We start from the raw sequence: 144,179 nt of genomic DNA on the forward strand, positions 1-144,179 counted from the left end.
GGTACCCCCAACATCCCCACTGGAATGTAAAGAGCCCTCGCTCTTAGAGGTGAAAGAAGTTGTGAGGAAAGCGAGAATGGGATCAGCCCCAGGACCAAACAAGATACCATACAAGGTCTACAAGATGTGCCCTCTCCTGCTGCGTAGACTATGGAACCTACTTAAGGTGATCTGGAGGAAGGGGATAATACCTGATGAGTGGCTACATGCCGAAGGTATATTTACTCCAAAGGAGAAGAACTCCAAACACATCAGCCAGTTCAGAACAATATCTTTGCTAAACGTGGAAGGCAGGATATTCTTCGCCATCTTAGCCAGAAGACTGACAACCTACCTTACCACAAATGGGTACATTGATACGACAGTCCAGAAGGGTGGAGTGCCAGGCTTCTCAGGGTGTGTGGAGCATACCAGTGCAATCAGCCAGCTCATTAGAGAAGCAAAGGTGAACAAATCAGACCTGACTGTAGTATGGCTAGACCTTGCAAACGCCTACGGATCTATTCCACATAAGCTCATCGAATCAGCCCTCCAGTACTACCATATCCCTGAACACATTCAAGGGATGATCAATGCGTACTTCAGTGGAATGAAACTGCGCTTCATGGTTGGCGAGAAGATGACAGCTTGGCAGAGACTGGAGAAGGGAATAGTGACCGGGTGTACCATCTCAGTTGTCCTGTTTGTGATGGGCATGAACCTTATAATCAACCCTGCAAACAAAGAAACCCGCGGGCCTAAGACATCTACAGGGTTACACCTGCCAACAAACAGAGGCTTCATGGACGATCTAACAGTGACAACACAGACACACATACAAGCAAGATGGGTACTGAAAGTATTGGAGGAGGCAGCCACCTGGGCTAGAATGAATTTCAAACCCAAGAAGTCTAGAAGTCTGGTCATCAAGCGCGGATCAGTCACAAAACGGTTCACCCTACAAGTCCAAGGGGAAGACATACCATTAATTATGGACAGTCCCATAAAGTGCCTGGGCAAGTGGTTTGATTCGAGCCTTAGTGACAAAGCAAACGTAGAGCGCATCAGATCACAGCTCCAGGAAGGGCTGAAACAAATTGACAAATCCGCTTTACCAGGAAAGTTCAAGGCATGGCTCTTCCAGAATGCACTTCTCCCCAGACTGATGTGGCCCCTTATGCTATATGAAATACCGACATCCTCTGTCGAATGCTTGGAGAGAAAGATCAGCAAACACCTGCGCCGATGGCTGGGAATACCACTGGTAGTGACGCTCAAGCAATCGCAGGACAGTTCAATCCGAAATGCTGGGATTGAAACTAGGACAGGGAGAAAGTGGTCAGCAAGCCAAGCAGTCGAACAGGCTGAGAAAAGACTCCAGCAAAAAGACATTGTCGGCATCACAGCTGTAGGCAGACAGGGGCTAGGCAGCTCCAAGATAACATTATGGAGCTCTGCTGGAAACATGGAAAGGAGGAGAATGGTGCAAGATGAAGTCAGAGCAGCAGAAGAAGAAGACAGAAGAGCGAAAGCTGTGGCTATGGGTGCCCAAGGTGCGTGGACGAAGTGGACAACGACAGAAAGAAAACTGACCTGGGCTGATATTTGGAGCTACGAACCACTGAGGATAGCGTTCCTGCTCAGATCAGTCTATAACCTGCTACCGTCACCCTCAAACCTGCACAGATGGGGTCTACAGGACTACCCCAAGTGCCAATTGTGTGACAAGACAGGAACCATGGAACATATTCTGTCATCGTGTACCACAGCCCTCACCCAAGGACGCTACAGGTGGAGACACGACAGTGTTCTTCAGGAACTTGCTGACAAGTTGGAGCGCGAGAGGACCAAGAAGAGGCCCAGACAGAAACCCCAAATGATTCAGTTCGTGAAGAAAGGACAAAAGGCGCCTAAAAAACTGCAGCCTACCAGTTCTGTATTAGATGAATCTGATCAGTGGGAAATGTCTGTTGACCTGAAGCAAAAGCTAGTGTTCCCGAACATTATCCAGACAACATTAAGGCCTGACATTGTGTTGTGGTCCACTAAAGATAAGTGTCTGATCATGGTTGAACTGACAGTCCCTTGGGAATCTCGTTGTGAAGAGGCCTTCGAACGGAAAAAGGCCAAGTATACATACCTGAAAGAACAGTGCATAGAGAAAGGATGGCGAGTGTGGCTCTACCCTGTGGAAATTGGCACTAGAGGATTCCCAGCACAGTCGCTGTGGAGAATGTTCAGTGCCTTGGGCATCAAAGGAGCAGACAGGAAGAGAGCAGTGGGAAAACTGAGCCTAGCAGCAGAAAGGGCATCCAGTTGGTTGTGGATGAAGAGAGAGGAGAGGAGCTGGAAGCCTACCACCAACACGTAGTGTCTGATCAACACTGCGGGCCCGCCGCCTGGAGAGTGTCCTGTGATTAAAGGGCCGAAACACTTGTTGATAGGCGGTTCTCAGCTGATGATGTTGGTGGTTTTAGCAGTACAGAACTGTATCTCACTCACTCATTATTGTCTTTTAAGTTTGTTTTCTTTTCAGTGTGATGGACAGTCTAACATAACAACAGGTCACTCTTTAGTTTGGTTGGTAGAATTTAGAAGTTGCAGCAGTAAGAGTAGTAAAACGCGTATGGTTTTTATTCAGTTACAGCTTTCAGTTGGGCAAAGTATAAACGTCTCTCTGTCTGTCAGTGCGTCCGTCTGTCTATGCGAAGTGCCCAGTCCCATTCATAACTTTTCCTAATATTTATTGATTTTGAGAAAACATGCCTCAAATTTCCACCAGCATAAGAATACTTTTTGCATGTAATAAGAAGGTAACACTTAAAGGTCAAAACTTGTCATAAAATGACATGGAAATTTCATGTCTCAGCCATAACCGTGTCATGTATTGATGGATTTTAAATTTACTTAGCAAAAAATGTAAACCATCATTAGACGAAGTACTGCGTGTATACCAATCCCCTTTGGTTACACTTAGATGTGAAAAGTTACATTTGGGCGTAAAACAGCTGTCAATTCCTATCTCACGCATAACTTTGACATAACTTTTAAAATATTGGGCACAAATACAGCACATCATAAGACGACGTATCGCGTGAATTATGTGTCTTCATATCTGTACTTAGCGCTATGAGTTGATTGGTCATATGTTTCCCATAAAACAGCTTGTATGGACTGTTACTTTGTCATGCACCTTGCTATTTTAATATAACTTACCATTAATGTCCACCATTAGGAGACGACATTTCGTACTTAAGACATGTCTCTACCTCATCGGTCAAGGCCACACTTAGTATCCTCTATCTAATGAACTCAAAGGTAAAGGACACACTAAGACCTTAAAGGTCAAATTTGCCGTATTCAGCTTCGTTTGCAATAAGCAGAGGGTTTTTTTGAAGACAAAAGTGGAATGTGGGGCATTCGCGTCCAAATTTTACATGTCTTATTTATAAATAAAACGGTGATTACGTTGTTTATTTTCAGTTTCACTTATTAGGAGTGGGAACTTTTCAGTGACTTTTAATTAAAGCCGATATTCGGATGTTTATTAAGTCACATTGGCACTTCACACACTTATATGCACTTAAAAATCTATTAAATCGAGAGTAAACGTGGCCTGAATAAACAAGTCATGAGACATGTGACAATGCAAAGTACCGTAATCAGCTACACTTATGTTTGCTCTCCTTCAAATCAGAGTTACGATAAATAAAGTCCATAACTAATTGCGATATAAAGGCATGTGTTTGTCGAATTTTTTTTTTTTTCATTTTGTAATAATTGCAATAAAATACATCGAAAGCCATAAAACTGCTCCTTTGCGTCTTCATTATTTAAATTGAACATGTTCTTGACACAGTTACTTTAAACGGCACGATACGGTTTACATATTAAAAAACGCTTGTGTTTGTTTTTAATTTCCTTTTTTATATTTCTCTTAGATATTGTCTACTCATACCCTTTTCACATGTAACCTAAACACTTACAGTTCAACTTCTGACCACAATGATTACAGTCGCAACTCCACACAAACGGAAAGGAATTTATATAAATGTCACATCGACCTTGTTTTCCAATCCAAAGCACATTTAATATCTTGACATCTTTGGCACTGCACCGGGTCATATCATTGTTTCATCAACATGTTGAATGTTAAGTCGAATTTCTCCACCAAATACGATTTTTTTAAGAAACCCTGGCGGATATGTTACTCGGGGACATTGGTTGATATCATTTTCGGTGCAAAAACTTTTTCACTGGCATACCTTTAAAGAACTTTGTAAATAACGTGCTAAATAGGGGACAAATCCCTTCATCGTCGTCTTCAAATAGCCATATTTCAATAAATCCTGAATAATAATAACCATGATTTTTCTAACATACATGTTAATACCTCCTTTGCATATACCAAAATATATTTTAATTCTAAAATGCCTTTAAACAATTATAGAACTGGATTTACTTACCCTACCGAAATTCAGCAAATTTTATCGGAAACTTTTACAAGCACGTCCAACTTTTCACATCATATCGGGTTTCCGGGGGTGGTCTTAATAAAAAAAAATCTTCCGACAAAACGTCTTCTTAAAAAAAGATAGTTCGACTATGTACATAGATATTTTCAATATCGAATCTTTTTTTTTTAAGAAGACGTTTTGTCGGAAGATATTTATTGATTTAGTAGTTGTATGCATTATAATAAACAACATGTAACTAAAAAAAATATATATTAATAAAAAAACATTGCCATCGAGCGCCTATGGCCCAAACAGCAAACCTTGTTATGTATCTTTATTTTTTTCTACTTACACGAGTGGGGCATCTATGATTTCGTCTATCTCCTATGCCAGATTACTGCATGGTATTGTGTGTTTGTTTTTTACAAAACATGCACATGCTAAGTTATGGTTAATTAAAACAGGAAATAATATCCAAAATGGTCACAGTACTTGTATTTTTAAAACATCTGTGTTATATTTTTCTCGTACGTGTGCATGAATGCCATAAACTTTTATAGACGGAATATTATTTCCAAAAGTAAGAAAGGGAAATTTATTTTTACTTAAGCTTAAAAAAGTAGCCAGGTACCAGTATAAATTATGATATCATCGGGTCTAAATGAAACCCCTGCGTATGTAAATCGAAAATTATTGATATTTAATAAAAATGAATAGAATTAACGGAACAATTCTTCCCGGAGTGTTTATATATTTCTTGAAAGTATTGCATACTCATCCTGTAGGAACGAATGGGCGGATTCCAGGGCGGATTATAGACGGGATTGGAACGGAATGGTGGAATCCCGCACTGACAACTAGCGGAATGAGTTATATGCCTGGAACTGAAATTATTTGTTGAAGGGCTCGGGTTGCAATTCTACTGTTGTCGTTTTTTTATCATGCGTAAAACAACTCCTAAGAGATGTTACACTACAGTCCTACTTTGTTACTCCTTTCTCTATGGAACGCCTTGACTGTCTTACAATACCAAAACTTGTGATATAATGTCAATCTGAATGTGCATGAATGCCTGTTACCATTATATATATGCATAATCACAATATATAAATACATAATTTGAATATATACAGATAAAGCATTAATGTATAAAGATATATTGTTCTTATATATAGATAAAATGTAAAAATATACAGATACGAATGTATTATTCACAGATAATATTCCATTGTATAAAGGCAAAAGATCTTTATATGAACATAAATCGTTATGTTATAATGTTAACGAATATTGTTTCATTATATATAGGCATTACTTGTTTATATAAAGGCAAAAGACCTTTATATAAACATAAATCGTAATTATATAAACACATATCTTCTTTATATGCAGATACAATTTGAAAATTACGTTAACAATCTTAAATTTATATATGTAAGTATGTAATCTCAACACGTAAAAAGAAATTTATAGTACATAAAGATTTTAATGTTTTGCATGATCCTAAATAGTTGTTTTATTAAGATAATTGCGTTATTACATAAATCCATACTGATGAGGCTGTATCGCTATTAGCCATGGGCATGATGGGCATGAATTGCCAATGCTGCAGTGCATTTTTAAACTTTATTCTTTCACCAATGGTCACCAGACCAAAATTTGTGAACTCGTTATCTTCCAACGATTTACAAATCTCAATAGAATCTCTTTTTTGACTGATCAAATTTTGTAACAGTGAATGTAAATCATTGAATGTTAAACACTCCTAACTCTGCCATGTTGTAGACTACCGCGCGATTTTCCGTTGCGTGCAAAAATATTTGGCTTGTAAATTTCACTCCTCAGTTGTATTATAATGATAAAAGCACTTTATATAATGATGAGCGACCAATACATAAATAAAGAATAGCTTCGTATACTACTGTCTAAACTTCATATAAATATTAAAATACATATATCTTCATATCAATACATAATATCTATGTATCGAGCTATAATATTTATATATAATACAATATTATCTGTATCTCTCAATGTTTTATGTACATATAAGGATCCTTTATATTTATTACATAACGATTTATGTTCATATAAAGATATTTTGCCTTCATATAAAAAAGTAATGCCTTTATATAATGGAAGATTATCTGTGTATAATACAATCGTATCTGTATATTTTTACATTTTATCTATATATAAGAAAATAATATCTTTATATATTAATGCTTTATCTGTATGTATTTAAATGATGTATTCATATATTGTGATTATGCATATATATAATTGGTACAGGTATTCATGTACAGTCAGATTGCCGTAATAGCACAAGTTTTGGTATTATAAGACAGTCAAGGCGTTCCATATTTCTCCATAGATTCAACAAGATCATGGCTAATCTATTTAACTGTTCAGGGGTCATTATCAAAGTGGTGTGAAACGCTGATCACTGTTGGAAGTGATATCATGAGGGGATTTATTGGCCATATCTAATTACAAGATACTGGTGTAGAATGCTGAGAATTCAGATGGTTAAACATTGCTCACACACTAATTAAATGAATAATTTGATTGTAGAAAAATACAGGGGCATGCATTTTAATAGGTATCAAAGAGTTAATATTAATTAACTAAAGCACATTTTAATAAAGATCATCGTGCTTGCATTTGAATGATGGATTAAAATATAAAGAACAGATCAGAACTTGTACATAGTTTATTATTGAATTGAACAACATATTAATTAATGTTAATTAAACTATGTTATGGAAAATATATATATGCGAAGAGTATGTAATGATCTCAGAGCATAATTATAATTATGTTATATAAAATTATTATGCAGATATTTTCCTTTACACATAATTATCAAATTATTCAGAAGTAAACAATTGAATATTCCTTATTTTTTCAATGTACATCTATTAATGTTCATATAAACAAGTTGAAATAGCATAAATAGTATGCCACATAAACTTTATAGAATTCTTGTCAATTTATAATAATAGAATGATAAGCTGCTATATACATGTATATTTAGTGCTGTCATGATTGTAACCCAAACTTTTCTAGCAAGAAAATATCATGGAAAAAACATTATTTTTTACACCAAATACCAACTTCACCTTTGTAATTCACATAAAAAATGTTCACATAAAATACATACTGGGTAACTATGTTACTAATCAGTAAGTTAAAAAAGAAATTTCTTAACAATCAACTTTACAGGAATTATCAGCATGAGTATCCAGCATGATATTTGCTAGTGGATTGTTGAACTGGACTTAAATTATATAATTAAATGAATTAATTAGATGTAGTCTCCTGTGGTTGATAAATATTAAATACCAAAGATCAACATGAATTTTGCATTGATCTACTTCAAACATATTTTCCATCTGTGTACTGGTTCATCAAACATCATGTTTCTTTCTGAAAAAAAAGAACAATAATTTATTGTTTGAAATTCTTCTCTGTAAAATAACAGCATGCTTGTATTTGTGTACACTTATTTTTTTAATATGTAACCACTTACACACATAAATTGTACCTCTATTCAAATTCAAGACATAATTTCCAACACTATGTAGGCTAGCTACATTAAGTCAGTCGAAAGGTTGCGCCGCTACGGTGCCTGATCAATTAGATTTTATTAATGATTAATACTAACGATAACTAACAATATGTATAAACTTATCGATATCACATGGGTTCAAACCCTTACAACTTCCTACACAATCAAAATAAAACATTCTGTATATCAGAATTAAGGTAAAATGTAATTATGCAGCATAATTAAGGCTACAACATTTGAAAGCAACATTTTTGCTATTGCCGGCATGTATGGTATTTCCATTGTTTTCATTATAATCAAAGACTTTTCGATTTGGGAAATATCTTTCTGTAAATAATGTGTTGTTTTACCTTGGAGTTGATTGTGCCTGTGGCCGAAGTTTGCGTCTTCGTCCTTTTTGTGGTGTTTCCTCTGGTTTCCGTTTTCCTTTCTTCCACAGCCTGAGCGCCAGTTCTCCTGGATCTGTAACCACACATTCCCCAATACGGTTGATATGTGAATCTTGACCTAGATCGAATTTTATCTCTCCTTTGTCTGTTTTAGTAAGACTACCACATAGCAGAAAATTTGGCATTTGTTTCGAATGGTCCCCAGCGGTCAAGTAATAGTCTATGAGACACTGGACATTCTTGGACATTTTTTCGATTGTACTTATTGGGGGCATCCAAAGCTGTGGATTTATGTAATCTTCTAATGACTTTGCATTAACTGGCAATATTGACATTTGACGTATTTCATCAAAACTGAAGTCGTCCGCATTTAGCTTCTGTGATATTTTCCTTTCAACCAACTGAAAATGTTGCCACTTTTAATTGCTGGTTCATCTCCACACTTATTGTTTTTTTAGAAATGCTTTGAACTCATCAAAGATAATATATTCTGAATCATTTTGGTCAAAAACTATTCTAAGTTCCCTCAGTGATGGAATATGAAAAGTCATTTTGGTTGTCAATCTGAAAGAGTAAAGAAAACAATCTTTTAAAATCATATAACTTCTATTAGATTTAATTTCAATAATTTCATATTACATGTTCGGTGCTTGTTACATGTCAAATTTAAAATCTAACAAAGGTGAACATACAATTATTTTACTAACAAATTTCAAGCTTACCTGTTTTATACATATCCAAAAAATCAAAATTAATGTTGTATTGGCTATTAATATTTGTCACAACTGCTAATTACACTGGTCGATAACTCTCTGAAACATGTTGCAGCAGATTCACATTTGGCCAGATATAACACCTGGGATCATTTATTATCGCCAAGCAGGCTGTTGTCAGCCTGACAGGGGAGTGTGCTTTATGACCACAGAACAGTTAACACTAATTAGTTCTGCTGATAAGCCCATGGCTAAAATCTAGCCGTCGTGGGAGTAACTTGGTAGGGGTGACTAGAGATCCATCGCAGTCATATTAATCACGATCCATAAGCTTTATCGCTGCGATATATGACGCAATATAAAACGTTCTTCTATGTCTCTTTTTTGTATAAACACTCAGAAGTATTTATTTTCAATAATAAACAGATTTCCACGGGGTCACTTTAAAACGAAAAGTAATAACATATTTTGAATTAAATGTAAATGAAGTACCTCTATATGCATGCGCGCTATCGATAGCGGTACTTTGAAGTACATGCATGTAGACTGTTTTTGCTGGCGTGAGTTTCCACTGTAAGCATGTGGGGCAAAAAAATCTTCGTTGCATTAAATATATTTTTATTAACGATTTTATCAGTTAAAAATTGTTACTTAATACACATCTGCTTGAAAAGATGTATTATACATTATTTTATACATGTATCGTCTTACCGGATATATGCCCCTTAAAAAGAACTCACGATATCACTATGTTTTGTTTTTGTTTTCGTGCGTTTAATGGTGCAAGGTTTACAAGATCTTTTAAAATACAGCGATTTTTTATGGCAAGAGATACATACCGGGTACTCGAATGTGACACTAATAAGGTTCTGTTGCGTGTAAAAAAGCAATCATATAAAGGCCCCGGTCTTACAATAGACAGTTTCTATTAAAAAATCAAACACGTTTTCTGTAATTATATTAAAGAAAGTTAAGGATCCTATTACAGTTGACTGTCCTGCGTTCCTATAAAACTATAACGAATCGCGACAATAGTATCAGCATGTTCGAATGCTCTCTGGTTCTTCAAGATTTTACAAGGATCACTACGCCGATGACGTCCTGTTTGTATACACGCTTGCACAAACATATCGAGCAATAATTAAGAGGATGTAACTGTTCTAGTATTTAAAGGTTTATGATTGGTCAATGAGAATGTCGTTGTTGTATTACTATAAACTAGTACTATAGATCATAAATGTTATAAATTTAGCGTCCTGTAAGTTTTTTATTTATACGTTATGTAATATAGATAATAAACATTGCTAGTCCATCAAGCCAAATGTTATGGCATATACTAATAATTGTATATGATTTATGAACGTCACCTTATTTGTTTTCTAGTACTTAAAACAAAGTATATACCGGTACTGTGTTTATTGTATGGAATTTCCGCTGTCGCACGCATCATTGTGGTCGAACAGCCGATAGTATATTTATTAATATATGTGTGGTCGTCTTCAAAACGGACCTGCAGTGTCTTGCGCTTACCAAGGTAACACAAAACATGTCTTTTTTTGGCCAAGGAGTGCAAGACAATACTTCTCGCACACAAGCGGTGGCTTTATGCATGTGAGATGTTTAATACTGCTCAAATCAATGTGCCTTTGAAAGTTCTTGTCTTGCATAAAAAAAATATATAGGGCTCAAGTGAGTAGGCGTATAAAATGAGATTCAATGATCTGCGAATCCTAGAAAAGTTTTTGTCAACGCTTCCTGGTCGGGTCGCAACTAGAGGACAAGAATTATCACAGAATTAAATAGAATGGATGACAGAAAATCAGACAATGCCACAATTTATGCTTAAATATAGCGAAATAGACGCACCATTTAAGCCGTGTATGCGTTTGACTATTTATTCATATCCGAACGTATGTATGTGTTAAACTATCCCGTTAACGGAAAATCATTTGCACGGAGAAAACCAAGTTGATTTAAGAGGCTGGATTTAAACTGCCATTCATACGTGCTCAGTCACACATTTCGACGCTGCTATCGGAGTCACTTCCGGTAACTGAAGATCCGTAAATATCGTCAGACGATAGCTCGGATTCGCCTTCCTAAAGTGTGACGTCACGCTTCCCGAAGACATCAAGGACGCGTCGCTGCGGCTCTACGATCGCACGACCAACACCATTGCAGACATCACCATGAACGGCGAGAAGCTAAAAGATGTGACCAGCTTTAAGTACTTGGGCGCGACCCTGTCCTAAGACGGTACCATGCAGTACCGCTGAGGTCCGTATACGAATTTCCATGGCGACCGCAGCGATGGCCAGACTGAGCAGGTTGTTGACAAGCAGTTCCATCAGCTTCGCCACCAAGTACAGGCTGTACAAGTCCCTCGTAGTATCCATCCTACTATACGGCTGCGAGACATGGGCCCTTCACGCGGACACAGAACGCAGAATACAGACATTTGAACATAAATGCATCCGAAGACTGATCCGCATCTTCTACACAAGCACAAGACCAACGAGTACGTCCGAAACATGACTGCAACACTTGTTAGTCCACAAGAGCCCTTACTGGCTACCGTAAAACAACGAAAGCTGGCTTGGTTTGGACAGGTCACGAGGCACGGCTCTCTGTGCAAGAAAGTTCTCCAGGGCACGCTAGAGGGAGGCCGACGTCGAGGCTGTCAGAAGAAAAGCTGGATGGAAAATGGGTGAAATACTCTCAGCAGCAGACAACAGACCCGACTGGAGGAGGATTTCTGTATCCTCGTCCCTCGTTTTCCTCCAACGACCAAACCGCTCATTGATGATGATGATGAAAATGGTTCCAGAAACATCTAAACAAAAATGCTGAGAGCAATTAAGTTAACTAAACGCTCCGGTGAGAGACCGTTGGCCTATGGCCCTTTTATTTTAAATATCTTAACAAATTCCGTAAAACGATGATACTACTAAGTGAATCTAAAGAAAATACATACAATTTTTCTTGATCTTTAATATTCAGCTTGTATTAAATTATATACATATTTATTCATGTTTAAAATAATTTAAAACATGTGATCCATCGAGTCCTTTGTCATACATATTTTTAAAACATGTAAGATTAAACATTTTACATACATGAATTCATAAGTAGATTAATGAATTACTATGCATTTACCCTTCTTCCGTTCGACCGCTGGATTTTTGTGTCAGGAGTAATTCAAAAAGAATTGCGGCAAGAAATGGTGAAACTACAAGTATGTTAGCCAGCATTTTATTTCGTCTTGCACACCTCCAACTTCTGAGTGTTTTTTTTTCTTTAGTGTTTTAGCATTTTTAAAAGACACAACCTGTTTATCAACTTGTGTCGCTTATGCATGAAGGCTGAATGAAACTTTATAAACAATAACTAGCCTGAAATTGCGCTTTTTTGGTGTGTTTTAGTTCAGTGGAATTTAATTATTGTACATGTAGATAATGTGCTCTGGTGAGGTTACAGTGTCGGCGGGTCAAAATTATATATCGGGTCGGGTCAGGAATATAACAAAATATACGACTAAATTAAATAACCGATTTCTTCATCAAAACGTTCGCAATAAAGCAATTAATAAATGTGCAAAAAAATAACAAGGGGACTGCATAAAATTGTGCATTTGTATTGAGAATTTTTTCCAAAACCAAAAAACACAATCGAAACATATAAAAAAATAGTTGAATCCATAATATAAATGGGCAAAACACATCTTGCTTCAAGCATCTTGCTTTCACGTATATACACCACATCCATCTAAAAATTAGAACAAAAACAACAACATATTATTTATTTTACGTCAAAACACATGTTTGAAACACAAACAATTCAGATATAACATGATTCCAGGTAAATGCAGGTGTATAATGGTAATTCTTCACCTTTGTATCGCTGTCAGCGTCCATTTCTCTGCAAACATCGTAGTTTCTGTTAAAGCTCCAAAATCTGCGTCTGATTGATTTGACAAACAAATGGCTTGTGCTTAGATCTGACTCCGTTTCTGTTATATTGTTAAGCTCGAACAGACCGACGTCAAATGATGTCCAAGCGTGTTTCCGGTTTCATCCGCCATTTACCATGCGAGAAAATTCTACACTGACTTTTCTGCTCAAATATATCCAGACGGTTGTTTATCAACTTCCTAAAATCTCCATTTTGAATTATATTTTGTTTATCGATTTTTATTTAATGAATGGCAATGCAATATTTTGTTTATCGATTTTTATTTAATGAATGGCAATTCATTATTATTTTTTTGCAATGGCTCAGTTTCATAAATATGTTTAAAACAGTTCATAATCATGCGATAAGCAAACTTTTGTTACCCGAAGTAGTAAATATAGATGACGTCAACGTACCGTCGATTTCGTGCAAACAAGTATTACAAATCTGGTTGCTTGACACATACATAAAGATTTGCCGCGAGTGACCTATACGAATATAAGAACCGAAGATGAGAAATCTTGATAACCAGAGTTTCGCGGTCGGAGACATATGCCCCCCAAACAGGGCTTTGAACTCTAATTTCAATAGGGGTCATCTACTGTCCAAGGCCTCTGCACATGTTTAGTATCAAGCCAATCGTTCAATTCGTTGATGAGTTATTGATTGGAAACAATTTTCACACTTAGTGTGACAGTGACATTTGATCTAGTGACCCCAATTTCAATAGGGGTCATCTACTGTCCAAGGCCAATGCACATGAGAAGTATCAAGCCCATCGGTCAAATTGTTGACGAGTTATTGATCGGAAACGATTTTCACACTTATTGTGAGTGTCCTTGACCTTTGACCAAGTGACCCAAATTTAAATAGGGGTCATCTACTGTCTAAGGCCAATGTACATGTGAAGTATTAAGCCCATTGGTCAATACGTTGATGAGTTATTGATCGGAAACGATTTTCAATCCTATTATGACAGTGACCTTGACCTTTGACCTAGTGACTCCAATTTCAATAAGGGCCATCTACTGTCCAAGGCAAATGCACATGTGAAATCTCAAGCCAATCGGTCCATCCGTTCATGAGTTATTGATCGGAAACGATTTTCACATGTATTGTGACAGTGACCTTTGACCTAGTGACCCCAATTTCAATAGGGGTCATCAACTGTCCAAGACCAATGCACATGTGAAGTATCAAGCCAATCGGTCAATTCGTTGACGAGTTATTGATCGGAAATGACTGGTCTACCCACAGAAAGACAGACCAACCGACATCCAGCAAATAACCCTCTCTTCTTCGAAGGAGGGCATAATAAGATTGCTATGATAAGTGGTACCTTCTTACGGGCAAAGATTATTTGATAGAAATGTATTGTAATAAATCAACACAGGTCAGGACAATAATGTTAAAAACTATGTTAATGTTTTTAATAAAACATACTTATTCGCATTTTAGCAAAAAATTACATGTATTTGTTTCAGGGGAGTAGCTTCCTGTAGGCAAATGTCTTGTTTTTCCTAAGACAAAACATAATATAAATGCCAACATGTAATAAATCAAGACGGTGAATGAGATTGATGGGATCTTCCCACAGGTTTAATGAGCAATTTGACATTAAATGCTTCCTCTCAATTATTCAATACGATTTTCATTGCTTCCTTTTACTTTGTGAGTACGAAATACACATGTACATTTATTGGGTCTACCATAAATATTAAATGAAAGGTACTCATCATCCCATGGGGAAAATCGTCACCAGCACCAACATGTTAAAACTTTCTTGTCTTGTAGTCCAGATTTTAACTGCGCTAGCAATGAAACTAAGATACCATATTCATAATCACATCAACTATTGACGCCTACATAGCCTGGTATACATTTATCATGGGTAATTTCAATCCCTTTTCAGTAAAATAATATTTGAACTCTGAACTCAGCATAAATGCTATTGTGTTGACCTATTCATATATGGCATACATGATTATGTCACAGTATTGGTCTGCCAAGTGACAGTAGCCATGCAGAATTATAAAATTTCGACCAAAAGTCATTGAAAGAGGTAGAAGTGTTATAAGTTTCCAGAAAGAAACAATTCGCAAAAGCTGTTATTGCAAATTTCACGTTTAATACAACTTCAAAAACTGTTTATACTTTTGATATTTTAGTTACCAAGAAATAAGAATAAAACTAAATATTTGAAAAAAATGATGTAGTTTAATAAAACCTTAATATCACAAACATACAATAAAATAAAAAAGTTCAAGGAACATCTGTGTGGAGGCTGTGTTCAGGGGCCTGTTGCTGTTTGTGTTGCTGCTGCTGCTTTTGCTGGTACTCAGTATACTGTTGGCGCTGTAAGGTCACATGCTGTCTCTGAAGATTAAGTCGCTCTTCCCGTCTGAAACACAAGATGTACACTTGTACACTACAGCTGTACAATACACATGAACTTCATACATGCACATTACACATGTTCATCTGTACAATGCACATGAACTGTATACATGTTCAATATAAATGTTCCATATACATGCACACTATACATGTACATCTGTACAATACACATGAACTGTATACATGCACACTATACATGTACATCTGTACAATACACATAAACTGTAAACATGCACACTATACATGTACATCTGTACAATACACATGAACTGTATACATGCACACTATACATGTACATCTGTACAATACACATGTACTGTATACATGCACACTATACATGTACATCTGTACAATATACATGAACTGTATACATGTACACTATACATGTACATCTGTACAATACACATGAACTGTATACATGCACACTATACATGTTCATCTGTACAATACACATGAACTGTAAACATGCACACTATACATGTACATCTGTACAATACACATGAACTGTATACATGCACACTATACATGTACATCTGTACAATACACATGAACTGTATACATGCACACTATACATGTACATCTGTACAATACACATGAACTGTATACATGCACACTATACATGTACATCTGTACAATACACATGAACTGTATACATGCACACTATACATGTACAATACGTCTGTATGAAATCAATCTACTATACATATAAAAATTATACAATACACATATACCATATAAATATTCTATAAACATAAGCATTATACACATACAGCTTACATACACTCAAGACTTGCCAGTTTAAAACATAAACACACTCATTACAGACATGTTATTGTTCTATTGAATAGTTTTATTACAGTCTGACATCAAAGAAATGTCATGCTAGTGGATATTCACCTGTACTTCTTCCAATCCGTCATTTCTGGTGGCTCGGGAAGAACAAGCCCCTCTGTAACTTTGAAGTACACGGTGGATCCGTCGTCAGCCGACAGGGCCAGGATCACCCTGCAGGAGGAACATACAAGATGGTGAGGGGGTAGAAGTTAAATCTCAAATACATATAGAGTATGTATCTTCACAGTATCATTTCAGTAATATTTCTAAACGGTTATTACCTAGCCATTACTGGTGCTTTGTTTTAAATAAACTATTTTTGCAAAAAAAAGATTTTTATTCCAGTTTTATACCCTTTCAGGCTTGACTTTTTACATTATTATCATTTAATTAGTAAAATATTTAGTCTTGACCCTGCATCTGAAAACATACCATTATATTAGTGCTAAACCTATGTAATTACACGTGTATGACCTTACTAAATCACAAGGGAGAATTTAAATTTGAGTAGCAACCCTCTTGCCGCTTATAAGTTAAGGTCCCTGTCAATTATATTGTTTTGAAACCAAACAGTTGGTATATGTGGTTTATTCATTACAAACAAATTCAATAGCTCAAATGAGAAACAAACATCATGTTTAAAATAGACTCTGATAAATGCAGAATTTGGTGGAGTGTTTTGCAGGTTGACATACGAGTCGCTCTGGTAGCCCTCCAACTTGATAGTGTGTAGGTACTTGTGGAGAGTTTCTTGGCTGAAGGAGTCCCCAACAGACACCGGCAGCACGAGATCACGGGGTTTGTTTCTGCTTGCATGACCAGAAAGAAAGACCACTGAAAGTTGCTTGCATGCATGACACTTAACGTTCCACCAGCCTTTATCTAAAAAACAGAAACAATCATTACAATATGCTTGCATTTCTTAACGTCTTGTCATGGCATAATTTACAAAGAGACCCTAAGACACTAAACTGATCTGAGCAGGTAGTGTGCTCACACCTGAGACCCTAAGACACTAAATTGATCTGAACAGGTAGTGTGCTCACATGTGAGGCCCTAAGACACTAAATTGATCTGAACAGGGTGTTCGCTCACACCTGAGACCCTAAGACACTTAATTGATCTGAACAGGGTGTTCGCTCACACTAGAGACCCTAAGTCACTATAATTGATCTGAACAGGGTGTTCGCTAACACCTGAGACCCTAAGACACTGGACTGATCTGAACAGGTAGTGCGCTCACACCTGAAACCCTAAGACACTAAATTGATCTGAACAGGGTATTAAATTGCCTCACACCTGGGACCCTAAGACACTAAATTGATCTGATCAGGATGTTTGCTCAAACCTGAGACCCTAAGACACTGAACTGATCTGAACAGGTTGTGTGCATACACCTAAGACCCTAAGACACTGGACTGATCTGAACAGGTAGTGTGCTCATACCTGAGACCCTAAGACACTAAATTGATCTGAACAGATTTGCTAACACCTGAGCCCCTAAGACACTGAACTGATCTGTACAGGGTGTTTGCTCACACCTAAGACCCTAAGACACTAAATTGATCTGAGCAGGTAGTGTGCTCACACCTGAGACCCTAAGACACTAAATTGATCTGAACAGGGTTAGCTCACACCTGAGGCCCTAAGACACTAAACTAATCTGAACAGGGTGTTCGCTTACACCTGAGACCCTAAGACACTAAATCGATCTGAACAGGGTGTTCGTCACACCTGAGACCCTACGACACTAAACTGATCTGAACAGGGTGTTCCCTCACACCTGAGACCCTAAGACACTAAATTGATCTGAACAGGTAGTGTGCTCACACCTGAGACCCTATGGCACTTAATTGATCTGAACAGGGTGTTCCCTCACACCTTAGATCCTAAGACACTAAATTGATCTGAACAGGTAGTTTGCTCACACCTGACACCCTGAGACACTAAACTGATCTTAACAGGGTGTTCGCTCACACCTGAGACCATAAGACACTAAATTGATCTGAACAGGGTGTTTGCTCACACCGGAGACCCTAAGACACTGAACAGGTAGTGTGCTCACACGTGAGACCCTAAGACACTGGACTGATCTGAACAGGTAGTGTGCTCACACCTGAGACCCTAAGACACTAAATTGATCTGAACAGGTAGTGTGCTCACACCTGAGACCCTAAGACACCAAATTTTTCTGAGCAGGTAGTGTGCTCACACCTGAGACCCTAAGACACTAAATTGATCTGAACAGGGTGTTCGCTCACACCTGAGGCCCTAAGACACTGAACTGATCTGAACAGGGTGTTTGCTTACAACTCAGACCCTAACACACTAAATTGATCCGAACAGGGTGTTCCCTCACACCTGAGACCCTAAGACACTAAATTGATCTGAACAGGTATTGTGCTCACACCTGAGACCCTAAGACACTCAATTGATCTGAACAGGTAGTGTGCTCACACCTGAGACCCTAAGACACTAAATTGATCTGAACAGGGTGTTTGCTCACACCTGAGACCCTAAGACACTAAATTGATCTGAACAGGGTGTTTGCTCACACCTGAGACTCTAAACTGATCTGAACAGGGTGTTCGCTAACACATGAGACCTTAAGACACTAAACTGATCTGAACAGGGTGTTTCCTCACACTTGAAACCCTAAGACACTAAACTGATCTGAACAGGGTGTTCCCTCACACCTTTGACCCTAAGACACTAAATTGATCTGAACAGGTAGTGTGCTCACACCTTAGACCCTAAGACACTAAATTGATCTGAACAGGGTGCTCGCTCACATCTGAGACCCTAAGACACTTAACTGATCTGAACAGGGTGTTCGCTAACACCTGAGACCCTAAGACACTAAACTGATCTGAACAGGGTGTTCCCTCACACCTAAGACCCTAAGACACTAAACTGATCTGAACAGGGTGTTCCCTCACACCTTAGACCCTAAGACACTAAATTGATCTGAACAGGGTGTTCCCTCACACCTGAGACCCTAACACACTAAATTGATCTGAACAGGTAGTGTGCTCACACCTGAGACCCTAAGACACTAAATTGATCTGAACAGGGTGTTCCCTCACACCTTAGACCCTAAGACACTAAATTGATCTGAACAGCGTGTTCCCTCACACCTGAGACCCTAAGACACTAAACTGATCTGAACAGGGTGTTCCCTCACACCTGAGACCCTAAGACACTAAACTGATCTGAACAGGTAGTGTGCTCACACCTGAGACCCTGAGACACTAAATTGATCTGAACAGGGTGTTCCCTCACACCTGAGATCCTAAGACACTAATTGATCTGAACAGGTAGTGTGCTCACACCTGAGACCCTACGACACTAAATTGATCTGAACAGGTAGTGTGCTCACACCTGAGACCCTAAGACACTAAATTGATATGAACAGGGTGTTCTCTCACACCTGAGACCCTAAGACACTAAATTGATCTGAACAGGTAGTGTGCTCACACCTGAGACCCTAAGACACTAAATTGAAATGAACAGGGTGTTCTCTCACACCTGAGACCCTAAGACACTAAATTGATCTGAACAGGTAGTGTGCTCACACCTAAGACCCTGAGACACTAAACTGATCTGAACAGGATGTTCGCTCACACATGAGACCCTAAGACACTAAATTGATCTGAACAAGGTGTTTGCTCACACCTGAGACCCTAAGACACTGAACTGATCTGAACAGGTAGTGTGCTCACACCTGAGACCCTAAGACACTGGACTGAAATGAACAGGTAGTGTGCTCACACCTGATACCATAAGACACTAAATTGATCTGAACAGGGTGTTCGCTCACACCTGAGGCCCTAAGACACTGAACTGATCTGAACAGGGTGTTCGCTTACACCTGAGACCCTAAGACACTAAACTGATCTGAACATGGTGTTCCCTCACACCTGAGACCCTTAGACACTAAATTGATCTGAAAAGGTAGTGTGCTCACACATGAGACCCTAAGACACTAAATTGATCTGAACAGGCTGTTCCCTCACACCCGAGACCCTAAGACACTTAATTGATCTGAACAGGTAGTGTGCTCACACCTGAGACCCTGAGGCACTAAACTGATCTGAACAGGGTGTTTGCTCACACCTGAGACCCTAAGACACTAAATTGATCTGAACAATGTGTTCCCTCACACCTGAGACCCTAAGACACTGAACTGATTTGAACAGGGTGTTTGCTCACATCTGAGACCCTAAGACACTTAATTGATCTGAACAGGTAGTGTGCTCACATCTGAGATCCTAAGACACTAAATTGATCTGAACAGGGTGTTCGCTCACACCTGAGACCCTAAGACACTAAATTGATCTGAACAGGGTGTTTGCTCACACCTGAGACCCTAAGACACTGAACAGGTAGTGTGCTCACACGTGAGACCCTAAGACACTGGACTGATCTGAACAGGTAGTGTGCTCACACCTGAGACCCTAAGACACTAAATTGATCTGAACAGGTAGTGTGCTCACACCTGAGACCCTAAGACACCAAATTTATCTGAGCAGGTAGTGTGCTCACACCTGAGACCCTAAGACACTAAATTGATCTGAACAGGGTGTTCGCTCACACCTGAGGCCCTAAGACACTAAATTGATATGAACAGGGTGTTCGCTCACACCTGAGACCCTAAGACACTTAATTGATCTGAACAGGGTGTTCGCTCACACTAGAGACGCTAAGTCACTATAATTGATCTGAACAGGGTGTTCGCTAACACCTGAGACCCTAAGACACTGGACTGATCTGAACAGGTAGTGTGCTCACACCTGAGACCCTAAGACACTAAATTGATCTGAACAGGGTATTAAATTCCCTCACACCTGAGACCCTAAGACACTAAATTGATCTGAACAGGTAGTGTGCTCAAACCTGAGACCCTAAGACACTGAACTGATCTGAACAGGTAGTGTGCTTACACCTAAGACCCTAAGACACTGGACTGATCTGAACAGGTAGTGTGCTCATACCTGAGACCCTAAGACACTAAATTGATCTGAACAGATTTGCTAACACCTGAGCCCCTAAGACACTGAACTGATCTGTACAGGGTGTTTGCTCACACCTAAGACCCTAAGACACTAAATTGATCTGAGCAGGTAGTGTGCTCACACCTGAGACCCTAAGACACTAAATTGATCTGAACAGGGTGTTCGCTCACACCTGAGGCCCTAAGACACTAAACTAATCTGAACAGGGTGTTTGCTTACACCTGAGACCCTAAGACACTAAATTGATCTGAACAGGGCGTTCGTCACACCTGAGACCCTAAGACACTAAACTGATCTGAACAGGGTGTTCCCTCACACCTGAGACCCTAAGACACTAAATTGATCTGAACAGGTAGTGTGGTCACACCTGAGACCCTAAGACACTGAATTGATATGAACAGGTAGTGTGGTCACACCTGAGACCCTGAGACACTCAATTGATCTGAACAGGGTGTTCCCTCACACCTGAGACCCTAACACACTAAATTGATCTGAACAGGTAGTGTGCTCACACCTGAGACCCTAAAACACTAAATTGATCTGAACAGGGTGTTCCCTTCACACCTTAGACCCTAAGACACTAAATTGATCTGAACAGGTAATGTGCTCACACCTGAGACCCTAAGACACTAAACTGATCTGAACAGGGTGTTCCCTCACACCTGAGACCCTAAGACACTAAACTGATCTGAACAGGTAGTGTGCTCACACCTGAGACCCTGAGACACTAAATTGATCTGAACAGGGTGTTCCCTCACACCTGAGATCCTAAGACACTAAATTGATCTGAACAGGTAGTGTGCTCACACCTGAGACCCTAAGACACTAAATTGATCTGAACAGGTAGTGTGCTCACACCTGAGACCCTAAGACACTAAATTGATCTGAACAGGTAGTGTGCTCACACCTGAGACCCTAAGACACTTAATTGATATGAACAGGGTGTTCTCTCACACCTGAGACCCTAAGACACTAAATTGATCTGAACAGGTAGTGTGCTCACACCTGAGACCCTAAGACACTAAATTGATATGAACAGGGTGTTCTCTCACACCTGAGACCCTAAGACACTTAATTGATCTGAACAGGTAGTGTGCTCACACCTGAGACCCTGAGACACTAAACTGATCTGAACAGGGTGTTCACTCACACATGAGACCCTAAGACACTAAATTGATCTGAACAAGGTGTTTGCTCACACCTGAGACCCTAAGACACTGAACTGATCTGAACAGGTAGTGTGCTCACACCTGAGACCCTAAGACACTGGACTGAAATGAACAGGTAGTGTGCTCACACCTGATACCATAAGACACTAAATTGATCTGAACAGGATGTTCGCTCACACCTGAGCCCCTAAGACACTGAACTGATCTGAACAGGGTGTTCGCTTACACCTGAGACCCTAAGACACTAAACTGATCTGAACATGGTGTTCCCTCACACCTGAGACCCTTAGACACTAAATTGATCTAAACAGGTAGTGTGCTCACACCTGAGACCCTAAGACACTAAATTGATCTGAACAGGCTGTTCCCTCACACCTGAGACCCTAAGACACTAAATTGATCTGAACATGTAGTGTGCTCACACCTGAGACCCGGAGGCACTAAACTGATCTGAACAGGGTGTTTGCTCACACCTGAGACCCTAAGACACTAAATTGATCTGAACAGTGTGTTCCCTCACACCTGAGACCCTAAGACACTGAACTGATCTGAACAGGGTGTTTGCTCACACCTGAGACCCTAAGACACTTAATTGATCTGAACAGGTAGTGTGCTCACATCTGAGATCCTAAGACACTCAATTGATCTGAACAGGGTGTTCGCTCACATCTGAGACCCTAAGACACTAAACTGATCTGAACAGGGTGTTCCCTCACACCTGAGACACTAAACTAAACTGAACAGGGTGTTCCCTCACACCTGAGACCCTAAGACACTAAACTGATCTGAACAGGGTGTTCCCTCACACCTTAGACCCTAAGACACTTAATTGATCTGAACAGGTAGTGTGCTCACACCTGAGACCCAAGACACTAAATTGATCTGAACAGGTAGTCACACCTGAGACCTTAAGACACTAAATTGATCTGAACAGGTAGTGTGCTCACACCTGAGACCCGAAGACACTAAACTGATCTGAACAGGGTGTTTGCTCACACCTGAGACCCCAAGAAACTAAATTGATCTGAACAGGTAGTGTGCTCACACCTGAGACCCTAAGACACTAAACTGATCTGAACAAGGTGTTTGCTCACACCTGAGACCCTAAGACACTGAACTGATCTGAACAGGTAATGTGCTCACACCCGAGACCCAAGACACTAAATTGATCTGAACAAGGTGTTCCCTCACACCTTAGACCCTAAGACACTAAATTGATCTGAACAGGTAGTGTGCTCACACCTGAGACCCTAAGACACTTAATTGATCTGAACAGGTAGTGTGCTCACACCTAAGACACTAAACTGATCTAAACAGGGTGTTCCCTCACACTTTAGACCCTAAGACACTAAAATGATCTGAACAGCGTGTTCCCTCACACCTGAGACCCTAAGACACTGAACTGATCTGAACAGGGTGTTTGCTCACACCTGAGACCCTAAAACACTAAACTGATCTGAACAGGTAGTGTGCTCACACCTGAGACCCTAAGACACTAAATTGATCTGAACAGGGTGTTTGCTCACACCTGAGACCCTAAGAAACTAAACTGACCTTAACAGGATGTTCGCTCACATCTGAGAGCCTAAGACACTAAACTGATCTGAACAGGTTGTTCGCTCACACCTGAGACCCTAAGACACTAAACTGATCTGAACAGGTAGTGTGCTCACACCTGAGACCCTAAGACACTAAATTGATCTGAACAGGGTGTTTGCTCACACCTGAGACCATAAGAAACTGAACTGACCTTAACAGGTTGTTCGCTCACATCTGAGACCCTAAGACACTAAACTGATCTGAACAGGGTGTTCGCTCACATCTGAGACCCTAAGACACTAACCTGATCTGAACAGGGTGTTCGCTCACACCTGAGACCCTAAGACACTAAACTGATCTGAACAGGTAGTGTGCTCACACCTGAGACCCTAAGACACTAAATTGATCTGAACAGGGTGTTCCCTCACACCTGAGACCCTAAGACACTAAACTGATCTGAACAGGTAGTGTGCTCACACATGAAACATTGAGAGACTAAACTGATCTGAACAAGGTGTTCCCTCACACCTGAGACCCTAAGACACTAAATTGCTCTGAACAGAGTGTTCCCTCACACCTAAGACCCTAAGACACTGAACTGATCTGAACAGGTAGTGTGCTCACACCTGAGACCCAAGACACTAAATTGATCTGAACAGGTAGTGTGCTCACACCTGAGACCCTAAGACACTAAATTGATCTGAACAGGTAGTGTGCTCACACCTGAGATCCTAAGACACTAAATTGATCTGTACAGGGTGTTCGCTCACACCTGAGACCCTAAGACACTGGACTGATCTGAACAGGTATTGTGCTCACGCCTGAGACCCTAAGACACTAAATTGATCTGAACAGGTAATGTGCTCACACCCGAGACCCAATACACTAAATTGATCTGAGCAGGGTGTTCCCTTACACCTGAGACCCTTGGCCTAATATACTAAACTGATCTGAACAGGGTGTTTGCTCACACCTGAGACCTTAAGACACTAAATTGATCTGAACAGGTAGTGTGCTCACACCTGAGACCCTAAGACACTAAACTGATCTGAACAAGGTGTTTGCTCAAACCTGAGACCCTAAGACACTGAACTGATCTGAACAGGTAATGTGCTCACACCCGAGACCCAAGACACTAAATTGATCTGAGCAGGGTGTTCGCTCACACCTGAGACACTAAATTTATCTGAATTGGGTGTTAGCTCACATCTGAGACCCTGAGACTCTAAACTGATCTGTACAAGGTTTTCGCTCACACCTGAGACTCTAAGACACTAAAATGATCTGCACAGGTAATGTGCTCACACCTGAGACCCTGAGACACTAAACTGATCTGAACAGGGTGTTCGCTCACACCTGAGACCCTAAGACACTAAATTGATCTGAACAGGGTGTTCGCTCACACCTGAGACCCTAAGACACTAAATTAATCTGAACAGGTAATGTGCTCACACCTGAGCCACTGAGACACTAAACTGATCTGAACAGGGTGTTCCCTTACACCTGAGACCCTAAGACACTAAATTGATCTGAACAGGTAGTGTGCTCACACCTGAGACCCTAAGACACTAAATTGATCTGAACAGGGTGTTCGCTCACACCTGAGACCCTAAGACACTAAATTGATCTGAACAGGTAGTGTGCTCACACCTGAGACCCTAAGACACTAAACTGATCTGAACATGTAATGTGCTCACACCTGAGACCCTGAGACACTAAACTGATCAGAACAGGGTGTTGGCTCACATCTGAGACCCTAAGACACTAAATTGATCTGAACAGGTTGTGTGCTCACACCTGAGACCCTAAGACACTAAATTGATCTGAACAGGGTGTTGGCTCACATCTGAGACCCTAAGACACTAAATTGATCTTAACAGGTGGTGTGCTCACACCTGATACCCTCAGACACTAAACTGATATGAACAGGTAATGTGCTCACACCTGAAACCCTTAGACACTAAATTGATCTGAACAGGTAATATGCTCACACCTGAGACCCTAAGACACTTAATTGATCTGAACAGGCAGAGTGCCCAAGGTTTCAATGAAGACCATAAAAAGAAAATGCCCCCTACCTTTGCTAAGCTAAACATTATCTTTGATATAGTTCATTAACTATATGTAAATGCAAGTATAATATACAAATGAAGATGTATATTAATGTTGAAAGTAATATTTAACATTTGACATTAAAAGATTATCAGTGTTAATGATCTTTGTGTTTGTCTATATGGATGGCGATGATACTATCAGCAAACTAACCATCTAAAAGAGGTCATCTGCTTTTAGCAGCCACCTGTCTTATGCAGCCATTTTGACCACTTCCCTTAATTGGCACTTCACACATGAGGCTGAATAGACTATATTCAGGTACTTGGGTGTAAATTATTGACATGTGGTGTGCTTTGCATATGGAAATAATCAAATGAATTGAATAATCCCAGACAATGTTTCTCAAAGACATATGTATCTACTTTTATAATGAAGCAAATGAAAACTAAATGAATGGTCCAAAAAATGCTGATGGTTCAACCTTCACACATGTCCATGTAGACTTTGAAGGTCATCAGACTTCTGTCATAGCCACCGCCTGTCAGCTGAAGTATTTCCTGAAACTATTCCAAAACGCAGGGGGGGTGAGGGTCAAAAAGACTAGCAGTGCACACAACATTATGAAATACACTTGCATTCATAATGGAAACAAACGATATTCTGTCCTTTGATTATGTTACAAACCATGAGGCCTTTGCTTGGACCAGGAAAGAGATTACAGATTGTCAATAGATATAATAAGTAGGAAGCAATCAAAACAAATATTCCAAAACCGGACGAATATTTGAATCCCTAATATATATTCAAATCATTGAATTTTGAAAAGCAAATAATTGTTATTTATGACACTTGCCTGCAGTGGCTAATTGATTTCTAATTATCAACTAGATCAGCCCTACCTCCCATGATAAAGCTGTTCATTTTAAGAGGTAGTTTAACCCTTTTAGCGCTGGAACCGAATTTTAAAGGCCTTTGCAAACAGTTTGGATCCAGATCAGACGCCACAAAATGTGGCGTCTGATCAGGATCCAAACTGTTTGCTATTCTGATATAGGTCTTTGAAAAAAGTGAAAAAATGATTATTTTAGAAATTCAGCACACGACATTTTAGCATACAACAAATTTCCCAGCATGCAAAGGGTTAAAAAAGCAGCCAAATTACATGATTTCCAAGGGCAGGATTATACAGGGGGGCCACACGTTGACTAGTCTGAACAAAAACTCATTTATGAATAATGGTTTCTATTGTTCAGAGAAAATATTCACTTGACATAATTTGCGATATTGATACAACATTTTGATGTTTTGCTTTATGAAACTTTTTGACAATAACTCACTGAGATCTTACATATCAATGTGCTACAATTTTATAATACAGCAATCAATATACCCACACTTATAGCTTTTCGTGATGCTGACGGACGTACATGTTTTCCTATGATTTCCACTTTTTTACAGAACAAACAATTTTTATGCAATGAATGGAGTTAATTCCAAACTAGAACTTGATTGCTTGTTTTATTCATGTTTTTTTATATGAATGACAAACTAATGTTTGGAGCTGAACAAATATTGCATGTATGTACGATTTATAAACTATGATAACCACAAATAAAAGCAATTATTCAATATACATAATGAATGAAAAATTATTGTTTTGCAATAATAATTGCTTTATCCCACTTCTTCACTTATGCAGAGAAGGATACTTTTTGGTTGTGATTTTTATTTAACGCAATTTGAAAACAAAATAATATTTGGGACGTTCAAAAGTTCTGACATTTTTGATCTAGGGGTACATAATCCAATATTCAAATATGAAAACACAAATATTCAAATATAATTTCAGGGTTTTTCCCCATAATTACAACAAAAGGTGCTCATGAGAACTAAACTATTCTGAAAACGAGGAATTCAAAAGAATAAAAATTCTGATATTTTTGATCTAGGGGTACATAATCTAATATTCAAATATGAAAACACAAATATTCAAATATATTTTCAGGTTTTTTTCCCATAATTACAACAAAAGGTGCTCATGAGAACTAAACTATTCTGAGAACGAGGAATTCAAAAGAATAAAAGTTTAATATGAAACGTAAATATTTAGTTTCTAAGCAAAGGTTTATGACAAACTTATGGTAATTGACAATTTTTCTAAAACAGAACATATACCAGTGGTTACATAGTTTAACTTAAGAATATTTTAATGGGGGAAAACTCTACTGGAGCAACCCAATAAACCAGTAGCTGGCTTTCCCTTCTGTAAAAGAGGCTGTCTATACAAAGTTAATTTCGTCACTTGTGAATTATTTTTCGATCTTACAGAGAGATTCCAATGACAGCCCCTGAAATACCAAGTATATTGGATGAAAGGTCAAATAACATTCAAATGAAACTGTTCCTGTTGTTTTACTGGATTAATCACCAACAGATTTTCTGGATAAATAAATATAATAATATGCCATACATTGATATTATAATCTGAAGTAAATTTTAATAGCCACATTTCTCTTGTACCTTTCTTTTGTATCTCCTGTTAGATAATGTCAATGAATATAAGTTCTAAAAATTTTAAACTGATTAAGTTGGTCCATTTGGATTTAAGTAGCCAATGAAACAGCATTCCATTTGACATTTTGTTCAACTTGGCAGAAGTTAAGCAACAATCCAAAGTTCAGAAAGTAAAAAATTAAGAAATAATTGAACAATTAAACAAAACACAAAATAATTGAACAAACATAGTTCCTAAACCTCATGAAAAAAATACCTGATAGAGGAATAAAAAGGTCATTCTAGCAACTATGATGTTACATTCTGAGAAACAAACCAATTTGAAACAAGAGGGCCATGAGCCCTAAGGCGCTCACCTGAGACCATATGGAACTAGGAATACAGACAAAACCCCTCTCGAACAAAAACCCACCCGTCATTTTCATAGGGGGGTGGACAAAAATCCTCCCATGAAAAAACAGGGGCAGACAAATACCCTCCAATTAAAAAAACGGGGGCGGACAAAAGCCCTCCCGTGAAAGCAATTAAACACCGACAAATGTAATTGTTTCAAACAGTGTTGCATTCATTAATCCGAAAAATTTACCCATTGTGTGTATTGCGTTTTCAGGGGTGTGAACTTGAAAGAAGAAAATGTGTATCAATTAACTGTATACATACCGCTTTTCTAATGTGCATTATCAACTCCACCACAAGTAACAACCATGAGGGAGACCAGTTCCACGTCGAAGTGATGAAGCTTCCGATTTCGGATTAAAAATGTATAAATTAACCATTGGTACTTGAATTCTTGGCTCAGATTTCAAGGGAGGGCTTTTGTCCACACCCTTTTTTTCATGGGAGGGTTTTTGTCCGGCCCCGTTTTTTCATGGGAGGGTTTTTGTCTGGCCCCTATAAAACTGACGGGAGGATTTCTATCTGGGAGGGTTTTTGTCCGGCATTCATGGAACTACACTATTCTGAAAAAGTGCGAGCTGATTCATGAAGATTGGAAAAAAAATGTGGCCTCTAGAGTGTTAACAAGGTAAATGTTGACGACGCACAACAGATGATGGACTACGCACAACGGACAAAAATGGTGATCACAAAAGCTCACCATGAGCACGTTGAGCTCAGGTAAGATAAAAAAGAATATGCAAATTGTTCCAAGTTAGATAAAGTAGTTCTAGTAAGGTTTACTTTTCGAAATACTTTCAAACTGTGGCTAGTTTTTAGGTGATTATCAGATCTGTATATTGATTTGGTGAATTGTTTCTGAAATGTGCTTAAAACCATTAATTTAAGCATTTTTTAGTTTTAATATATTGTATTGTGTGTTAAATCACATAATGTAATGGATATGTTTTTCTGTAGTTATATTAACCATTGATTAAAAGATTTGGCAACCACTTGAATCATAAAATAAATGCTGGTACACATACTTGTCTTATATGTCATACCAGGAAAACAGCATCGCCTTATGACAGCCCGGTATCTCATCACAAAATGTTTCGACACACTCCATAGAAATTTAAGATAATATAAAAACTTCTGAGCATGTTGCATGATGATTGGGTTAAAGAAGTGCTTTCCTGCTTGTTTCATTAAGTCACACACAAGAAAAACTGCCCCACTCTCTGGCAGTTTTGGTTTAAATGGACTGGTAACATTTTCAAGCTCAACATTGATACCAATAGAACACAATAATTGTGATTGATGATTGGGAAAAAATCTTAATGTTGTTAAGGTATTTCAAGTTGACATACTGATGATCTAGTTTTTGAACCCACATGACCAAGTATAGAAACAGCTGTGTTGTGTGTGATATCATACACAGGTGGTTAGCGTGTGGCTATGATATTAATAAGTGAAAACATCATTTTGCATGATAAATAATCATATTATAACGAAAAATTAACTTTTCTGAAAAAAAATAATTTCACTATCAAATATTATATAACAAGGTATGCAACTCAAAATCACCTGAAAACGGGGTGCATCGCTTTGAACAGCAATATCTTCATCAATTGTGCAGCGATTTTCACGATCTCTGTCTTATTCAACGCAGAAATGAATTGCCTTTCTGGAAATGTATGTCTTGCAATATTTTTACAAATGCTGGGTCAACTTTTAAGAAATAACACGATACACAACTCGCATGACCCAGTTCACACTAATGACAGGCAGTATTTAAGACTGAAATCTTCACAGAGTAAAGGGCATCTTCCCTGCAAAGTTCATGAACCTCGATACCATAATTCAATAAAACGTATGAAAAAACATTATTACCGTGCTTGTCGTTACATTATGCATCAAAACTAACTGTCCAGCGCCGTTTTTAAACCTTTGTTTACATACATTTCAACTAACTGACATTTTAAACACATGAGTGATTTCATTGGTCCAATGCGAAGGTGTGTCTTTACAACTGGAGATTTCATTCATGAATACTGTCTGATCATTGTCAACTGGGTCAAGCGATTTTTGTATCGTGTTATTTCTTAAAATTCGACCCAGCATGTATAGAAATATAACAAGATATATACATTTCCAGAAAGGAAATTTATTTCTGCGTTGAATTAGACCGGGTTCATGAAAATCGCTGCAAAATTGATGAAGTAATGGCTGTTTAAAGTGATGCACCCTGTATTCGGGTGATTTTGAGTTGCATACCTTGTTATATATATATATTTGATAGCGAATCTTTTTTTTCAGAAAAGTTAATTTTTCGTTATAATATGATTATTTATCATTCAAAATGATGTTTTCACTAATTAATATTATAGCCACACGCTAACCACCTGTGATATCATACAGACAAAATTTCAAGTAAATTGTCTTGACCAATGTTCAATATTGGCAAATAATGCAGCTTCTTAAGTGTTCACATGTTTTTTTTTAATATCATCATGACATGCCAACCAGAGCTGACAATGAGCAATTGTGGTTGTCTCTATCAGTCACACAGGTGTTGGGTGCATGGCCAATTCACTGAAACACTATCAATATGTCATAAACAACATTTTTCATCACTTGGACCAACACAAAATTCTGATGTAATATATATGAACATAAATATTTTATCAGATTTTTTTTATGACATAATGATATGGGCGATATATTCATATATATATTTTATAAGATTTTTTTTTGGTGAAATTTCAGTGAATTGGCCTGGCCACACGTCCAACACATGTGATCGGTCAATGTTGGCTCAGATAAAATATATTAAAAACAAGAAATGCAAAACTTTTATATAAATGAGGCTAATTACTTATTAGTATAATTTTGCATTTCTTGTTTGTAATATCCGAATTAGAAACATTCGAAAAACTTGTTCCCTTTGGATTTTTTTCACGTAATCGAATAACAACATTTGCAATGCTTAACTATGTCAATTATATTTGAACAAATACAAAATTTGCAACAAAGTATGGTTAACTTACTACAGGATGCTGATAGTAATTTACTTTCGCCATTAACCATAATGTTTTGCACTTACATGTGAGAGCAGGGAACGATAACTCTCCCCGGAGAATGTCGTAGTGTAACACGTTGGAATTTCCCTTTACTATATTTAGATTCCGTTGACTTATACCCAATGAAAACTCGACATTTAAAATAGCCGTCTTAATATAGTAACATTACCCGGTGATATTGACAGCTGGTTGTGCAATATAATCGTATTATACTCGTCATGTTGTGAAATAGATTGACAGACCGCCTTGGGCGGCTAGAGAGCTTACAGAAACGTTTGTCATTGAGTCATAATAATGTGCTGTGCAGTACAGTTCCCGAGCCTTTCTCTTGAATTGAGCCTGAGGCATACTGAAGATAGATTCACAATATTTGATTTGAAAACAGATAGACAACTTAAACTAAAGAAGGATCACCTAGGATCGACGAGCTGCTGTGAGAAATTAATGTCAAATAGTGGGGCATTAAAACAACAAACAGGTGAGTGTATGCTTTACTATTACATAGAATACATAATACAACGAACTTAACAAATGTAGGTTCTGTAGCAGATAGATGTATTTGGTCAATCGACAATACTGCTGGATCACAATATATATATCCAACAGTATTGCATATGTTGCACGTGCAGCTCATGTTGCATGCGCACGTGCTCAAATGCATACTACGTTGAGGTTTGTTCTTATTGCCCACCCACACCCTTTAGTTCGAATCCGAACCAATAATAAAACCAATTTGAATTTCGATAAAAACATGTTTTATCAAACAGTGGAAACATATTTCAAATTTCCACTTGAACGTGCATGGCAATTGTTCCGCTAACCAATTACAGATTGAATGTTTCAATGCATGATTACAGGAAATTATTTCAAACAAATGATTAATACAGAAGTGTTGCGTTGAAATACGATTGAGTGTAGATCGGTGTGTTTTCAGACTCAAAAAAGTAAGACAGTGTATAAAATTGATTCATGCACAAGCGAAGGACAAACGCTCATTGTGTTAATGCATTATACTGTCAGATTAGAAGGCTTAAGTGACTTTGGCGCTGTCCCCAGTAAATCTTTGATGGCACGATAATAAGCAATTGTTCAACGTTTAATACACTTGGTCTTTAAGTATCTATAACAATAACAATTTGATTGCATGTAAGCAACATGTTATAAAGCGCATATGATAAGTATAATGTTGTTTTGCTTAAGGCAACGTTCGTATTTTTATGTTTAAACAGATACCAGTGCGACATCTTGCCCACCGGCGACTCATCTACCTCAACTCGTTCAGCCTATATCCGAGTCGACAAGTCAACAGAAAGGTGAAGACCCCAGCGCAGGTAAGAAAAAGAAATGGAAGCCAGTACCGCTCGCGGATTTAGGGTTTAACATGTCGCTGTTCCCGAGGCCTTGTCGACCTGAGATGATAGACCCGGAAGAGGAACACCGGATATTGCGCGCCATCGAGCGAGACCTGGGCGCTATGGAGGAAACTCTCGAGAAATGCAGGAATCTCGATGTGCAAGATTTCCCAGTGTCCGATGAAAATGCTTCCAAATGTGCCAAAGTGTTACGGCGAGATAGGGACAGAAAGGTTAGAAAGGCCGCTAGACAAGTGAAGGACAAGCATTGTTATACTCTGAAAAATAACAAAGGTAGAACGAAATTATATATTCATCATAGACTATTTAAATTAATAAACCTTGAAGAAAAGCGACTTTATCTACATCTTCCTTCTCAAAAGAAAAATTACTCGATAGTAAATAAGAATGCTAATTCCACCACAGACTCAAAATCGCGATTGAAAACGTCTGACTCATCATTGAACCGCCGCCCCGCCCCTGTACAAAACCTACGCCACGCCCTTGTTGAAACGAACGCCTCTCAGGACTTGGCCACAGACCTTATCAGCAGCTTAATTAACATTCAGCACCGGGAACTGACCCCCGAGGACTATGAGATCTTACTCCGACTGGATGATACAGTGGCGCCCAGGACTATCAACAAGTCGTTGCTCAGCTGCTTTCAAACGGACACTGTCAGTGCGGAAACTGCCGGCGATATCTGCGCAGTTTGCATGGACCCTTACGTCGTTGGAGAGAACCGGAAGTTCCTTCCGTGTCGTCATGTGTTCCACTGTAAATGTATCGATATGTGGCTGGAAAACTCGTCCAGAATCTGTCCGATAGACGGCTTACCAGTCGATGCGTGACTCTGTGCTCAACTGCGTAGATTTAGATATTTATTTGTGTTTATTCTTGTGGGTGTGAGTCCCTTTCAATATAATAATATAATAAATTGTTACAATTATATCGGATACGTGGTTCTGTCTTATTATGTATGCTTTGTTGTCCATGTACATTAATACAATATCGTAACGTAACACACCACACCATACCAAACCATCCCTTACGTGTCACACCGCGGTGCTGTTGTATACTGCATTACACTTCACCGAACTGCCCTGCATTGTTTTGTTCACTGTACTTATAAGTGTACGTTGACAGTTTGTACTGTTCCTTGTACTTTGTTGCGATATGTAATGGGACGTGTCAGATATATTTTAGTAATAAACCTACACGCATGGAAAACATGTCATGAAACCCGTATCTAATGTAGATGCAGCATCTAATTGTAATGATTAAATTAAACAAACAGTAAAATATACCCCGTATATACAGTCTTACGAGCTTAAGATCGGACAAAAGCGTTGAGTTCTTATTAAATGTATTTGAAACTTTGATATGAAAATGTTATCGTGATCTTCGGTCTATCGACCTGGTTCCATGTCTGTATCTTGTTATTGCTGCAAAGTTATTAAAAATTGTTTCATCCTGGACGAAGAAACCACTCTGAAAATGTGTTCACCTTTCACTAAACAAAGTCAGTGCCTGTGCCAAGTTTCTGAAAATCTATCCATACAGCCGACCACTAGACACACTAAGGTTTCTAAACGCGCATAAGGTAACATAGTAGAACTACAATAAGTAGTAGACTAGAACTAGTACTCAGAGGAGGAAGAGGGAGCCAGTCAGCCCAGTTGGTAAAGCGCCGGGCTACATATCTGAGCAACAAATTCGATCCTCGACCGCGCCGCATCGTTTATAAGGGGGTATGTTATGAAATGCGTTGTATGACCATTCTCCCCATTTATCTGATTAAGTTAGGGCAGTTGTCAGTTGTTGGCCCAAGTATATGCAGGAAAAGAGTGAGCTGGTAAATTGACAGCCGTGATTTGACTGAAATACTGTTTAAAAAAAATGCAATTGTCTCTAATCGTGTAAAATTCTATACCTTAAGTTGATTAACGAGTACATGAAACGTTGTCTCTAATCGTTGTCTATTCTATACCGATAGTTGATGTACGAGTACATAAAAATTTGTCTCTAATCGTTGTCTATCCTATACCGATAGTTGATGTACGAGTACATGAAACTTTGTCTCTAATCGTTGTCTATTCTATACCGATAGTTGATTAACGAGTACATGCAACTTTGTCTCTAATCGTTGTCTATTCTATAAATAGTTGATGTACGAGTGCATGAAACTTTGTCTCAAATCGTTGTCTATTCTATATCGATAGTTGATTAAGGAGTACTTGAAACTTTGTCTCTAATCGTTGTCTATTGTATATCGATAGTTGATAAACGATTACATGAAACTTTGTCTCTAATCGTTGTCTATTCTATACCGATAGTTGATTAACGAGTACATGAAACTTTGTCTCTAATCGTTGTCTATTCTATACCGATAGTTGATTTACGATTATTTGAAACTTTGTCTCTAATCGTTGTCTATTGTATACCGATAGTTGATTAACGAGTACATGAAACTTTGTCTCTAATCGTGTAATGTTCTATACCGATAGTTGATTAACGAGTACATGCAACTTGTCTCTTATCGTTGTCTATTCTATACCGATAGTTGATTAACGAGTTCATGAAACTTTGTCTCTAATCGTTGTCTACTCTATACTGATAGATGATTAACGAGTACATGAAACTTTGTCTCTAATCGTTGTCTATTCTATACCGATAATTGATTAACGAGTACTTGAAACTTTGTCTCTAATCGTGTTATATTCTATACCGATAGTTGATTAACGAGTACATGACACTGTGTCTCTTATCGTTGTCTATTCTATACCGATAGTTGATAAACGAGTACATAAAACTTTGTCTCTAATCTTGTAATATTATATACCGATTGTTGATGAATGAGTACATGAAACTTTGTCCCTTATCGTTGTCTATTCTATACCTATAGTTGATGAACGAGTACATGAAACTTTGATTCTAATCGATGTCTATTCTATACCGATAGTTGATGTACGAGTACATGTAACTTCTTCTATAATCGTTGTCTATTCTATACCGATAGTTGATTAACGGGTACATGAAACTTTGTCCCTAATCGTTGTCTATTCTATACCGATAGTTGATGTACGAGTACATGAAACTTTGTCTCTAATCGTTTAAACTTCTATACCCATAGTTGATGAACGAGAACATGAAACTTTGTCTCTAATCGTTGTCTATTCTAAACCGATAGTTGATGAACGAGTACACGAAACTTTGTCTCTAATCGTTGTCTATTCTATACCGATAGTTGATTAACGAGTTCGTGAAACTTTGTCTCTAATCGTGTAATATTCTATACCGATAGTTGATGAACGAGAACATGAAACTTTGTCTCTAATCGTTGTCTATTCTTAACCGATACTTGATGAACGAGTACATAAAACTTTGTCTCTAATCGTTGTCTATTGTATACCGATAGCTGATTAACGAGTACATGAAACTTTGTCTCTAATCGTTGCCTATTCTATACCGATAGTTGATTAACGAGTACATGAAACTTTGTCTCTAATCGATGTCTATTATATACCGATAGTTCAATGTCTATTCTATACCCATACAATAAATACGAGTACCTGTAACTGTGTCACTACTCGGTGTATATTCTATACCCATACAATAAATACGAGTGCTTGTAAACTGTGTCTCTACTCGGTGTCTATTCTATATCCATACAATAAATACGAGTACATGTACTTGTAACCGTGTCTCTACTCAATGTAAATTCTTATACCCATACAATAAATACGAGTACTTGTAACCGTGTCTCTACTCGGTGTCTATTCTATACCCATACAATAAATACGAGTACTTGTAGCTGTGTCTCTACTCGGTGTCTATTCATACCCATACAATAAATACGAGTACTTGTAAATGTGTCTTTACTCAATGTCTATTCTATACCCATACAATCAATACGAGTACTTGTAACTGTGTCTCTACTCGGTGTCTATACTATACCCATACACTAAATACGAGTACTTGTAACCGTGTCTCTACTCAATGTCTTTTCTATACCCATACAATAAATACGAGTACTTGTAACTGTGTCTCTACTCAATGCCTATTCTATACCCATACAATAAATACGAGTACTTGTAACTTAGTCGTTACTCAATGTCTATGCTATACCCATACAATAAATACGAGTACTCGTAACTGTGTCTCTACTCAATGTTTATTCTATACCCATACAATCAATACGAGTACTTGTAACTGTGTCTCTACTCGGTGTCTATACTATACCCATACACTAAATACGAGTACTTGTAACCGTGTCTGTACTCAATGTAAATACCCAACTGCTCCAGAATACTGTTCATGCGAGTACTGTACCTTTCTCATTAGATGTGGTCCCGTTAGCATTCGCAAGAGAACTGACCGTCTCCGTGAAGCTACTGGCTACCGCCTCCGTGAAGCTACTGGCTTCCGCGAAGCCACTTGCTCTTCGTCACCCCAAGGCCTTAGGTGAAGCTTCCGTCACTTCCTTGTACGACGTCCGTAGACTCCAACCCTCTGAAGACCCTCTAACCATACAACAGGAATCAGAAGCCCAGGCACCCGCCCAGGCAGCACCGTTCGAAGTCAACGTAAACACCCAAATGCTTCAGAGCACTGTTCTTTTAGAGTAACGTCCCTTTTCTTCAGATGTTGACCCGCTCACATACACAGGAGAATTCTCCAGCTTGCCGATCTGCGCGTATTTTTAGATGGTCGCTTTAGCGACCGTCTAATGTGCTTGATGTAAAATTCAGGTCGATACGGCCTGGGTATGATTAGCCCAATTCCCGCTTACACTACGCGCGAAGAAAGAGTTGTATAATTTATGCAAGAGGTTTGAGTTCTCCAATTATGTTTATTCACAAATGGAAACATTATATTAATATCGTGTTAAATGCAATAGTTTCGAATGGTGTTTTATAGAAAATAATAAAAAAAACAATGATCGTATTGCACGTGTCGCGGAGGAGATAGTATATGAATGATTAAAATAGTCCACTTTCTGCTGCGTCTGCGTGACGTAGTATTTTCGCTCATCTCATTCATAAATCTGAGGCTGGCGATAAACAAAGGGGAGTCCGGGTGAGAATTACGCACTAGTATAAGGTTACGCTTGTTTATATTCACAGGTCTCAATTAATAACACGTTGACCACGAGTTCAACAATTATTACAGGGATACGATAGACAACATAAAAATGATTCATTATCGCTGAAACTGTTAAAAAACATTTAAATATAACAAGAATATTCTCTAAAAAATGTAGTCTTGCTGTTTTGAAATAAGGTTTGGAATTTTGGTTTCTAAATAACTTAATTAAAAACAAAAGTTTAATTATAGTGTTTTTTACTTTTAGTCGCATATTTACCGCATTATAATGTGTGTTATAATAGGCAAACCATACATTAGTAAAATTCAATCTGCCTTCGCACATAGAAGGAATGGGTCAATTAGGTGCTGCGTTTCCTTTGCTTACTTCAGTTAGAGATCAATTCTTTACGTAAAAGCAATCACAAGGCCCCGGCTTCAGAGGAATTGCGGAGCGTTCTTACATAATTAAAGTCGTCGTCGCATGGTATTTGCGTTTAGCGTCCTATTTGGTCACGTGGTTCTTTTTCGCGGGTGTTTTGGCATTCATGATATGAGGCTATTAATAGATGCGCCTGTCGATAAACAAAGGAAAGTTTACGGGCGATAACAACGCAATAGGTTACGCTCTCACATACAACTCAATGACGTAGTACAGGTCGTAAATTGAGAGATTTGGGAAAAAGTTGACGCTTATTTATATTCTCAATTTATAAAACGTTGAACATAAGTTCAACAATAACTTCAGCGATACGATAGACTAAAAAAAATCATAATCGCTTAACCCGAATATAACAAATAATTTATAATAATAATACGAATGACCTGTTTCATAACCTCGTTGAAGCTACTACATCGGGTATTTCTGGAAAGCGTTCTTGGTTCTCAACACATAGCGGCGATCTTTTGTATTTACGGGTGCTAGCAACGCAATAGTAGAAGCTTAGTAGAAGGGTTAGCTTGTTTATATTCACAGTTCTCAATACATTGACAGTTGGATATGAGTTCATCAATTACTCAGGCATACTATAGGCAACCTCGAAAATGCTTTATAATCGCTAAAACCGAAAACAACTAAATATATTATATTAAATATATTTATAACAATACATGTCTTTTAAAAATGTAGTCGGCGTATACGCCGACTTTGAAATAAAGTTAGCAATTTACTTTTCTAAATAATTGAATACAATTAAACAAAAGTTAAACTATTGTGTTGTGTTTTTCACTTGTAAGCTGCATATTCACCGCATGAAATGTGTGTTAGCATTGTCAAACCACACATTAGTGTGAGTAAATAAAAAATATACTACGTACGGGAGAGCACTTCATATGTGTCCTCATATGCCTTGTTATGAGTATCTTTCTTCATTATCGAAATATATCGTATGTTTATATTTGATTTAAACGCAGTTTTCTTTCGTCACATTTAAATCACACGTCAATAGCGCCGTCATGCGAAAATGGGTCTTATGCGTTTCGGCAAGCGTTTGTTAAACCCAACATGTGCTCTTGCGCAGTCAGGCCATAGGCGACGCTGTTCGCTTTAAAATCACTCAATATGTTATGTTTCTCCTTACCAGAAGGAGGGATAGCTGAGTGGGCTATTTATATGATGGGCGCATATGGAATAAGACCCATTTTCGCATGACGAGGGTCATTACAAATCTCATTGCGAATTGAAAATCCCACATTTAAAAACAATGCTTTTTGATACAAAATTGAATTCAAAATAGCAAACTTGTTAATAATGGCAGCCTATCGACGCATTAAGGAATGATTTCCAGACGTGCTGACCAAGTACGGCAAACATTGTGGTATGATAATTAAACGATTTTCTCTTATCGTGACACTATACTATTTCGCTAATGATTGTTTTCTCATCTTGGAGGCGAAATTGAAATTCTGCGAGATGGATTGTAACGCGTAATTGTAACAGGGCCACAATTTGTGTCGTTTGAGCATACAGAGAGTAGTCCGGAATTCCTTACACTGAACAGTGCTACATCCTTTGAATTGAGCACATACGCAGTGATGTAGCAAAAATTCAGAGGTTGTATCTCGAATCAGCTTATTAAATATTCGAAAATATTCATGCGTGTCTGTTGGCGTTATGTTAAAGTCACTAAGATGAAAACTGAAACAGCTTCGCCTAAAAGCGCATTAGTGCTCTATACCTATGTTTATGTTAGCGTTGTTGACACCGTGTGAACTGCTCGGGTAACAAGTAAAGCATAAACAGCAATGTTTATATACTTTTATTCCTCCATATACAAGATACGAAGATTATTGTATATTTTGAATTTGTATATGGTGTCAAAAATCAAAAGTTTTGTACACGGAACTTTCATTATGAATTTATATTCTTGGTGAGATAGTCATTTGATATTAGAAAAAATATTCCTTTAATATGATGGTGACTGCAAATTTTCTTTATATTAAGTTCTCATTACCATTTTCATCATACTTTCTTTGCTTTCAGAACTTCCAAAAAAGCATGCTGTTTTTTTATTTTGTCTTAGTTATTTCTATGAAATAATAAGGATGATAAAAAGTGCACTATGACACACACTTTTTAAAGTTGAATGGCGTGTGTTCATTTCAAACTTGCGATTGATTTTGAAAAATGAATTGCGTGTTAAATTATGCAATAGCGAACATCCTCAGTGCCTTCAGCGCTTTGATTATATACTGGCGAACAGAGCGCTACCTAGCCAACGGAAAGGCACGATCCGGACACTACCGACGTTTCCGAATTCACTCCGCACTCTACGGAGATTACCGATCAGCATTTCTCCTTCACTAACACAGAAACAAGCCGAATATATACGCAGATTTTTTACTAGAAACATTCCTTAAATATCAAATACTCTTTAAATGCTTAATACATTATTTTTAGCCATACAATTAACTTACTTTATGAAGAACAAGTTACAATTTCATGTTTTTTACCTGGCAAATTTAAAAACTAAGGGACGTCATTATACTCTAGCAGTGAAAATACGCAAAGCATTTATATCGACCACGAATCCTTTCGTTTTATTACGCACGCCTCCGATTTGACACGAGTCCCCTCATGATTCCAATATACAAAACTAATACAATCAAACATTACAACTATTCCAAAAACTGTACAAAATCAAACTTCAACAAGAGCTAACTAACACAATGCAATAGCAAATCTCTTCATGAGATAATAAATGTGTCAACATCAGTGCCGAAAAAACCTACTCACTACTTAACATGATTCGTACTGAACCGAAAACACAAAGCCCCCATTATCATACCCAATAATAATGTCACCGAGGCTTGCCGTGCCTCCGCATATCTCTCCAAGATATGCTGACCATTCACCCTTAACTGAGTTACTAGAGGTCTCTCTTGCATAGACTGTATAACCTTCGTTAGTTATCACAATCTTCCTTTTCTGAAGGTCGGCTTCAGTTGCAGACTGCACCGTAACTATGAGCATTTTTCCCGGACGCTCTACCTCTTGCCTTGACCGGTAAACCAGACAGTACCGACGTTTTATTGCATGTCGTAACGTTTATGAAGCCTCTTTGATCATCTGGCTTCAAGCTTACTTCCTCAGACATGCCACTGGAGTGTCTACATTGTACGTCTGCTGGAGATCGTACTGAGGTCTTAGTTTTCGGAATCACTGTCCTTTGATTCCCCTTCAAATCACCCAGCAAAACCGCTGTCTCTTTCTTTATACCGGCTTCATACTTTACTGAAGCATTACCAGTATCGGCAGTTTCATATGCCAACTGAGACTGCAGAGGTTTCTTCATTTTCCTCAGCTTAATATCTTTTGAACCGCCTTCTTGCAAGGTTCTTTCAATCCGACTTTCCCCTCGGATCCGTTTCTCCTGTGCTAATGCACCCAGATTTGGCACCATCTGGCTTCCACTGAAAACACGAATGCCCCCAACAGTATGGACAATGTCTCTCTGAAGCTTTCCTGGCTTCGTTGAAGTCGTCACATTTTGATCTTGTTTCCTTCGCCGGTAATTAGGGCATTGTCTTTTCAGATGCTTCTGTGAACAACACAGATAGCATCGTCGGTCTTTTATCCTGTCATTTCGTTTGTGCCTAGACTTCGCTCAAGTCTTTCGACCACCATCCCCAGCTTCTTAATCTGTTGTGACGAGGAACAGCAACATTCTGCATGGGCCGATGGAAACACATACGATCAAACACTGTTGCATCAGTAACCTGTAAAGGCTTCAATGAAAGCCTCTCTCGCAAAGTGACGTTTGCGTCGAAGACACTCGGCTTTCCTGAAGTCGTCTTTTCTTCATCGCGAGACCCACGTCCTATATCAGGACAATTCCTCTTCCTTGAACCATATCTGGGTTGTGAGGTTTCCGCGGTGCCCATGAACTGACTAAGCCGTTTGTTGAGCATGTCAACCATCTTTTGAAGCTCAACCATGTGCTTAATTGGCTTATTGCCATCTGTAGCTACCGCAGACACATGGCCGTCAGACTTAGCTCTTTCTGCACGATAAAAGGCTTCGAGCTCCACAGCGTGCCTGATGGTATCATTGAGGCTTACTGGTCGGGCCTGTATAATGCGTAGTCTCATGTCCGCACTATGAAGAGCATCAAGAAACTTCTTTTTGGCCAATATTTCTTTCAGGTCTGCCGGTGGAGAGGGGTATGCCAGATTGGTTAATCTTCGATTGTCTTGCCCCAGCTCTCCCAGCGTCTCCGATGCTTTTTGTTTGCGATTACGTAACTGAACTCTGTACAGTTCCGTCTGGTTAGGAGGCTCAAAACGTTCTTCCAAGGCTTGCAACAGTGAGTCATAATCTTTGGAATTGTGTGCAAGGTTTTCCACTACCCCTTGCGCTTGGCCACGCAACGACACTGCCAAATGCAATCCCTTGTCGTTGTATTTCCATTGATTAATCTCAGCGCACGTCTCAGAGTGCGCTCTATAATCTCGCCACGATGATTGACCATCATACGTAGCTGCCTTCACAATACTCGATGGTTTCAATGGAGTCTCCTTCAATGTGACGTTTCCTTAAAAATAATTTGGCTTTGATTGAGGCATAGGCGTCTCTCTTTCAGTAACAGGAGTACACAAGCCAGTCCGCATGTTATCACTCTTTAATAACTCCAAATGCCTTTCCAAGGCCAATGTGTCACATTTTTCAGCGAGGGCTTCATTTTCCCGCCTCATCGCTTCTAATTCTTCGAGAAGAATTGCTTCCATACCGTCAGCCATTTTGAGGCCTGGGCTGGCAGGTTAGAACTGTCGATAGGTTTTTGTACCCAATCCCACCGCTGCCACCAAATATGTAGCGCGAGCCGCCGACTTCCTGAGGCCGCCACCGAGCGCTGTGTGCGCGACCTCAAACTCACGATGTGCCTTCCGAAGTCCTCGGAAGGCTAACTATTTCATTCAGTACAATAAACAGTGTAATTAATAATTTTCCTTAGGCTACATGCTTTCTGATTATGAACAAAAAATAATCGAGTCACTTCAGATATATACAATGCGACCAAAGAGATGACCGATGCCTTCAACGAACCCTCCGGCTTCCGTGAAGCTACTGGCTACCGCCTCAGTGAGGCTACTGTCTTCCGCGAAGACGCTGGCTCACGTCACCCCAAGGCCTTAGGTGAAGCTTCCGTCACTGCCTTGTACGACGTCCGTACTCTCCAACACTCTGAAACCCTCTACAAGAAACAGGAACTCTGCAGCCTGGGCAGCACCGTTTAAAGCTTGCAGCCAACGTAAATACCCAAATGCTCCAAAATACTGTTCATGCGAGTACTGTACCTTTCTCATTAGATGTGGTTCCGTAAGAATCCGCAAGAGAACTGACCGTCTCCGTGAAGCTACTGGCTACCGTCTCCGTGAAGCTACTGGCTTCCGCGAAGCCACTGGCTCTTCGTCACCCCAAGGCCTTAGGTGAAGCTTCCGTCACTGCCTCGTACGACGTCCGTAGACTCCAACCCTCTGAAGACCCTCTAACCATACAACAGAAACTCAGAAGCCCAAGCAGCACCGTTCGAAGTCAACGTAAACACCCAAATGCTTCAGAGCACTCATCTTTTAGAGTAACGGCTCTTTTCTTCAGATGTTGACCCGCTCGCATACACGGGAGAACTCCCCAACTTGCCGATCTGCGCGTCTTTATATATTGGCGAACAGAGCGCCACCTAGCCAACGGAAAGGCACGATCCGTAAACTACCGACGTTTTCGAATTCCCTCCGCACTCTACGGAGATTATCGATCAGCATTTCTCTTTCACTAAAACAAGCCGAATATATACGCAGGTTTTTACTAGAAACATTCCTTAAATACTAAATACTCTTTAAATGCTTAATACATTATTTTTAGCCATACAATTAACTTACTTTATGAAGAACAAGTTACAATTTCATGTTTTTTACCTGGCAAATTTAAAACTAAGGGAGGTAATTATACTGTAGCAGTGAAAATACGCAAAGCATCTTTATCGACCACGAATCCTTTCGTTATACTTGTAACCGTGTCTCTACTCGGTGTCTATTCTATACCCATACAATAAATACGAGTACTTGTAACTGTGTCTCTACTCGGTGTCTATTCTATACCTATACAATAAATACGAGTACTTGTAACCGTGTCTGTACTCAATGTCTATTTTATACCCATACAATAAATACGAGTACTTGTAACTGTGTTTGTACTCAATGTCTTTTCTATACCCATACAATAAATACAAGTACTTGTAACTGTGTCTCTATTCGGTGTCTATTCTATACCCATACAATAAATACGAGTACTTGTAACTGTGTCTCTACTCGGTGTCTATTCTATACCCATACAATAAATACGAGTACTTGTAACTGTGTCTCTACTCGGTGTCTATTCTATACCTATACAATAAATACGAGAACTTCTAACTGTGTCTTTACTCGGTGTCTATTCTATACCCATACAATAAATACGAGTACTTGTAACTTAGTCTCTACTCAATGTCTATTCTATACCCATACAATAAATACGAGTACTTGTGACTGTGTCTCTACTCAATGTCTATTCTATACCCATACAATAAATACGAATACTTGTGACTGTGTCTCTACTCAATGTCTATTCTATACCCATACAATAAATACGAGTATTTGTAACTGTGTCTCTACTCGGTGTCTATTCTATACCCATACAAAAAAATACGAGTACTTGTGACGGTGTCTCTACTCAATGTCTATTCTATACCCATATAATAAATACAAATACTTGTAACTGTGTCTCTACTCGGTGTCTATTTTATACCCATACAATTAATACGAGTACTTGTAACTGTGTCTCTACTCGGTGTCTGTTCTATACCCATACAATTAATACGAGTACTTGTAACTGTGTCTCTACTCGGTGTCTATTTTATACCCATACAATAAATACGAGTACTTATACGAGTAGATGTAACTCTGCCTTTACTCATAGTATATTATTTACCGATAGTAGATATACGTGTAGATATAACTCTGCCTTTACTCGTAGTCTATTCTATTCATATACATGATATACCAGTAGATGTAACTCTGCATTTTCTCGAAGTCTTTTCTTTGCCTATACTAAATATACGATAAAATATAATTCTGCCTTTACTAGTAGTATATTCTTTACCTAAACACGATATACGAGTAGATGTAACTCTGCAACTCGTATTCTGTTCTATATACCAGAATATGTAACTTTGCCTTTACTCGTAGTCTATTCTATGCCGATAATAGACGTGCCAGTAGATGGAACTCTGCCTTAACTCGTAGTCTATTCTATGCCTATAATAGATGTACGATTAGATGTAACTCTGCCCTTGCTCGTAGTCTTATCTATGCCTAAACATGATATACGAGTTGATGGAGCTCTGCCTTTACTTGTAATCTATTCTATGCCGATACTAGACGTACCAGTAGGTGTAACCTTTACTCGAAGTCTATTCTATACCTATACTAGATATACCAGAATATGTAACTCTGCCTTTACTCGTAGTCTATTCTATGCCGATATTAGACGTGCCAGTATATGGAACTCTGCCTTTACTCGTAGTCTATTCTATGCCGATATTAGACGTACCAGTATATGGAACTCTGCCTTTACTCGTAGTCTATTCTATGCCGATATTAGACGTACCAGTATATGGAACTCTGCCTTTACTCGTAGTCTATTCTATGCCGATATTAGACGTACCAGTATATGGAACTCTGCCTTTACTCGTAGTCTATTCTATGCCGATATTAGACGTACCAGTATATGGAACTCTGCCTTTACTCGTAGTCTATTCTATGCCGATATTAGACGTACCAGTATATGGAACTCTGCCTTTACTCGTAGTCTATTCTATGCCGATATTAGACGTACCAGTATATGGAACTCTGCCTTTACTCGTAGTCTATTCTATGCCGATACTAGACGTACCAGTAGATGTAACCTTTTCTCGAAGTCTATTCTATACCTATATATGATATACGAGCAGATGTAACTCTGTATTTACTCGTAGTCTATTCTATACCTATACTAGATATACCAGAATATGTAACCCTGCCTTTACTCGTAATATATTCTATACCTATACATTATAAACGAGTAGATGTTACTTTAACTTTACTCGTTGTCTATTCTATACATATACCATACTTATATTAAATATACGAATGTTGTAACTTTGCCTTTACTCGTTGTCTATTCTATACCTATACACGATATACGAGAATGTGAAACTCTGCTTTTACTCTTATTCTATCGTAGACTCAAAGTACTATGCCTCTACTGGGTGTGTTTTATATACCTATACTACATACTTACATACGAGTAAATATAAGTCGGACTGTTCTCGGTGGGTATTCTATACCAATACAAGAAATACTAGTCGATATAAATATGCATCTACTCGATGTTTATACTTGATATACGAGTTTATGAATATCTGCCTTTACGCGTAGTCTATTCTATACCTATACTAGATATACGAGTATATGAATATCTGCCTTTGCTCGTAGTCTATTCTATACCTATACTAGATAAACGAATGCATGTAACTATATCTCTGTGCGGTGTGTGCTCAATTACTATACAAGATATACGAGTGCACGAAACTCTGCCTTTACTAGGCGTCTCTTCTATACCTGTTTTATAGATATATATACGAGTACTTAAAACTCTTCCTGTTATAAATGGATATTCTATACCAATATTTCTTATACAAGTACTTATACTAGTAGCTCCGCCGCTCTTCCGTGTCTAGTTATTAGCCTGTCTATGTAACTCGCCAACGTCAACCCTATTGTATAGATCGACAACATGAACCTGGTTTTGCTCGTGCACGTTTGCACGAGTTTAATGACGCCATAACAATAAACTTAATGAATCAAGCTGGGATCAATTTAAATCGCTATTCATCGTACCGGTATTTTAAGACATTCATGCATGTAATGGTGTCAGGTTAATATTGGCGAGCTTTAAGTCGGTTTATACGGTCTAATTAAGGTATTCTCGAATCGGACTTGTTTTCACGACGCACGATTATCAGTAGCCATCTATGGACCATCTTCAATAACTCGGGGAGCGCCAATTGAAACAAAACAATACCTACACCGATCTGTGTGATGGTCTATCTACATTTTGATTGTGTGATCATTAGTGTATCAATAGATACAGGTATCGTTACAATTAATTATGAGTTAATATTAATAACAAATTCTTCGTATGTAATTGTTTTTATATATCTGAAATTGTGTAATGTACAAGTGCACTGTACAAGTGACATATTGAAGAATGCCTTGGTACAAATAACTTTTATTAAGTGATACAATCGTGGAAACTTAATGCATACACAATTGTGACTTGTTATAACCAGGCGATTTCTATGACATTGCAGGTGCCACATTTTACGAGTAACGAGTAAATTATTGTTAAGTTATAATGGTGCATAGTAAAAGCTCGTAGGTGTGCTATTGTAATGTCACACGGTGCAAATCTCCAAGTTGCGTTGACGGTGGTGAATTTCATTCTGTTTGCCGATGTAAACGCAATTTTCAAAGACAATGCCATGGTGAGTAAAGTTAACCACAGATGTACGACAGTTTCTGTTGCTTTAAGCTAAGATACGATAATAAATGATTTCAATTTTCAAGACATATATTCTCGTCTAGCATCAGGTCTCAAATATAAATGGTTTTATCGAATAAAAAAGCTAAGTAAATGATCCATGTTTATGTCATAGTTGGTTTGTGCGTAAGAATTATTTAAGTAAGTTCAAATATAATTGTTAATATCATATAATAAAATAAGCTCAAGTGATTATTTCCCGAAATAACGATGTTAAAGCGGTTCAGTACCCTCTCCGTTATTTTATCCGAAAATGCACTCTATTCGTTACGATACATGTGACGCTCTGGAATAAAGAAATAAATCACCACAACGCTATCGGCAGGTCATCGTTACGTAATTATTTCATTCTCGATATTTAGTGGTTTCAAAGAAGATCTTAGACATTGAACTGCTATGTATTATATATTTTGGTTGATATCACTGTCTGTTTCCTAGAAAAGGTGAAATCAGTGGAGTACTCCAAACTTAAATTTGCCGATGTCAGTCATGTTTTGTGTCCTTATTTCACCTATATACTGGTAATTAACACCGGTATATTATGTAATCATTTAAATACCCATCCTATCAATATATGTTGTCACCAATTACACAACATATATTATGACATATTATGACATAATAATGGGTAAAGTCACATGTTATATATGTACATGTAACTTCTCCGCAAGTAGTACCGGTATCATTTCCGTCAGCCACAGCTTTTATTTGTAGGAAAAATATTTTTGCCATGGCAATTATATATTTATCATAAAATTCTTTGTTATGATCTGTTTATCCTGGGATCGATATTATTAAACATCATGCATTGTATTCCGCTACACATTTTTAAAGAAGCCTGCATGTTTATGAGTTCATACAAACGTAAACGTTCAACACGTAAACCCCACACATAAGCATATGTAACACGTCTGCATTAAAGGTATAAGCATTCACCGACTATTTTAAAACAAACTTCAGTCGTCACATACCATCCACACAATGGACTGACGTTCTAATTGCGTACTTACGGCGGCTCAGAATGCAGTAGGAAGCCAAGGACGCCGTGGTGTCGTCGCGAGAGCGCACGACGACGACGTACAAACGCCAAGAACGCAAAGAGTGGCGACCTTAAACCCCCGTTCACACATAGACGCCGCTTCTACTACGATCAAAGCGTGGCCGAAAACGTGGCTGATCGTGACAAATCACAGAAAAAAACGTAGTGGAGTCTTCATAAGCGCAGTATGATCGCGGCAGAGTCTTCATGATCGGAGAGCTCTACGCTCTCGCCACGCTTATTTTGAACATGCTCAAAACAAGCGTAGCGGGATCGTTGCCAACAAGAAACAAGAAGAAAAAAAATTGCCAAATTGCTCGATTAAGACTGCGATCGACCTCGATCCGCCCCGATCCAAATCTTTTTCAGATCATGGCTTGATCGGATGATCGTCTTAAAGTCGCAGCTATGTGAGAACGGGGGTTACGGCGAATACATTGGACATGTTCAAAGTCAATACCAATGACAACGATCTTACAGCGCCCTTGTTAGAACGTCGTATGGTCGCCCCGAGGACGCATTATTATTATTACGCTTATCGAAAGGTCCCATCAAGTTCCACGAACTCGCATTCACACAAAAATGAAACATTGCAAACAATTCCTTGATCGGATGGTTTTCAGAATGATTATTTTTAAGTCTTTTGGAAATATCTAGACCGCTGTTTTTAGAAGTCTAACGTACTTTGTAGCCAAAGGTCTATGTCAATTGCTCAAAATACAATGAATATTGTCTTCATTATGCATTAAACTAACCTAGCATCATGTAAAATTAGAAAGTCTCAACTCTCCTCAAACGGAACCGCTTTTTTCGCGAATATAATGGTTGTAACCTAGTTTACCTCAAAAACAAACATTCAACAGATACAATAGCTTTTCACTAATTCCTCGATATTAGTGTGATTTGGAGAATTGTAGTACTTTCCTGCTTCAGCCAAAGTTTTGATATGCAATCGAACAACTGAAAATGCAAGACCGAAGACGATATTGGTACCGGTGTTACTTTCAATTAACTTAACAAATAATTTTCAGCATTTATGACGTTTTCTTGCATGGATTCAACACACAAATATGCATTGATCATACATTTATAGAAACTAATTACAAATTTAAACTCATATTTCTAATGTAAACATTAGCATGAAAAGAATTTAAAGACTGTCTGAAATTTAATTCGTTCATTTATGTTCCCTATCGCATTTGCAAACAAACAATCACGTTTATTCATAGCCTAATGAAGCTTATGTTCCGAACGTGGTACATTTTTGAAAAAAATTAACATCATAACTACCTTGTATTGGATGTGCCTCCGTTCATGATATTATCTGGATACAATCGAAAATGATAAGTTCCGCAATGGAGAGCGAGCATCTTAACCCATTTATGCCTAGCGTCTAGAAAAAATGCCTTGGCAAACAGCGTAGATCCAGATGGATCGTCTGGGTCTGCGCTGTTTGCTTAAAGGAATTTCTGCAAATAATATTCTGAATATAGAAATAAATATTATAGACATCTCTAATTTTGGAAATAAATTGATCCAATTTAGAAGGATGGGAGAGTCCACTAGGCATAAATGGGTTAAGACTTTAAGTAATAACTAATGAGAAGAGTACTGAATCGCTTCATTGATGAGGAAATGCACGTTTTCGTCATTTCTTGTTTTCACTTATTTTTAACACAGTTACGCGAACTCGCCGTGTTCTATGCGTCACCATCTCGGTAATAAATCGTTCACAAGTATCAATAATTACGAGTTATCCTTTATGACTAATTAAATTCATGTCGTACTAGTTGGTTGGTGTTATTTGATACTCACAAATATGATAAATTATTTCATGTTTTGTCGTATTTTCGAATACATATGTGAATATGTTTAAAATCCCACTTCAGGCCGTAAAAGCAAACAAAACTGGTTGTCGAATGGAGGAGCTACCCGAAACTGTGGACTGGTGCAACCAACCGCTCGACACTTTCCGACGTCTTCCAGAAAACACGATCTGTGAGACTCTGTTTGCAAGAGAATCAAGCGTTGTCTTGGTATGTTCAAAGTCGAGATGGGTTGAAGTGACAAGTATGGCGAAGAGTAAGTACTAAATATTCCAGCACTGAAACTTATTCACGTTTTTTACACTTAATCGCATATTTTTCCTGGACTTCAAACGGGCCAGCTAGGCAATTGTCTTAACTGTTTAGTTATACTACCATTACTTGCATTCAGTTACCACTACGAATGAGCCTCATACTTGTGCCGTTCATCTTTTAATCGAAATATGTTATTATTGTTTGAATCAGTTTCTTGGCAACTTTGTTGTTATATCTTGTTTCGAGAGCTAGATGGGTGATAAATATTGAGTGATCATCTCTAACTACCCTGCCCTTGTTTATTGTATGACCGTGCAGACAGGACTGGGAGGTCGCTGGGACCCGTGCTCACACTGGAGTTCAATCGCACGTGCTTGCTCTTCTGTGACGGAGAGAACATCACAGGTACATATATACACTGTAGTTCATTGTCTGATAGTCTGTAAACACAATACTCTTGGAACGTATTACCTCATGGAACACTTGCGAAACTAAAACGTTAACGACCTGTAACCCAATGACGCTTGTAAAACGCATTGGATCATCATACGTTAACCGATTAACCATTGCAAAACACATAATTTAACGATATGAAAACTTGTTCAAGGGACCTTGTAAAATAGAAAAGTTTTTCGCCTGGCAGCAATTAACATTTCTTGCAATCATTTTTGAGTTTACTATTTGTCATGAAAGCAACCATTATAAAACGCAGTAGTTTACTATTTGTCATTAAAGCGACTATTGTAAACTCAATAGTTTACTTGTTGTCATTTAAGCAACCATTGTAAAACGTAATAGTTCACTATTTGTAATTAAAGCAACCATTTTAAAACGCAATAGTTAACTACTTTTATTAAAGAAACCATATATTGTAAAACGCAATGGTTTACGACTTTTCATTAAAAAAAAAAACAGTATAAAACGCAATAGATTACGGTTTTTCATCAAATGGATCATTGTATTTGTCATCAAAATAACAATTGTAAAATGCATAAATGTACGATTTGTCATCACAGGAACAATTGTTAAACGGACTAGTCAACGATTTGTCATCCATGTAACGCTTTTATAACGCAAAACTTAACGATCTGGCATCAAAGCAGCCATTATAAACGCAATAGTTTACGATACATCAAAGAGCAAACTGCAAATTTAATAGTTTACGATATGGCATTTAAGAAACCATTAGGAAACGAAAAAGTGTACAATCTTTCGTCAAAGAAATCATCGTAAAACGATAGAGGGTACGATATTTCGTCAAAGTAACAATTGTTAAACGCCAAAGTTTACGATACTTAATCAAAAGAAGCATTGCAGTTTACAATCTGCCAATATGTCAATAAATAAACAAACTATTGTTAACCGCAAAAGTTAATGATCTTCCATCAAATGAACCAATCTAAATCGTTAAAGTTTACGATTTGTCATCAACTGATCCGTTGTAAAAGCAAAAGTCTACGACATTTTATCAAAGAAATCCATAATAACAATTATAAAACTCAATAGTTTACGAGCATTCCATGCAATAGTCACTTTAAAAACGTAATATTTTGCTATCCCTCATCCAAAGTATACTTGTGAACCGCAACAAATTGTAATTGCGTGCTAGCCTTCACTAACTGATAAAAGCAATAAACGGAGTTTATAGCATAAGTCGTTCACATCAAATGTAGATTATAAAACCTACTAATGTATTTTGTTGATTTTTTTTTTCTAATTATTCTATGTTTTTAACAGATGCCATCAGCCGACCGCCAAACTTTACACAGTGTCCCGCCTCGGTGACCCTGTATCCAGAACGAGGCAGCACGGAAGTGACGTATACGTGGACAGAGCCAATTGCAATCGACTGGGATGGAAATTTAACAGTGTACACCATGATTCAAACTTATTATAATTTTTTTCTATTGATTTCGCCGCCATGTATGTAAGCGCTACGGCACGTACAAGTTTGAAGATAACTTATATGAAACAGTCATATTAGAGTGAATATTGTTATCAAACTTTTTTTCTCAAAAATTATCAGATTTGAAATTTAAAAATATACCGCGACGTCATTCACCCCCTCCCAACCAACGTTGCAAAGAATGATGTCATGTATCAGTACTTGGTTTTCCTCCAGGGTGCAGAAGATATTTGGTGCAAACTCTACCTCCTCGTTCGAGAGTTATGTGTCTCCAGGCACGCGTCACATGATCTCCTACCTAGCAACCGACCTTGACAACAAGAACTGGACGTGCGCATTTACGATCACCGCTGAAAGTAAGCATACTGCATTATATAAAGAACCTTCGTCGGAATCCACATTGGCGAACATTCTTTATATCATATAGAGTGTTCTGAATAAGGAAGAACTTCTCTAACCATGTTAAACAGAAGTAAATTCGAAAATGTCAGTGCCACGTTATGTTTTTACCGGATATGCTGTACATAGTTATTCACGTGTATTTTCAGTCCCAACGTGTCCTCCCATCGTTCATCTTGAAAACGGCTTCCTCAACTGCACAGACGACAATCTCCGGGCGAGTGTGTGCGAATTTTCCTGTTACCATGGTTACCAGCTCAACGCTACCAGTACAGTGGAGTGTCAAGACAACGGGACATGGTCGGGCCAGGGCGTGCCGCAGTGCTTACGTAAGTTGGTTTGCACTTACGACTGTTTATTGGTTTGAAAAAACTGTTATATGTGCATAATTATGCGCCGCATGCTATCTGGTTTATATTTGTGTAAAAACGTCATCGTGCGCCAGTTATTAAGTATGAACAAAAAGGGCGTGAAAGGGCGTAATTCTAGTGATCAGATCACGTCAATTACTTTTATCAATATGTGTATCTACAGACAGACAGTGGTATAGTTATATAGTAATATACACAACTGTATACAGTTACATATCGTAAGCAAGTTTTGAAGTCCTAAGCATGCTTTGACTTTTTGTAGCGGTGGTTTGTGATGGCAACATAAATTCCACTCTGACCGATAGCAGACTCAATGTTGTTTGCGAGAAAACCGTCACGGGAGTGTTCGGTGACGTCTGCTGGCTAACGTGTCATGACAACTTCCGATTGCGCAATGACCTGCTTGGAGCGCATATCCTTTACACTCTAAACAACTCATTGACACTCGCTGAACAGGCGTACGAGAATGCTAGGTAAGTGATAGTATTAATATCGTAGATGATTATTATAATTAATCATGTGTGCTATAGATGACAACTATACACATAGTGAAAATTTATGACAAGGAATCAATTGCCAAAAAATACGCAAGAAATGCACACAAACAAACTAATAAAACTGGGGTCGAAGCATTGGAACTGTCAAATCAATTAGGGTTTAAACCGGTTTAAAGATCTCCAAGCCTCTCTTGAACCAGATTTGTGCACAAAACATTTAGATGTACCTTAAAATTAACATCATAGCATCACAATTCAAATTAAAAAGCAATAACAGGGAAGAACGCACATATTATAATATAATTACCATTTAAAGGGATCTTTTCACGCTTTGGTAAATTGACAAAATTGAAAAAAGTTGTTTCAGATTCGTAAGTTTTCGTTTTAGTTATGATATTTGTGAGGAAACAGTAATACTGAACATTAACCATGCTCTAATATAGCCATTATATGCATCTTTTGACGATTTTAAAACCTAAAAATTATAAAGCGTTGCAACGCGAAACGATTGAATAATTTGGAGAGTTTTGTTTTTGTCGTTAAATTTTGTGAAACTACGAAGATTGCTTATATAAGGTATAAAATACGTCACGAACATGTACTCGGCGGAATAGATCAGTAGGCTAAAGAGTTTTTACTTCAGGACTCTGGCAGGACTCCAGGGGTCATTGGTTCGAAACCTGCTCCGGGCAATGTTCTTTTCCTTTTTTTATTTTTTTTTCTTGATTTTTTACTGGAGCTTTTACGATCCAATGTTTACATTTATCAATATAAAGCATTTAATGAATAAGTTAAAAAAATGCCAAAATCTGTGAAAAGGCCCCTTTAACTACTAAATGGTCGGATACAAACCAAAGCTTAAGAATTTAGGCACAATTAAATGAAACTTAAACAAAAACAAGTATCAACAACATAATTATTGTCTTTGAAAAATAAGAGACATTGCAACAAACATTTAAATATTCAGATCATCGTCGTGCAATATCAGGACGTGACCGTTATAATGGTGAAAAATGCAAATTGACATAGCTTTGTTCTTCAAGGTAATTTAAAGCTATAGAAAAAGCAGCTCCTTTTTGTAAAACGACATAAAAATCCTCCGGTGACAATCTTCGATAGAATTACAAAAAACGTTAATTTTACCAAATGAAGAGATGACGGTAGTAGCAGACTAATGGTCAAAGTCTCTTTTCAAGTTTTTTTGTTTCCATCATTATCTACTATGAATACGACATTGTTTTGAAAATTTGAAGACTGTACCGTGTAATAAAAATAATTTGCATTTTTGTCATTACACCGCCTTGGTAAAAAATATTCTCCAGTCGACATGATCTAATATAAGAAAAAGCAACACATAATTTCCATATCGTTTATTTATAACATATTCAATACTTTTTAACAGTTTTATCGACAGCTTTTAGTATAATAATACAAATCATGAGATTTCTTATACAATTAACATAAAGAAAAACAAGGAAAACAGACACTCCCCCTGTCTAAATAAGGACATACTTAGCCAAGATAACAATGTTTGTCCAATCTTCAAAGTTAGTTATGGAGATGTGGATATAAGTAATAGGTTGTGTAACCCAACACAATTATGCACATACATATATTAATACATTACCATACAATCATGCACTTTAACCGTCATACAAAAGAAAACTGAGCAGGTAAGAATACAGGGGGTATAATATTCAGGAGAGTTGCATGCGGACGATTGCTTTGGGAACATGTTTTGTCAAAAATGACTTAACTGAATATCTTTCAGTTTCAGGTTTCTATAAATAAGTTGTTGACATAAATTAATATTTTATAGAAAAAATATGACTAAAAAACTCAATGTTGTTTCAATAAATAAGCATTAGCCATTTCAAAACAATTGTTCGATAGTATAGTGTTTGGTAATGACGTAACCCAGTCCCGCGCTTTTCAACCTATGACGTGATAACTGTAAACGCAGATATGTTAAAGCTGTACACATTTAAATTTAAGACATTTTTGATGATGAAAGAAATTCCCTATCAAGTATTTGGACTCTTATGCGTATAGAGCAAGGTTTTATATTTACGTTCTGAGTTACTCGTAAATGTAAAGCAAAACTTCAATCCAATCACACATTCTTTTTCTTTACATTTATGTAATACAGCTTACCAATATACTTATGTTCCAGTATTGAAGCAGAACGGTCACGTAACGACACGTTGGAGGCCAATATGAATTCAACGTTGCTGGCTAGTCTATTAGAAGCAGTGAAAAATACGACAAAATCTTTAGAAATTGAATTTCAAAATGTTACGCAAATGGTTAACGCAGCCTCGGCTCAGTTAAGTCAACTAGTGCAACAGTTCAATAAAACACGCGCAGATCTAGACTTGACAGACAATCACACTGAAATAAACGATTTGAAAAACAATATATCAGATCTAGAAAGACGACTCGATGAGAAGAATATTACTCTGAACAATTTGTTGTTTGAGATGACAACCACGGAACACGAGCTGAATGAAACTAGAATGAAAGAATCCGTAGCGAGTGAGAAAGCATTTAAGGCAAAGGAAATTGCGCGTGTAAAGGAATTAGCTGCCATGGCCGCCAAAAGTACACTGGTAGTGGCAGCGAGTGAGCTAGACGCTGCAAGGGAGGCTTACGAGAACGCTAGCGTGTACGTGACCAGTGGACTTAGGACGGTGGCCACGGACGTCACGTGTAACAGCTCGGGCGTCTGGCAAGTACAGGGGCAGCCCTACTGCGAGGGTTAGTGGGGCATTGTTTGTTTCGTTTTTTTTAATAGTTATATAACTTTGTCTATCTGAGAAACGGAATTATATCAACGATTAACTTTTTGATTCAAAGTAATTTCATCATTTCACGGAAACAGACGAAAATAAGTACGGCATTAGACTTTTCCGATATTTTATCAACATTAAAGTACAGAATGACAAGTTTATTGTGATGTGCTATTGTAATTGAATTTTGATTCAGATACTTTGTTAGATTTATTTAAATAGATTGTACACTTGATAGATGAAATGATTGACCTTGAACATTATGCCGTGTTTGCTTACTATATGGTTATACATTAATTTGTTCATTCATGCCTTAATTAATAAGCTTATTTTTTAACTGCATATTCGTCATTTTAAAATCAAAATACTGGTTTATGCATGAACACTCAATCTTTATTTTGCAGACGTGACAGCACCGTCTTTAAAATGTGTCCCAGTGTATACATTTTATCTGGATCCAAACCAGACTGTCGGTATTGTCACGTGGCCGGAACCGGAAGTGGACGACAACAGCAACAGCGCCACTGTGCGTCACGTATCTGGTCCGTCCCCGGGGGAGATTCTGACCAGCGGACGACACGTGGTCAAGTACGAGGCGGTCGATAATGTCAACAATACGTCTCCTGTATGCACTGTTGTCATAAATGTCAAAGGTAATGCATGCGTTATATTCGTAAACAGAACTCTATAATCGGGTAAATTACGGTGTGCCTCCCAAACCCAATAAATTCACTTATGATTAGTGCACAAAGGGTATCATTCATAATTATAAAGATTGTAACTATTCGCCGTACCTTAACTTTTAAGTAATATCAATTGAAAAATAAACTATTATATAATATTATTTGTATTGGGTATTTTATGGTGTGTCTCACAGAAACATACGAGTGTAAGCTGTACACATATAACCAATGAACTGTTTCACTGATTACCAATGGCATATTCTAGTTCGTTAAAATCACACCTATATACATTTGTATTTATTTTACTATTGGGATTTTAATAAATAGCGTGACTTATGTATCCGATGTCGTTTGATTTCCACATTCATTTACATGTGTATCTATTTGGTAATAACTGAATTTCGGGTCTGAATTTGAACTACATATGTAGTAATGTTGATAATTCTATTTTTAGCTCACCTGTCACGAAGTGACATGGTGAACTGATGTGACCGTGTGATGTCCGGCGTCCGTTGTGCGTGTGAGCGTCCGTCAACAATTTGTTTATGTAGACAGTAGAAGTCACAGTTTTCATCCAATTTTTATGAAATTTGGTCAGAATGTTTATCTTGATGAAATCTGGGTTGGGATTGTATTTGGGTCATCTGGGGTCTAAAACTAGGTCACTAGGTAAAATAATAGAAAAACCTTGTGTAGACAATATAGGTCACAGTTTTCATCCAATCTTTATGAAATTGTGTCAGAATGTTTATCTTGATGAAATCTGGGTTGGGATTGTATTTGGGTTATCTGGGGTCAAAAACTAGGTCACTAGGTCAAATAATAGAAAAACCTTGTGTAGACAATAGAGGTCACAGTTTTCATCCAATCTTTGCGAAATTTGGTCAGATTGTTTATCTTGATGAAATCTGGGTTGGGATTGTATTTGGGTCATCTGAGGTCAAAAACTAGGTCACTAGGTCAAATAATAGAAAAACCTTGTGTAGACAATACAGGTCACAGTTTTCATCAGATCTTTATGAAATTTGGTCAGAATGTTTATCTTGATGAAATCTTGGTTGGGATTGTATTTGGGTCATCTGGGGTCAAAATCTAGATCACTGGGTCAAATAATAGAAAAACCTTGTGTAGACAATAGAGGTCACAGTTTTCATCCAATCATTATAAAATTTGGTCAGAATGTATATCTTGATGAACTCTGGGTCGGGATTGTATTTAGGTCCTCTGGGGTCAAAATCTAGGTCACTAGGTCAAATAATAGAAAAACCTTGTGTAGACAATAGAGGTCACAGTTTTCATCAGATGTTTATGAAATTTGGTCAGAATGTTTATCTTAATAATATCTGATTTTGGATCGTATATAAGAGGGTCATCTGGGGTCAAAAATTAGGTTACCGGGCCAACTCTAGTAAAACCTTGTGTAGATGAAAGAGGTCACAGTTTTCATCATGTCTTAATGAAATTTTGTCAGAATGTATTAATTAATGAAATCTGGCTTGGGATTGTATATGGGTCTGATAGAATTTAAGTTGATGTAGCAAGGTTAGTCAGGTGAGCGATTCAGGGCCATCATGGCCTTCTTGTTATGTTTTAAATTTAATAAATATTATCCTCCTTCAGAGGTTGTGTGTGAAGACCTGGGACAGGTTATTGGTCAGAGCACTATTTCATACACGTGCGATTCTTTCGAACTCGGTACCACGTGCTCGTTGGCATGTGATTCTCGTGACGTCATCGATGGACCTGATCACGTCACGTGTATGTTGGATTTCGAGACTGGATTTCCGTTTTGGAATTGGGAAAATACCACTTGCTTAAGTATGCGAGCATTTTTTTACTAGTACATATAATCACATTTCTTGGAATGCATTTTGTATTAATTATATTCTTTATATATTATTTATGATATATTATTTATATCGATAAATCGATCAGTTATAAACACGTATTTGAAAATATTGAAATACATCACGATGATGTATTTATATCTAACCAATTGTTTTGGTAGTTTGCTAATGAACTATAATGCAAATAATTACAGCTAGTTCAATTTTTTAATATACTCAATTAAAAATAATCCTTTCCAACTCCGAATTTAGGCGAGAATTGTTCACAACCCGCCGCCCCGATCCATGGTTATATCAGCTGTTTCTACGAGGACATTCTCGTCACTAACGTCACGGACGGCAACGTAACCGCCGGAAACGTCACGAGCAACAGGACAGAAGAAACATTCGTTTGCGAGTTCTCGTGCGCGGAAGGTTACATGCTACCATATGCCACCCTGAATCGGTACACGTGCTCAGGAAATGACGTCTGGAACTCTGAATTCTTTCCAGCAACATGTATAGGTGAGTTGAATGAACATCATCACTGTATCCAAATCAAAATAAATAAAACCATCGATGACGAAAGCTTGGTTGTACAATAATTACGTTTACTCGATACATGTGTCCGTATTTGGTAATAAAAAAGTAATTTCGGCGTTTACATTCAGGTGTATTCTTGCCTTTGCAAATATACGCGTTTATAAATTAAAGAAAACATTAGTAACCACGGATCGGCATTTTATGGTCAATCACAGAAACCGGGGCAGAGCTGTCGACCCAGCACTCCTTCCTGCTGACGTACGACATTACATCATGTGACCTGGATGAAATACACGAGCTTGCAACTGATTGGAAAAATGTTGTAAGCGAAGAGTTACCATCATTTTCTGATTGCATGTCGGGATTTCTGTGTGATATGGGTGACGTCAGTTACCAGTGCAACGCGGACAACACGTCCGTTACGGTGACGTTCAGTGTCCACGTCAGCTGCGAGGAAGTGTTCGCCACAGGTAACGTAACATTGCAGGTTGAGTGTTTGTTTTGCATAAGTGTATTAAAAGTGTTTTCACAAGAGAGTCAACTGGCCCTGTATGTCTCACCAGTTTAATATTACAGTAATACGTGTCTCCGCCTTATGATAATTATTCTTTCAACATACAAACACAATTGATCTTTGACAGCCGTATTTAGAAAATGCATATTTTGAAGCTTTATCAATGTACCATGTCTTCAACTCTTTTGTCCGACTTGGTCAAATTGCCTTCAATCACTAAACAGTTATTTAAACATACTCGGAAAGACAAGACATGTACATTTCTGTGCAATTATTTGTAAAAAGGAAGAAAAGAAAACTGTCTAACCATTATATTGCTTACTGCGATACACGAAGCGACACGTGATATTTGTACCGTTCAAATATCGCTGTAATAATATCGCTTTTAATAACTGGAGTGGAGTCTAACCCAAACGTAATTTGTTGCTATTTTTAATTGTCCAATCATATCGAGTTATAGAATCACGGGAGCCCTTGTACCAATGAAAATCGATCCTGGCCAAACTTGTTTTGGAATTCCTTCTACACAGTTACGTCGTTATTATCGACACAAATTTCAACACCCACCACCGCCCCTTCTCTGCCATATGTTTTTTATTTTGTTATATTTTTATAAGATTGTGTTACTCTATAACTTTTCATCTTGTATCAATATTACAACTATCAAGGCTTTTTGTTTATATACATGTTTTTATATACCTGATTTTATGGCGTGTTTTACTGCCCATTATGTCATTATAGGAAAAATCATGTTTATGAAAACGCGAGAGTCGACAGGCGATATTATTACAGCGATATTTGAACAGTACAAATATCGCGTGTCGCTTCATGTATCGCGCAAAATATCGAGAATCGCTTAGTGTGTCGTGTGTCGCGGTCTGAAATTAGACCGCGATACACGAGATTCGGATAATATGGGCGATTTTGAATAATAAAATATCGTGTATCGCTTCGTGTGTTGCGCAAAATATCGTGTGTCGCTTCGTGTTTCGTGCGTCGCCATTTGACCGCGAGACACAACACACGAAGCGATACACGATATTTTGCGCGACAGTGGCGGCGACGCACGATATTTTGCGCGACAGTCGCGGCGACGCACGATATTTTGCGCGACAGTCGCGGCGACGCACGATATTTTGCGCGATACACGAAGCGACAACCGATATTTATCACGATATATCGCCTTTTGGGCTACCTACACAAGGGCGATATTTCGTGGTACGTTCTCGCGCGTCGCTTCGTGTATCGCGCAAAATATCGTGCGTCGCCGAGACTGTCGCGCAAAATATTTTGTATCGCTTCGTGTGTCGCTCTTGATGAAAGAAGGGCGAGATTATATATGGCACTGTCCGGATTCCGTAGTTATGTGATATTTCTTTAGTTTATTAAATCGTTGTCGTACATTATTGTTGGTATTGATCTTTTGGTAACAGCATTGCCTTTGGAAGCCACGTGTGACCTCACTGAAAACAAAATGGCGTCATTGCTTACGTCACAGGAGGGCAGTAGCAGCATTCGATTGTTCATAAAAAACCGTCTTCCTGCTGCTGCCGATTTGTTTGCTGATAACGTGACCGTACCCGAGTGCCCAGGAAGTGTCCTCATTGGAGCATACTGCGGTCAGTACGAGTGAATGTTAAGACTGTTAGCTTGGCAATAATAAGTGCAACAAACAAACTTATTAAAAGACAGATAATTATACATATATATGAATAACCAACACTTCCAGGAAATTTGTGACACACCACGCGAGTTATTTCCACGAGAGAGGCTTAATGAGCAATCGGCGTGACTCCTAATCACTTTTGGCAATCTATACATACATGTACAGCTACTAGGAGGTAGCCATATAGTCTAACGCTATGCAAATATCTGCATGTATATGTGTATTATTTAACGTCAAGTTTAATAAATTTTATTTTTGTGGTACACTTATAAAGCATTGATATATAAGTACATGTATGCCATGATTTGCAGCACGGTGTCCGGCAGGTAGTTTCTACGCGCGGTCTCTGGACCGCTGCATTCTTTGCCCAGTGGGCTCCTACACGGAAACTCCCGGGCGGGACTTCTGCACGAGCTGCCCCCAGGATCAGGCCACGTTGCAGGCCGGAAGTGTGCAGCCACACGAGTGCAGAGGTGAGACAGCGTGCAACTGTTAAATAGCGTGCAGAGGTGAGACAGCGGGCAGAGGTGAGACATTGTGTAGAGGTGTGACAGTGTGTAGAGGTGAGACAGCGTGTAGAGGTGAGACGGCGTGTAGAGGTGAGACAGTGTGTAGAGGTGAGACAGCTTGCAGAGGTGAGACAGCGTGCAGAGGTGAGACAGCGTGTAGAGGTGAAACAGTGTGTAGAGGTGAGACGGCGTGTAGAGGTGAGACAGCGTGTAGTGGTGAGACAGCGTGTAGAGGTGAGACAGCGTGCAGAGGTTAGACAGCGTGTAGTGGTTAGACAGTGTGTAGGAGTGAGACAGCGTGCAGAGGTTAGACAGCGTGTAGAGGTGGGACAGCGTGTAGAGGTGAGACAGCGTGTAGAGGTGAGACAGCGTGTAGAGGTGAGACAGTGCGCAGAGGTTAGACAGCGTGTAGAGGTGGGACAGTGTGTAGAGGTGAGACAGCGTGCAGAGGTGAGACAGCGTGTAGAGGTGAGATAGCGTGTAGAGGTGAGACAGCGTGTAGAGGTGAGACAGCGTGTAGTGGTGAGACAGCGTGTAGAGGTGAGACAGCGGGTAAGATGAGCCAGCATGTAGAGGTAAGACAGCGTGTGGAGGTGAGACAGCTTGTAGAGGTGAGCCAGCTTGCAGAGGTGAGACAGTGTGTAGAGGTGAGACAGCGTGTAGAGGTGAGACAGCGTGCAGAGGTGAGACAGTGTGTAGAGGTGAGACAGCGTGCAGAGGTGAGACAGCGTGTAGATGTCGGACAGCGTGTAGAGGTGAGACAGCGTGTAGAGGTGAGACAGCATGTAGAGGTGAGACAGCGTGCAGATGTTAGACAGCGTGTAGAGGTTAGACAGTGTGTAGAGGTGAGACAGCGTGCAGAGGTGAGACAGCGTGTAGAGGTGGGACAGCGTGTAGAGGTGAGACAGCGTGTAGAGGTGAGACAGTGTGTAGAGGTGAGACAGTGTGCAGAGGTTATACAGCGTGTAGAGGTGGGACAGTGTGTAGAGGTGAGACAGCATGCAGAGGTGAGACAGCGTGTAGAGGTGAGACAGCGTGTAGAGGTGAGACAGCGTGCTGAGGTTAGACAGCGTGTAGAGGTGAGACAGTGTGTAGAAGTGAGACAGCGTGAGGTGAGACAGCGTGTAGAGGTGGGACAGCGTTTAGAGGTGAGACAGCGTAAAGAGGTGAGACAGCGTGTAGAGGTGAGACAGTGTGCAGAGGTTAGACAGCGTGTAGAGGTGGGACAGCGTGTAGAGGTGAGACAGCGTGCAGAGGTGAGACAGCTTGTAGAGGTGAGACAGCGTGTAGGGGTGAGACAGCGTGTACAGGTGAGACAGCGTGCAGAGGTTGGACAGCGTGTAGAGGTGAGAAAGTGTGTAGAGGTGAGACAGCGTACAGAGGTTAGACAGCGTGTAGTGGTGAGACAGCGTGTAGAGATGAGACAGCGTGCAGAGGTGAGACAGCGTGTAGAGGTGAGACAGCGTTTAGAGGTGAAGCAGCGTGCAGAGGTGAGACAGTGTGTAGAGGTGAGACAGCGTGCAGAGGTGAGTCAGCGTGTAGAGGTGGGACAGCGTGTAGAGGTGAGACAGTGTGTAGAGATGAGACAACATGCAGAGGTGAGACAGCGTGTAGTGTTGAGACAGCGTGTAGAGGTGAGACAGCGTGCAGAGGTTAGACAGCGTGCAGAGGTGAGACAGTGTGTAGAGGTTAGACAGCGTGCAGAGGTGAGACAGTGTACAAAGGTAATATAGCGTGTAGATGTGAGACAGTGTGTAGAGGTGAGACAGTGTGTAGAGGTGAGACAGTGTGTAGAGGTGAGACAGCGTGTAGAGGTGAGACAGTGTGCAGAGTCGAGACAGCGTGCAGAGGTGAGGCAGTGTGCAGAGGTGAGACAGCGTGCAGAGATGAGACAGCGTGCAGAGGTTAGACAGCGTGCAGAAGTGAGACAGTGTGTAGAGGTGAGACAGCGTGCAGAGGTTAGATAGCGGGCAGAGGTTAGACAGCGTGTAGAGGTGAGACATCGTGCAGAGGTGAGACAGCGTGCAAAGGTTAGACAGCATGTAGAGGTGAGACAGCGTGCAGAAGTGAGACAGCGTGTAGAGGTGAGACAGCGTTCAGAGGTTAGACAGCGTGCAGAAGTGAGACAGCGTGCAGAGATGATACAGTGTGTAGAGGTGAGACAGCGTGCAGAGGTTAGACAGCGTGCAGAAGTGAGACTGCGTGTAGAGGTGAGACAGTGTGTAGAGGTGAGACAGCGTGCAGAGGTTAGACAGCGTGCAGAAGTGAGACAGCGTGCAGAGATGAGACAGTGTGTAGAGGTGAGACAGCATGCAGAGGTTAGACAGCGTGCAGAAGTGAGACTGCGTGTAGAGGTGAGACAGCGTGCAGAGGTGAGACTGATTGGTTGATTTATTTCGGCATGGAATACACATACATGGACATTTAAAACAACATGTATAAGACAGAATCGTAGAACAAATGAGAATAAAAAACCAAGGATAACACACAAAAAAGAGCAACTCTTATTTCCATTGTGGTCCTTTTGTGCTGGTGGCATGACATTGAGAGCTTTTTTACTAACAAAAAGTAGCTTTTAAACATTTACCTTATAATAAAGTTCATATAAGTACACAGTGTTTAATGGCATGATATCACAGATAAATGGCCTAATTTTATTATCACAGTACAAATCTAAATTGGCATTTTGTAATCACAGTTGGGAATAGACTATAAACGAATATAAAGATATATATAATGGGTCTAAAAAAGCTAGAAAATACATTAAATCAAGACACAAATTTACACATAACACAATGACCTTAAACCCTAATAAAAATATTTTAATATCAATTAAAGGAAAGCTGATAAAAGCAATATCACAACTTCAACAATTATAAAAACATCATCAGATGACTAGATCTAGATGAACTGATTAAAATATTCCTAAACCGAAACATTAATGATACATAGATAAAAGTGATATAAAAAATGAGAAAACTGAGACAGCGTGTAGAACAAACACATGTACTCAACCCAATTGTATAAATAGTTAACAACTATCATATCATTATTATTCCGTTTGATGCTGTTTTCTGCATTTTTGTTGATAAAAGTGGCACATTGATGCGTCCTATGGAAGCAATTTTATCGAGCTTTCTGAGTCACTTGAGCTACACTGAATAATTGGCAATCTATACCCGAGTTTACCTATCATTTGTTTATATTAGAACTTAGAAGTATCCGTTCGAACTCTGCATAAATTACTGAATGACGACGGATCACTCCACTGAAGTACACCGAAAGGTCAGATGCTTTTATTGCATACGCCTTTCGTAGAAAAAAACAAGCATTTCTTGTCCGAGCCCCATCAATGAAACTCTGAAATTAAGTTCTTCAAATTGGTTTATTTAATGTTTAAAATCCGTTAACAATTGTATATTCCCTAAAGTTTGCTCAAACTCGTTATACTAGTATTGGGTTTATGTTTCATAGGTCTACAAGAAGAAAAAAACAACCTAGAAGTTCTAGTTATTCTTCCATAAGCAATCCAGTGGGATATGTTTCATCATGTCTCCGTAGCCGGCCCATGGTTATAGCCTTTGTACGGAGGTTCCGACTCTGTAATGCACATATTTGGTCATGTTATGCACTTCACGCAGTGGATTTACTAAACAATATATAGACATATGTGTCCAGCACGAACAAATGATTTTGTTTATTTTAAACAAAAGCCGCATATAGGGCGCGCACTCTCTTCAATATTTCATGTTTTTGCCTAATTAGCAGACGATTCCAATATTGAAAGTGCAAAAAAGTACTATACTGGTACATAGTGTTGATAAGGCCAAAATATAAGGGGTTTAACCAATAACATCGAGATAGGTTGGTCTTGCAAACATTTTTTCGTTTATTTGGTTATTTTGCGCAGGTTATTCCCCACGTAATTAATTTATTGTTCAATTACAGAAATCTACAGAATTTCTTTGTTACATAATTATTTGCTAAATACGTAACAGTAAAATGTTGCGTATATGATAGAATGTAGAAAAATTGAACGAAACCTAAATCTAGAATTCCAAAATCAAAATGTTTGTGTCGGCACTAAAAAATGACAGCGGGTCGAATTGTTTAGGCAACGACATTCGCTCCATGCCCAGTGCAATCCAACTACGATACTAGAACGAAGCTTATGAACGAAGCTTATGTGCACTACTTTCTTAAAATCATCTATAATATATTTCAGACATCTGTCGGGCTGGAAGCTACTCTTACACGACCGTGGCCCCGTGTTCTCCGTGCCCGACGGGCACCTACCAGGGTCACGTGGCCAGTGTCGCGTGCTCACCCTGCCCCGCCGGCACGTGGACACAGAGTGAAGGAAGCACGAGCTTGGCAGACTGCATTGGTACGTGTGTTGTGCACGTGTGTATGTCCACGTCAGAGATTGTGATATCAAACGCAAATCGACTTAAACGTTTGCTAAATGTGACGGTATTACACTTTAATACGTTTATACATCATGACCTAGATGTATATTTTTACTACATGTTTAATGTACTTGACCGCTTATGAACTACGGTGTGTTACGATTTTGATGATATTAAAGATGTTTAAAAACATTTGGACAAAAATAAATTTTCTTTGTGCAAACTTTTCGTGCACATTTCAATTAATTCAATCAACAAAGAGTAACTGTAAATCAATATTTCTCGATACATGTAGTACGTATACAACCGGACATTATAGCTGTGAATGTTTGACGCCTTTACTGAAAATAAATATACACATATACCATCGCTGTCGTTCTCAAACCTCGTAGCTCCAAAATTTTCAAAATATTTTTTTCGTCTTTTCCGAATATATGAAGTCCGGCGCGTGTTTTGTGCTACCTATATCTCGTAGCTCTACGCCAATCAGAGCCCTTGAAAAAGCCACGTGACGTGACGAAATGTTGTAGAATGATTGTTGGCTTTTTTCCCGGCGAAAAGTCGTAGCGACGCCATTTCACCTATAGGTACGTCGTTTCGTTTGGAAAAATTTGACAAAAACGTTTTTATAATTTTTTTATTTGCAACTACGAGGTTTTCTATAAAAAAAATGAGACGGTTTTTTCTCTCTCCTGAAAAGTTGGCATTTTGTAGCTACGGGGTTTGAGAACGACAGCGACGATATATGATGACAAAACTGGACCCGTATACACAAAACAAGTCTTAGACTAAAGTCTTAAAATAAAGAATAGTCTTGTAACCGTAATATTCTAAATGTACTTTAGGAGAAGTCTAACTTGGCATTTAACACCTCAAATTATCATTTTCATATAGAATGCTGTGCTAATGTCTTGAGCAACAATAATTGTCCGTATATATTCATTCTCTGAACTAAGATGTCTTGAGTCAAAGAATGGGTTGGTTAATACTGGCCCTGTACTATATTTGTCTACTTAGCATCTGTGTCCGCCATGTTTGAACTGCGTATAGGTTTATCAACTGCGTTAAGGTTTAGCAAATGCGTAAGAATAATCCAGGTTCATGATGTTTGACTAAAAAAATGTTTAAATAGCGGTAAAATTTGAAAAAAATGATTACTTTAAATCGGAAAACAATAAAGCCGTAGAAATGCTCTTCATCGATATATGGAAAATACGTCTATATCTAAGGCAGCGTTAAAAATACCTTAAACATGCAAAAGCCTCTGTATTGCAGTCGCATCAAGTAAGGTTTCACTCATGAAGATCCCGGGTTTGATCCCCGGCTGGGGAAGGCAAACCTTTTGAAACTTTGATACCTTGCTATTATTATATATTTTAACTATTCCAAATATTATAGTTTTGCTAGATAATGCATTTTTTTACATTATAAAAAATAGGAACAACTGAACAAGTTCTCTAAAGGCATCCTCTAATATATACTTATTTAATACATCCAGCATATGACCTCTATTTTGACGATGACGTCGCAGACATTCTGCTGACGTCAGTTGGGCAAGAGTTTAGCGTCGTGCTATGGACTTCAAGCATTGCGGTGACGTCATTGACGTTGGGTGTGTTTGGTGACTCCGGCGAGCCCTTGTTCATACTGAGAGCGCGCTCCAACTCCTCCAACCTGTACTTCGATAGCTGGTGGGTAAAGTCGGTATTGTAGTAGGGCGGTGTCACTTTCATTGATATTTCTTCACAAAATGATCTGAAGGTTTAAACAATGGCGACATAACATGGGTACATTAATACGAGAGTTTGAAGTAGTTTGCAGTTATACCTTCTTTATATTGAACCAATAATTCTTCCATACTCAACAAAGATGCGATTATACTAATCGTGTTGAATTTCTTGCAAACAAATCACGAAGGCGCCTGCATTCACTTCTCTTCAGAGAACGTTAGAATGTAAAAACATTATCTTAAACATCAAGTTTTTTCTGACATGTTTATTCATAAGACCAATTTCTGTTCCGTGTTTTTTTTTCAATTTCACTTTGATTGAGCTATTACAAAGATGCGTTGTCATTGTTTTCAGGGACAGCGAGCCAGTCAACCTTGATCTTGTATCAGACATGTGGACGATGCTCGGAGTCACGTGGTCTGCAGAGTCACGTGACGTGCACTTGTACCAGGACGTAAAGCACGTGTACAGTATACAGATACAGGCGTCGGAACCTGCCACCCAGCTGAGGATATCCGCCGGGAACCAGACGTGTACGTTCAATGTTATGGACAACATCAAGTACAGCTATTGATTTATTTCGATTATGCTGTGTTGATTGCATGTAAATATGATGTAGATTAAATATACAAACTTAGACGTTGAAAACCATATATGTTGATTTGAATGTTGTATGTAATACATTTCACAATAAAAGAAATAGCTTACAAACTGACATATCAAATCCTGTTCGGTCGCAGTCGTGTCTGGTTTGAGCATCAGTAACAGAACGGCAAACAGCGCCATACTATCGAGTGTATACAGCACGTGCGGAACGTCACTTCCGGCGGAAGTGATCTCGCTGGACCACGTAGCTGCACAGAGACTGCCCCACGTGAATGTCGCGGCGTCGTCATGCCAGGGTACGCAAGTAGTCACGTTCCATTAAGCTGTAATATTGACAATTGTTGAAACCCAGACTAAGCGATACCGGTATATTCCAATTAGAGTTTATGACGTTCGGTTTCCTCGAAATCTTGAGAATCTATGTGTAGTTGATGTAGAAGTTTTGTAAAACATTACAAGTTGCATCTAAAAATACCCCATTTCCATCACCTTTGTTTACACATTTTTCGTTTCCTCCAAGCCGGCAAAGGAAAACCGGCCCAGGATCACTGTGGTTTGCACACGTGTTTCAACGGAGGAGAATGCACCACGCACGTGGCCGGATACACATGCACCTGCCCGGAAACACATGGCGGGCCAACGTGCGAAGAGGAACTGAGTATGTATTGAGCGTTGTGTGCCCCGTGATACGTACCGCATCAACAATTCGGATTATATATATACGTAATGTATAATATATATTGTCGTTTTTATTTATTTATTTTTTGTGACAAGTACATACTTAAAACTTGTAAATTTCTGTATTTTTAATAAATAGGAAAATAAATGGCAAAATTGATAGAGCTTATATTTATTATTATATTCTTAAGTTGCCTTCACATGCTTGCATCCTGTGAATAAATAAGTTATTCATTCTAAAATATATATATATGTAACGTTAATCCTTGTTTTAATTTTTAAAAACTCCGTCTTTTAGTATCTTTGAACAATTGTTATTTAGGATTGATTTAAAACTCATTTTTCGTTACATTACAATCAAAATGACACAACAACTTGCAGATTATGCATTGCCATTTAAACGAAGGGGGCCTAAAACGTGCGTGCATGTTAGTAATGTGACAAGTGCAAATACCAGTAACAAGAAATGTCTTTAAAAAGATTGAAATTAATTAATTAATGCTCAAAAAAATACAAGATGATCGGTAATGAGAATTTTCGAACCCCATAATATAGTATTTAAAGCACGTATCATAAGTATTGCGAAAAATGTATGCACGCTACGGACATGAAGACATGTAACATGAATACAATTTCGATGCATTCGGAAATTCGTTTACTACATAATAATCGCAGAAAGTTTAAACTACATTTTTTAGTAAAATGACATCAACTGGATACGTTGAAAGAAAAGTGCAACCTTAGCTAATTCTTAATAATCAAAGTACTGACAGTACTGGTGTGACGATGCTTTTGAAGAGGATTGATATAAAAGCATCTATTTAAGTTTATCTACATCACCACAATTGTGTATGTGGGTACGAAAATTTTGGGTAGGAAAAAAATGGGTACGAAAATTTTGGGTACAAAAGTTATGTCAAAAAAATTAAGTACGTTAAAAGATTTGGTTACGAACAAAATTTTGGTAGGAAACAAATTGGGTACGAAAAAAAATTTGGTTACGAGCACAAATTTGGGTACGAAAAAAAATGGGTACGAAAAAATTGGGTACGAAAAATGTAGGGTACGAAAAAAAAAATTGGGTACGGGGAAGTAGTACCCGTGGGGAACTTGATCCTTTCAGCGAAACTGGGAGGCGGGTTACATTCTCGATCAAATATTACAAGAAATATCGACGTGTATTTTCTGTACCACTTATCTTAAAAAACTGTCTGTTACAGTAAAACGTTTGTGGGTTATAACATTACGTTTCAGCATATAAATTCAAAACTTGACATGCTCTTTAATTACACCATGCACTTTAATTTCACATGTATATCATACCAAACTTTATATTTCGTTGTTTCCTTTCCTAAGTTAATGATGCTATGTGTACGGACGTGATTTCACAATCCCATGTGCATGAACATGTACTTTTTCTCTTTTGATTATTGTTCTTTTTCTCTAATTCAATAAGCTAAGGCATGTTTGTTCGTTAAGTACGGCAATGATTTCATGACGATTCCCGATCGAAAGTGGGTATGAGCACATAGTCGTAAGAGCACTTGAATACGTGAGTTCGCCCATGAACACGTGGTAAGGTTAACTAAATCTCCGCGATATGACCTAATATGTGTTTAAAACAGCAAACAATATCCAACAAACGAATGAATTGTCAAACATAGTATGTGCACTGATGTGGCTCTGTAATTTATGTTTGAAAAGTTTATTAAATATGCAAAATGAGAAAGCATGCAGAAGAGCGAGTATCACAGATATGATACGGCTATTATGCTGTTTATATACCATAGTCGCTACAACGTTTACAAATGGCAGGTTCGAAATAAATCGTTTTCTTTACACTCATGATCGCGTTGAAAGTTAATTACACACGTTTTGATTCGCAATTTATTTACTGAATCACGACAATTGTCAAATACAATACAATACAGAAAATGCATAGTTGTTTCATTGATCTATAAACATATAATGGATTGAATATAACTGATTTAAAATTAACGTTTTCAAACTATTATTAAATCTTTTCCCATAATATGCTGTCCTATTTATATCTGAGCTTCCTATACCTTTATCAATGATAATCAGCGAGGTATGCCGATTAGAAAAATCGAGCTATCTCAATCGGACTGGCTCGGTCTTTTACATAGGTGCCATTGTGAAGAATTTTTTCATGATATGATAACTTAGACGATGCTTCGCAGCATCGTCAAAAATGTAACCACAATTTCAATATAAATCAATATTACCACTAAGGATCAAAATTTAAATTCCCAATTTATTGAAACGCTTGGGTCCGCCAATCTGTATAAACTCAACGTTCTCTAACGCCTTTTTAGAATGATGAACATATTTATTTACGGGATGCAATCAGGTGCATACAACTATAAAATATAATTATAAATATAAGCTCTGTCAATTTTGCCATTTAGTTTTCTACTATTAACTATTTATTAAATATACTGAATTTTAAAACTTTTTAGTTTGTACTTGTCACGATAAATAAATAAATAAATAAAAACAATGGCTGAATTGAACAGGCAATCGTATGATCATATTGCATAGTATGTTATGATCGATTTGGGCTTCTATGTCAACATCATAATAAATGACCGTGTCGCGTATATAGGCGAAACTAAATGATTGTTTCGTTAAAAGAGCGCATAATATTCAGAACAAAACAATTTGCAATAAAGTGGCATTCCCTAAATGTACACATTTTGCAGAATGCGAGTGGCGTTCATTTTCCCGCTGCATTAGATGTAAATATCGCAATAAATCTAGCTCACAATTTAGCTTAGACAGCTATGCCGAAAAAAAGGTCAATTTGAAAACATCTCACGCTCGATGAACATAACCATACATGCCGCACTAAAGAAAAGATAATGGTGGCTGATGGTCAAGTTATATATTTCGTTTTGATGACATATTGTTCTACGCCTCACAAGTACACGGCGGTTGGAGCGACTGGGTCTATGACGGCGCCTGTTCCCGCACCTGCGGGCATGGCACTCGGCTAAGATTCCGGTCATGTGACTCTCCGCCCAGAAGCATGTACGGGAAGGCATGTCCTGGTAACAGCACCGAGGTCACACCGTGCTTCATGAGAGAGTGCCCAGGTACATAGGCCATAGAGGGACTGGTAAACCGACATTTTGTGTGACTTAAAAAAATGTAAAGATTTGTTGGATTCCATTACTCATATGAATCTTTACGTGTCGATCAAAAAAAAAAAAAATCGACTTCATTACCGAGAACGATTATTGTATGCCATGTTGCTGATGTTTCTGTTGTTTTGCATAGAATGTGAAGCTCCCATCATAGATGGGATCGGACAGTGTGACCTCCATGATGACCTCTGCGAGGCCTCGTGTCCCCTTGGTTACATACTGCCCCGTGGACAGCAGAAGCAGACATTCCAGTGCGGTCAGTCCACCAACTTTACGTGGAATCCATTTCAAAGGCTACCGATATGCTCCCGTAAGTCGCATTCCACTTTGTTCCAGTTACAACTATCCTTATAGTTTAACCTTATAGTAAACGGTTGTGTCAGTCCCATGAATACTACATGTATTTTGTTACCTGTTTATGCCAAATGATAATTCACTTGGCAGTGTTATGGCACTGAGATCACTCACTATTTACATTTGAACATTTAGATACAGAATTTAGATGTGTATCAAATGATATACATAACAAATCACATAATGTAATTGTATTTGTTAAAAACAAGCACTAGTTTATCTTATTCAATGTTCAAGTAAGAAAACTTGATATTTTAGTAACCGGACGGAAAGGGCCTTCATTTTTTACAGAAAAAAACTGTTTCTTTCACCTTAAAAATGTCAGTTATTTTCCAAGAAATGAGTTTTAACCAAAACTTATCACGAGGGTTATATGGCTACATGTATTCTTTAAAATAAAATGACTTCTACGCGTAATAAACTGATATACTGAAATAGTTACCGGTAATTGAACAAAACAGACTTTCCGAAGAAGTTCATACTAAATGCATAACAATTTCACGATAGTATTCCTATTACGCAAACATCTATGCTGGTAAAGTCTTCGTCCATCATTGTTTGCAGCTAGCTTCAGACCAGAGAGTTATTCCGTCACGATGATGATAGAGTATGCGTCCCCGCTGCCGTGTTCCGGGGTTGCTATGGCGATAGAGGAAGTAACCACCGTCGTCAAGGGGCTACGTTGCTCCAAGGAGAGTGCGTCATGCTCAACGGACGTCAAGCTTTCCGGATGTGCTGACGCTAGAAGGAAACGAGAGACGCGGTCTACATCTCTAGGGATTGTTTTATCAATCCCCCTGTCACTTACCGGCGACTTTAACCTCCCACTGTATTACGAAACAGGAAAAGGCGAGTATAATAGTTATGTTCACTATCACACGTGCAGTCTTTTCATCATCAATCTATACATTGTAACTAAGCAAGTATGTTTCTGTAATGAATAATTCGGAAAATAATAACTATTAAGCAATGCGGTTATCAAATGTTACCTGCCGTACATTGAAATATTCGTCTTCGAGCGAACCACTGTTTGTTTCCTTACACTTGTAAATATATAACATATTATTTTACTTCGTTTTTAGTCACTGACACTTTACTGGAAGCCATGACGGCACTGAACGTGCTCGAGTCTACGGTCAGGGACGTTAAGAGTGACCTTCACGTCTTCTCAGTTACCATAGACATGGTCAAATACAATGTTGCCAACTTTACCGTGTCCGCACACACTCACTGTGGGGCGGGGTTCGTACCGGTGGAAGCTGTGTGTGGCAAGTTGCTTTGTTTAATCAAAAGAACAGTAACAATTTCATCATTATTATAGTCATCATGATCATGATCATCATTACAATCATCATCATCATCATCATCATCATCATCATCATCATCATCATCATCATCATCATCATCATCATCATCATCACAATCATCATCTTCACAACCATCATCATCATCACAATCATCATCATCTTCACAACCATCATCATCATCACAACCATCATCATCATCATCATCATCAGCATCATCATCATCATCATCATCATCATCATCATCATCATCATCATCATCTACATCAACAACATCATCATCAACAGCATCATCATCATCATCATCATCATCATCATCATTATCATCATCATCATCATTACAATCATCAGCAGCAGTGTAAGAAAACAGATATCGTTATATTCTCCATATCATCGTTCTCTATGATCATACATGTTTTACAACGAAATATTGTTATGTATATATTACGATGACGTTGATACCTACATGATTCTATAACATGAGTCAAACATTCATATACATTATATGTAGCTCAATGCCAGAAGGGTACGTACATGGTTGTGGACAAATGCAGGTATTGCCCGGTGGGCCAGTACCAAAACGCGACTGGTCAGAACGCATGCGTACCGTGTCCTAGCAACCAGGCCACGTGGACCGTAGGCAGCAGAGATTCGACGGAGTGTTTTGGTATTGGTATATCATGTCATAAAAGATGTAATGATTAAAATACATCTACAGTATATGTCTGGCATCACTATCGAATACATGTGTCTCGCTCTTGGCGTATCGTAAGTCATCTGCCATTATTAGGAATGAAGATTATATTTAATTAAACTTTAAGAAATATACAAGTGTTAGACTGTGCTCTTAAAATAAAAGGCAAAATAAAACGCTGAATTTTAGGTAAAAAAATAAAACTTTAAGTAGATCTTGTATGTAATACAACCCCGACTCAAGTACTTGCTGAGAAGCATGTTTCGTGTGTATTGCTATACACATCTTTTGTTCCGTTCCAGTTCCGCCCCCTAGTCCCTTGCAAGAGGACACCGCATGTAAGTAAAGTGTAGTTACGGATTGGTTTATTCAGGCAACACTGATATTACAATAAGATATCTCCATTTGGAGATATGGTGCAGATACAACATGGGGGCTCGAATACTTGTATATAAGTTGCAACTGAAATACTTAGCGTTGTAAATGCGAAAATCGTTTGTACACACATTTTGCCTAGTTATTCGCACATCTTTAGTGTAAACCTATTTATTTAAGCTCGATTGCATCGAAATCCTAATGCTTATTGAAACACGTTCGAGTATATTTCTTGGGTAAAACCAAAACTGGTTGTCTTTTTTGGGGAGATTTAAAGCACGCAGTGGGGATCGAACCCATGACCTCCCGGTCGCTATAGAGACACCATATCCACTACGCCACGGCGACCGCGCATCTTTGACCATAGTTCACTGTTACCAATACAACACCCATTGTTTTGAACGCCGTTCCGTAATATTACGCATTCACTTGGTAATATTAACCCTTTTCCATATCAATTCTTTATTCCGCCTCAAAAGTTCCCAACTCAATATAGCAATTATTTTACCTTTCAATGTACAAATCTATATACATACAGGTTTAAGTTACTCACGTAAGCCGGCAATCGCCCGCTGAAATTCACGATTGAAATTGTTTTATCTCGTGTTATTATCTACGTTCTGTGTTTGCACTGACAAACGAGTTGTAACTCGTTTTGACAAACGAGTTGTAACTCGTTTTGTTAGACAATATCAAATAAAGCCTCGCTCTGGGGAAACGGGGCTAAATGCATAAGCGTGAAGTGTAGTTCCAGATTTGCCTGTGTGGTCCACACAGGCTAATCAGGGACGACACTTTTCGCTTTTATAGATTGTTTCATTTTGACTGCACAAGCTAATCTGGGACGACACTTTACGCTTATGCATTTAGGCCCGTTTGACCAGAGCGAGGCTCATTTGTTTGACAATACCAATAAGCAATAATTTCTTTTTAGGGATTCTTATAGTGGCCGTCGCGGGTGGGGCGGGTTTCTTGGTCATGGTCATGACGCTGTGCGTTGCGAGATACCTCTACGTCAGGTAACACGTGACAAAGTGCGTTTCTTGATATCTGTATTAAAGGCAACATATGAAAATCTGCATTGCGAGCCATCACTAGCGTACGAAAATGTGCGTTGCAAGTATATCTTTATCAGGTAATACACATAATCTATTTTATAGAATGATGTTTAAATCCAAAAGGCTACTTGCACAAAGGCACAAACACAAACACAACAAAATACTTTTTTTCTATTCCTCGTTTCTTCTCCGCAGTGGCCGGGACCGGAAGCGGTATGATCTGGAAGTGGACGAGATCTCCCTCTACACAGACTTTCCGGACCTTTCCTACAACACCTTCTTCAAGCGCCGCCAAGTGGTCGGTTTCGACTCAGATGGATTTCCGGTTGTTAAAAACTTCAGGTCACATAATGGCGACGTTAAACATTCTATAGATGCACAAGAAGACAGCGAGGACGAAGAATCAGTCAGCAGCGAGCTGCAGATGTCGACAACAAGAGACCACTTAGCCTACCCGGAACCGGAAGGCTCAGAGACGCCGTTTTCTTATGACCCTTGCAGAGCGGCGTGGAATGATAACTACGTGATCCCGTACGAGTACCCCGTGATGGAGCAGTGGGACTTCCCCAAGATAGGCCACCCCATGAGATACCGCATACCCGGCCGCACGCATCTGCAAAATATATATCCGTTGCAACAGTTTGGTCTAATGGGGGAGTTCTGTTCACGCACGAGAAAAGAGCCTCCGCTTCCCGAAAACTTACCGGTCTCAAACAAGTTACCACAGCTAATGCACAGACCGGAAGAAAAGTTATCAATGAAACAGATATTTAAACAGGCGTTTGGCATAACATCACCACACGAAGAAGAACACGAACAGATGATAGAAATCAACGCAAAAAGGGCTCTGTTGGGCATGCCTCAGATGCCGCCGTTGCCGTTTAAGAACAAGCCAAGCGAGCCGAAATTCGAGCATCCTCCATCGAAACCGTTGTTGGATCCGAAACCGTTTTTATGGACGCGACCTGCACGAGGACAACATGTTATAGACAAGGGACCAGACGATTATGATCGCCAAGAAATGGCACTCACAAAAAAGATTCTTCCAGCGATACGTACAGCGTCGGTTCTAACGCCAAAATCTGTAAATGATTTAACCAATTCTCCATACCGGACAACCGTGAGGAAATCTTCCGACAAACCTGTGATAAATGGAGCTACCCAGTCAAAACGCAACAATAGTTCTAACCAAGAATACACCAAACAAATCCCACACACAAAAGATCCAACTTCAGCTTCCACCCCAATTGATGCTATCATATTGGGTCGACAGAGCGAAAACGTGCCATCAGGTCGAAAGTCTGTAACAATTCACGAAAACTTCACACCGCGGAAAAGGCCATTGACCCCGCTTTCCATTCGGCGGCCATCTTTCTCCAATAGTTCCGCGAGCGATATAAGTAATACAAGTACTTCCAATCTACCTTACTCAACCAATACGAAGACATCGGTAGACGCTGTTAAAACCATACCTTTACGACCGGTGGCTTATCTTCCATCGGACGCCACGGATACGTACCAGCCCGTTTCCGTCACTAAAAGGTCTCTCACTCCGTTGAATATCCCAAAGCCTATCCTTCACCCTGAAGTCGCCGCAAAACGAACCGTTCCTGCACGACCGCTTGCTTATCTTCCATCAGACGCGGCGGACACTCACCAGCCTATGTTGGCTGCTGGATACACGTCCCAGCCTATGTCGGTCAGTGCGGACACGTCCCAGCCTATGTCGGTCAGTGCGGACACGTCCCAGCCTATGTCGGTCAGTGCGGACAACTCCCAGCCTATGCCGATCGTTGCGGACTCGTCCCAGCCAATGTCGGTCGTTGCGGACACGTACCAGTCTATGTCGGTCGTTGCGGACACGTACCAGACTATGTCGGTCGCTCTTTCACCGGTCACTGAGGACACGTACCAGCACATTTCCGTCACGAAAAGGTCTCTTACTCCCGTGGAGCACCCAAAGCCCGTCCTTCACCCTGGAGTCGCCGTAAAACGAACCGTTCCTGCACGACCGCTTGCTTATCTTCCATCGGACGTTGTGGACACGTCCCGGCCAATGTCGATCGTTGCGGAGAAGTCACAACAAAAGTCGGTCGTTTCGGACATTTACGAACCAATGTCGTTTGTTCCGGACACGTACTTGCCTATGTCGATCGCTCGTCTACAAGTCGCTGCGGACACGTACCAGCCAATATCGGTCACGAAAAGGTCTATCACTCCCTTGGAGCACCCACAGCCCGTTCTTCACCCTGGAGTCGCTGTAAAACGGACTGCTTACCACACGCCGTCCACTCCGAACGAGCCGCTGAAGTGTATCCGTCCGCCTTCAAGCTTCCGGTACAGTCTCGTACCCACACCAACCTTCGTGAACGAGCAAGACTTTGCTGCGAGGAGAAGACGGGACATTGAGTCACGTGTTAGTTATGACATGGACGGGGGGATTGAAACGCTTGTTGGTGGTCAAGGCTTTACCATGACGTCGCAACCGCCTGAAAGCACCGCGCAACCCGGCCGGAAAGGTTATCTACGGCCATGAAAACAGCGATGGTTTTCTCTCAGAAACGTTATAAATACACTTATAAATGGTTCTATGCAGTGTATACTTAAGCCCAAAGCGTCATTTTGGTTATTATGGACTTACAACACATTTTTAAACGCATTATTGACATTGCTTATCATAATTAATTAATTATAGAACATTTTATCACATGCTATACCATGTTTCCGATGTAATACAACAATTACATATTTTTTTTATTACACATGTGTAATGCAACATTTTTAAGCGTTTTCATTGGCTTAGTTTTCGTTTATTGACCAATCGCATTTGTTATTTTGCTGAAATGACGTTGCAACGTCAAATGACGTCACGAAATGTAAACAACATTCGGGATTTATCATTATGTTTGCGTAAATATTTATTTAATTTGCTCGTTTAAAATCATGTGATAGAAAAGATCTGACACTCGCCAAAGGCTCGCTCACTAACAAAATTCCTGAACTCGTTTAATAAAATATGGTATGATATGACAACTCGTGCCAGATCGCCAGAACCTATATATATCACATCGCGCGGCTTATTTTGACTGCGGTTTGCAATACTTGTAAAGTTTGGCATTAGTTGAGTCTTAGAGGAATCCTTTTATATTTAAACTCTTTAGAGCAATGCACACGTGCGTAAACATCACTTGAGGCTAAACAATTATGAATTTCGCATGCCTTTTTTTCAATCAAGCATATGTTTTCCTTTATGATGTGTTATTTTGTCCTGCGCATTAATGTGTAATCACTTTTGTAACATGTAAACTATGTAGATGTATAGGGTTGTGAGTTAAACCTCTTATTTCTAATAATTTTGGACACTTTTGGACATTTAATTTTTAACCCTATTAATTTTAGCTCGATTGCATTTAAAGTACTTACTACTTAATTGAAACGTGCTCGAGTACGTTTCTTGTGTCTAGAATCAGTACTTGGTGTCTTGGTGGGAGGGGGGAGATCTTAAGAACGCTCCCAAAGTGGGATTCGAACCCGTGACCTCCCGCGTCGCTAGGCGGACACCATACTATGTATACTAGTTTATGCACATTTGATAATATTTTCTCCGTTTGATCGCAGTTCATGATTAGTCTGGGTACACTCGATACGGTGTGATTTACAGCCGTGTGATTTAAGACGTGTTGTCATGTGCACTCAGTTTACTGGCAACTAGTCCAGTGACCTTTGACACCGTGATACATTAAATATTACACAGCCAAACAACCGACACAACACCTGCTTGTTCCTAGCAAACCTCTATTCAAACTCCTGCTGACAACATAGAAAGTATGATGAAAATGGTAGTGAGAACTGAATATAAAGACAATTTTCCATCACCATCATATTAAATAAATATTGTTGGAATATCGAATACCTATCTCACTAAGAATATAATTTCATGATGAAAATTCCCTGTACAAAACTTTTGAGTTTTGACACCATATGCAAATTCAAAATATACAATAAGATCATTGATGAAAAAAATTAAAAAAATACATCTGCGAGCGATACTTTTTCATCACGAATTATGTAGTCATCAAGACAGCCCTGTTGACTCGTACATTGTTGTTTATGCATTACCTGTTACCCTAGAGGTTCACACGGTGTCAACAACTTTAACCTAAACATAGGTATAGAGCACTAATGCGCATTTTCGGCGTCGCTGTTTTACTCAGCTTTTCATCTTAATGACGTTTACATAACGCCAGCAGACACGCATGGATATTTCTAATATTTCATAGGCTGATTCGAGGTAAAACCTCTGAACTTTGGCTATATCACTGTGTCTGTGCTCAGCGCAAAGGATGTAGCACTGTTCAGTGTAAGGAATTCCGGACTACTCCATGTATGTTCAAACGATACAAATTGTGGCCCAGTTACACTTACGCGTTAAAATCTATCTCGCAGAATTTCAGTTTTGCTTTGAAGATGAGAAAACAATCATTACCGAAATAGTAAAGTGTCACGATAAGAGGAAAATCGTTTAATTATCCAACCACAATGTTTGCCGTACTCGGTCAGCACGTCAGGAAATCGTTCCTGAACGCCTGGATAGGCTGCCCTTATTTACAAGTTTGCTATTTTGAATTCAATTTTGTATCGAAAAGCATTGTGCTAAAATGTGCCATTTACAATTCGCAATGAGATTTTAATGACCCTCGTCATGCGAAAGTGGGTCTAATTCCATATGCGCCCATCATATATATAGCCCACTCAGCCTGCGCATCTCTCAGTCTGGTCAGGAGATACATTACATATTGAGTGATGTTAAAGCGAACAGCATCGCCTCTGACCTGATTGCGCAAATGCACATGTTGGGTTTAAGAAACGCTGGCCGAAACGCATAAGACCCATTTTCGCACGACGCGGCTATGAAAGTGTGATTTAAATGTGTCTTAAGATCAAATACATGTTTTAACATACGATATATTTCGATAGTGAAGAAATAAACTCATAATAAGGCATGTGATGACACATATGATGTGCACTCCCGTAGTATATTCTTTTATCTACTTACACTAATGTTAGGTTTGACAATCATAACACACATTTCATGCGGTGAATATGCAACTTACAAGTGAAAAAAACCCACAATAGTTAAACTTTTGTTTTCATTTTATTTATTTATTTAGAAAAGTAAATTGCAAACTTTATTTCAAAGTCAGTGTTAACGCCGACTACATTTTTAAAAGATATTTCTTGTTATATTTAGTTGTTTTCGGTTTTAGCGATTATAAAGCATTTTTGAGGTTGTCTATAGTATACCTGTAGTAATTGGTGAACTCATGTCCAACGTTTTATAAATTGAGAACTGTGAATATAAACAAGCTTAACTATTGCGTTGTTAGCGCCGCTATCTGTTGAGAACAAAAGAACGTATCCCAGAAATCCCCGCTGTAGAAACGAGGTTTTGAAACAGATCATTTGTGTTATATTTAATTGATTGTTATATTCAGTTTTAGCGATTATGAAGCATTTTTGTTGTTGTCTATCGTATCCCTGAAGTTATTGTTAAAGTCATGTTCAACGTTTTATAAATTGAGAATATAAACAAGCGTAACCTTATAGTATTGCGTTGTTTTCCCGAATCTATTAATAGCCTCAGATTATGAATGACATGTACTACTGCATAAAGACGCAGCAGAAAGTGGACTATTTTAATCATTCATAAACAATCTCTTCTCTGTCGCGACACGTATAACACAATCATTGTTTATTTATTATTTTCTATATAAGCTCCGTTCGTAACTATTTCATTTAACACGATATTCACATAATGTTTCGATTTGTGAATGAATATTGTTGGAAAACTCAAACCTCTTGCATAAATTATACAACTCTTTCTCGCGCGGATACGGCATGTGTGGCGGGTAGTAGGCTTACCGTATTTAGCAGCGGACCTACTTGAAATTTTCAGCAACAACATTTGCTGTTCGCTACGCTACGCAAACAACTAATAAAACCAGATGGTCACGGTGGCCGAAGCGCTCACATGAGCACTGGAGAAGACGAATAGCATGCATCAAGTAAAAGACACTTTAATTTGTTTAATTCAACGACGGGTTTGAGTTAAGATTAAATTTTGCAATTTTCACATATAAATACTTGTAATCCGTCTTTTTCTGTCAGTAACAATGCGTGACCTATACCATGAAAATGAATACAATTACTGCAACTATAAACTATACTAGGTACGTACTTTTAGCATTTACGATTCTTCAAAGTTTGCATCGTAGACGTAAATGTGGCAAAAGATATTGAATCAGACCTGAGAGGACTACTTACCTTAATATGTATACAAGGAAATACCCTCGTCGAATGTTAAGTAATGATTTATTGTCCATGTGTTAATAACCTTGCGTTTGGCTGTGTTTTACGGACCGAAATACATTTTCTCTAGCGTAATTAATGTAAACATTTTCAATATAAATGAATGCAATCGATGTCGCCAATAGTTTAAAATAAAGATTGCAGTTCGAGCTAAAAGAAATTTCTATTAATTATCACAAATATACCCTTTTCACAATAGGCCGGATATTGATAAGAGCGCAAAGTCACGTGACTCGCAGAACTCCAGAACGAGGCTGAACGTGTATAAATTTCCAATACTCCCGCGCAACGCCGCATCTGATTTCAACCTTTTGCTCTTTTGAAAATTCGGTGATGTAACGACTTAAAAACACAATATGACATTGTCAAAATAAGTTAAATAAATATGTACTTCACATTATAAGTGTCAATACATTAAATAAATTGTCGTGGTTAAAGTAATCCCCTACTTATTTTTCTCCATTTTTCACACGTTTGACACGCTTTGTTAGAGCTTTTTTATCGCACTGGTTGAATAAAGTTCTATCTTGTTTATTGCTACATCTGTGGTTTAATAGCCCCTGTGTTCTCGTTATGATCAGATACTGTGCCGACAAATACTAAATCAAAGTACTGAAAGTACTGGTTTGACGATGCTTTTGAAGAGGATGGATATATAGAGGATATTTGTTGGATTCGGTGGAATATCGATTTTCCCAGAAAAACAGCGAAAAATATCGATATTTTCACTGTTATTTTTCACTGTTTAAAACAGTGAAATACCAGTTTATTTCACTGATATTTCTGTATAAATCACCGGAAAGCATTAAATAAATAAGCATCCATTTAAGTTAATCCACATCACCGCAATTGTGTAATTTGTATTGCTTGTCATTTATCCGCAGGTCAATAGTTAATGGTTGTGGTGCAATCGCTTTCGTTCTTGGTCACTGCACTCCCTTCAATGAGATTTATTTACCTAAATATCTCATATTTGAACTTACAATTCTTTTGGGAGTAATGGTCCAGACAACTGGATAAAACAGCAACACTATGCTAATCCATTATTTTTCGAGGAACATAATTGAGAATTCCTGTGCTAGCCCCCAATCACAGTATGTTGGGTTATAATAATAGCCAAATTTTGTATTTCTTCTCAAAAGATTGTCGTAGATTATAAGTTGAGGAATATATCATCCAAGACTACAACTTTTAGAAAGCCATTTTTTTCATTTATTTTTATTGATAAACAAGGTTTTGTAACAATCTATACTATACATAGATAGCTTTAACAGCACAATGTGGCTCACCTGAAACTGATTGTTTCCTAGTGGTGTTAAGTAATTTTTCACGAAGATCTAGAAAAAAAGGCATTGTGAGTATGAATAAACTATTTGCGTCTATCCGATCTAGTTGAGCCTTGTTACCGAGTTCCTACTTTTATTTATTTGAACATTCTGATCTACTGCCTGAAGGATCAGGTAAAAAATGTAAGTGTTAACATAGATTTTAATGATTTTAGTTATTGATCAAATGCTTGGAAGCACATGACCAACTTTGGAACGTGACCTGTTAATCACTGAGACTAGACCTTGTGACCTAAATGTTGAATGCTAGTATGCTACTTTCAAGCTTGACTTTGAAATCATTTAAAATAATGTTCTAACCAATTTACAAGTGGATCAGAGAAAGAATGTGACCACTAAAGTATTAACAGACCTTTTCTTATATTTGACATAGTTCCCTAATTTTTGATAGAATATGAAACCCAAAATGACACAGAGGTGACTAGTTTCATAAGAATCTGGCAAAGAGGTGACTCCCAAATTTAAACATTGTAAAATGATATCTTATGTGTTCACAAAAAACTTTGGATAAAATACAACAGACAAAGAGTGAAAACAAAAGCTCACATTGTCACATCATAACAAGTGAGCAAAATAACCAAAACTTTGACATCATATAATTGCTCAGTTACTTCCAATAACAATAAAATGTTACGTTTGAAACAAATACAATACCTTCCCTTTCTTACTACAGGCTGTTCTAAAACAAGATAGCCCTATATCGCTCACCCAAAACTCCTTCTATAGTGTCAAAAACTTGTGTATGATTTGACTAAGTTGTAACCTAGCTTTAGCCTGCACATGACCAACTTGCAAATTCAGCTTTTGATTTGATTAAGATGGACATTGTGAGCAATTTTCATGAAAATCAGGAAGATAATGTGACCTGTAGAAAGGTAAAGGAAGTTTTCTATATTTTGACCTAATGGCCTAGTTTTTGACAAACTACCAACTTTCAAACTGAAACTTTATTCCATCGAGATAACATTCTGTCCAATTTTCATGAAGATCTGGAAGAAAATGTGACTTCTGGAGTGTTCACTAACCTTTTCTGTGATTTGGTTTGTTGACCTAGTTTGGACCACATATGACCTACTTTCAAACTTAACCTAGAATTGACCGAGGTGAACATTTACCAACATAAGACAAACAAGGGCTGTTTGTAAAATATGCATGCCCCCCCATATGGGCTGTCAGTTGTAGTGGTAGCCATTGTGTGAATACATTTTTGTCACTGTGACCTTGACTTTTGACCTAGTGACCTGAAAATCAATAGGGATCATCTGCCTGCCAGTCATGATCAATTAACCTATGAAGTTTCATGATCCTAGGCCTTACTATTCTTGAGTTATCATCAGGAAACCTTTTAACTGTTATGCGTCACTGTGACCTTGACCTTTGACCAAGTGACCTGAAAATCAATAAGGGTTATATACCAGTCATGATCAATGTACCTATGAAGTTTAATGGTCCTAGGCGTAAGCATTTTTGAGTTATCATCCGGATACTATTTTACTGTTTTGAGTCACTTTGACATTGGCCTTTGACCTAGTGACCTAAACATCAATAGGGGTAATCTGCAAGTCATGATCAATGTACCTATGAAGTTTCATGATCCTAGACGTAAGCATTCTTAAGTTATCATCCGGAAATCATTAAACTGTTTTAACTCACTGTGACCTTGACTTTTGACCTTATGACCGGAGCATCAGTTGGGGTCATATGCCAGTCATGATCAATGTACCTATGTAGTTTCATGATCCTAGGCCTAAGCATTCTAGTCACTGTGACCTTACCCTTTTATTTAGTGACCTGAAAATCACTAGGGTTCATCTGCCAGTTTTGATCAATGTACCTATAAAGTTTCATGATCCTAAGCCTAAGCGTTCTTGAGTTATCATCCGGAAACCATCTGGTGGACTGACCGACTGACGGACTGACCGACATGTGCTAAACAATATACCCCGAACAAGCCACAAAAGAAATGCAGCATAACACATTCTAAAAGTAAAAGACATCTGTGCAATGATATCTTTTCTTCAAACGGTAAGATGAACAAACAAGAGGGCCTGAAAGGCCCAAAGTCGTTCACCTGAGATAACAAGATATTATTGGGACAAATATTGTGACCAAAATTCATGAAGATCGGAAAATAAATGTGACCTCTCGAGTGTTAACAATGTTTTACTATAGCAATATAAGGAAAAATGCCCCATCCCCTGGGCCTTGCAGCCATGTTTTTCAACCAATTGTAACCATTTTCGAACTGATCCAAGATATCATTGAGACTTATATTCTGGCCAAATTTTATGAAGATTGGAATATAAACGTGGTATCCACAGAGTTAACAAGGCAAATGTTGACGGCTCACGACGGCCATAAAGCGATCACAAAAGCTCACCATGAGCACGTTGTGTGATTACACTCAATGCGTTCAAATTTTTCTCACATTATTTGCCATTGACCTTTATAGTATGGATGGCTTTGTTATTATTTATTGCTATCATGTACCTGCAATATTGTGTGCATGTTTACAATACACAAAGCATATGACATAAATAGACTAATTGAGCTTATAATAATCTGATTCAGGTCAATTAAGGACTTAAAAAACATTTTTGTTGGCCTGATTTCATGAAGACTTGAGATGTGCATGCACATAGAGTTTCAAGATATGGGATTATCCACAAATAAAAAGTATTTTTAATCTGTGTTTTGCAGGCTCTTTTTCCATGACTGTCAAAGTGAAGTTTCCATGTGAAAAGGATGTCAATTTTTTCATTCAACCATTGTGTATAAAGAACGGTTCTGCATATAATTTGCCATTTTGATAGGAGATGACCAGGGTGACAGAGAAAAGGGATATGCATTTGAGATCTGGTCAGGACTCCATATAAAAGTGGTTATATTTAAAAATGTTTAATTACCACATGACCACGGACTCTAGATCTCCGTGACATGACTACGGTTCTAAATTAATCTAGTATGAAAATTTGAACTATATCTTTTTCAAACAATTAAAAAATAATATTTCATGTGCAAATTTAATCTACCAATGTGTACAGATACTACTTAACATATATTTGACTGTATTCAATGTAGGAACTAGTTAAAATATCCATTAGAAAAAAAATCAGGATATGAAATATTCATTGCCTAAAGCAAATACCCTGGAGCTATGTTTATATATCTTTAAAAACACTGATTAAAGAAGTAAAACAATACATTGATACAACAGAGGTAAAATCATCCCCTCTGAACAATATGATACATAATTATGTATCATATCTTTTTATCTGGATCTGGATAGGTACACAGCAGGATGTTGAGATGTGCGCGCTGCTGGAGAGATATAGGAGTTACTTATATTTTGGATTTAATTTAATTCACTGAAATTCATCACTGAAGTTACAGTATGATCTCATTTGATATAGATGTACATGATTGTATCAAGCAAAATATATTAAATAATTATCAGTATTAATTCACTGTCATGATTTCAGTATCATTAAAATGATTTCAGTAAAGTCTATCATTCATATGCATCAATTTTGTAAATATCAATATAAGTATACTACATGAAAACATTTTTGAAACAAGGACTGTTTGTAAAACATGCATGCCCCCCATATGGGCTGTCAGTTGTAGTGGCAGCCATTGTGTTAATACGTTTTTTGGCACTGAGACCTTGACCTTTGACCTAGTGACCTGAAAATCAATAGGGGTCATCTGCGAGTCATGAGCAATGTACCTATGAAGTTTCATGGTCCTAGGCGTAAGCTTTCTTGTATTATAATCCGGAAACCATTTTACTGTGTCAAGTCACCGTGACCTTGACCTTTGACCTAGTGACTTGAAAGTCAATAGTGGTCATCTGCGAGTCATGATCAATGTACCTAAGAAGTTTCATGATCATAGGCGTAAGCATTCTTGAGTTATCATCTGGAAACCATTTTTCAAAGTTGAGTCACTGTGACCTTGACCTTTGACCTAGTGACCTGAAAATCATTAGGGGTCATCTGCGAGTCATGATCAATGTACCTATGAAGTTTCATGATCCTAGGCGTAAACGTTGTTGAGTTATCATCCGCAAACCATTTTACTATTTCGGGACACCGTGACCTTGACCTTTGACCTAGTGACCTGAAATTCAATAGGGATCATCTGCCAGTCATGATCAATGTATCTGTGAAGTTTCGTGATCCTAGGCATAAGCGTTCTTGAGTTATCATCCGGAAACCATTTAACTATTTCGTTACTGTGACCTTGACCTTTGACCTAGTGACCTTAAAAGGGGTCATCTGTGAGTCATGATCAATATATCTATGAAGTTTCATGATCCTAGGCATAAGCGTTCTTGAGTTATCATCCGGAAACCATTTTACTATTTCGGGTCACCGTGACCTTGACCTCTGACCTAGTGACCTGAAAATCAATAAGGTTCATCTGCGAGTCATGATCAATGAACCTATGAAGTTTCATGATCCTAGGCATAAGCGTTCTTGAGTTATCATCCGGAAACCGTTTTACTATTTCGGGTCACCGTGACCTTGACCTTTGACCTAGTGACCTCAAAATCAATAGTGGTCATCTGCGAGTCATGATCAATCTACACATGAAGTTTCATGATCCTAGGCGTACGCATTCTTGAGTTATCATCCGGAAACCATTTTACTATTTCGAGTCACTGTGACCTTGACCTTTGACCTAGTGACCTGAAAATCAATAGGGATAATCTGCCATTCATGATCAATTGCATATGAAGTTTCATGATCCTAGGCCTAAGCATTCTTGAGTTATCATTCGGAAACCATTTTACTATTTGGAGTCACTGTGACCTTGACCTTTGACCTAGTGACCTGAAAATCATTAGGGGTCATCTGCCAGTCATGATCAATGTACCTATGAAGTGATCATGATCCTAGGCCTAAGCGTTCTTGAGTTATCATCTGGATACCATCTGGTGGACGGACCGACCGACCGACAGACCGAAGGACCGACGGACCGACCGACCGACATGTGCAAAACAATATACCCCCTCAGGAGGGCATAAATATGTGTCACAACAGGACCTTTGTTTAAACGGCTTGAAATATCTGCAAATGCTTTATCCTCCCAACAACAGTGTATAACACACACAATGGTGTCGCCAAAACTAAAGACATGTTTGTTTCTCAACCATCACTATAGCCATACTGTAAGCATTGCTTCAATTCACATCATATAGTTACATTTATTCTAGCGTGTAAAGCCCATTTAACCCATAATAAACCAAATCAATTGATACATTAACGCGTGTTGAATATGTTATGTTTGATAATGTCACCCTCAGCATTTCATATCAATGTGATACTCGCTTGCATTTTACGGCCATATTGCCATCTTCATAACATATGGAATATTTTCTACCCCACGGTATGCAAATTACTTTGACTTTAGCCTTTTCAGGTCTGATTGTGACCAAATACATTGTAATTAAAAATTCTTTGTTAAATACTAATCCTGACTTGCATATTTTACATTTTAACAAGAAAAATAGCTCACATAAACGATACATTTTCCTCCAAGTAATTACCAAAATCATTGTAAAACAAAATTAGACTTGCACGTTTAGGGCTTGCATTTTTTACGGAGCCTAGCGTTAAATCAATCTCCACACAGACTTGTCGTTCCTTGCTCTCACATACAATTGCCCAAGCTTCAAACCATTTTTTTTTAAATTTATTAATGTATCTTTCTGTGATTTTTTTAAATAAATTTCTTTTAAGACAGGAGACTTCGTTTCAAAAGCCCAACAATTAAAAACATGTGCATGGTGAAGTTTGAATCTGCCCCTGTGGCTCTTGTGATCGCACATCAGCGGTATATCTATGGGCTGTAGGAGTTACAAAATTATTAAATCTTGCTTTGTTCATTGTTTTCAATGTTTTAGAGTTACACAACTAAATAATCTAAACTCAATCATTTCAGTAAAGCATTTCTAAGTATTGTCAACAAAAAGTGTATCAGTTGAACCTTTTCAAAGTCTGTATTTCAGAATTTATTATCCAGACTTGGACGTCCATATTTCAAAAGGAGCACAGGACCTGCAACTGTTGGCATGGTGGAGTTTTAAAAAGCATTGTGATGGGTTTTTCCTGTGTGACGAGCAAATTTCCACCCAACTAACTAACGACATCAAACGATTGCGTACTACATATATTAGATGATGCATGCACACAAAAATGTCGATCTAATAGATAATTTTGCATTTTACCAAAAGAGATGGAGAAAATGCTAAGGAGGTGGCGCTAATGATAGGAGGTGGCGCCAATGCAGGATGTATCAATTAACAATCGTATCGCAATGAAATCATCACATGACTTACATCTGATAGATACTGTTATTTGCTACTTTATTTTTCAACGTACACACGAAGGCCCAACTCTTTACAGAACATAAACACATAAACACATTGTATAATTAAAAAGATGTACTTTTTTAAATATATAAGTTATCAACTAAATTAAGAAGTCACCAACATGAATAAAACATATTGTACGATATATGCTAAATATTTGTAATACTCAATAAAAACAACTAAATTCTCAACATTATTAAAACGGTTCATCGACAGCAATTTTTGTATAGATTATTATAATTCACGAAATAAATATAAGATAATACTTCTTCTTGAAACGATGATTTGTGTCCCTTAATCCTTGTTTTTCGCACTATTAACTTAAAAAGATGAATTAAGGTCTTTTTCCGTTCACTTTTTTATAAAATACATGTTAAATGTTCTTATCTTTCAAAGACGAACGTTTAAATCCATATAATTAGAAAACTACTTTATCTAATTAAAAATGCATGCGACTCAAATGTGCTAAAGTAGTCAAATTACAAAAATAAATGTAACTTCTGTAAACATAATATAAACCATTACGTAAAATATGTCACTTTAAAATAACTATAAATGTGCATTGGTGCCACCTCCTATTCTTAGCGCCTTCTTGGCATTGGCTCCATATCTTTTTGAAAAATGCAAATTTATCTATTATATCGGCTAGAAGCCGATATTTTTGTGCATGCATTAACTTGTAAATGTTCAAAGCAATCGTTTTATGTAATGAGCGATTTGATTGGCTGGGAATGTGCTCGTCACACAGGCAAAATACATCGATTTGCTTTTACGAATTCTGCCATGCCACAACAAATAAAGGTTCTCAAGTTTTCAATTGGGTTGTGAGTGTCTTTTTCTGTACATTTTTGGATGAATTTGTCTTCACTGAATCGCACTACATTGGCCGAGTTTTAAAAATAATGCGAAATATGTTGAAAACAAACGTATACAAGCTGATCACCCTGTAAAATTTTCCGTTTAATTTAAAAACATTCCGGTCTGAGCGCAACATCGGAAAGTAGCATTGGCTCATTTATTAATGCATCTCAAAAGAGAGGTGGTGCCCGTGATTAACGGACGTGTATTTACAGTTTTGCATGTATGGAATGTATCGTTTGAAATGTGAAATATTGTATAAGAAAGTTAACAACTTTCAACGACGATGTTTGCAAATTATTTGGCGGCAATCCCTGTCCATAGAAAGTTGCCAGTCGTGATGCATCGACTATCGCCGAAATCGCCCGTAAGACACCAGTATATGGGAAAGTTGCATGTGGGCTGTTACCAGGGTGCAGGATCACGTGGCTTTGTGGGGTTCCACTTTTTAAGTTTATTAAATGTAAGTAGTGCCTTATTTCAAATAACTTTTTAACACACCTTTTTCTTAAGAAATTCAATAAGTGCATAAAAGACAGATTTGTATACTGCTTATGGCAATGTGACATACATCATAATTAATTTATTTAATAAATCTGTGTTCTTGGTCAAAATTCGATTTGTACTATACTGTTATGCTTTATGCAACGTGAATTTTTTCCAACGATTTCAAACGCATCCATTGATTTATTCTTATACTTTAAGAAATCGGCACAGAATGCAAGAAAAACTGTATGTTATGCCCTAAAGAATTTCAATAACTTGAGATATTTGCAAAAAATAAGTATATTAACGGTCCATTCTGTCCAACCCTTGTGTAAACCCCTGAAACCCCCGTTGATTCTGCACGCTGCACATGGTTACGCTGAATTAAAAAGAAGCCTGGAAAAATATGTAAAAAGAAAACCCAGTTATAAATGTCGAGTTCTTTCTTTCATATCATACGACCCAAATATTTGTTCATGCTTAACTCATTTTTTTATTGAAAACGTATCGCCATGAATACGTGCCAAATGTTGGCTTTCTTTGTGTCCACAGTTGCGGATGTGCAAGGGTACACTCTCTAAAAAACGTTTTTATTTTGTGGAAGACATTTTTGCAGTTAAAGTTACTCGTTATGTTTTTCTTCTCGACTCGGTGTGCATATAAATAATTGATGGTCGATTAGAAATAAATGTTATGTTTTAAGATTGGATACCTCAGAAAGAAACTTGCGCGAAGGCGGGTAACATTCTTCATAATTATAGCCAAAAATGTTTAAAAACATATTGTGAAATTTGATTAGTGTCGAGTTCTTTCCTTTATATCCCATGGTATACCTTTTTATTGCTTTAATTTATCCAGATAAGAATTATGTTTAGATCTACTTTATTTTCAACAAATTAAAAGGCTTGCTATTAAAAACGGATTAGAATTAGTATATTGTAAACTAACTGTATACTGCGATTATAGCAAATAAAAATTATTTTAAAAATAGAAGTGAATAAAAAGCAAAAATACCAACATATAAAATAAATCTTCGATTGTGAAACTTTTTTACATTGTTTAAAATAAATAATTACACTTAATTTTAGGGGTAAATTGCAATCTACCGTAATATGTAAAAATTCACCCAGAAAGCCACGCTGGTTTATCGACCAATCAGCGTTTCGCATTGTCGGTCTTTCAGGGCGAAATAGGCGCCGCCATTAACTTTTTACTGAGTGAGGTACCGAGGAATGGACCCACAGGCTGCCTTTGCTGACGCAGTTGCAAGAGCTAGACAGGTAATATCTTACACAAATATTGCAATTTTCAGATGATTGATAAATTTTACCTGTTCGTATCACCCATGCGTAGTAGAAAAGGTTGTTGAAAATTCATGTTTGAGCGGGACAAAAAAAGACCACGCGGTCGAATGTCGATCAATTGGAACATTCTCGCGTTATTGTGTATTCAGACTCGAGTCATTGATTTACTTTTATAAATATATTCTTTAAACACAGAGGTTTGTTTTAACGAGTTTTTATGTTGCTATTTATGATGATATTTTGCTATTCATGCTGAAATATTTTATCTTCCTCTTCATTCACAAATGTGTTGAATTTTGAATGGTCATTTGTGTATTCACATCCCTCCTTTGGCTTTGTTGGGTAGATTTCTGTCACCATTTGCATTGTGTTCACAACATTTACATTGTAGCTGTTTAGGTGCTGCTGCAAGAATGGGATATCCCCATATGGTGGGCTAGGTAATGTTGTATGAAATGCCATTGCAATTTTCAGATCGCTGCTAAAATCAATCAGCCTGGGCAAGGTGGAGGGGATGGTATATCCTCAGGTAAAAGACCATTTGACGCAGAGCCAAATAATTTTGGTGAGTAAATGTTGAGCTCTCTTGACATGAATGAGCACAACATGTTGAGGGTTCTTAGTCCAAATTTGGAGTTGTAAGAACAGATGTTCAGGAATTTGTATGAATGCCAATTAAAACATTAAGCTTTTAAATATAGCAGTTGATTTTGGTACCACAACATGTTGATTTGGGAATAAATAAATAAGTTACAAGTTTTAAGATTTAATATAGAATGAAGTGTTGTTAGATGAACTGAATATGTGCGCTTTTAGTTTATTTAACCATTTTAAAGATTATTAAAAACGCACTTAACCAAATACCTCTAAAACACAAAAGTTAACTTTTTGTAAGGCCATAGAAAATAAATACCTAGATTCTCATCCCCGCCCACCCCTAAAAAATCGTCCCGCCCGAACGGTTTTTATTTGAAAAAATCCTTAAAAATCGAGCCGCAAAATACTTAGGACGAAACGGCTGAAAGTACGAAAAGAGCAAAGTGCGAATCGGCAACTCAATGTCTCCGAGACGCTTATTGATTTTTAACGGCGCACGAGCGTCATCGAGCGCGAACAACAACAAAATGTTTCTTATTTTGAGATGTAAAAACAGCATTATAATCGTAAAAGATTGGTACAGGGTATCTAAATGTGCAGAAACTTTAACTCTTGCGGACCTGTGCGATGAGTTCATTTGTGGTTGGTATGATCTAGCCCCCAGATAAGGGCCATACAGCCGTAACTACGCCTTTTTAATGAAGATTTACGCATTTATTTTTTATACGGGATGTACAATCGCGACTTTAATATCCATTTTACGCATTTACCAAAATAATCTGGCAGTATCGATTCGTCTGCGTCGGCGCGGCGTGATTTGTTGGTCTCTAACCTAACGGCGCTTTTCGTTAATTAAAATTACCAAAAAGTTGTAGATTGGGTTTATATATTTTGTCTATTCTGTCGCGTGATTACCTGTAAATTGCAAATCCGTCAAAAACAATATGTCTGCGCGCAGTGGAATGCCGGCTTAACCGAAAGCGGTTCAAAACAACACTTTGTTGTCATATAATGACTACATACGGTGTCGTCTAACCATCCTGACATTAAATCTGTACATCCAGAAAAAGACATCGCGCCCCGATATTTAACGATTTGATTGCATCGGTGGCTTAAAACGTTAGAAAACACGATGGGAAATGGATGAGACCGTGAAATAAGTGTTCATTTACTTAGCTTACTAGTTGGTTTGTGTTTTCTTGTCAAGAAAAATGAAAAAATAGTATTAGTTAAGAGTTTTAATGTGTAGTTGGGTTTGTATCATAATTCAGAATGGAAAACCTAATACAGTAACTGTTTAAGAACTACATATATTAATTATAATTGCTGCAAATGTTTCTGTTAAGTCAGTTATACACCCTTCAATATCCAAGAACACGGGTAGTACAGTACTACCTGTATTTTTGGATATGGTAGTACAGGTACTAAATGATTTTAAGCGTTAAACCTTTTCTTTCTGTCAGTGGCAGTACTGTTACTAATTTCACAAATCCTTATCTGGAGCTCAGAGCCCCCATCGTTGAAATTTGCCCACCCAAAAATCGTAGGTGCCTTAGTTGGCCGAAATAAATTAGAATTGACACAGGTGTCACCCAATGTTACAGTAAGTCGAGCTGTCGGCTCCCTAGGAAATTTTAATCTGTTCTGTAACAGATTTGTATTTTATTTAATACTTTGTCTAGTTAATGTTTTATTGGATGTCAGAATATGTTTCACATGATATTCAAAGGGTAACATAAAACACAATAGTCAAATTTTGATAATGTATTTCTTTTATTCTATATAGTTTTACATACATACATACATATAGGCATTATGCATATAAACCAACACATTCGTGAACATTTTATTACTTGTATATAGGTCCGACACATAAAATGCAAAATAAAAATATAAAACAAAACCCACTCACCCGCCCGCCCCAATTTTCCCAAAAATTTGGATGAGAATCTAGGTATTTATTTTCTATTGCTGAAGTTTTTAAAAATGTGCTATTAGACTGTTGTCGGTATGCCAACTGTTTATGAACGAAGAATATGTTTATACTCCATAAAATTTGTACTGAGAGCTCTGTTAGATTTTCAGAAGAAAGTGGTTCCAAATATATTGCAAACTCATATTTGTCTACTTTTCGAAAGTAGTATGGAAACACTTTTAACTGAAAGTCATTGGATTTTTTAAATAATTTCTTTAAAATTTAAATAAAATGGACCACACTTCCTTTAAATCTAGTGTTTCATTGCACCAAAATCAGGTGGTTGCGTAAAATGTAAAAGATATGACAGTTTTTGTATTGAAAGAATGCTCTTCTGTTTGTGCCACATACTATGTTGTTTTTTTTGACAGTCATTGAAAAGGTGTGGAAATCCTGACAATTAAAGGACATTTCATTATTGCAAATAACGTTTAATCTGTTGTATGTTAAATGGTCCATCTGAACAACTTTCTTTCAGTTAATTTTAGTAGGCTGTAAAGCCACTACCATGTTTGCTAATTGTCTCCTTTCAGACGAACCAGAAGCTAAACGGAGTCCGTTCATGCAGGATCGTATGTGTTTTAAATGCTATAACCCTCACATATTGCTCCTGCACTGCAGGAGTGTTGCTGCGCAATTAACGTTGTTACTTTTCACTCATTAGGTCAAGGGTTTTCTACAGTAAATTGTGTCATGTCAATTAGCGCTCTGTGATTGTTGTGTTTGACCAGTGACTTCCTTACTTTCCATATTGGTCACTGAATATTTGAAATTGCAATGATGTATTATATTATTCAGTACCGTAGCATTTAAAAAACATAATACTTGTTTATTTGTAAATGTGTTTTGAATAAAGCAATAGTTTCAAGTATAAAATGACATGCCATGCTTTGACATAACAGTATTCGGTTTGCTGCTGGCAAATGTTGCACCGTTTTTATCAAACTGTAAACTTCATGTATTGCTGTCGCTGAAAAACATGTCTTCAGAATATTTAGGGCACAAAATCAATCAAGAATTTCCTTGTACTAACTTAGTGACAACGGCGACTGTAGAGGGTAGCCACCCAGTGAATGCAGGGTGTGGGACAGATCTTTGCTTGTAGATGTGTTCAAAAATGTATTTGTGTGTTGATGATGTTTCATATATTTTGTTGTTTTCTTGCAACAATTTCCCTTTCTTGATATTAAAATAATGTATTAATTTATTTATTTTGGGGAAATGTTTCAATAGAATAGAAACATAAATGAGAAATTCCTTGTATGCAATGTTTTGCTAATATGTTTTAATTATATTGCACATACTTTTAAAATATAAATTTGGTGATTGTTAGTCAATGCTAGAATGACTTTGCAGTGAGAGGGTACCTAACCCTCTACAGTTGAATTGAAGCAGCCAACACTTGTTCGCTTTTTACATCGGAGCTCTTGAATATAATCTTTCCCAGAGGAGAAAATTATAGACCCTGAAATCTGACATTTACAATTGTACTTTTTGCCATTTTTAGTTCAGTATTTCATAATGGTTGACATGTTTTGATCTTTTCTTGATATTGGGATTTTTCTGCAATTGTATAAATTGTTTGACACCTAATTTTTCATTAAATATGCAAGTATAATTCACATTGTGGTAACTTGTGTTAGTTTTTGCTAAAAAAAAAGATAAACAGTTTTTTAAACATTGTTATGTTCTTCACATAGAAAAAGTTGAAAGATCCCATGTATACTTCACAATGTTGCAATTTGTTGAGTATGTCTATTTGTAAATTGTGTAATTGATAACATTGAGACAGCAGAACTGTATCCATTGATGTGTTGTCTGGATGCTACAATTGTGTATTAACCTATCTTTCAAGTTGGTGCACATTGGTCTGCATTAATTCAAAATATTCTTCAAACCTAGTTTTTTGTGGCACATTACAGTTATAATTTTCTCCTCTGTTATTTCTGTATTTCACCTTGTTTTTTCTGTTTGTTTAAATAGTTTTCATATAGTTTGTTTTCAAAGTCAACTTAAAGCAATGAAAAAATCTGTATATAAGACTCTATGCACTGTTTTAAAAAGTTCCTTTACCAATGAAGATCAAATTGCACTAATTTGATAGATGTTCAATACATAATTGTAACAGTGCTTTCCAAGCGATGTTTCTACAGTTTCATGATTCTTACCCATGAATTGCAGTGCTTCTAAAGGTTGACATACAGCCCCTAGCTGGGAACAGATTTTTAAGCTGATTTATAAATAAAACATTTGTATCAGTTACATCATTTAATATAATTTCATCATCATCTTCATATTTCTGTTTGATCATGATATTTGTGAGGTCAGTTTTGAAACCAGCTTTTTACCTTCTTCATGCGACAATCATTTAACAGTGATTGACAAAGCTTTTCAATGTAACTTATCATTTGCATGAATGTACTTGCCTATACATTTCTATGGAGTATTGCTAACAGTAGAGTGTACACCATTTGTATGTAACACTAACACCCCTAGTAAATCCGTAACTGGTTGTATGTGAATTGTGAAGTAGTACAGTGTTCTACATTGTTTTCTTACCTTGCAGCCTCAGGTGGATATCCAGGCCTAAATCAATCAAGGTAATTATTTCCTTTTTGTTGTGTTTGTGCTTTGCCTATTTTCTTGCTTATTTGAAGAAACGACTTTGGTTATGCGTGATCATGTGTAAACTGGCTAAGTAATACAGTTTGCATTTCGTTTTTATACGTTGTTTTTTTGCACGCTTGAGAATTCAAAATTTCTATATTCACTTTGTACTAAACTGCATCTTTCATTTTAAGTTTCTTGATTTTAGCTCAAGAACTGAGCATATATGTTTAGTGGTAAAGTTTGTTTCAAATCTGTAGCTTACAAACTGAACATTTTGACAATTTGAATTTTATTCATGTTTTGATTCCATTTCATTCAATTGCAGACAATGTGACTGTCAAAAACATTCTAAAGTTTACATTAAACCATGTGTATTTGGTGAACCTCGTTACACATCCTGAAGATTGATTATTTATACATAATTTGGTTTATGTTCTCTGCCAAATACTTTCTTTTTTTATTAAGTGCTTTATTGTTAATGGTAATTTTTTTCCCATAAATTGTGTAATTGACTTTACTTTAATACATAATTTTCATAGAAGTTAGAATACATCGGATATTCTTCGTTTCTGTTTGTTTTTTTGCATGGAAATATTTATTTTTGTCAAACCCCAAAACAATATGTTTTTACTAAGTAAATAAATTTGAATAAATACTTTATCGTGTTGAGTCCGATACTGATTGACTGACTGCTGGTGTTTCCACAGAAACACAGAAGCAGCACAAGCCGCAGCACAAGCAGCAGCAAGAATCAACCAGCAACTAGGAGTATCCTCACCTCAGGGCGGAATGCATCAACAGGGAGACCAGATGGGGGGCATGGGGATGGTCATCACAGAGGAGTACAAGGTTCCCGACAGGATGGTCGGACTCAGTGAGTAATAGAAGCTGACCAATCAAGTCTTGAGTTGAACAATGATCATGGATTAATAATAGTTTTGGTAAATTAAAGCACATGGGTTTCTTTATTTAATCAATTAGTTGAAAACAACAATTACAACAAAACGCTATATATGGCTATACATTTATGTTCTTTAAAACTATCGTCATTATTGCATATTTGTGTAGTATCTTGCAGAAAAGCTGGAATCTTGTATTTTAATTATTAACACTTCACGTAAGCTTGTGACTTAGAAAGTCGCTTACAAATTAAAAAAAAAAATGTTTTACATACGTGTTTTAAGATATGACTAGCATCAATATGTTAAGTGGACCTGCACATTGCAGAATAATTTTTATGCTCCCCGAAAATTTTCAGGGAGCACATAGTTGCAATGGGGAACTTATAGTTGCCAGTTTGGAGTTCCTTCCGTACTTCCTTCATTCCGTCACACTTTTGTTACCGTTTTGTAATAGCACCTTCAATACTTTACCGATCTCTTTCATATTTGGCATGTAGGTACCTGCATGGACCTTTATCTTTTGATGAGGTTTTAGGTCACTGGGGTCATGATCACAGAGGCTAATAATAGATTTTTTTAGGTGGTTATTAACAAATAGATTGACAAAGCGCATCATAGGGGAGCATCCATCAGTTTCACTTATATTCTTGTTTTTTTATGCCCCCAGTAGGGTGGCATATAGCAGTTGAACTGTCAGTCCGTCTGTCTGTGCGTCTCACTCTGTCCGAAAACTTAAACATTGGCGATAACTTTTGCAATATTTGGCATGCATGTGTATCTCATGAAGCTGCACATTTTGTCTGGTGAAAGGTCAAGGTCATCCTTCATTGTCAATATACAAAATCCAAGGGAAGTAAAAAGCTTTAAAGGGAGATAATTTCTATTTTATAATTTCTATTTTATATCATTCGGCAGGTACAGATCATTTTCACAAGGAAAGTAATATTTTTTTTAAGTGATATAACAAATAATTTTTTTATTTCAAAGCGGCGCAGTAGGGGGCATTGTGTTTCTGACAAACACATCTCTTGTTGTGATGTATAACCAGTGTTTTTCGTCTATATTAAGTTGGCAACGCAAAACGGCACCATTCCCAATTAGACCAATTTTCCCGATTTACAGAGCTTGTGACTTTTAATATGATCTAGCAAAACACTATATAAAGCTGCGCAATGGAGGCCTTACAAAGATTTCATTGACTTGTTTTGGTCCAGTTCTGTGCTATAGAAAAGTTCAGTAAGAGAAGGATGGCTAATAATCTTGTTCTCCATCTTTGAATATTGCAACAACCAATATATGTGTTAATGACATGAACACTTCTGTTAAGGTTTTCTTAAAAATTATTAGAATTATAAAGATGAATTTCAATCACAAGATTGTATTTTATGCTGCTTCATGGCAACAATAATGTTTATTGACCCCTGAAATGTTTTAATATAAATTATTGTTATCAGTTTTATCATCAATCCATGGACAAACATTGGCAAAAAACATAACAATTTAAGTAGCTAAGAAAAATTAATTGACAGCTGGAAGTATGATGAATAACATGCCAAAATGATTTTATTGATATAAAAATAAAGCTTATTAAGACTTAAAAAGTTAATTTTAAAATTGATGTGTTTCTTCTATACTTGTAAAAGTGATTATAGAGTAAATGACATTAATGAAATACTGGATAATAACAAAATTCATTAAATTGTTTTATTAAAATAGTGATATTTATGCCCCCAGTAGGGTGGCATATAGCAGTTGAACTGTCAGTTCGTCTGTCAGTCTGTGCGTCCGTCCGAAAACTTGAACATTGGCCATAACTTTTCCAACATTGAAGATAGCAACTTGATATTTGGCATGCATGTGTATCTCATGGAGCTGCACATTTTTAGTGGTGAAAGGTCATGGTCATCCTTCAAGGTCTAAGGTCGAAAAACAAAATCAAAGGGAAGTAACAAGCTTTAAAGGGAGATAATTTCTGTTTTATATCATTTAGCAGGAACAGATCATGTTCACAAGGGAAGTAATAGTTTTTAAAGAGATATAATCAAACAATTTTTAATTCAAAGCGGCACAGTAGGGGGCATGGAGTTTCTGACAAACACATCTCTTGTTTTGCCCTAAATTACCACCGATATTTGGCTGCAGCCCAATTGCAGAAATCATTTTTTTTCCCCCAAATAAATGTGACCAAAATTTCCTTTCAAAATGCCAAATTTTCTTAATTAACCCAATAAGATTATAATGTTAATTCAGGGTTTTTTTTGGCCCGATTTTATAGCCAAAATTCGGCTATGTTCCCAATCCCAAAAAGTATACTTTTTTCCCAAAATGTGGCAAAAAATTCCCAATTTCCCCCCCCCAAAAAAAAAAATTTTTTTTTTTTTAGAAAGAAGTCTTATGTGTATTTTATCTCAATTGTAATTCAATTACATATAACAAAGTATTATATGAGTTTTTTCTTTTAATTTGAATGATTGTAAAGAGTTATATCAAATTAAGTATTTCCCTAATCAGTGGACTTTTCGTGTGGAAAAAAAGGCTAATGAATTTATTTTCCCAATTTCATGAAAATGCCGATAAAATTCCCAATTCCAAAGCCATGGGCTATCTTCCCAAAAAGTGGAAAAAAACCTGAAGTTATTCAGTGATAATGTCACAGAACGAGTGCAAATCGAGCGTATCGAGTTGTAGCTGAACGACAACTGACTTAAGGTTCGCAAATGAATCCTAATCTATATGATTTAACATTGCTATCCACACATCTCTATATTGCGAAGGATATCGGTGATGGCCGATGTATCACGATTGAGCAAGCCTGTTTTTTTGTCATCGTCCAAGATGGCGGCAAGCAGAGGAGAAATTACAAAGAACGGCAAAAATGATAAATAATATTCAAATTAAAAACAGATATATGGTTATTAGGGAATAATTTAATGCGTGTGTCAATTAAAGCTTAGGACTACGTTTGCAATAAAAACAACAAATATTTCTTAGAAATCTGCACAGTGAATGTGTGTCACTGAAACCAGTGTTGGAAAATTGGAGTTCAGTCTACTCGCAAAGTTAAAGCATTTAAGATGAGTATCGTTCGAAAATGGTAAGAGACAAACATGATTTGATTATATGTTAGTGGAAATGTGTATTATCAGATTCATATGCATATTCTGCTTTATTATGTTTGTCAGGCTGTACAATTTACTGAAATAGCATTGAACTGAGGATGTCAAATGCATGATATTGAAAGGTAAACAAATTGAATATATTATTTTAACCATTCCCAAAGTGGTGAGGAAAAAGACTTTTAATACAATATAGCCAAAACACTTTATAAAGCTGCGCAATGGAGGCCTTACAAAGATTTCATTGACTTGTTTTGGTCCAGTTCTGTGCTATAGAAAAGTTCAGTAAGAGAAGGATGGCTAATTATCTTGTTCTCCATCTTTGAATATTGCAACAACCAATATATGTATTATGACATTAACACTTATGTTAAGGTTTTGCTTAAAAAATACCACATATGTGGAAGTTGATTCTGAGGCAGAGCTTTGCTGGATAAGACCATATCTTAAAAGTTCTGATCTCTAGTTAATCAGTTTGGACTGACATGGTGCATTTGTCCCTGTTTGCAGTTATTGGAAAAGGTGGAGAACAGATCACCAGACTTCAAGCTGAGACCAGCTGTAAAATACAAATTGCTCCAGGTAAGGTTGTTTAACATTTTGTTTATTAATGGCATATTTATTTATAATTAGAATTAATATCTATGCTGATCACTATGTGAAGGAAGTGTTCTTAGTATCAGCCAGAGTATCTGCTCCAATTCTGCCACAATAACATTTAAAGCCAGGATAAAAAACAAACACTTTTCATACATAATGTGTAAGTGGATGATAGTAATCTAAGCAGTTCAGGGGACTGCGTTCTCACTTGTCAAGATTTTGACTTTGTAGACAGCAATGGAATGCCAGAAAGGTCTACTACTTTGACTGGGACACCACAGTCTATCGCGTAAGTCACTTGCTTCTTCTGTTCATTATATAATAGATAAAGCTGTTATCAAAGGTTAGCTTGCACAAGTCTTGTATTAATATTTAATGGTAAATAATAGGACATTTCTTTGATTACATGATGTGTCATGTCACAGAGACTGAGAGGGTTGTGCTTGGTTACACATGTAGAAAATGTTTTATCTGGCTATATTATGTCAAAAGACATCTGAATATTCGAAAGGCATAATTAAAAGTTTTGTTTGTGTGTTTTTACAAATGGGAGTTATAAAGTTGTATGCGTACTGTCTGCAGGAAGGTAAAAGAGGAGATCAACAAGATCATCCAGCGTGCCCAGGGCTCAGACCATGGCTACGGTGACATGTCTGGTAACCTGGAGATCATGATCCCCGGCAACAAGGTCGGACTCATCATCGGCAAGGGAGGGGAGACCATCAAACAACTCCAGGTATATTTGTGTACAAATCTGATCGCGTGTGTTAAGTGAAGTGAAAATATGGAGAATAAACTATGACCCCTACATCTTTTGAGATGGTAACAATTTACATGCAATAAACCAGGGGAAGTTAAATCAACTCTCAGTCTTTGTCTGTGTTGTTGCTTAATCATAATGTTCTCTGTATTTCCTGTACATTTAGTCATTAAATATCTTCTTATTCCCTGGCATGGAATGATCGGGGGTCAGGGATCATATTTTCCCGCAACATCAATCGGTCTGGATTTAAATGGGGGAAAAGTGTCCGAAAATTTATATCCGAAATCATGACAAACTATGTCAACATATATACCATTGATTTTGCCATTCATGAAGGTGGTATAATAAATGTACAAGTTTAATTGCCTTTGGCATCTTTTTTAAACGGAACATACGAGTTTTCTCAATTGGTTTTATGATATTTTTTTCTCTTTTATTGTTGTTTCGTGTGCTGTTGTATCTGACTTTTTTTCATCGTTGTCAATATCTATTATTTATCTGTGTAAGTCTATACCGATGTTTTAAATCGTTGTCGACTCGATAATAGCTTACATACATGCACTGAACCTAACAAATGTCTGTGCGTAGGTTGGATACTGGCAACAACAAAACCAAATAGTTGAGATATATTTCGTGTACGTTATAGTTTATTGTCAAAAACCCCACGGCCGATAGTTAAGATGCGTATGAAGCACGAGTGATTTGAAACCACGCATCTAAACTTCCGGTCGTGAGTTATTCAACAACAAACAATTAAGTACACGAATTATTTTGATTCTAACACGATTTTTACTAAAGATTTATACAATGTATATTATTTTTCTTGTGTACTATTTTATGTGAAGTTCCGCCCATAAAAATAACTTTCGGCTGTTCTGTCAATCAGATCCGCAACTTTCATTTATTTATTGCCGGATTATTACGCATGTATCGGCATGTTTTGTTTAGTTACAGCGCGTGTTTCAGTGTATAAGGTCCGCCCACAATAATTATGAATTATTGCAGAATATCCGATTTTCTTCTTTGTTTATATGAAAGTGTACTGTATCATGCATGAAATGCACACTTTCCACGAGGATAATGAACAATGAAGTTTTCATCTCTGAAGAAACTGTCAACGATTTTACACATTACGGACAGATTAGTGTGCTAGGTATAAGCCAGTGAAATTATCGATGGATATAGACACGGGGTTATTCACGCATGAATAAATACACAACCGCGCGAATTTTCGCTGCTTGGGTGTCATACTTTGATACTAGTCGGCTGACACGCAATAAACTGGTCCTGACCGGTTTAGAGACTGCAGTGAATGGTTTTCACACCTACTGGAGATAAGAATGTAATTAGGGTAGATCTATGTTAGCATGTGCACTGTGTAATTGATTTCGTGACATGGGAATTTTAACACGCAAAATCGGACCGACTGTTTGGGATTTTCAATCGGTCTTTCACGACCCCAATCTGTCTAGGACCGACAAAACCGAAAAAAATATGATCCCTGTCGGGGGTATATTGTTTTTGGCCTGTCTGTCTGTCATTGTATGTGTCACAAAACTTTAACCTTGGTCATAACTTTTGCAATATTGATGATAGCAAGTTTATTTTGGCATGCATGTGTATCTCAAGGAGCTGCACATAATGAGTGGTGAAAGATAAAGGTCATCCTTCAAGGTCAAAGGTAAAACAAAAATTCAAAGCGGCACGTTAGTTGGCATTGTGTTTCTGACAAACACATCTCTTGTTTGAAATTGACTTGTAAGCTAATTAGTTTTGAAACCTGTGTAAACTACAAAAATTTCTTGTTAACAACTACAGTTATTATTTATCATTTACCATATTTTATGCAACCTGTATTTTAAATTGTGTTTTAAAACAGTGGATAAAGATTACATAAAACAAAAGTTTTACAATAACATTCTATTGATGAATCAGTGGTTATGTACCTATATAGACTGTGTGTATGTGTAGGAGAAGTGTGGAGTGAAGATGGTGATGATCCAGGACAGCAACACGCCCACAGCCTATGAGAAGCCCCTGCGTATCTCTGGCGACCAGATGAAATGTCAACAGGCCAAGGAGATGGTTATGGAGCTTCTTGCATCCAAGGATGATGGCATGGTACTTAAACAATATCCATATATAAACATTTATTAAACCTTGCATTTAGATTTGATTGTAAATTTGTTTGAACCATTCTCAGAAAGCAAGGAACTGGTTGTGTTAGATAGATTAACCTTGTAAAAAACATGTGTATTGGTGGCAGTGTATTGCAGCTTTTACTTTAATATGGCATGGTTTTAAATTTAAAGTATTTGGTATATATATATATATATATATATATATATATATATATATATTGATTTTTTTATTTATTTAACGTGTCAATTCACGTTCTGTGGTGCGTTATAACTCAAAGAAAAACAGCGTCAAAAGACATCATATGGTGCGCTATGACTCTTAAAAAAAAATCCCCCAGTCATTTAAAAATATTTTTTTTAATATTGTTTAATTGTTTTAAAACTTTTCCGCACAGATAGTAAAATCTCGAACGATTCCCCAATACATCCGTTTCAACCCGACTCTATTACTGTATACTTACTATTTTTCAAGTTTCTATTTATTACCCGATAATCCCGTTTATTCCGTTTTTATTAATCTCTTTCTGGTAAATATTTACGATAAAAGCTTTCAGTTAATTCTTTAACACAAACCTTGCCATTTTTTAAATGACTATTTATAGATTTGATGAAATATTGCCTCTGATTATGCGTCGATCCCCTGACCTGTTGTGTGCTTGTTAAAACGCTCAATACACGCCATTTGTATGCAATAGACGCGACGTTGTACATGCTGCATAATTTTGCGCTCTTTTTAATTGAGAAAAAGATTCGACACAAAATAAATTTGCACTGCTAATTTGAAGCAAAAATATTTAACGTTGCGGTAACATTTACATTCGGAAGTGTGTTTCGGATTAAAAACGCGTTAACATCGACTTACGGTAATTGGTTTCGGATTACAAATTTAATTATTCCCATTTGAGATTTCAACAAATATTAACCGTTGCGTTATAAATTCAACCATAATTTGTTTACACACTTTACGAGTCGAATAAATCTTTTGACGGAATTATGCATGAAATTCACGTTGTCCACGAGGATCACGGCCGGTTGCCATCATCAGTCTTCTAACTATCGATTATCGGACGAAACATTTACAAGTGTGCGTAATTAATTCAACGAAAATTTGTTAAAGCGCATTACGTGTCGAATAAATGTCAGAAAAACGAGGTGAATCATTTCTATAAATGGACATGTTGAAATATACATGTACTGGAATTAAATAAATTGATATCACATTGTAACCGCTATAATAATTAATTGTTTACCACTTGCAATTAATTTCTCGTATTAATTATGAGTCATAGGTAACACTTGTTTACAGTAAAAAGGTGTGATGATGTGTGATGATGATGCCCGAAACCGTCTTTAATGTTCTGTACTGTACTAATTACCGGTTTTATATTACTCAAATGGTACAACTACTTGCTAATCAAGCTGCCATAAACTCTTACTTCATGCCCGACGTCAATCAAAAATAATGGTCGATAGTTAACCCCGCCCTCATAAGCATTCGTGTAACCGATTGGACGATGAACTTCACAGTTTGACGACTGGAAAGTTACCAGATACATCCTTGTCAGCATTTAAATGACCGTGTAATGTGGCTAGAATAATCGATACGCGCGTCATGCTATTCTCTTATCAGTGGATTATCCATTACCCCATGTGGTGTTTATGGGGATTACTTGTGAAAGTAGGTACCGAGTGCTCTTTTAAAACAGGGAATATTGATACACTGATAGGGAAACCTTGATGTTTTTGGACAATCTCCACTTTCTCTTACTGAAGAATACACTGATCGGAAAATTTCAAGCGCCCCGGGGACTCTGATTTCGAAATTCAAGTGCCCCGGCAAGGGGCGCTTAAATGGCCTGGGGAAGACCCTGTATGTATATATATATATATATATAGACAACAGATTCAGATACAATGATTTTTGTATGTGCCCGGTGGCATTTAGTATTCCGACTGTCCGTCTGGCATTCCGTTTTCTTGAGGATTTTTACACAACATTAACAAATATTATGCTGATTTTTGTTATGTTAAGTCGTCCTACATCATTTACAAATGAAGTGTAAGTTTCATTCTGGTTCATTGATTTTTGTCGAAATAACAGGCCATGGACTTAAAACTTTTCTCTAAAAAAAGAGCTGTGTGGCAGCAAAGCACAGTAGTCGGCCTTGTGTTTCACAAACACAGGCCTTGTTTAAATATTTGCGTAGCTGGAGTATTGAAGCATCTTTTTAATTTCAACCTGCCTTTGTTAAAAGCTTAGATTAATGGTTGGTTACGCACATATTAGAGCCCATATTTTCTTTGTTGAAATGTGGGTGTCGTCATGTGCAAAAGTAAATTCAGGGAATTTCATATCTGTCGTGTATTATTGACTAGATTTGAACGATTTCTTGATACATGAGTGAAAACATTTCTTTCAAGATTCCTGAATAGACACTTATCACACATGCTTTGTCCATTCTGATGCTGAGGTTGTGTTGCAGGGCTTCTCCAATGGTATGGGAGGGTTTGGTGGAGGAGGTAGAGGGGGAGGAGGAGGCGGAGGTGGTGGCATGGATATGCCTGTACCCCGGGCAGCTGTAGGCATAGTGATCGGCAAGGGAGGAGAGATGATCAAGAAAATACAGCAGGAGACTGGGGCCAAGGTCCAGTTCAAGACGGACGATGGTCATTCTGAAGACCGAGTCTGCTCCATCACGGGACCACCAGACAAGGTGCAGGCTGCCAGAGCCATGATTCAGGACCTCCTGAATAACTCCAACGTAAGTAACTCCAATGTAAGTACTCGACTACACATTACTTACTGTGATTGCTTTGTTGTTCATGTATGTATGATTTTGTATTATGCATTATTGTCCCCTACCAGAGAAACCGGAGGAGCCTTATGGTTTGCGCTCCGTGTGTCTGTCAGTCCATCACACTTTTCTGGATCCTGCGATAACTTTTAAAGTTCTTCATATTTTTTCATGAAACTTGAAACCCGGATAGATGGCATATGGAGAGTATGCACGTCATTTCATTTTGTTCCTACGTCAAGAATTCTGGTTGCTATGGCAACAAATATTTAAAAAAAAAATAATTTTTTACTGACAATGGTGGAGTTTCACCGGTAGGGGACAATATTGCTTGGCAATCTCTCGTTTCATCATGAATCTATATGTAAGATTGTAGTTGGTTTAACATTTTGTTAAAGATTTTTGTCTATTGATTTATTATACCCCCACAAACAGAGTTTATGGGGGTATAAAGGAGTGAACTTGTCTGTTGGTTGGTCCATATTAAGAGTCCTCTCTCTGATTCAAGTTGTTTTCATCTGATCTTCACCAAACTTGGTCAGAAGTTGTATCTCGATGATGTTTCTAGGTCAAGTTTGAATATGGGCCATGCGGGGTCAAAAACTAGGTCACGGGGTTACTGAGTGCGTTTTAAACGTTCAGCATGTTGTCCGCTTTCTAATTAAAGTAGTTTTCACCCAATCTTCACCAAATTTAGTCAGAAGTTTTATCTAGATGACCTCTAGGCCAAGTTTGAACATGGGCCATGCCGGGCTAAAAACTAGGTTACGGGGTCACTCAGTGTGTATTTTAACATTCAACATGGTGTCCGCTCTTTAATTGAAGTTGTCTACTTCCAATCTTCACCAAACTTGGTCTGAAGTTTTATATAGATGATCTCTAGGCTATATTCGAACATGGGCCATGCCATGCCAAAAAATAGGTCACAGGGTCACTTAATGCATTTTACACATTCAGTACGGTGTCCGCTCTCTATTTCAAGTACATTATCATCATCTCTTCACCAAACTTGGTCAGAAGTTTTATCTAGATGATCTCTAGGCCATGTTCGAACATGGGCCATTCCGGGCAAAAAACTTGGTCATGGGGTCACTTCATGGGTAGATTGATCATGACTTGCAGATGACCCCTATTGATTTTGAGGTCACTAGGTCAAAGGTCAAGGTCACGGTGACACAAAATAGTAATATGGTTTCCGGATATTAAATCAAGAACGCAGACGCCTAGGATCATGAATCTTCATGGGTAGATTGATCATGACTCGCAGATGACCCCTATTGATTTTGAGGTCAAGGTCACGGTGACCCGAAATAGTAAAATGGTTTTCAGATAACTCAAGAACGCATACGCCTAGGATCCTGAAACTTCATAGGTAGGTTGATCATGACTTGCAGATGACCCCTATTGATTTTAAGGTCAAAGGTCAAGGTCACGGTGACCCGAAATAGTAAAATGATTTTCGGATGATAACTCAAGAACGCTTTTGCCTAGGATCATGACACTTCATAGGTACATTGATCGTGACTTGCAGATGACCCCTATTGAATTTCAGGGCACTAGGTCAAAGGTCAAGGTCACAGTGACAAAAATCATATTCACACAATGGCTGCCACTACAACGGACAGCCCATATGGGGGGCATGCATGTTTTACAAACAGCCCTTGTTCAGTATGGTGTTCCCTAATTTAAGTACTTAAAGTTTTGATCCGCTCTTCATGTGGGGATATTCGTCACGCCTATGACAAAGTTCTAGTTTGTATTTGACAAAAGTGTCTTGTTTCAGATTCTTAACAGTTATTTCATATTCTTGTGACAGCTGTTACACAAACCTTGATCCACATTAAGTTAATTGATATAACATTTTCTAAAACGCTCCGTAATGGTGAGTTAACTTGCCATTACTTGAAGTAACCTTGTTTTGTAACCCTATTGTGTGTTTGTATTCAAGTATGGAGATGGCGGTATGGGGCGTGGTGGCGGAGGTTTCCGTGGAGGCAGAGGTGGTGGTCGCGGTGGCTTCAACCAGGGCCCTGGGCGAGGTATGGGAGGCCCTGGCGGCTTTGATGGGGGAAACTACCAGGACCAGACCACGTTCTCTGTGCCTGCTGACAAGTGTGGACTCGTTATTGGCAAAGGTAAGTGCTTATTTACAATTGTTTATACACTTCCATAAAGCAGAATGCATTGCTAGTTGTTGGTCCAAAAAAATTAGCAAACTTCAGTTTGTTTGTACAAAGCACTTTCCATGAAGTACTGATTCGTCAAAATGGTGCACACAATTTCAATTATAGATTAAACTGTTTTTCTAGGTGGAGAGACCATTAAAAACATCAACAGCACCACTGGAGCCCATGTGGAGTTGCAAAGGAACCCAGGCCCAAACCCGAATGAGAAGGTATTCAACATCCGAGGTGAACCCGGTCAGATCCAGCATGCCATCCAGATGATCTGTGAGAAAGCTGGCCTTCCCTATGTGAGTCTCTAGGACAGATAGGAAAGATCTCGATATCATTATACATTGTTGATTATCGGTCTTTTTGAACAAATAGATTAACACTTGACAGTTTAACCAAGTAGATAAGTTTATTTAAAAGTTGTATAACTGATTTATTGATCATCAATCTGTACTGGATGTATTTCAGGATGGTCCAGGAGGGGACATGTACGGGGGTGGTCCTGGAGGGCCAGGGGGTCCCCCACAGGGAGGACCAGGGCCATACGGGGGCCCAGGTCCACAGGGACATGGGGGATATGATCAGTATGGAGGGCCACAGGGAGGGCCTGGGTAGGTACAAGGGCTTGTTAGAGTGTTTAGCTTTAGGGAAAACAGCCTTTACCTATAGATTATCAGGGCAACAGACAAGGATTGTTTTATCATTACGAACTGTATTTGGCTGAAAACAAATTGAAATTAATAGCAATTGTTCAGCAAACATTTGTGAAAAGAGAAAAAGGGAAAAAAGAAATGCAGATAATTCTTGGTCATTATCTTTGAAGTAAGTTTACATAGACACGGGTTCTGGCTGGTGTCTATAAAAAAGTAATTCTGTCATAAAAAGTTCTGGAAAATGTCGCCATTAAACAGAGATATGCTCAAGAACTCACATTAGCAATTTTCTCGTTACAAAACCGAAACTGTCAGGAAAAGATGTTCAGAAGAGTATACTCAAGATTAAATAGTGCAGGCGGTGAAAGTTAAAAAAATATTCAAAGCAAAGCACTGCAGCAATTCCATGTCTGAAAAACAAATAACATCGTGGAAAATTATATCCACCTGCTTGTCATTGTTGGAAAGGAAAATTCTGTTCAGGTAAACATTTTAAACTCTTAATCATCCATATTTTGTCAATGCACTATTTATAGTCCCAAACAACCCGTGGCAATGTGAATTTATAATGACTATTTTGATTTTGTTAATAAATTGAATATAGTGTAAGGTCAACCATATGCCTGGTGCAGCTTGTAAAATAATAACAGGCATATTGGCAATAGGCTGGACATGTTGACAACAGGCATACAGTATGAAATTAAGTTGTTCTGAAATGAATATAGTTGGTAATTGTTAAGAATGAATGGCACAACCTGACAAAATATTTCTGATCAGAGATATGGTTGATTGTATTGTGCCATATAAAAATCAGGGATTCGCTAACACCACCACTACATTGGTTGGAGTTTGATAGTAGACCCTGAGACAAAAATTCTCATAATGGCGTACTTGCTCTTCTCTACACAATATATATAGGATCTTGCATGAGTGGTCGTTTTGTATTGAATTTATTAAACAAGTCATCTAAGTAAAGATAAAAACGAGGCTTGCTGAGTTTAATAAATTCAATACAACATGACCACGAATCTAAGATTCTATTTATAACATGACCAACACATTTTCTTTTTAGCTCACCTGAGCACAACGTGCTCATGGTGAGCTATTGTGATCGCCTTTTGTCCGGTGTGCGTCGTGCGTCGTCAACATTTACCTTGTTAACACTCTATGGGCCCCATTTATTGTCCAATCTTCATGAAACTTACTCGGAACATGTGTCCCAATAATATCTTGGACGAGTTCGAAAATGGTTCCAGTTGATTTAAAAACATGGCCGCCAGGGGGCGTGGCAGTTTGCTATAGTAAAACCTTGTTAACACTCTAGAAGTCACATTTATTGTCTGATCTTCATGAAACTTTGTCAGAACATGTGTCCCAATAATATCTTGGACGAGTTCGAAAATGGTTCTGGTTGGTTGAAAAACATGGCCGCCAGGGGGCGTGGCAGTTTTCCTTATATGGCTATAGTAAAACCTTGTTAACAAGTCACATTTTTAGTCCAATCTTCATGAAACTTTGTCAGAACATGTGTGCCAATAATATCTTGGACGAGTTCGAAAATGGTTCCGGTTGGTTGAAAAACATGGCCGCCAGGGGGCGTGGCAGTTTTCCTTATATGGCTATAGTAAAACCTTGTTAACACTCTAGAAGTCACATTTTTAGTCCAATCTTCATGAAACTTGGTCAAAACGTGTGTCCCAATAATATCTTGGACTAGTTCGAAAATGGTTCCAGTTGAATGAAAACATGGCCGCCATGGGGCGGGGCAGTTTTCCTTATATGGCTTTACTGTATGGTAAAACCTTGTTAACACTCTAGAAGTCACATTTGTAGTCCAATGCTCATGCAACTTGGTCAGAATATTTGAACTAATAATATCTGGGCTAAGTTCAAAAATGGTTGAGATCTGTTAAAAAACATGGCCACAAGGGGGCGTGGCATTTTTCCTTAAATGGCTATTTATTACAAAACCTTGTTAACACTCTAGAAGTCACATTTATTATCCAATCTTTATGAAACTTGATCTGAACATTTGTTCTAACAATAGCTTGAGTGAGTTTGAAAATGGTAATGGTTTGTTGAAAAACATGGCCGCCGGGGGGGGGGGGGGGCAGTTGTCCCTAAATCACTTTTTTGGTCCAAAATAATCTTCATGAATCAGCTTGCATTTTTTTCAGAATAGTCTTGTTCCTTTGGCATTCAGGTGAGCGCCTTAGGGCCCTCCTGTTATTTTGTTTCACCGTTTATTCACATTGTAAAAGAGTTTAACTGAAGAACTTTGCTGGAATAATGACATAATTTCGTAAAAAAAATGACGTCATTTCACAGTTATATAACTAGTGTAATAACACCAGTGTAATGAACAAAAATTGAGCATTACGTTATTTCACTCCTGAGCGTAGGTAATGTTATAAAGATGTTAATGAGAATGAGATGAACTAAATGGAAGTGTTTTTCTTCTAGACCCAACCAGTCGGGCTATGGGGGTGCTCCACAGGGCTGGGGAAATTACAATCAGCAGTTCCCAGGACAGGGGCAGCAACCAGTGGCTCCTGGTGGAGGGGATCCCAGTAAGTAGTGTGACATCCTGGTACTTAGGTGCATTTCCCCTGTATGCAACATCTAAACAAACACTGTAGTGGTTAAGATAACTTGTTGTTCTTCTATCTGCATATTATAATTGAAAGCACATATTAGAGCCCATGTTTTCTTCGTTGAAATGTGGGTGTCGTCATGTGCCAAAGTAAATTCAGGGAACTTCATATCTGTCATGTTTTATTGACTAGATGTGAAAGATTTCTTGGGATATATTTGAATATGAAACTATTTGTAATTTTGACTGATAGGCCAAAACTGAATTTTTTTGGAGACATTTTTAACTGTGTTTGCTTGTGGTCGCAGGTAAGGGCCAGGACCCTCAGGCTGCAGCATGGGCGGCCTACTATGCCCAGTACTATGCTCAGTATGGTCAGCAGGTAGCGGGCGGTCAGTATGGGCAGCAACCCCAGCAACCTCAACAGATGCAGCAGAGTACACCACAACCTAGTAAGGCCAGGGCAGCGGGAGATAACAAACACAACCTGACATCTACAGCATTCAGCATAGTTGGGGGGGGGGGGGGGCTAATTTGCAAGACTTTCAATGATACACATGTTTACCAGCTCCATAACTGTCATAAACTTTACATTGGGTGTTATTAGCGTATGATGATTTTGAAAGCTCATACTGAGGCTTTGGTCCGTTTGTGCCAACTATGAATACTTAAAATTTAGTCGTCAGAACTTTTGATTGACTTTTTATGGAAATGCACCTTGTATGTTCTATTCTTTTCACAGACATGTTTTAAACTTGCCAGTTTTATCATTTTGTGACACCATGATTCACCACGGCTAAATTTAGTACAAAGAATAAGTGGAACATCAATTTGTTATTCAGTTCTAGCACTATCTGTTTTCAAGCCTGAAGATCTTTTTAGACTGATGGGCAATATGTTAGTGCAATAGGAAAGTCAGGGATTCGCTAACACCACCACTATTGGTTGGAGTTTGATAGTAGACCCTGAGACAGTCAAACCCATAGATTAAAGCTTATCTCCTTTGTTTCATATTAAATATATATTGATTAAGCACAACGAAAATTGAGTGATGTTTGTTTTGTTTTCGTATTTACAACCATGATACAAATTCCATATGTAAATAAGCCTTGCTCTGTGATAATCTGCTTGATGCACGTGAGAATTGTTGTCCAAGCTGACCACAGGCTAATTAGTGACAACAGGATAACTTGGATCTTCCTTTAAACAAAAAATACAAGATTAAATGATAATGACATCCTGGATTTGCATAAACTGCACATGCGTATCTTGGATAACACTATGCACTTACATTAAGCTCAGGTGTACCAGAGGGAGGCTTAAGTGTTATGTACCCTGTGCTTTGAGATGCTTGTAGCTCCAGACGTATACGAGGTTTCTTTTTTACATGTACACCAGCCATAAACCCGGCTACTGGACAGCCGGACTACTCGCAGGCCTGGGCGGAGTACTACAGACAGCAGGGCATGTATCAGCAGGCCAACGCCATCCTAGCCCAGCATCAGCAGCAGCAGGCTGCGGCCGGGGGACAGCAGGGGGGGCAACCACAGCAGTAACAACACAGCACACACCACAGTTCAATCCCTTGCTCTTGGAGAGGTAGGCCTCACCCAGTTGGTGGTTCTTAAAAATCAAACGTCTCCTACTATCTCAATGTTTTATGTTTGTTACTGAGTTTTCTGTGAAGTTCTTGCACATCTTTGGTTCAACCTATCGACAACGTGGAAGATGCTTCCAAGGAGTGAGGAATTGCAAATCTTCAAATTTTGTCAATTTGAGTCTTGAGTCTGCATTGTGTTACATAACCATGAATATGCTCAGTTGAATTATTAATTCCTTTTATGAGTTTTTACGACTTGCCAAATTCTGATTGTATAGTGTTCATTTTTATCAATTAAAGGTTTCTTTTGTAAACATTGCGTAACAAATTTCATATTATTGCATTATTGGTTCAACAAGTTTGCCATAATATTTTATTTATATTTGTATCTACTTCAACATTGGTAATTTTGATACATGTTTTTGTATGGATAACATCTTGTAAATAATGAATGCTATTGATAATTGCTTCGCTGATTATGTAACATTCAATGCTTCATGTATGTAATATATATATATTTTCCATGTTCATGATATGGTTATTTCACACGGTGCATTGTTGTTATTGATGTAAGAAACACTCGATAGTCTTTATTAATGGACTCGTCTGTGATAATTGACATAAAATTTGATTGATTATACGTTTTATTGTTCACTTGGTATATTATATTTTGTTTGAAATTGCAATTTTTATTGAACTGAATTGTTGATGACAGCTATTTTTTCAATTTGTTTGAATATTAAATTGTATGATTCATATAAGACTAAGCAATTCCCTCCCATGGTAAGTACGAGTAGCATTATGTCTTGTTATTAATAAAAACTTGTTTGATAAGTCAGTGTTACATCTTGTTAATTTTCAATTGACTAATTGTTTCATTTCTTTGGAATTTCCTTAGAATCTTAAAGACGTTAAAGTTACTAATATATTAAGTTTAACATGAAATCAATCTAGAATGTGCACGTAGTAGTGTGATGTCTTGATTCTGTGCAAGGTAAGTGTTGTGTGTTGTGAGTCTAGTTGCGCACCAGATAACCTTTCTCCAGTGGATTTGAGGTATCAGTTCTTTTTAATAAATACAATTCATGATGGCTTTTCATAACTAAATAAATCTTTAAAAAAAAAATTGAACAACAATATACTAGTTTTGTTGTAAGTTAAAATCTGATTCTGTGTAGATTGCTTCTTAGCCAGAGTATTGTTTTGTATTTTCTCACAGGTTTATGATGTGTTTCATGACGCCTGACCTGTTCAAGTTCTCGTGTATGTATAATGCTACATTAGCTGTACTGGATTGTATCACACATCATGTCCCCATTTTTAGTGTTCTGCATGTTAGCACATTTCTTGTGTTTTTTATCATAACCAGTGATTTATCCATGATTAATATTGATCTAGTTTCTTGCTTGTTTTCAACGTTAACAGGTGTGTGTTGATCTTGAACAAAATATGCTTTATCTTGGTCTGTTAATGTTACTTTTGAAATCAAACTGTTTTGCTTTGCATAATTGAAGAAATTATATGTTAATTATTACTATGATCGTGCCAACATTAAACCTTCATCTTGACATTCCATTTGTTTAGACATGTTCTGGTCATAAGTAAACAAGACTTACTATGTTTTATGCTGTATTACATAATAATGCATCTTACTGATAATATTGTATGGGTATTCCAACTTCTGATGATGTTCTTTTTAGATTTTGCACATTTTAAACACACATGTTGTAATGTGTTGTGAAATATATTTCCTCTTGTGTTGTCATGATACATTGTAGATAGATAATTATTGCATCTCTTATAACATGTTTGCTATTGAAATTGAAAAACTGAGTTTTCTTGTATCCAAATGACTTTAATGCATAGTTATATCATTGCTGTTTTGTGCTAATATTTGTTTTAATTAATGTGTTTTGACTTGTATTCCAACATTATTCTAAACATGTGTGTTTATTAATTGTTGTTTTAATGACATTATTTTCATTATTTTGTCGAATAATATTTGAATATCTCTTAATTACCTTATCATCACAATTAAATGTTTTAAATTGTTCACGATTGTTAATTAATTGCTAGTGTGTAGTTGACAAAGATATAAAGTTGTCATCATGTACATACAATGTACATGCTAACCAACTGTTGATACCTATGTTTGGTTGCTTGGAAACACTGGAATGGGGAAGCTGTGTTGTTGTTGATGTTAGGAAGCCTGTTGGTGGCTGAGACATTGTTGGTTTGTTCTGTAGCGCCTGTACATAGAGCCTTGTGGCAGGCACGAGGCCAGAGGAGGGGTCCAGGCCTGGGCTCACTCAGTCTGCACTGACTTGTTTTACTTCGTGCTTTTCACTTTTTTGTGTAGACATTTCTTCATTAACTGCACTTTGAATTTATATTTTAACAATAAATGATTGTCCCTGTCATGTGTTAAATCTTTGGAAACTGTATTTGCTTTTACATAGTTATTCAGGTGATCGTATATACATATATATATATTCAACACGTATATAAATATAGTATTGACCCTCATGATTATTGTGTTATTAATGGCTAGTTGTGTAACATATGTTTGAAGTTTGTTAAAATTTCTACGAAAATCATCTTTCTTTTCCATTTTTTGTGCAGATAGCTTTTGTGTAGCTTTTAGGGTCCTTCATGTATGACTTATAAAAATGTATAAAAAATATGAATATGTTTCGATATGCTCCATGTCTTAGCTCTATTTTAATGATGTTTATTGAATAGCAAGATCTCTTATTGTCATTCATTGGTTCACATGTACTCTATTAATAAAAATAGTTCATTGTTTGTACCAAATTAATGCCCGTTTTCCATCCTGAAATATTTTGTGTGTATTCCTTGATGTTTAAACCGTATTGCCATTGGTAGTGTAGGAATTAAAGAACTCTGAAATTGATTATGTGCCATTTATTTTTTTCTGATTACTTGTAAGTATTGGTACATTTTACATAATCTTTTTGATGTCTTAGTAAGTAGGTAATAAAACCGACCTAATTTAAAATCTATGATACTTTATATTTTGTCTATTGTTTTTGCAAATGGAAATGTAACTTGTATGTTATTTTTGTTTTGATATATTGCAAAATACAAATAATGTTTATATTAGTCATGTTGTTTAATATGTTAAAAGTATATAGGTCTTTAAACTTGAACTTTGATGACTGTTTTTGTTAAGTAATGATGATTAAAAATGATCATACTTGTATTAGAAATGTGCTTCTAAATACTCTTTTTTTAACTTGAATGTACATGTCTGTTGGCAGCATTAAAACAACATTATATTGATGATTATTATCTTGTACAATTAATATGCTTTGAAAATAAAAATCTAAAATTGTATTTTAATGATGTACGGAAGTATTTTAAATGTCCATGTCATATGTCTTATGATGTTATTTCATCCAGTATTGTATGAATATTTTTGTACTTTCGACTTGAAAAATTATACCTTGGTACATCATGGAAACAAATTGGATTGTTTTCCAATAAGGCATTGGTTTTAATAGTATCTAAATGTTTTTGAAATGGTTCGAGTTGTCAATTTGCATCCTTGAAACAGAACAGTTTGGCACTAAATTTGTTTTTTATTAATTTAAAATGACTACACCTAAATTGTTTGCTTTACGGTGGTTAATATTGCTATGATTTTTGTTGCTACATTGTTACAAATGTGGATACCGATGCATATAGCTCATTGTTCTCCTAGTCATGTGAACATGTTCAACAAACTTATAATGATGGTAGTTAGATTACTTTCACGCATAATTGTCATATGCTGTGTACACGTTTATTGGTTAGTTTTATTTGCCTTTTGCATTCATGTGTACTTTTGTTTTCACTTTAATAATGGATATTGCCAGCAATATTGAAGTATTTTCTACTATGTAATTTTATATATTAAGGGCAGTAAATCTTTGGCAATTGTTTTAATGCTTTGTTTTTATATTAATTTCTTTGTCCATAATGCCTTGTTTGATGTAATGAGAAATACTTTGTTTGCTATATGCTTTGCTGATACTGTTATGAAGTATTATTCTTAATACATGATAATAATATTCAAATTTTAATCATTATCTTTGTAAATGACCTGTTTTATTGTTCTTCCATAAAATGGATATTCAGAGTTGTATGTCAACAGTTAATAATTTTATGTTGCTAGGGAGCCAAGTAAAGAAACTATTCATGAATTGGTTTTTGTTTTGTCTACACATCCCTTAAAAAATGCCTGTCCATAAAACCAGATGATATACGGGCTGTTATGGCCTATAAAGCATCCTCATTCATAATAAATGCAGACAAGAAGAGGGTTATTGGGGGCTTTTTGGCAACTCCACTCCCCGAGAGAAGGGGTATATACTGGAATTGTCATGAGTGTCGTCTTTCAGTAGATCAAAACTTGTCTGGGGGAAGTCTACACTTTAAAACATTAAAACGTGCACGTATTGTTCTGATAGCTTTGCATCTGCAATTTTCATCATCCTACCTAAAAAGGAACGTTTCCTGTTTAATTTAACATTATCCCATGCCCTTTTGTCTATTTTAAGCACACCTTGCCCTGTGAACCATTGGGGCACTGATGTGTGTCCATCAATCTTACTAATGACGTCTAACCTGCTTTGCAGAAACTTGAAGAATGATCCTTGTAACCCTCTGTCAAAATCGTTTAAATGCTTCTGGTTTGTTGATTATATAGCTACAGTGGCAAAAAGTGTTATAAAATTAAAAACTTGTTCTTAAAGAGCATGGCCCAAGTTTTCTTTATAATATATATGTACATTGTGAAAACATAACAAAATTTCTGAAATGTTGAAGTCTTGTTTGGTATACCAAGGTATAGTGGAACAAAAATAGCCCCAGTCGGAAACCGCAATGGTCAGATGTTTGGTAGTTGTAACATTGTAATAGGGTTAAAACAATCGTGCCCCTTTGGGGTCAAAATTAGCCCCACTCTTGGAGTAGCTCGGTTTCCTTATAATTTTATGTACTTAGTGAAAACTTAAAAATTCTCTGAAATCATAAGGCCCATTTAATGGCCGTAGTAAAATTTACGTCCAGTTTTCACATAATTTAATTGGGAGTTCTCAAAAGGCAGATTTTAGTTGTCAATTATTTCGAAGGCATAAGCATGCCACAATTGCTGTGTAGATATTTGAACTTGCTGGAACAGTGTTTTTGTTAACATCAGTGTTGAATTCTTTAACGCATTTGCAGGCTGCTAGTATAATTATCTATCCAATAGAATTCAACGTTCATATGGTCCTTTATCACAATTAAAAATCTTGGAATGTTGATGGGGTATTATTGGTACATTCAATGGCTGTTGTATTTAAGTAATTTCAATTAATACGACACTGTGACCATGACCTTTGACCTCAAAATCAGTAGGCATCTTCCTTTCTTCAAAAGTAACCATCATACCAGTAAGCATGATCATAGGTCAGTGTTCTCGATATCGAACCGAAACACAATGGCACATTGAATGTCTATCTGACAAACAGGTACAAATCTGTTTAGCCCGCTTCTTCCAATGGGGATATAAACACCACACACACAGAGCAAAATAATTGTTTTATTTTTAACAAAATAACTATATAGCAGTTTCCATATTCACAAGTAATACTTATCATATACCTGGTCCCACATCGTAAAAGAAAAACAGGTAACATAGTATCGGTCTCGTTCGAAAAAAACATACCTCCAGCTTGAAAGAAGCTGGAGGTATGTCATTGTAGATCGAGGCCGACGAAAGGTAATAATTGTAATTGATTCCTATCTTCTGCTGACTGCTACATATCTGTCTAATGCCTCCGTCACAAATAATCCGGTCGCCGGCCGATGTGTCCGATCTCCAGGCATCGGGAAGACTGGACACGTCGTAGCCGTCCGCCGTCCGATGAGTGACACAGTTTAAAACTTCTGTCACAAATAGACACCGATCAGCGGCCGACGTTTTTTTCCGCTCATCGGGGTGGCGCCGGTCGATGATCGCACGCACATGGGGCGGCGTCCGGATTAATTTTTTATATCACCGTTTGTTTTACACGACATCGGGCCCGGGAAGATATCGAGTTGAGATCGAAAAAAGATCGGATGATCAACGAACGGTTATTTCCCGGCGTGCGCCAACATCGGATTCATTGTACGTGTATCATAACGAGCATTGTCGGGCATCGTGCGGAGGCCCTCCGGCAATCAGACGGTCGCCGGCCGATTTATATGCCTCTGGGAAATACCTTTACTTTTGCCGATACACGTTCAATGAATCCGATGTCGGGCGATACCCGTGCGTTGATCGTCCGATCTTGTTTCGATCTCAACTCGATTCCTTTCCGGGCCCGACGTTGGGTAAAATTTTAAGTGAGACTTATTCGGACGCCGCCCGATGCTACAAATTGGCCCGGTTTCCGTGCGATCATCGGCCGGTCGCCAGCCCGATGAGCGGAAAAATACGTCGGCCGCTGATCGGACGGTGATCGGTGTCTATTTGTGACTGAGGTATAACATAACACCTGCTGGTACTATTTCCCACAACGAGGCATACACTGTAGTTCCATGTAAATTAATTTAAATGTATATACGGCGAGCACAGCAATAAATACAATTATATGATGAATGCAATATTTATGATAAATAACTTCAAATGTTATTGACAACAGAAAATTATCATTTCATAAAGTGTGAGCACAATGTTTTAATTTAAAAAATCACAGTTTGGCAAAATTACAATTAAAAATAATAATACCGGTATTAAATAATCATAATTGAAAATGTAAAAATTATAAAGTGCTTGTAACGCTTTTAATCATTTATTTAGCAAAAATATGTAACCTGAAATACATTTTAGCTACGTTCCAGATTCAACAACCTGATTAGTGTAGGGATAACGAGTTAGCTTTTGGCGTTTACAGAACCCAGGTTTGATTTGATTTTTTTTTATAATTTAAAACTATTCCAAATATTACATTTTTATTAGTAATGATAATATTTCAAAATACGAAAATCTGTGAACAAGTAAATTCAAAATAATATGAAACACTGCAGTACATATGCATTACTAGCATGAGCGCAGAAACAGAACAACTCGAGATATTTTGTGCTTTCATACAAACACAAATTAACCTTACAATCACATGTTGGTGAATCATTTGTTATTGAACAGATCCCGCTTGTCGAATTTCAGTGCAATAATTAACGATTACATAAAATTTAGGCAGGATTATTGAAATGTTAAAAAGATCGAATGCGTTCTATACCAACATTTCATCACATGATTTGGTTGAATGTATGGGAATATTAAATAAGTAGATATTTTGTAAAAATAATATGCATAAAATCCAATCACGACAGACAGGTTTGCAAACTGTTCACAGTTAAAGGCACTTATCACAGGAAATATCAATAGAATGCGCAGCCTGATAAACTTGATAAAAGATTAAACATATTTAGACTGCAAGAAAAGAACCCAAATGGTGACTGCCACTCTCAATGTACTGCTGTACTGCTGTATTAACACAGTATTGCACATAGACTGGTGACTGCCTCTCTCAATGTACTGCTGTACTGCTGTATTAACACGGTATTGCACATAGACTGGTGACTGCCACTCTCAATGTACTGCTGTATTAACACAGTATTGCAGCATAGGCTGGTGACTGCCACTCTCAATGTACTGCTGTATTAACACAGTATTGCACATAGACCGGGGGCAACTGACAAACATGCAAGCTTTTACATATACAGGAATCAATCATATATAAAACTTTCATTCTTTATAGATCTACTGAAAGTGTCCAGTAACATGCTAGGGCATATCTACTGTAAACATTAACAGACAGTAACATCTTTGTTTTAACTAATACGATAATACATAAAAACCAATGTGTAAAATCTTAAAAGAAATATATTACTGCTAAATACAGACTAATTTTTTGTGTTCAGTATTAATGATTGAAGGTACATTGGAGCTAATGCCATTCCATTGCAGTGCCACCACAGTAGGTATGGTTTACTGAGCCAGTCTAGATCATCGTCATCATCACCAAATGGGTGGTATGGGCTAACTAAGCCAGTCTAGATCATCGTCATCATCATCATCACCAAACAGGGGTGGGGGAGGCTTAGGTTTCATGTCCTGAAAAAATGACACAACATATGAAGTAATCTGTGGAACTCAAATGAGCATGGCATAATGATAAGTGCTCCATAACAACTTTTCAACTAAGAACAATGGCAATGTAACAGAGAGGTAACTCCACATGTATTGTAGAAATAGTAATACTTCTTGATCTCTGTATTTCCTCTAAATGCAATTCATCAGTACATGGGTTTCATTTGAATGCCTTCTTTAGTAATGCTCCTGTCAATAAAATAGCAGGCAATAACTCTGGTTGAAAATGTATATTTGTACTTTCAATGCAGTTTTATTTTAATAACTTCAATACTAAGCGAGTTATGCTCCCTTAGAAGCATTTTAACTAAAGGACAATAACTATGTAAGAAATATGTACCTTATGCACTTCACCTCTTATTCTCTTCATTTAAAATTGAATCCATTCAATACTTTCCCACAAGAAGCAGGACAGACTGACAGACAGAAGGACAGACAGACTGTCAGACAGAAGGACAGACTGACAGTTGATGAGATCACTATACAACTTACTTCAGGGGCAATAATAAAAAGATATGCAAATTATCTGTCTGATTCAAAAATTCATACTTTTTTTCAAAAACTGTTCCATTTAGTATAAAAGAAAATTAATTAAAAAAACAACCAAACAATTATATGGAATCGTTTAATAATTACAGAATCAAGCATGTGGTAGAACATGGTTACTCCAGACTATATTAAAGACTGGTCTAGAAAAATTATTTAAAACAAGATATGTGTTCGTCAGAAACACAATGCCCCCTACTGCGCCGCTTTGAAATAAAAATTTCTATTTATCATTTGGCAGGAATAGAAATCATCTCCCTTTAAAGCTTATTACTTCCCTTGGATTTTATCCAATTCAACCGGGGGGGGGGGGGGGGGGGGCTGTAGACAGTCAAAAATGACCAAGTCAGACATCACTGACAACCAAGGCCTGTGGTTTATCAAAGAGATCATAGCCAGATTTCATCATGTATCTATGGACATAAGTCCACAGGTATGTAATGAACCCTACCATTAACAAATATGTACAGGAAAGAAATGATAATTATATCATTTAAAAAAACCTTTGACAAATCAATCATTTGAGTTATAAATAATCAAAATAAAAAATCTGTACAGTAAATGTGTAAAGAACTTAAATTCTTGGTAAGGAAATATATAATCTGAGATTTATATTTATATAAATTACTTCCCTTGAAAATAATTGTCTCTAACAAATCTCTATTTTTAGTAGCAAATAATTAAAAGCCACTACCGTGACTGTAGATTTACTACTCAAAATGTGCAGCTCCATGAGATACAAAAGCATGCCAAATATCCAGTTGCTATGTGCAATATTGAATAATTATCTCCCTTTAAAGCTTATTACTTCCCTTGGATTTGTATTTTTGACCTCAGACCTTGAAGGATGACCTTGACCTTTTACCACGATGTGTTTGTCAGAAACACAATGCCGCCTACTGTGCCGCTTTGATTTATTTAACAAAAATATATAATTTGGCAGGTCAGATAATTATGTCCATTAAAAGCTTATAACTTCCCTTGGATTTGTTTTTTCGACCCCGTGACCTAGTTTTTGACCTGGCATAACCCATATTCGTACTTGACCTAGATATTGTCCAGAAACAACTTTTGACAAAGTTTTGTAAAGATCGGATGAAAACTATTTGAATTAGAGAGCGGACACGAAAAGTGTGACAGACTGACAAACAGACTTACAGACAGACGGACAGTCCGAAAAATATATACCCCCTTTTCTTCGAAAGGGGGCATAAAAATACAACTGAGACCACCGTTCACTCTTATTTTGCATACAGCATACACCACATTTCTTTACAGCAAGCATTTTAGGAACACACTGGTCCTCAGAGTACAATCATGTAAGTGAGTAAAAATTAAATAACGACAAAAACTATTCTGTTATAAACCTTGGTAGGTTTATTGCATTGATAATATTAAAGGAATGTATTTACAGATTGATGATTTATTAATTGTTGTTCACATATTTGAAAAAGAAAGTACATATTAAGGGATGCAGCAGTCATGCCACAAAAATACCATGAAATGAATACTGTTGATTGATTTATATCAATGACATTTATATATGTAAAGACAGCCTTTGTGACATTTAGATTGGCATGTGCAGCAATTTTGTTACTAACAATATAAATTAAAAGCACATGACCTGAACAGCATCTCAATCATTTCTAGTATTTACAATGAAAAACATTTGTTCAAAAGGGGGGGGGGTAAGTTTGAGCCCTGTTTAGCCGCTATTTGTGCATGCTTTTTTAATCAGAATATTTAAGTTGCAGTCCACATAAATGAGTAAGTTTTGAAGATTATATTGTTATGTTGTGTTGCCTGCCTGTAAACAACACTTTGTACCTACCGCCCATGTGTGAGAGGTCAGATAGATAGGAGAATGCATTCATGCATAATCAAGTGGCTACATAGCATTACCTTAGCCTCCAGACTGACAGCTCCACACCAATAACAAAACAACACAACAAACACCATACACATTACTACATAAATATGTGCCTCGCGCTGGGAAAACAGGGCTTAATGCATGTGTGTTAGGTGTTGTCCCAGATTAGCCTGTCTGTGACAGGTGAGGGAAAACATTGTCAAAAAAAGAGAATTCCTTTCAACAAAAAATTCCATAAAGATGAAAAGTTTTGTCTCTGATTAGCCTGTGTGGACTTCTGAAGATAATCTGGGAAGACACTTTACTCACATGCATTAAGCCTTGTTTTCCCAGAGTAAGGCATTTTGTCCCTGATTAGCCTGTGTGGACTTCTGAGGCTAATCTGGGAAGACACTTTACTCACATAAAAAGTCATGCATTAAGCCCTGTTTTCCCAGAGTAAGACTCATATACAAAATCAACTGGCTGTTTCAGGTTGAACATCAGCTCATGCCACATTGGGCTACTCATGCGCAGCAAGTCTGATTTGTATAAGCATAAATCAATCAAATGCTTTACTGACTAATGATCTCTCCTCTATCGACCATGTATCAGGCATATAGAGGGACCTATACATCAACATCAGTGTTAAATTATAGACGTGATAATGGCATTTACATGTTGTAATACAGAGCAACTAAGACTGATATACCTGCACATACAAGTATAGAAATCAGTAGACAAATAATCACCTCTTCATTCATAGACTGCTTCTCACTGTTTTTTTGTACTGCTTCTTGATCTGCTGTTTTATTGGTTATGCCTAATATGTCTTCTACATTGTCATCATCACCATCATCATCATCAAATATCGACCTGAAATGTTTTCATTTTATAGTTTTTCAAATGAACAAGTTTTCTTTGTTCTGCATGAGTTACCATCAATAATCCAGATAAAACAGCACAAACATTATTTCCAATACGTCTATGAGTACAAATAATGAATGTTGAAAGGCATGTCTAAATACAAGTTTAAGTGGAATGATTGCTCTATGAATAAGTCATACTTTGTTCTTTCTTTAGTTCCCTTGGTTTCATCACTGGGCTCCTCATCGCTGAGTGGTGGTGGTTCTGTATCCATGATGGGAGTTGGTTCCCTGCTCTGACCTGTTGCCTTGGTTTCCAGAGCAGAGTCAAGCAAGTCTTCCAGGGAACCAGCCGCCTTCATTCCTGCTGATGTCATTTCCCCCACTAAAAGAACAATGTATAAATCTTAGCAATTTACATCATGCACACCCCAAAGAATTTGCAACCAAAAAACATCAAAAAGATCTTTGTCACAAATGTGACTAATGCCCCCCGTCCATTCCTGAGCAAATACCTCAGGAATGTGTGGATTATGAGGGATAACAAGAGCACCGCATAGCGGGTGCCAACGCTCAGCTGTGGGTGCAGTTTTGAATAAATGAAAGCTTGTCAGAAGTGACCTTGACCTTTGACCTAGAGACCCAAAAATGGGTGTGGCGTGTAGAACTCATTAAGGTGCATCTACATATGAAGTTTCAAAGTTGTATGTGGAAGCACTTTGATTTTAGAGCCTATGTTAAGGTTTAAGCACGAAGCGGACGGCGGACGGCAGACGGCGAGCTGGCTATGACAATACCTCGGGGTTTTCTCCGAAAACAGCCGAGCGAAAAATGGGGTATGGGTCACAGACACTGATGCCCCCACAACGCATGTTTGGACAAACATAAATTTCCTATATATTCTACAGTAGACAAAAAACAATGGGCTATAATTCAGCCAAAACTGGTGGCAGTAAGTATTCTTTTGTTCACAATTACCTACACATTAAGGTTATAATTTTACCAAAACTTCAAAACTTGTCTCAGCCAAAAATTCCTATCTTTACGATTACATTAACGTTGTTTAACTGTGAGAGTTGGAGTGAGATCCACCAAATGTTTAAAGAGGAATTGAAAACACAACATTTTGGGACTAAATTTTATATAGAGCACCAGCAGACAAAGAGCCATACAATATGCCAACATTCTTTTCTTTATGATCATCTACACATTAGGTTCTCCAACTTCACAAGTTTGAGCAACATTAATTAAAGAGGAGTTAAAAATACAAGCTTCTGATGAATACATATTACATAGCAGAAAAACAAAATGCTGCAGAAAATCGTCACAGACCAAATTCCATTCTTTACCATTATCTACAAATAAATGTAATTTTATTGTGAGAAGTTTTAAATGGATGCTCCCTGTAGTATACCAGCACTTAAAACCACAAGCCTGGAATGTATGTACAGACGTAGGGTTGGACAAGCCTGGAATGTGTGTACAGACATAGGGTTGGACAAGCCTGGAATGTGTGTACAGACGTAGGGTTGGGCAAGCCTGGAATGTGTGTACAGACGTAGGGTTGGACAAGCCTGGAATGTGTGTACAGACATAGGGTTGGACAAGCCTGGAATGTGTGTACAGACGTAGGGTTGGACAAGCCTGGAATGTGTGTACAGATGTAGGGTTGGACAAGCCTGGAATGTGTGTACAGACGTAGGGTTGGACAAGCCTGGAATGTGTGTACAGACGTAGGGTTGGACAAGCCTGGAATGTGTGTACAGATGTAGGGTTGGACAAGCCTGGAATGTGTGTACAGATGTAGGGTTGGACAAGCCTGGAATGTGTGTACAGATGTTGGGTTGGACAAGCCTGGAATGTGTGTACAGACGTAGTGTTGGACAAGCCTGGAATGTGCGTATAGACGTAGGGTTGGACAAGTCTGGAATGTGTGTACAGACATAGGGTTGGACAAGCCTGGAATGTGTGTACAGACGTAGGGTTGTACAAGCCTGGAATGTGTGTACAGACGTAGGCTTGGACAAGCCCGGAATGAGTGTACAGACGTAGGGTTGGACAAGAGCACTGCTTAATGCCTCCCACTCCTTGGAGGCATTCATTCACAATGTTTTGCACATCTTGCCTTCATGGTGAAGACAGATTGAAAGTTTCTATATATACACAACAGAACACACACTTATAACATTGAATGAAACAAGGGCTGTTTGTAAAACATGCATGCCCCCCATATGGGCTCTCCGTTGTAGTGACAGCCATGGTGTGAATATGTTTTTTGTCACTATGACCTTGACCTTTGACCTAGTGACCCTGAAAATCAATAGGAGTCATCTGCGAGTCATGATCAATCTACCTATCAATTTCATGATCCTAGGCATAAGCGTTCTTTAGCTATCATCCGGAAACCATTTTACCATTTCGGGTCACCGTGACCTTGACCTTTGACCTAGTGACCTGAAAATCAATAGGGGTCATATGCCAGTTATGACCAATGTACATATGAAGTTTCATGATCCTAGGCATAAGTGTTCTTGAGTTATCATCCGGAAACCATTTTACCATTTCGGGTCACCATGACCTTGACCTTTGACCTAGTGACTTCAAAATCAATAGGGGTCATCTGCGAGTCATGATCAATGTACCTATGAAGTTTCATGATCATAGCCATAAGCGTTTTTGAGTTATCATCCGGAAACCATTTTATTATTTCGGGTCACTGTGACCTTGACCTTTGATATAGTGACCTGAGAATCAATAGGGGTCATCTGCGAGTCATGATCAATCTACCTATCAAGTTTCATGATCCTAGACATAAGCGTTCTTGAGTTATCATCCGGAAACCATTTTACTATTTCGGGTCACCGTGACCTTGACCTTTGACCTAGTGCCCTGAAAATCAATAGGGGTCATCTGCCAGTCATGATCAATCTACCTATGAAGTTTCATGATCCTAGGCATAAGCGTTCTTGAGTTATCATCTGGAAACCATTTTACTATTTCTGGTAAACGTGACCTTGACCTTTGACCTAGTGACCTGAAAATCACTAGGGGTCATCTGCCAGTCATTATCAATCTACCTATCAAGTTTCATGATTCTAGGGATAAGCGTTCTTGAGTTATCATCCGGAAACCATTTTACTATTTCGGGTCACCATGACTTTGACCTTTGACCTAGAGACCTGAAAATCAATAGGGGTCATCTGCGAGTCCTGATCAATCTACCAATCAAGTTTCATGATCCAAGGCATAAGCGTTCTTGAGTTATCATCCGGAAACCATTTTACTATTTCGGGTCAATGTGACCTTGACCTTTGACCTAGTGACCTCAAAATCAATAGGGGTCATCTGCGAGTCATGATCAATGTTCCTATGAAGTTTAATGATCCTAGGCCCAAGCGTTCTTGAGTTATCATCCGAAACCACCTGGTGGACGGACCAACAGACCGACAGACCGAACGACATGTGCAAAGCAATATACCCCCTCTTCTTCGAAGGGGGGCATAAAAAGGAGAAACAACTGAGTGGACTATACTATACCCTTCACCCTACAGGGGTACAAGCCAATTAGACAGGGTATCTGTCCTCTAACACACATGGGCTTTAGCAGCCAGCCCTCAACCCCTCTCCACCTTTCAATTGGGTAGTCCACTTACCTGGCTCATCCTGAGCTGCCATTTCCGTATAGGATTTAGACCTCTCAATAGCAGAGTCTAGTTCATCAGTGTAGCTGCCAGCATCATCATTCTTCACATCCTCCTTCTCTTCTTCTTTCTCTTTTTCCGCATCATCTTCATCTTCTTCCGCATTCTTTTCGTCAGCAGTTTGAATATTATCTTCAGTTCTTATAGCACTCTGTGCTGTAGCTGTAATATCAGATGTGACATTTATCAACTCTTCCTTGATAATATGATCTGCTTCTTTTCCTCCAGTTGTAATTTCCTCCGCCTTGGCCTTTTCTTCTTTATCGTCATCTTCACCATCTTCATCATCATCATCCTCTTCTTCATCTTCTTCATCATCGTCTTCCTCCTCCTCTTCCTCACTTTCATTTTGACCTTTACCTCCTGAGCTGTTAAGTTTGTTCATCAATGTAAGAGTTGTTGTCTGAAAATAATTGAACAAGCCAGAATTATTTTAACAAGAGCTTTGTAACAAATATGACTATTGCCCCCTGCAATGGTTTTGCAGATATGCTCAAAGCATACTACTAAGTAATCTGTGAATAATTGGGCATGTAGTCTTGCACATCTTCAATTCATTGTAATGGCATGAGCAATTTGGAAGTAGTTCCCGGCACAAACTTACATTTTGTGAAGATTGACAGACATATTGAACAAGAGGGCCTAAAGGCTCTAGGTCACTCACCTAAACTGTTATGTGCAGATTTTGAGATGTCTGTGAAACATCTGTTGATGTTATAACAAGGGACAAAATTGTCACAAAACCAGGTTTTCAACTCAAAGTGTGACCTTAGAGATATCAACGTAATTCTTTCGTGCGACACACCGTCCAATGATGGTGAACAAATGTGCCACATGATTTTAAAATCTCACCATGAACGACATAGTTATGGCCCGGACAAGCTCATTTATGGCCATTTTTGACCTTTGAACTCAAAGTGAAACCTTGACCTTGGAGATATCGATGTAATTCTTTCGCGCGACACACCGTCCAATGATGGTGAACAAATGTGCCAAATGATTTAAAAATCTCACAATGAACGACATAGTTATGGCCCGGACAAGCTTGTTCCGCCCGCCCGCCCGCCGACATTCGCCAATCTAATAACCAGTTTTTTCCTTTGGAAAACCGGGTTAAAAATGGGTGTGGCAAGTTTTGACACCTGGGGCATGCATTGTTTTAACAAGCATAGCAGAGAACCACTGTAACATGTTACACAATAAACAACAAACCTCTGGGACTTGCAGTTTCAGAGTAAGTTATAAAAAAATCACAAAATGCATATATGGAACACAAGTAACCCATAGACCAAGTGAACCCTGGGCATGGTAAGTTTTTACCCCATGATAGGCATGACAAACTTGGTAAAGGACCACTATACAATGTAACTTTCCAAAAACTGATCATCTCAGCCATGCTGTTTCAGAGAAGATTTTTTTAAGTTTTCACTACATGTATAAAAAGAAAACAAGTAGCCCCCAGGGCAGGGCCAACTTTGGAACCCAGGGGCATTATTTGAACTAACTTTGAAGATGACCACCATAAAATTTAAAGCACCATACCATGTTACACACCAAATATTAAACTCTTGACCTTTGAAGTTTCATACACAAAGATCTTAAACAACATTTCCTATAGTGTGGTAACCTATTATCAACCGGAACCAATTATCTACGTTTTTGTTTACATTAAGAACAAGACTCTCGTGATGACGTCACATGAATGCACTTCAAGTATTTTGTTTTAGTACCAATACTACAATTGAAAATAACAAAATATACAACACAAATGAGGAAAAACAAGTAGAATTGTATTTAAAAATCTTACTTCATCTTAAATAATCAAAATTTATCCATATTTCATATATTTCATTGGTCCTCTTCATTGAATTTCCACATAAATTACCAATACTACAATTGAAAATAACAAAATATACAACACAAATGAGGAAAAACAAGTAGAATTGTATTTAAAAATCTTACTTCATCTTAAATAATCAAAATTTATCCATATTTCATATATTTCATTGGTCCTCTTCATTGAATTTCCACATAAATTGCAATGTGAAACTGCACTTGTGTAAACACAACACTTTAATTTATTTGGTTCATAAAAAAAATCTTTCAATTTGTCCCAATTTTCAGAAAATGTTGCATGAAAACATCATAGATTCTATCATAAGAACTATGTGCAAACATTGCTTCATGTGATATACGCATGTTAAGGGAGAATACCCACGTCCCTATTGGATTTGTATTTCATCATATCTTTTAATAGTAGCATATATTCCCAAATTCTTTTGATACTTTAAACGAATGTCGAACAGTTTGTGTTTTTGAAATTCTTTAGCACTTTTATGTTCCAATGTTGCTCAAAAGAAGAATGACCAATAAAACAGAAACTTGTTAAATTGTAAATAGAAGTTATAAAAAAGTTTAATTCCTGTTTAAATTTATATAAATATGTTCAGTGAGTCAAATTTTTCAGTTAAGTTGACCTTATGCCTATTGCTATCAAGTACTCTTCATTATGGTGTGACGTCATGAAAAATACATATAGGTCACTTACATAAGTAGTTAATGCTATTGCAATGTGTAATGAATTATCAGCTTTGCGTGGTAAAACATGATGTTAATAAACAAATTTAACAGGTATATAATGGGAATGAAATCAATCTTTGAAAGAAAATCGTTTATTGTTGCATTGTTTGCATCAATTCAGAAATACTGTTACTTGTTTTCTTAATATATTGATAATTGGTCACTGGATGATATAGAAGTCTAAATAAATCAAGTGACCCCTAGGGCGTGACCAGTTTTGACCCCAGGGGCATTATTTTTAACAAGCTTAGTAGAGGACCATCAGACGATATTGCGTACAAAATATAAAAGACCAACCCCTTGTGGTTTGAGAGAAACCCCTGGCTTATATAGAGTTGAGAATGGCCTGGGGTATTTCAGTATACCTTGATAGAGTTGAGAATGGCCTGGAGTATTTCAGTATACCTTGATAGAGTTGAGAATGGCCTGGGGTATTTCAGTATACCTTGATAGAGTTGAGAATGGCCTGGAGTATTTCAGTATACCTTGATAGAGTTGAGAATGGCCTGGGGTATTTCATTATACCTTGATAGAGTTGATAATGGCCTGAGGTATTTCAGTATACCTTAATAGAGATGATAATGGCCTGGGGTATTTCAGTATACTTCGATAGAGTTGAGAATGGCCTGGAGTATTTCAGTATACCTTGATAGAGTTGAGAATGGCCTGAGGTATTTCAGTATACCTTGATAGAGTTGAGAATGGCCTGGAGTATTTCAGTATACCTTGATAGAGTTGAGAATGGCCTGGAGTATTGCAGTATACCTTGATAGAGTTGAGAATGGCCTGGAGTATTTCAGTATACCTTGATAGAGTTGAGAATGGCCTGGAGTATTGCAGTATACCTTGATAGAGTTGAGAATGGCCTGGAGTATTTCAGTATACCTTGATAGAGATGAGAATGGCCTGGGGTATTTCAGTCAATCTTGATAGAGTTGAGAATGGCCTAGAGTATTTCAGTATACCTTGATAGAGTTGAGAATGGCCTGGAGTGTTTCAGTATACCTTGACAGAGTTGAGAATGGCCTGGAGTATTTCAGTATACCTTGATAGAGTTGAGAATGGCCTGGGGTATTTCAGTATACCTTAATAGAGTTGAGAATGGCCTGGGGTATTTCAGTATACTTCGATAGAGTTGATAATGGCCTAGAGTTTTTCAGTATACCTTGATAGAGTTGAGAATGGCCTGGGGTATTTCAGTATACCTTGATAGAGTTGAGAATGGCCTGGAGTATTTCAGTATACCTTGATAGAATTGAGAATGGCCTGGAGTATTTCAGTATACCTTGATAGAGTTGAGAATGGCCTGGAGTATTTAATTATACCTTGATAGAGTTGAGAATGGCCTGGGGTATTTCAGTATACTTCGATAGAGTTGAGAATGGCCTGGAGTATTTCAGTATACCTTGATAGAGTTGAGAATGGCCTGGGGTATTTCAGTATACCTGGATAGAGTTGAGAACGGCCTTGAGTATTTCAGTATACCTTGATAGAATTGATTATGGCCTGGGGTATTTCAGTATACCTCGATAGAGTTGAAAATGGCCTGGAGTATTTCAGTATACCTTGATAGAATTGAGAATGGCCTGGGGTATTTCAGTATACCTTGATAGATTTGAGAATGGCCTAGAGTATTTCAGTATACCTTGATAGAGTTGAGAATGGCCTGGAGTATTTCAGTATACCTTGATAGAGTTGTGAATGGCCTGGAGTATTTCAGTATACCTTGATAGAGTTGAGAATGGCCTGGAGTATTTCAGTATACCTTGATAGAGTTGAGAATGGCCTGGAGTATTTCAGTATACCTTGATAGAATTGAGAATGGCCTGGAGTATTTCAGTATACCTTGATAGAGTTGAGAATGGCCAGGAGTATTTCAGTATACCATGATAGAGTTGAGAATGGCCTGGAGTATTTCAGTATACCTTGATAGAGTTGAGAATAGCCTGGGGTATTTCAGTATACCTTGATAGAGTTGAGAATGACCTGGAGTATTTCAGTATCCCTTGATAGAGTTGAGAATGGCCTGGAGTATTTCAGTATACCTTGATAGAGTTGAGAATGGCCTTGGGTATTTCAGTATACTTTGATAGAGTTGAGAATGGCCTGGAGTATTTCAGTATATCTTGATAGAGTTGAGAATAGCCTGCAGTATTTTAGTATACTTTGATAGAGTTGAGAATGGCCTGGGGTATTTCAGCATACCTTGATAGAGTTGAGAATGGCCTGGAGTATTTCAGTATACCTTGATAGAGTTGAGAATGGCCTGGGGTATTTCAGTATCCCTTGATAGAGTTGAGAATGGCCTGGAGTATTTCAGTATCCCTTGATAGAGTTGAGAATGGCCTGGAGTATTCAGTATCCCTTGATAGAGTTGAGAATGGCCTGGAGTATTTCAGTATCCCTTGATAGAGTTGAGAAGGCCTGGGGTATTTCAGTATACCTTGATAGAGTTGAGAATAGCCTGGAGTATTTTAGTATACCTTGATAGAGTTGAGAATGACCTGGAGTATTTCAGTATCCCTTGATAGAGTTGAGAATGGCCTGGAGTATTTCAGTATACCTTGATAGAGTTGAGAAGGCCTTGGGTATTTCAGTATACCTTGATAGAGTTGAGAATGGCCTGGAGTATTTCAGTATACCTTGATAGAGTTGAGAATGGCCTGGGGTATTTCAGTATACCTTGACCGAGTTGAGAATGGCCTGGAGTATTTCAGTTTACCTTGATAGAGTTGAGAATGGCCTGGAGTATTTCAGCGCCTGTGTAGCTCTCGTCAGCCTCAAATGTTTCACGCATCTCCTTGAACACCGTGTTCATGATCTTCTTCACCTGCACATACAATGAATACAGTCTTCATGTATCATATATAGAGATATGTAAATTAGCCTCCTTAAACAGCGCTTAATGCATGTGCCTAAAGTGTTGTCGCAGACTGCAGTCCGCACAATCTACTAAGGGAAGACACATTCCGCTGCAACTGGAATTTCACTAAGAAGAGACTTCTTATAAACGAAAACTACCATCAAAGCAGAAAGTGTAATCCCTGACTAGCCAAGGCTGACTGCTCAGGCTTATCTAAAACTTCACACACATGCATTTATCACAGTTTTCCTAGAACGAGGCTAAAATAAGCATTTGTCAGTTTTCAATGCGGGGAATCACGTGGTCAGATTTGAGAAAAAATGGCCGCCGATGCCTCGATTCGATGGAGAAATTGAGTCTTCAAACAGGTACATCTACCTTATTACTTACTTGTTTTTATTCGGATAACGCCTATCATAGGGCCAACCGGAAGCGGTTTCAGCGAGTATAACTCATGAAATATTTCGCGATTTCCTGAACCGTCAGGAAATCGCAAAATATTCCATGAGTTATCTCCACACTCAGACCAACCAGCGGAAAACGGTTGATACTCGTTGTATCATGCTTAAAGGCTGGTCAAAGTTAAAGGTCTTGGTCAGAGACTGTTTACTAGGCCCTGAACACATATGTTCAATTCTATTCCAATATCTGTAGTAGGGGCTTCTTGCAGGCAAATAATAACCTGACTTTTCTAAGTTCAAAGGGGCATAATTCTGCTAAATTGCAGGTCAGATTTGTTGGCCTTAGTCAGTGACCTGGCATGATGATCCAAAAGACATGTGTGAAGTTTGAATATCTGCAGTATTCACGGATATATCTACACGTTGCATGCACACATCCCCAAGGTAACCAACCTGCTGCCTACCTCATCAAGCAGTCCCTGGACTCCCGTTGGGCCCTCCACGTTGCCATGCCGACCAGACTGTGCCTGCTCCAGTTGCTGCTGTAGAATGGTCTGCCTCTGCTCCAGCTCCTCTATGCGTGCCTCATAGCGCTCCTTCATAGAGCTTGCACTGGCCCGCAGGCTCTCATACTGCACACAGACAGGGAAGACATTGAGGAGTTAAACTCGCAAAATAAATGAGCAGCATTCTGGAAAACTGGGCTTACTGCATGCGTGTAAAGTGTCATCCCAGATAAGCATGTGCAGTCTACACTGGGCTTACTGCATGTGTGTAATGTGTCATCCCAGATAAGCATGTGCAGTCTACACTGGGCTTACTGCATGTGTGTAATGTGTCATCCCATATAAGCATGTGCAGTCTACTGGTCTTACTGCATGTGTGTAATGTGTCATCCCTGATTAGCATGTGCAGTATACTGGGCTTACTGCATGTGTGTAAAGTGTCATCCCAGATAAGCATGTGCAGTCTACTGGTCTTACTGCATGTGTGTAAAGTGTCATCCCTGATTAGCATGTGCAGTCTACTGGTCTTACTGCATGTGTGTAAAGTGCCATCCCTGATTAGCATGTGCAGTCTACTGGTCTTACTGCATGTGTGTAATGTGTCATCCCTGATTAGCATGTGCAGTATACTGGTCTTACTGCATGTGTGTAATGTGTCATCCCTGATTAGCATGTGCAGTCTACTGGTCTTACTGCATGTGTGTAATGTGTCATCCCTGATTAGCATGTGCAGTATACTGGGCTTACTGCATGTGTGTAATGTGTCATCCCTGATTAGCATGTGCAGTCTACACAGGCTAATAAAGGAAAACTTTCAGCTTGTATGGAATTTCTTGTTTAATGGAAGTATCTTCTTAACAAAAAATCCAGTTTAGACAGAAAGTGTCCTCCCTGATAAGCGTATGCGGACTGCACAGACTTATTTGGGACAACGCACATGCATTAGCCCAGTTTTCTCAGAGGGAGGCTCATATATATATGTTTTCGTTGTTTCTTGACTGAAGAGCCGGTATAAAATCGATGTGGTTGTGCCTGTCCTCCTAAGGGAGCTGCTACGAGCAACAAAGTACTAACCTGAACACCCCATACACCACAGATGTAAGATTTAAGATCTCAATTGTTTTTAAATGATAATTAATGGACCTTAATATTGTTATGTGAAAATTGATTTTTATGTATTGTCTAAAAATCATAGCCTTTAAATCAGAATATATATTATTGACTGTAAAATATTATTATTCATGTAGCCTCTTTTCTGTATATTCCGACAAGTGGGAGTCAAATCTAAATATGAAAATAATTCAACACAACTTAAACATTTGATTAAAATTGTCATGTCTTTACAACAAAATAGTGTACATATCCGATATTTCCTTAGCAACAGGCCAATTCTACGCAGGCACTCTTGCCAACCTTATAGGTTGTATGTATCCTATCAATCTGGTCTGTATCCAACCAATCCGGTCTGTCATTTTGAAAGAAAAAACAACTGAGCTTTTGTAATATTTTTTATGATAATCAGTCAATAAAATAAACTCCAACAAGAGCTGTCACCATAGGATTACTTATGCCCCCTATAAACGCTTGATAGAAGTTATGAGCTTTTTTCGAAACATAAACACAGATTGCGAAACCTAAACGCGGACCCTAAGTTCAAGGTCAAGGTCACAGGGGTCAAAATTTGTGTTCGTATGGAAAGGCCTTGTCCATATACATATGCATACCAAATATGAAGGTTATATCTCAAGGGACATAGAAGTTATGAGCATTTTTCAAAACATAAACGCAGATTTCGAAACCTAAACGCGGACCCCAACTTCAAGGTCAAGGTCATATGGGTCAAAACTTGTGTGGGTATGGAAAGGCCTTGTCCATATACACATGCATACCAAATATGAAGGTTATATCTCAAGGGACATAGAAGTTATGAGCATTTTTCGAAACCCAAACGCAAAGTGTGACGGAAAGACGGACAGACAGACAGACAGACAGACGGACAGTCCGATCACTATATGCCCCCTTTTCTTCGAACATAAAAAACTGTTTAAAATAAAACATTTTCAAAATAATTGGAATTTACACAAGTGTAGCAAGTTTTGCAGAGATAAGAGGGTGCCCTTTCATACCTTCTCTTTCCATTGCGCCATTTGTTCAAGCTCTCCTTGCAGCTGGGCTGCTCTCTGTTCACCTCCAGAGCTGGACTGTCTCAGGCTGGCAATCTGCAACAATTGTGAGTCACGTTCTGGGAAAACTGGGATTAATGCTTGTGCCTAAAGAATCATCACAGATTAGCCTGTGCAGTCTGCACAGAACACACAACAATAAATACCATAACAGCGGACAGTGTTTTCCCTGATAACCCTGTGTGAATTGCATAAGCTGATCTCGGGCATCACTTAACTTACACGCATAAAGCCTAGTTTTCCCAGAACTAGGCTCCACACATGATGCAGGGCTGCTATATATGACAATACAATAGTGATGATTCAACACCCCTAGCCTATGGTATATGACTGGGTTCGATTATCTGTTGAAGATTTTGGATAGGGTGTAGTTATCCAGTTTGCACAATTTAAGTCACTATAAGTTTCTTTCAGTTTTAAGTTTATAAACATTTCCCTTCCTGTGTAAAAATATTTTCATCCAATCATCAGGTGTGGTCAAAATAAAACCACAGATAAGTAAATTAAGATTTATTTCAGCTTTGCCGGGATATATCGCTAAAATCATTTTGGTAATTAACATGATGTCACTTGATGTTTTTTATGTTTTCCGTGCAACTTCTGCCATTTTCCATTGTTTGTTTTCAAGATAAGGACCTAATATTTTTTCAACAAAATTATGGGATAAATTGAATACATTTTAAGTGCCTAATAGTCATTATTTTTCTTTGCACAAAAACATGAACCACTCGCCAAAGGTTGTGACTCAAATTTTCTAAGCCCAGTTAAAAAAGCTAATCTGTATTGGACATCTAAGTACATGTATTATCTTTATTTTGAAATATTTACTATTCTTGCCGGTAATCTAACATACCGGTACATTTCGGGCATTTAATAAATCTTAATAATAAAGTTATTTATCTTATTTATGTTACATTGTCAACATTTAGCCTTTCAATTATGATCAAAATTTAGCCTATTTATAAAAATTTATCATATAACTATTGCAAAAGGTATAACCAACCAGCATATAGCCATTAGATAAATCAATCTTTAATGTCAATGTGATGCAATACTATATCATGTGTCAATCTATGTCTGCAGCGTAATGCCCATGTCTACCTTCTGCTCTAGCTGGTTTACAGTGTTTTGCAGTTCGTCCTTCTCCTCTATGACAGCCCTGAGAGCCCGGGTGTGTTTCTCCGAGGCTGCCTCCACCATCTGCTCACACTTCCTCTGCCAGTCTGCATGGATCTCTTCCTCCAGCTGGGATATCTGACAGATATATACCAGACCATGACCACAGTGCATATGGTTATATCTGACAGATATGTACCAGACCATGACCACAGTGCATATGGTTATATCTGACAGATATGTACCAGACCATGACCACAGTGCATATGGTTATATCTGACAGATATGTACCAGACCATGACCACAGTGCATATGGTTATATCTGACAGATATGTACCAGACCATGACAACAGAGCGTATGGTTATATCTGACAGCTTGTACCAGACCATTACCATGTGCATATGGTTGTATCTGACAGATATGTACCAGACCATGACCACAGGGCATATGGTTATATCTGACAGACATATACCAGACCATGACCACAGTGCTATCTGACAGACATGTACCAGACCATGACCACAGTGCATATGGTTATATCTGACAGATTTGTACCAGACCATGACCACAGTGCATATGGTTATATCTGACAGACATATACCAGACCATGACCACAGAGCATATGGTTATAACTGACAGATATGTACCAGACCATGACCACAGTGCATATGGTTATATCTGACAGATATATACAAGACCATGACCACAGTGTATATGGTCATATCTGACAGATATATACCAGACCATGACCACAGTGCATATGGTCATATCTCACAGATATATACCAGACCATGACCACTGTGCATATGGTCATATCTGACATATGTACCAGACCATCGCCACAGTGCATACGGTTATATCTGACAGATATGTACCACACCATGACCACAGTGCATATGGTCATATCTGACAGATATGTACCAGACCATGACCGCAGTGCATATGGTTATATCTGACCGATATATACCAGACCATGACCGCAGTGCATATGGTTATATCTGACCGATATATACCAGACCATGACCACAGTGCATATGGTTATAGCTGACAGATATGTACCAGACCATGACCACAGTGCATATGGTTATATCTGACAGATATGTACCAGACCATGACCACAGTGCATATGGTCATATCTGACAGATATATACCAGACCATGACCACAGTGCATATGGTCATATCTGACAGATATATACCAGACCATGACCGCAGTGCATATGTTATATCTGACAGATATATACCAGACCATGACCGCAGTCCATATGGTTATATCTGACAGATATGTACCAGACCATGACCACAGTGCATATGGTTATATCTGACATATATGTACCAGACCATGACCACAGTGCATATGGTTATATCTTACAGATATATACCAGACCATGACCACAGTGCATATGGTTATATCTGACAGATATATACCAGACCATGACCACAGTGCATATGGTCATATCTGACAGATATATACCAGACCATGACCACAGTGCATATGGTCATATCTGACAGATATATACCAGACCATGAGCGCAGTGCATATGGTTATATCTGACAGATATATACCAGACCATGACCGCAGTGCATATGGTTATATCTGACAGATAAATACCAGACCATGACCACAGTGCATATGGTCATATCTGACAGATATATACAAGACCATGACCGCAGTGCATATGGTCATATCTGACAGATACAATATACCAGACCATGACCACAGTGCATATGGTCATATCTGACAGATATATACAAGACCATGACCGCAGTGCATATGGTCATATCTGACAGATACAATATACCAGACCATGACCACAGTGCATATGGTCATATCTGACAGATATATACTAGACCATGACCACAGTGCATATGGTCATATCTGACAGATATATACCAGACCATGACCACAGTGCATATGGTCATATCTGACAGATATATACAAGACCATGCCCGCAGTGCATATGGTCATATCTGACAGATATATACAAGACCGTGACGGCAGTGCAAATGGTCATATCTGACATATATATATTCCAGACCATGACCACATTGCATATGGTTATACAAATTTGTTATTTTAAGACTGAATGGATAGGTACGGTACGCTTATTGTATAAACATGGACAATTTCATTGAGGTATCTACCAAAATAACGTACATTGTAATTACTTTTATTTTCTTTATTTGAAATTTGTTTTTATATTTTTCGAGGAGCGTTTAGTGTATCTTTTTGCACAATATCTTCCCTTTTAACAGTCACTTTTGTTAAGTGCATTTAAAAACATCATGTTTAGATATATTAACAGAAATTGCAATACTGGAATAATCTA

General features: G+C 37.8%; 8 protein-coding genes across 19 annotated transcripts in view; 6 read left to right on the forward strand and 2 right to left on the reverse strand.

Annotated features, from left to right (window-relative positions):
* LOC127839710 (uncharacterized) overlaps positions 1-2,520 on the forward strand; it is a 2,609-nt gene extending 89 nt beyond the window's left edge. The window contains exons 1-2 of the mRNA XM_052368094.1: positions 1-2,294; positions 2,516-2,520. The exon at positions 1-2,294 is cut by the window's left edge and continues 89 nt beyond it. Of these exons, the coding sequence (XP_052224054.1) occupies positions 1-2,294; positions 2,516-2,520 (2,299 nt within the window). The remainder of the gene's footprint in view (positions 2,295-2,515) is intronic.
* Positions 2,521-15,257: 12,737 nt separating this feature from the next.
* LOC127838338 (tRNA-splicing endonuclease subunit Sen15-like) lies at positions 15,258-32,122 on the reverse strand. Its single transcript, XM_052366044.1, has 5 exons — positions 32,065-32,122; positions 26,551-26,632; positions 16,987-17,173; positions 16,355-16,462; positions 15,258-15,461 (listed from the first exon to the last, which is right to left on the reverse strand). Exons 2-5 carry the CDS (start codon positions 26,582-26,584, stop codon positions 15,323-15,325), a joined length of 468 nt encoding a protein of 155 aa, XP_052222004.1. The 5' UTR covers positions 26,585-26,632; positions 32,065-32,122; the 3' UTR covers positions 15,258-15,322.
* An 84-nt stretch (positions 32,123-32,206) lies between these two features.
* LOC127838326 (uncharacterized) lies at positions 32,207-34,344 on the forward strand. The gene is made up of 2 exons (XM_052366023.1): positions 32,207-32,519; positions 33,271-34,344. Exons 1-2 carry the CDS (start codon positions 32,336-32,338, stop codon positions 34,242-34,244), a joined length of 1,158 nt encoding a protein of 385 aa, XP_052221983.1. The 5' UTR covers positions 32,207-32,335; the 3' UTR covers positions 34,245-34,344.
* A 9,657-nt stretch (positions 34,345-44,001) lies between these two features.
* LOC127839712 (uncharacterized) lies at positions 44,002-70,545 on the forward strand. Its single transcript, XM_052368095.1, has 18 exons — positions 44,002-44,113; positions 44,302-44,517; positions 52,034-52,120; positions 53,453-53,585; positions 53,838-53,977; positions 54,170-54,349; positions 54,654-54,864; positions 57,062-57,645; positions 58,082-58,330; positions 59,981-60,178; positions 60,460-60,711; positions 60,945-61,199; positions 62,677-62,862; positions 63,221-63,382; positions 67,644-67,805; positions 69,326-69,518; positions 69,912-70,090; positions 70,298-70,545. Exons 1-18 carry the CDS (start codon positions 44,002-44,004, stop codon positions 70,483-70,485), a joined length of 3,687 nt encoding a protein of 1,228 aa, XP_052224055.1. The 3' UTR covers positions 70,486-70,545.
* Positions 70,546-70,697: 152 nt separating this feature from the next.
* Positions 70,698-75,683, forward strand: LOC127839713 (uncharacterized). Its single transcript, XM_052368096.1, has 5 exons — positions 70,698-70,821; positions 73,787-73,957; positions 74,142-74,318; positions 74,927-75,211; positions 75,445-75,683. Exons 2-5 carry the CDS (start codon positions 73,891-73,893, stop codon positions 75,681-75,683), a joined length of 768 nt encoding a protein of 255 aa, XP_052224056.1. The 5' UTR covers positions 70,698-70,821; positions 73,787-73,890.
* A 480-nt stretch (positions 75,684-76,163) lies between these two features.
* LOC127838319 (uncharacterized) lies at positions 76,164-80,514 on the forward strand. Its single transcript, XM_052365993.1, has 4 exons — positions 76,164-76,333; positions 76,663-76,698; positions 77,670-77,754; positions 77,989-80,514. Exons 1-4 carry the CDS (start codon positions 76,201-76,203, stop codon positions 80,327-80,329), a joined length of 2,595 nt encoding a protein of 864 aa, XP_052221953.1. The 5' UTR covers positions 76,164-76,200; the 3' UTR covers positions 80,330-80,514.
* A 13,844-nt stretch (positions 80,515-94,358) lies between these two features.
* LOC127838322 (far upstream element-binding protein 1-like) lies at positions 94,359-121,259 on the forward strand. 11 transcript variants are annotated; one of them, XM_052365997.1, is made up of 17 exons: positions 94,360-94,511; positions 95,010-95,100; positions 97,641-97,679; positions 99,674-99,707; positions 100,425-100,591; positions 104,246-104,317; positions 104,552-104,624; positions 104,918-105,071; positions 107,070-107,219; positions 109,723-110,016; positions 111,983-112,169; positions 112,344-112,507; positions 112,677-112,819; positions 115,325-115,431; positions 115,763-115,906; positions 116,844-117,053; positions 118,274-121,259. In XM_052365997.1, the coding sequence occupies exons 1-16, from the start codon at positions 94,464-94,466 to the stop codon at positions 117,008-117,010; spliced, it is 2,034 nt and encodes a 677-aa protein (XP_052221957.1). In that variant the 5' UTR covers positions 94,360-94,463; the 3' UTR covers positions 117,011-117,053; positions 118,274-121,259. The 11 variants fall into 11 exon arrangements, with proteins under 11 accessions (XP_052221958.1, XP_052221959.1, XP_052221960.1 ...); XM_052365998.1 differs by having other exon boundaries at positions 94,359-94,511; positions 116,853-121,259; XM_052365999.1 differs by having other exon boundaries at positions 94,359-94,511; positions 109,723-110,001; positions 116,844-121,259.
* Positions 121,260-122,625: 1,366 nt separating this feature from the next.
* Positions 122,626-144,179, reverse strand: part of LOC127838315 (FK506-binding protein 15-like) — a 54,354-nt gene continuing 32,800 nt past the window's right edge. For both annotated transcript variants that reach the window (XM_052365978.1, XM_052365979.1), the window contains exons 22-29: positions 141,836-141,988; positions 140,678-140,770; positions 138,510-138,677; positions 137,504-137,611; positions 132,154-132,604; positions 128,702-128,885; positions 128,387-128,510; positions 122,626-125,203 (exon numbers count right to left, since the gene is read on the reverse strand). In XM_052365978.1, coding sequence (XP_052221938.1) covers positions 125,129-125,203; positions 128,387-128,510; positions 128,702-128,885; positions 132,154-132,604; positions 137,504-137,611; positions 138,510-138,677; positions 140,678-140,770; positions 141,836-141,988 — 1,356 coding nt within the window. In that variant the 3' untranslated portion in view covers positions 122,626-125,128. The remainder of the gene's footprint in view (positions 125,204-128,386; positions 128,511-128,701; positions 128,886-132,153; positions 132,605-137,503; positions 137,612-138,509; positions 138,678-140,677; positions 140,771-141,835; positions 141,989-144,179) is intronic.

Source organism: Dreissena polymorpha, chromosome 7, assembly GCF_020536995.1.
Source record: "Dreissena polymorpha isolate Duluth1 chromosome 7, UMN_Dpol_1.0, whole genome shotgun sequence".
In the NCBI taxonomy this organism is placed as follows: Eukaryota; Metazoa; Mollusca; class Bivalvia; order Myida; family Dreissenidae; genus Dreissena; species Dreissena polymorpha.

Excerpts from the sequence above, each read along its gene's own strand:
- LOC127838338 (XM_052366044.1), bottom strand. The coding sequence starts at position 26,584 with ATGACCTTCAAAGTCTACATGGACATGTGTGAAG. Across the intron at positions 17,174-26,550 it reads CTACATGGACATGTGTGAAG|ATAAAGGCTGGTGGAACGTT; the intron begins GTTGAACCATCA and ends TCTGTTTTTTAG. Across the intron at positions 15,462-16,354 it reads ACGGATTGGAAGAAGTACAG|ACGGGAAGAGCGACTTAATC; the intron begins GTGAATATCCAC and ends CTTGTGTTTCAG.
- LOC127838326 (XM_052366023.1), top strand. The coding sequence starts at position 32,336 with ATGTGCTGTGCAGTACAGTTCCCGAGCCTTTCTCTTGAATTGAGCCTG. Across the intron at positions 32,520-33,270 it reads GGCATTAAAACAACAAACAG|ATACCAGTGCGACATCTTGC; the intron begins GTGAGTGTATGC and ends ATGTTTAAACAG.
- LOC127839712 (XM_052368095.1), top strand. The coding sequence starts at position 44,002 with ATGACCGATGCCTTCAACGAACCCTCCGGCTTCCGTGAAGCTACTGGC. Across the intron at positions 60,712-60,944 it reads CTTTCCAGCAACATGTATAG|AAACCGGGGCAGAGCTGTCG; the intron begins GTGAGTTGAATG and ends GGTCAATCACAG. Across the intron at positions 69,519-69,911 it reads AACCTGTACTTCGATAGCTG|GGACAGCGAGCCAGTCAACC; the intron begins GTGGGTAAAGTC and ends CATTGTTTTCAG.
- LOC127839713 (XM_052368096.1), top strand. The coding sequence starts at position 73,891 with ATGTACGGGAAGGCATGTCCTGGTAACAGCACCGAGGTCACACCGTGC. Across the intron at positions 74,319-74,926 it reads AAGGCTACCGATATGCTCCC|CTAGCTTCAGACCAGAGAGT; the intron begins GTAAGTCGCATT and ends CATTGTTTGCAG. Across the intron at positions 75,212-75,444 it reads GTATTACGAAACAGGAAAAG|TCACTGACACTTTACTGGAA; the intron begins GCGAGTATAATA and ends CTTCGTTTTTAG.
- LOC127838319 (XM_052365993.1), top strand. The coding sequence starts at position 76,201 with ATGGTTGTGGACAAATGCAGGTATTGCCCGGTGGGCCAGTACCAAAAC. Across the intron at positions 76,334-76,662 it reads AGATTCGACGGAGTGTTTTG|TTCCGCCCCCTAGTCCCTTG; the intron begins GTATTGGTATAT and ends GTTCCGTTCCAG. Across the intron at positions 76,699-77,669 it reads CTTGCAAGAGGACACCGCAT|GGATTCTTATAGTGGCCGTC; the intron begins GTAAGTAAAGTG and ends ATTTCTTTTTAG.
- LOC127838322 (XM_052365997.1), top strand. The coding sequence starts at position 94,464 with ATGGACCCACAGGCTGCCTTTGCTGACGCAGTTGCAAGAGCTAGACAG. Across the intron at positions 112,170-112,343 it reads TGGACTCGTTATTGGCAAAG|GTGGAGAGACCATTAAAAAC; the intron begins GTAAGTGCTTAT and ends CTGTTTTTCTAG. Across the intron at positions 115,432-115,762 it reads TCCTGGTGGAGGGGATCCCA|GTAAGGGCCAGGACCCTCAG; the intron begins GTAAGTAGTGTG and ends TTGTGGTCGCAG.